The 143,863-nt window shown below is 40.0% G+C and overlaps 6 protein-coding genes and 1 long non-coding RNA gene across 17 annotated transcripts; 2 read left to right on the forward strand and 5 right to left on the reverse strand.

Moving 5' to 3' along the window:
• Positions 1-1,549: 1,549 nt before the first annotated feature.
• Positions 1,550-25,479, reverse strand: SF3B1 (splicing factor 3b subunit 1). 3 transcript variants are annotated; one of them, XM_065669981.1, is made up of 25 exons: positions 25,370-25,477; positions 18,941-19,107; positions 17,504-17,605; positions 16,740-16,854; positions 14,829-14,908; positions 13,499-13,666; positions 13,120-13,354; positions 12,141-12,353; positions 11,622-11,743; positions 10,783-10,980; positions 10,589-10,690; positions 8,974-9,153; positions 8,456-8,542; positions 8,057-8,327; positions 7,657-7,802; positions 7,422-7,568; positions 7,154-7,279; positions 6,538-6,759; positions 6,115-6,297; positions 5,911-6,022; positions 5,675-5,795; positions 5,115-5,246; positions 4,064-4,336; positions 3,407-3,623; positions 1,550-2,181 (listed from the first exon to the last, which is right to left on the reverse strand). In XM_065669981.1, the coding sequence occupies exons 1-25, from the start codon at positions 25,395-25,397 to the stop codon at positions 2,023-2,025; spliced, it is 3,906 nt and encodes a 1,301-aa protein (XP_065526053.1). In that variant the 5' UTR covers positions 25,398-25,477; the 3' UTR covers positions 1,550-2,022. The 3 variants fall into 3 exon arrangements, with proteins under 3 accessions (XP_065526053.1, XP_065526054.1, XP_065526055.1); XM_065669982.1 differs by lacking the exons at positions 16,740-16,854; positions 17,504-17,605; positions 18,941-19,107; positions 25,370-25,477 and adding an exon at positions 15,226-16,535; XM_065669983.1 differs by lacking the exons at positions 1,550-2,181; positions 3,407-3,623; positions 4,064-4,336; ... (15 more) ...; positions 13,120-13,354; positions 13,499-13,666 and adding an exon at positions 15,226-15,281 and having other exon boundaries at positions 25,370-25,479.
• Positions 25,480-26,590: 1,111 nt separating this feature from the next.
• On the reverse strand, positions 26,591-31,239 carry LOC136009769 (uncharacterized). Its single transcript, XR_010610643.1, has 2 exons — positions 30,997-31,239; positions 26,591-26,921 (listed from the first exon to the last, which is right to left on the reverse strand). It is a non-coding gene; the product is annotated as an uncharacterized LOC136009769 (long non-coding RNA).
• COQ10B (coenzyme Q10B) lies at positions 30,495-42,168 on the forward strand. Its single transcript, XM_065669989.1, has 5 exons — positions 30,495-30,708; positions 34,278-34,424; positions 35,915-36,107; positions 36,643-36,744; positions 39,621-42,168. Exons 1-5 carry the CDS (start codon positions 30,623-30,625, stop codon positions 39,786-39,788), a joined length of 696 nt encoding a protein of 231 aa, XP_065526061.1. The 5' UTR covers positions 30,495-30,622; the 3' UTR covers positions 39,789-42,168.
• HSPD1 (heat shock protein family D (Hsp60) member 1) lies at positions 41,677-51,872 on the reverse strand. The gene is made up of 12 exons (XM_065669988.1): positions 51,731-51,872; positions 50,920-51,095; positions 47,906-48,158; positions 47,271-47,353; positions 46,511-46,606; positions 45,997-46,090; positions 45,429-45,597; positions 44,980-45,079; positions 43,811-44,056; positions 43,310-43,484; positions 42,593-42,771; positions 41,677-42,502 (listed from the first exon to the last, which is right to left on the reverse strand). Exons 2-12 carry the CDS (start codon positions 51,091-51,093, stop codon positions 42,350-42,352), a joined length of 1,722 nt encoding a protein of 573 aa, XP_065526060.1. The 5' UTR covers positions 51,094-51,095; positions 51,731-51,872; the 3' UTR covers positions 41,677-42,349.
• A 380-nt stretch (positions 51,873-52,252) lies between these two features.
• On the forward strand, positions 52,253-70,105 carry LOC136009768 (MOB-like protein phocein). Of its 3 annotated transcripts, XM_065669992.1 has the most exons (9): positions 52,253-52,364; positions 53,991-54,155; positions 63,687-63,749; positions 64,240-64,340; positions 65,850-65,892; positions 66,141-66,227; positions 67,793-67,872; positions 68,674-68,785; positions 69,706-70,105. In XM_065669992.1, the coding sequence occupies exons 1-9, from the start codon at positions 52,362-52,364 to the stop codon at positions 69,835-69,837; spliced, it is 786 nt and encodes a 261-aa protein (XP_065526064.1). In that variant the 5' UTR covers positions 52,253-52,361; the 3' UTR covers positions 69,838-70,105. The 3 variants fall into 3 exon arrangements, with proteins under 3 accessions (XP_065526064.1, XP_065526063.1, XP_065526062.1); XM_065669990.1 differs by lacking the exons at positions 52,253-52,364; positions 53,991-54,155 and adding an exon at positions 61,558-61,702; XM_065669991.1 differs by lacking the exons at positions 63,687-63,749; positions 64,240-64,340; positions 65,850-65,892; ... (2 more) ...; positions 68,674-68,785; positions 69,706-70,105 and adding exons at positions 55,439-55,528; positions 56,091-56,447 and having other exon boundaries at positions 52,260-52,364.
• A 2,859-nt stretch (positions 70,106-72,964) lies between these two features.
• RFTN2 (raftlin family member 2) lies at positions 72,965-105,963 on the reverse strand. Of its 2 annotated transcripts, XM_065669987.1 has the most exons (10): positions 105,875-105,963; positions 105,287-105,492; positions 100,245-100,428; positions 98,172-98,283; positions 96,367-96,679; positions 93,611-93,811; positions 88,815-88,936; positions 87,535-87,638; positions 80,764-80,842; positions 72,965-76,872 (listed from the first exon to the last, which is right to left on the reverse strand). In XM_065669987.1, exons 2-10 carry the CDS (start codon positions 105,423-105,425, stop codon positions 76,603-76,605), a joined length of 1,524 nt encoding a protein of 507 aa, XP_065526059.1. In that variant the 5' UTR covers positions 105,426-105,492; positions 105,875-105,963; the 3' UTR covers positions 72,965-76,602. The 2 variants fall into 2 exon arrangements, with proteins under 2 accessions (XP_065526059.1, XP_065526056.1); XM_065669984.1 differs by lacking the exon at positions 105,875-105,963 and having other exon boundaries at positions 105,287-105,692.
• An 8,488-nt stretch (positions 105,964-114,451) lies between these two features.
• Positions 114,452-135,694, reverse strand: BOLL (boule homolog, RNA binding protein). 6 transcript variants are annotated; one of them, XM_065669997.1, is made up of 12 exons: positions 135,426-135,694; positions 135,045-135,162; positions 132,634-132,774; positions 128,708-128,799; positions 126,722-126,776; positions 125,930-126,005; positions 124,759-124,886; positions 123,466-123,537; positions 122,465-122,512; positions 121,331-121,456; positions 119,793-119,867; positions 114,452-114,583 (listed from the first exon to the last, which is right to left on the reverse strand). In XM_065669997.1, exons 2-12 carry the CDS (start codon positions 135,060-135,062, stop codon positions 114,560-114,562), a joined length of 855 nt encoding a protein of 284 aa, XP_065526069.1. In that variant the 5' UTR covers positions 135,063-135,162; positions 135,426-135,694; the 3' UTR covers positions 114,452-114,559. The 6 variants fall into 6 exon arrangements, with proteins under 6 accessions (XP_065526069.1, XP_065526065.1, XP_065526068.1 ...); XM_065669993.1 differs by having other exon boundaries at positions 132,634-132,777; XM_065669996.1 differs by having other exon boundaries at positions 132,634-132,777; positions 135,610-135,642.
• Positions 135,695-143,863: the final 8,169 nt, after the last annotated feature.

The following is a 143,863-nucleotide window of genomic DNA, read 5'->3' on the forward strand; positions in this document are numbered from 1 at the left end:
GTTGCTAAATAACATAGGTAAATTCTTTAAGAGCTGCTGTAGGCTCCTAGAAAGTCACATCAGTCAATGACCCAGACATGGCCTTTTTAGGCAAGAGTTCCACAGATCCACAGAAGTCTTGGGAAAAGAAGGCCTGCTGATGAGACTGCATATGAGGAATTGTGCTTCAGTTACTGCTGTTTCAAACCTGACTGCATACCAGATACTTGGGATAGCAAAAAAACCCCAAAGATGAACAAGACAGTTTTATGTACAATTCCATTTCAAACTTGCCTCCTTCCTTTTCACTTTCTCACAAAAGAAAAAATGGTTTGTATCTTCCTCAAAAGGACTTTTGAAAACTTTTGAGAATTAAAGTGATGAGATTGAAAGATACAAAACTGAGCACAAGCTGAAACTGCTCTCCTCTACCTTACTAGAAAATTTTTGCACTTTGACTTCCTTATAAAATGATTTTGCTAAGGTGCAATTCATGAGCCATCATCTTTTCCTACCTGTTTCAGAGCCCTCTTTTGGCTAGTCTTTCAAAACTGGGTTTTTCTCAGCCCTCTGTTCTCTCTACCAGCACTTGCTTGCTCCTATCTTGCAGGACTACTGAAGAAATGAAGATGGCAGGCTATCTGTAATACAAACAATATTATTAAATGAATAAGCATTACAAACAGACCAGAAGGTGCATGTTACTCTCCAAGGGAACAGTTCAGCAATAAAGACTTCAAGAAATTCCAGGCGTCTTCACCTAACAAATTTTAGAACGAAGCACACTGCTGGAAAAAGTAACTTTTTATATTTCCCTACAAATTAGCAGCTTCATAAACAAAAGGGTCCCGAGTTGTTGCTGTGCCACCCCAAATCCCTAACAAAAACTTAGGCCTTGAAAGTTCGGGTGGAATTTTCTTACACACTGAACAGCTAAAGAATCTCACGTTCATGTAAAACGGCAGAGAGAAGTCTGCTAACACTGTGTTGAACTTGGCAAGACGCATCACTCAGCTTGAATCAAGGACTCTCAGAACATGCCTGACAGCCAACTATTACCTGTTGTTATCTTACGATAACGTACAGTACTACCAGAATTATTTAACCTGGTGTTTCATGCGGTTTACTGTCAGGTAGCAAGACCTTTTCAAGTACATGCACAGAAGATAAAAAGCAAGTGACAAAACGCTTTTCTTATCTCAAGCTGAAGCATTTCCCGTGTCAAGCACATACTTATAAATGGCCTCATCTCAGGTGCTGGAGACATTAATTTTCTAGCTTTTCACAGGAATTATAGCACAGCTTATAAATATTACTCTGCTTTTTATACAGCCATACATGCTAAATATAATCAATATGCAACTGATTCTACACGTGATTACAATAAGCTGCTTAACTCCTGAAAACTTAACAAACTAATCCAGCCTCAAAACGAGGGTACTGCAGATGAAGCAGTAACAAGAAGCAACTAAACATTACTTTTTCCATGGCAATAAACTGCCACTACTACAGTCAAAAGCCAGACTACAGCTACAGTATTGCATGACAAAGATACACACATTAACTACAGTTTGTACGTTTTTCTTATTTATTCAAAAGCTAGAGGATGACAAAAAGGGTTAAAATGTCTGATGCCACCTATTTATTACATGAACAAATACTTCATTCTAAAGGGACTCTGTTTACAAGCCCCTCTGTTCAAAAACCACACACAAATTATTTTTTATACACAAATGTTTATTTCTCAAATAAACTTCCCCTTTAAACACAAGGAATGAAATCTAAATCTTCATAAAGATGAATCCAAAATGAAATCCCTCCAGTACATTGTAATCACTTGGTTTTTTCTTGGTCACTACTGGCTTTAACTGTTTAACATCAAAAAACAAGGACATATTTAAAAAATCATGCTACTGGAACCCTAGCTCTGCCTCTGACCAGCTCTAGACTGATCTCCAATACTTTAAAATATTACATCATCAAATCTGAAGCGTTTAATTGAAGAACAGCTGTGCATTAAACACAAACAACTGAACAAGAAGATTATAAGATGTAATCAAGTTCGTAACGAATATAGGTGTTCTTCTCATCATTATAGATTCGTGGATAATGTGCTATCAGAGCATCCTGCGATCCTATGTAGATCGAGTTATAGATCTTCCAATAAACGTCTCTGACTTTCCTGGCAGGGTGAAACAAACCCTAGAAAACAGAACACAACAAAATTCATTGAAATCTTAAGGTCTAAATTCTGCTATTGAGTTTTATCACATTTTACATGAGAAGCATTTTAAAAAGCCATTACAGCAACTAGCACAACTTTTAACAAAGAAGGTACCCTAAATGTACCATTCACAATTTCTGTGCCTATCTAAACTAGCAAGTAGTTACAAAGAATTATTTAGAGACAGATTTTCTTCTCTTTTTTTCTGTAGGGAGAAATTCCACTGAATGCAGGTCTAGTTTTGTATTCTTTTAAAATTAAAACCTACTGCAGTATATTTGGTTCTAACTAGGTCACATCTCTGGCTTTACTAATTGTGGTTTGTGTAGACAGCTACAGAGGAATACATGAAACATACATTATTAAACCTAATGAGCAGAATGTGAAAATTCTAGAAAACACAGTTCTGTATAATAAGAATATACAAGTACTACTTGCAAAAAACAATACACTATGCAAGAGACTTCACCTTCCTACTGATATATCTTTACGCTGAGGCCTCCCCCCAGACCCTACACAGTGAAATTCCTTATCTACAACTAATTAATAAAATGCTGTCACATGTTCTCTATGGTGACGTGAATGACACTCACCCTTGCTTTCCTACTGTTATGCAAGTTTAGATTCAGCCAAAGCAGCAAGAACTGTTATGTACAGTAACACAGAAAAGGAGCCTTCAGATTTTACTGCCACATACGCGTTTACAGAAGCTGACTAGTGTTGATGTATGGTATAAATTCTGACCAATGCACTGTTCTCTTGTGCTTTACTCTCACACGGTTTTAGATGCCTTGCTGTTTTTTTTTTGGCTAATAACAAATAATATTAAGCCTATCCTCTCGTTCATTTACCTCACCTGTTACTTGTTCTCGTAAGCCCTTGCACTAATTTATTTATTCCCCAGTCCTCAAAATTACTGAGACATTTCCACCTTACAAGTCAGAGAGAAGCTATTTTAGCCAGTTCCTATTACAAGCTACTTCTCTGCAAGTTTCTCAATGCAACTGGCTATCTTGCTACACCAAAACCTCCATGTATTGCCTTTGGTACAGAACGCAATGTTTAACCAATACTCTCAAAAGATGAAAAGCCACACTGTCATTGCTTGTTGGAAATCACCTTCAATTGACTTTTTTGTCTCCTGAAAAGAAGTCCTGCCTGGTAACTGCTTTATCTACTACCCCAGCATACATGAGGACATACCTGTAAACAATACTGCAACATTCTGCAGGGACCAATAGCAACTCTGAGGCCCTCCAGAGCCCCCATAACTGCCTGAATGACATGAGGAGAGGTTTCAAACACATTTGGCCATACATAGTTTAATAAATGATTAAGAGAATCTTCACAGCCGAACCCATAAACACCAAGAGACATATGTTGCACCACAGCACTGGCAGTCTGTCTGTGTACAAGATCCCTGCAAAGAGAACAATGGTCTGTTAAGCAAATGACTGGACAAGCACAGTATTTCTTTTCAATAACACTGTTCTTGAAAGCACTAATATACACTTTTAACCCATACTTACTGACAGCAAGAGGCAGAGTAATAAAAATCAGTAAAATAAAGATGGAATTTCCCTATAAATTACAGTGCTCTAATTCTGCAGCAGAAGCACTAACAATAGCAATTATCAAAAGCAGCTTGAATGTAAGAAGCCTTGACTCGCTTAAGATGCTTATATCATTTTAATCTTCGTAAGTATTACAAAAATAGGAGTAAACACAAATTTTGCTGGTCACTTGAGATCTTTGGCAAACAAAGACAACATGCCTATTTGCTATCATTAAGACACAGCTATATAGTTAAAACACAGGACTACAGCTAACTGTATCACAGATAAAAATAAGTGCACTCACCTGTCCATTAAAGCATCTTCAAGCAGTGGTGTAACGGCATAAATGTAATCTTTTCCCATCTCTCCAATGTATTCAAACAGGAAGGAAAGAGATTTTAATACACCATTCTGGACATTCAGTTCTGGAACTCTGTACTCATTCATGAGCGCGGGCAGCACTGTGAAAGGTGAGCATGTTTCAGCTACAATAGCAATTGCTACTGTAGTACATACTCTGTTCTGCCTTTCCTGTACTTTCAAGTTATTTAGCAGTGTAGCCAATACATCGTGAGGTCTGGAAGAGATAATATGCACATTCAGTGAAGATTTGGACAAAATTAGTTGAGCTTCAAATAGCAAGTAGCAGAAAAGCATGGCTTAGCCCTTAAAAACATTAAGATAACTGCTTAAACAACATAAACCATGAAACTAAAACAGTTTTTGCAACTGCATGACATTATCATAATCAATATTTTTTACTTTATCTACACTTAGCTTTTTTTCCTGCTTTCTGTTCTGCCTCTTTTAAACTCTGGAGGAAAGCAGTAGCCTCCCCTCTACTACACTAATCTCAGAGGTAATTACACACTTCTATAAGACCATACACACAGAGAAAGGCATGTCCCGTATAGATAAATGCAGTTAAAGCATTCCTGCGTTGCTTGCTGCATCTACATTAAGTCAGTAATTGGTCACCTAATTAAGAATAAAATAATGAAAAGTGTTGATTAGGGAGAAAATAAGAAAAGAGATTGAGTAGTTAAAGCAGAGTTTACGGAAGAATACAGAAAGGGTCTGAATGCAAATAACAGTATCAGAAATTCATGAGACAAACAGCTCTTCCTACCAAATTAGTCTCTGGCCCTGCTAGCCCACAAATTAAGATCAGAAGTGCAGCACCCTATGCTAACAAAGGATAGGTGACTGTATTCCTCCTTCTACAAAACAAGTAAAATCAAGTCTATGCATTTAACATGCTAAATATAGAGAAGTTCAAATATTTTCTCACCAGAAAATTCAAAATCATCAATATGTTAGGTAACTGTGTGTACAAGTGGATTAAACCAACTTACCCAATGGCTTTTGCAATATAACCAAAAGTGTTCACTGTGGCTCTTCGGATAGCTTTCTTGTGAGCTTTTAATAACTCAAGCAGTTCAAAGCAGATCCTCATCCATTCTCTTGCAGAAACATACTCTGCACCTCTGAAAGAGAATAAAGTGAGTTAACTTTTCAGTGATGTCAGAAGATTTTAAATAAAACCATATAAGCTGCAGCACCTATTTATTTGCTATCAACAGAGGGACACTGCATAAACGATTTCCATATTTAGGTATCCATTAACATTATACCTCCACTGGTTGATGGTGTACTCAAGATTTATTGTATTGTATGCATTCTAAGTTTGCATAAAGGGACAATGTACTTTTTACGAAGTGTTTGCAAAATAATATAATAACAATATGCTCTACAGACTGTCTACATATTTCATCTTAAGTTTTACACCTAACTTAAGAAATACCAAGAGATATAACAATAAATATCCAAATGCCAAACCTGATGCTCAACTTCAGCTTTTGCTACAATAATTGCCCACACAGAGGGTCAAATATTTTATCATCAGGCAGCTCACCTGTCTGCAATACGCCCAACAAGATCAATACAATTTTCCTGTACTTTCTCATGTCTGTTCTTCAAAATAGGTGTAAGCCGTGGCAACAGATCTTTGATTGGTGGTGTCATCTTGTGCATACCTATTGAATTCGAAGAGGCATATTTAGTTTTACAATGCCTTTTGATTTTGCTCTTGAAAACATTATCATTACTTTTTGTAGTGTTAACAGGGATGTTATCACTACACAAACCCACCTATAACATTCACAATAGCTTTAAGTGCTCCGAGTATGCTGCCCAGTACTTCAGGATACTCCTCACCCAGGTACTCATACAACACAACACCCAAGTGTCCCATCAGTTTTTCCTACAACCAATTAAAAAGATTTGGAAGTTAGGTTTTTTCCCTCTCATTACTATGACATATTACAGCAAATTTGGTAGAAGTCAATACAATACCTCCTGACAAGTCTTCATAACAACTGCAGTACGAGAGATGAGGTCAGCAGCCTGCTGCCGAACTTTAGCTGACTTGTTGTTCAAACGCCACAAAACAGTACCACAGATTTGTGGCAAATAGGGTTTAACTCTTTTGCCTAGAGCATTAACCACTGTGCCGAAGCCATTCAGCATCACAGAATCCTGAGTGTAAAAACAACAAAGGAAAAATCAGACTAACAGCAACATTTTAATTAAACAATATAATAAAAAATTGCTATTGAAAATGTAACATTCCAGAGCTTGTTTCTGGATTTCATTGATTAGAGCACTGACATCTAAAAGAAGGAGTCTAAAAGTCTACTTTAGAAGCACACATTCATGTATAACAGTGAGCTAGCTTACAGTTAAAGTGAACCAAATACTAAATATCCTTGGTCATACCTCTGTGGTCTGTTCCTGGAAGGCATACAAGATACCATCAATAAGCTGTTCTTCTAGCTTATGATCAATGTCTGCTGCCCCCAGATTTCCCATGATCTTCTCAATTGTTTCCATGACCATTTTTCTGTACTGCTCAGCCTCATCTTTCAGATCATCCACAATTCTGGAGATAATTTCTGCTGCTCCAACTTTATTTGCCAGTTCCACAGTTGTATCAACCAACTGAAATACACAGATGTTAAGTGAGCAAGCGTTGTTAAAATCTACTTTTTACATCTTGAAAATAAATTTCCCTAATCTGAAGAGGAGAAACAGCATCATGCATATTAAACCCAGTAGAAACAACTGCTTTTAAATCAATCAACGTCTTAAACACAAATGGGGTGAACTACCCCCCTTACAACTGACATCAACTCATATTCACAGATGTAAAATCCCTTGCTAGCTTTCTAAGAACCTGTGAATCTTCTAGTTACGCAATTTCTAAATCATTAATCAAAGAAGTTCAGTTTCAGGACACTCAAGACTAAATTAAGCATCTAGACTGAATGAAGATTCTAGGGTAAATGCTGCTTCTGTTAGAAAATCATTTCCCAACTAAAGAAAAACAACCTACCTGTCTGTAATTTCTTCTGTCCAATGCCATTCTGTGCTGCCAGAAGTGCTTGAAAAAAGGTGGCAAGATTTCTGTTTTAATGTAGTTTGCTTCAACACCATCTGTACCGCAACACTGCTTTACCACCTGCCCAGAAATAAAAACACAACCATTTTAATTCAGTGTAGATTTGGGGATGGGGTCTTTTTTTTTGGTCTTGGTTTGGGTTTTGCCAGTTAAGAAAAACATACATATTTAATATTAATGCTAAATAATCATTTGCACATACCTTTAACACAATTTTTTTCATCTCTTCATCAGGAGACTGGAACTCTCTGATAAGGATTAGCATGACTTCTCTGGTATAGTAGTTTGCATATTCAGCATCCATGAGTGGAATCAGGTAACCAATAGCCTTCAGAAAGGCAGCCAAACCCTATTTAAATGCAGAAATATGTCTCTAATGAGTTACAGAAGATATACATCCATTTCAGTTCAAACTAAAGAAAGTACTTTAGATATACCTTTCCTCTGTGTTGACGTATACCCTTCCATAAAGGCTTCAGAACAGAATCAAATGACTCAATACCATAGGGAGTAGCCGCCTCAGCCAAAGCAGCGATAGCCAAAGCACTGATGGTGCGGACTTTCTGCTGTTCATCCACCAAACCTACAAAAGAACAGTGTTTAGTACCACTTCTTGTGACTTAAGCTCAAAACAGCAAAAATAGAGAGGAAGTATAAAAGGGATTAACTTATTTTAACGGAAAACAAACCTCTATTCCTCTTTCTCAGTCAGACCAACTGTTTTTCAGTGTCAAAAGAACATACGGACGGACCTTATCATCACTCTGCCCACTGGGGTATGAAAGTTTTCCAAATACAAAGTGAATTAAAAATTCTGCCTGGGACAGCAGAACTTACCATGTTCAATAATTTCAACCAAGCTCCTCAGATGAGGCAAGATAGCACAACCCATAAGAATAGCAATCTGCTGTACAATCTTGATGCCGGTATGCCTAGCCTGCCAGGATTTCTTGCTTTTACAGACAGCTTTCAAGAATGGTAACAGAGAAGGAATGCCCAAAGCAGAGGCAACAACAGCAAAGGCTCGGGCTGTTGTATTTCTGACATATTCATCCATATTATCAATATCAGGTCGCATTGTGGAGATCATTGTTGCCAAACCAGCAGCCTGAAGGAAAAACAAACACAACATACTAATTGGATTTATGAACAACACAGTTAATTCTTCTGCCATACCTATAAACATGCAACTATAAGTAAGCTAACTTGGTGCCTTAATGAAGGATGGAATTGTACCTTAGCCAAGTTTGAAATGATTTCTCTGCCTTCCACTCTAGCATAGTAGTCTTCATCAATCAGCAGCGGTTCAATGACGACAAGGATCTGAAAAAGACAACCAAATTAGTATTCCTTATCATTAATACTTTCAGTTGTATTTCTAGTCCTACTAGATTCCATGAAACAGGATCCAAGCTTAAAGCTTTAGGATGACCCCCAAAAATTTAAATCTACTATGTTTTTTTTAGAGCTCTTTGTCTGTAAAGGACCTGGCCTGGAGCTTCTACCCAGATCAGGTAAGATCCCCTTTCCACCCCAAGTGTGCATGTATCATTTTTACATCATGTCTTAATACTATAAAACCCACACTTTGATCACACTACAAGAACTTAAATTTGTCTTAAAAAGAAATAGGAAACTGTGTTAAAAAAAAACCCACGCTATCATCCTCTTCTGATATGCAAATAAAATACACGCTTCTCCCAGCTCTGGTCAGAAAAAGCAAATCAAAGTTGAAACAGTAATCTGCAAAATACCTTGTGTACATATGGTCGGACCAAATCATCCAGTTTGTAAAGAATTCTGTCGATGACTTTGACAAGCAAGTGACGCTCTTGATCTTCAAGTGTTGGGGACATCAGCAGAGGCAGAATCTGATTAAACAGCGGCCCTGCTCCAAACTCCCGAGCTTTATCTGTAATTTGTCGCAACGCAGCCTAAACAAAATCAAACAGCTCATTGGTTAAACTAAGGAAACAACACTGAACAATTACAAAACATCTAGATATTAACCAAGTTAAACTGTAACCAAAGGCTTCAACATATTTGCTCCTACCACTGCAAAACTTGACTTCAAAAAATTTTACACTCATCTGTTAAAAAATGAATGTGTGGAGAGATCCACCCTGTTAGTTCCCAGAAGTTCAATTCTCAGGAAAAGCATGCTCCTGGTCTAATATTTAAGAATGGCTCCATTTGAAAAGCAGCTTACACAGCACTGGCATCTAGGCAGCTTGCTATAAAGAGAACTGTGCAAAAAAGACTGCTGATGTATTGCATGGTGTGTAAGGCTGAAATTTAACTAAGAACTACATTGATAATTTAAGCGTAAGAAGTAAAATGCATAAAGTTACAAAGCCCTGTAAGCATGAGCACTATAAGTCTAGTTTCTCATAGTTGTAAAAAAAAAAAAAAAAAAGAAAAATAGTAATATAAGCCATATACTGTCTAATGACTGACATTAGCATACAAGGAGCAGCCATACTGAATTACACTGAATGAGAAACAAATAGCCACACAGACATAGAAGAGGAAGAAAGCACTAAACAGGCGTGCTGGTTTTGGCTAGGATACAGTTAATTTTCTTCACAGTAGCTGATATGGTCTGTATCTTGGATATGTGCTGAAAACAGAGTTGATAACACAGGGATATTTAGTTACTAATAAGGAGTACCCACACAGACCCAAGACCTTTTCTGCTTCTCACCCCACCTCCACCAGTGTGTAGGCTGGGGGTGCATGAGGAGTTGGGAAGGGACACAGTCGGTACAGCTGACCTTCACTGACCAAAGGGGATATTCCATACCTTATAGCACCATGCTCAGCATATAAACCAGGGGAAAGTAGGCTGGAGGCCACTGCTAGGGAACTGACTGGGCATCAGTGAGCTGGTGGTGAGCAATTATTTTTCAGTTGCATCACTTGTCTTTCTTGGGTTTTATTTATGCTGGCTGTTTGCTATTTAGGTTCCATTTATGGTGAGGCGGGTTTGGCTTTGGTGTTTTGTTTCTTTCTGGGGGGGTGGGGTGGTGTCATTCCATTGCAGTTTTTCTTATTACATTTTTTTCTTATTATGTTTTTTCTTTTTATAGTTTTTCTTATATTTTTTTTCCCATTATTAAACTGTTATTATCTCAACCTGTGAGTTTTCCCTTCTGGTTCTCTTCCACCTCACACCATGGGGGAGTGAGTGAGCAGCTGTGTAGTGCTTAACTGCCATCTGGGGTTAGCCAGATCAGTTGCCACAACAACAAATACTACAGTTTAGGAGATTTTACAGAGAATCCCATGGACAACTGAAACTAAACCTGAAAACAAATGCAGATTTTGGAAAACTGAAGTTACATAAATGCATCTGACAACAGATCTTACCTTTCTCATGGGAGGTGTGCCGTTCTTTATTTTCAGAAGTAATTTCATTATTTTTCTCTCCTTCTGTTCTTCAGGACTCAGAGTCGATTCGTCAACATCAACCTACAAATAATTCCAGACAAATATGAAGAGATATGCTACATATTCAAAAGAAATTAGGAAACTTCAATCAGCATGAGTGAAATATCATTTACCAGCAGTTTATCAAAGTATTGGATATCATCTGGTTTCAGGAATGGAAGGTTGCCAGATGGCTGGTCATTAACACTCTTCATAGTCCGGTCTTCTGTCTGCATGTGGAATCCAGTCATACCACCCAAAGGTGTTGGAGTTGCTGTAAGCTTCCGAGCTGGGGTGCGAATAGGTACATAACCAGCTGGTGGAGGAAGAACCTACAGAAGAATGGACAGATTTATCTTATCACAACAGATAAAAAGAGGAAGGCTGCAAATACAAAAAAATTAAACTTCTACCTTCCATTTTATTTGTTTGGGGATTTGTGTGAGTGCATCCAGTAGATCGCATGTTCACAGCAATGCAAACAAATTCACCGTGATAGTTTTATTCTTGTTTATACTGTACTGACAGTATTTCAGAAGAAAGCTCACTCCCACTGCTGAAAGCTTGGACAATAAACTTTGAAAGCCCTTCACAAAGTACTAAAGAAGCATTTCGATATCGGTATCAACACGGTGTACTTGCTGCCTCAGAATTTGTAACTCCTTTCTACATTTTTCTGCATCTGGACTTCGTATTTCTGTCTGTTCAGAGCTCAGTTCCGGCCTTGACAAGGCATTCCCAACACTGAGAAGCAGAATAATGACTGGCCTTTGAGATCACCTTTAGTTCTTCCTTTCTAATAGACTTACAATGAATCAGTAATCAAATTCAATACACGTCTACAATCAATAATTAACACTTCATGTGAAACTTAATACACCTGGGACAGCTTGGGTTAAATAAAAATAAATCAATATCCCTCAGCAGAAAAAACCCCATCATGTTCAGCTGTATTTTAATACAGATTAATTACCTTATATCCTTCTGGAAACATTGCATCCAATTCTTCATCAGAAAGTGGTCTGTTTCTCTCATCAATTTCCCTCTCCCAACGCCAAGCCTGCAGCTGTTCAGGAGTCATGCTCATGATATGACCTATGTTCAAACAGAAGAAAAAAACACTTAAATATTAAAAAAATACCCCAGTCTTTTGTATGCAGAAGGAGATGACTTTTTAGTTAACTTTCCAGTGCTCTCTTGAGCCAAAGTTTCCAAAGCACTTGAAATTTGTAGCCAGTAAGATATCAAACTTTTAGAGAGCCTTTTATCACTCTTTTACCAACTAACCTGAACAGACACACAACCTTAGTCCTAATTCCCCTCCAGAAGTGAGTTGCTGTGGGTATTAAAATGGCAAACTGGGCATATAATGACTGCCTTCATGAAGGCAAGAGAACATGCGAGGCAGAAATCTATTTTAAAATACAATATAAAGGTAAAGACTTCATTTCCACTACAGAAAGTGAAGCCTTAAGGAATGGACCAGGCTTACCTGGTGTAGGAGTTGCCATGTTCATAGCTGGGGTACCAATGGGTGTTTTGCCAGGTGTCAGAACAGGAGTGCTGCCACCCATCTGGCTAGCGGGTGTTTCATCCCATCGTGACTTCCTTTTACTTGCTCCTGGGGTTGGTGTCTCACCAATGGAATCACCACCTCTATCTGTACGAGGTGTCTCAGCCCATCCACTGCCATGTCCCGGAGTATCTACGAAAAAACAAAACAATTTTAGCAGAAAGCTTAACAACATATAGTATCAGTAACCAAATCCATTTTCAGTATCTTGTCTACACAAATCAACAAGAACCAAGTAAACCAACACACTAGACAAAAAGTAAAGCCTGCCTTGGTGAACATGGAGAAATCAAAGGCATTACACTAAAAATATCCAACAGAGAACTCAATTTTATGAAAAGAGCATATAATCTTCTTACTAAATCTTAGGATAAACAGATAAAATTCTGAAACATACAAAAGAACTCAAACATTCTAGAAATTAGACAAAATACTCCACGTATTCCCTTTTTAAAAGTAAGGAACAATGGTGTTTCAATGTTCTCTAACACATGAGCCTAATTCAAATTAGGCAGATGAGAAAATGCTTCTAAACTTGTTTTAGTGCTAACCTCTTCAAAAAAACACTAAACAGTTCAGAAACTCACAAAAACCTACTCAATGTGAGCTCCTTTACACATTAAAATCCCAACCTGCAACATGCATTAGGTATACCACAAAACTTTGATTCCATTTTGGAACTGAGGTTCTTTCACAGATGTGAGTTAAGCTAACAGGCACAATTCAATGCCGCAAACTCAGATAAAAACATCATTTCACATCAACCACTAGATGTCAGAATGCAATTACACTTCTTGCCCAAGTTCTGAATCTAGTGTTTACTAAAAGTAAAACAAAAAAACCCCATGCAGTTAACCATTCAAATTTTATTACGTGCTTTCCAGTTTGCCACAAATACCTCTTTCTGTTTTAGGTGTTTCATCCCATCGGTTTTTACGTGCACTGGAAGTGGCCCCTCCATGGCCTGGTGTTGCATGACCAGGTGTGTCCCGACCGGGTGTTGCAGCTCCTGCTGGTGTATGACTGGGAGTCGGATCCCATATTTTTGAGCCTGGGGTGGCACCGGGAGTTTCGCTACCCTTTGCACGGCCTGGAGTTTCATCCCATCGCAGAGATGGTGTATGTCCAGGAGTCTACACAAGACAAACCCAGAAGTATTAATATCTCTCAAACCATACAGTGAAAGGTTGCAAGTTACTCTTTTTCAGTAGAGTAACAAACTTCTGAAACTCAAGATGCATTAATGTCTTCCGCAGATAAGAACACTAGACTATTACCTCTGCTTGATCCCAACTGGATAACTTTTTGGGTGTAGCACCAGGAGTCTGATCAGCTGTCTGATCCCAACGCCGTTTGCGTTTTGAAGGTGGCTGAGATGCAGCTCCATTGACGACTTTAAGCTCTCCAGCTTTAGCTTTTTCAGCTAGTTGTTGCCTAATTTCCCTCTATTCAAGGGCACAAAGACAAACATAAGGAACAGACTTCTTGAGAATTACATCTTTAAAAGAGATTTTTCAGTTTATCATATATTTTATGCTACTTTTGAGGTTTTTGCTCAACTAAAGTGCAATTACGTGCTGTTTTAATTTCAAGGTCACTCCTGTTTCAAATTCCTTTACACTGACAGAGCAGCTATGTGCTGGGAAGGGCTGTTTTAAAATTGATTTCTTATAAAAGCCATTATTACACCAAATGCAACTGCATGGAGAATTCTGAGTACTATCAGTTTCTGTCACCTACATGTATGCCTTAAAATCATCACACATCTGTTTCCAGCAAGTTCCACTTCAGTCAATTAAAGGTGGATGAGTCAGAAAATGTGTTCATGTGACTTATATCCTACAACATTAAGAAGTCCTAAATTTCTTATTTAAAATTCTAAGACAACAGCATTAAAACAGAACTAGCCCAGACTGGTTTTCACTCATCAGTGGATCCATAAGCAGTTAAGACTGTCAGAATTATAAACTTAATTCCTCCATTAAGGTAAGTGAAGGTAAATCAACGTAATTCTACAGAGGTCACTGAACTGCAAGATCTTGCTCCAATTAATAATATGGCACTGTAGGTATTACACAAGAAATTTGATTACTGATAACCTCTTAAATATTAATTTTAATTTCCATGAATAAAGCAGGTACTTTTACTACCACTTTTTTAGTATTTAAAACCAAATGTCAACCTTACTCCAGTTCTTAGTACCGCAACATCTGTTAAGTACTTCAACAAAAGCCTTTCAAGACCTTCCTGGTTTCCCTTTACAAAGGCCTCAAAATCCCAAACATATCTGCCATAGAATACCCCATAATCACTGGTTTTCATAGAAAAGAAATAAACAACAAAAAGTTAAAGTGCTATAAAAAAAATCCAAATTAAAATACACTGAGATAATTTCTCCCCCTATTGCTTAAGTATTATATAGAACAGATGTTCCACTGTCGAATTCTACTGATTTCCAACAGGTGAAGAACGCAATTTTACAAAGATAAGGACTTCCATGTCAAGACAAAAAGTCAACAGAATTTCTGTTCCCACTTTCATAACACGCTTTCAAAGGCTGTAAAATGAAACAAAGTGGAGGTGGAAAACCCTCCCCACTCCACACACCTCTTCTTTTGTTAAATGCTGCTCACGCATAACATCCATGTATGTTCTGGCATTCATTTTAGGATCTGGTGTCTTCCCTCCTGCGGAAGAGAACAGCAACAGGAATGGAGAACAATGAGTAAAGGATAAGCAAAAACTGTTGGCTTTTTCTATTGTCCTGCTCTAGTATTATATTATTCCATGATCATTTAATTTTACTTTTTGATTGAAAATTTTTTAAATTACATGTATCTTACGTTTATTCAGTTTGCTGATCAATTTAACCTGTTTGAACACAAACATAACTACTGCAGTTTCAAACAAATATTTTAAAGCCAATATAAACGGTAAAATGACAACACAGTTAAAGAGTCTTCAGAAGTGATGGGTTCCTGGGTTGCTAATCCGGAATACGTACACTTTCGTGCCTTTGTCTCCATCAGCAGTTCTGACTTCAAGCAGCAGAATAGAAGCCTAGAAAATTATCTCTTTACCATTAGTAACACTTTGGAAAGATATTTATATTCAAAACATTACCTTGTGTAAGCTGTTAAATCCTAGTTGTTATCTGACTACAAATAACTATCGCATACCTAAGTAATGTTTAAAACGTTTTAGCATAAAGACCCGTTTCTAAGTTTGACAAATCTGGACACCTCTCCCAGATCTTTTAGTGTCATACGGTAAAAGGGCTTCATTGAAAAAAAACCAAACACCCAAACAAAACCCAAAACAAAAAACCCATAAAAAATACTTGATGACACTTTCCCCCTCTTCTCTTCTCAAGGGACAATTGTGATTGGGAACTGACTGCAATACAGTACACATACCACCACAATGATACTCACAGGTAATGGGTTTTGTACACCATATGTTGTTTTATGCTGTGTATCTTGCGTTAAGTAAACTTTTAAATACTTTACAAGAAGCCCAACTTTACAAAAATTAAGACTTGTCAAGAAAAACACTTTTCTTTAAGAAAAATGTGCAAATTTGCTATACAAGTGGTATAGCATCATAATTTAGGGAAAATAATACACTCTTAAACATTTCTATGCTGAAGATCATTGCCCAATTGGCTGTGTCACTCTGACACTAGCTTTGATAGGACTTTCCTTTGGAATACTTTTTCACCATAATCTACACAGGATGTGTTGAACTGCACCCTTAAGAATGCAGACAGGACTGGCATATAGCAGTACTGCTGTAGGAAAGAAATTAAGGACAGTTAGTATGGGCCTGTGAATTCTGACAACACATGTTTATATCAATTACAATTAAGCAAGTAAAATAATTAATATCCCTATTAATTCATGCAGGCTGAAATTCTCATTTGTAAAACCTGCAAAATAGCTACTGATTTTAAGCCAACAGGCACCTCATTGCCACACGTGAAAATCACCTGAAGACCCACTAATACCCCTTTTCCTGACTTCCACTCAAAAATTATCAGAATAGACTTGAACTATTAATAGTATCAAAGTCTTATATATGCTTTTGTTTCTTTTAGTTATACCACCTAAGATTACATAGGATGGTAAGAATTAGGTGCTCTATTTTGAGAACTAGCATTTCAAAAGCAGTAACCCTGTAAATCTCTGACTCTGAATGAAAACTTTCAAGGTACTGAAAGAATCTGAGCACTCAATACACAAGTTGTTCAAAGTATAATGCACAACCCAAAACAAAATGAAAAGAGAAACCTTTAACCCTTTGTGTTTCTATGGCAATGGCTCATTATTTTCTTGTCCTTCTACCTGGAAAGAAAACTCGTATTATAAAGATGAAGAATATGGCATCTAGGTTTTCAACCAAATCTCTATGAAAAGGGGATGTTTAAAACATAACTAAGTTTACAGGCATGCCAACAGAAATCAAAGGGCTAAAGACAACAAATTCCATAAAGGGTATAGAAAAGTTAAAATAAATTACCATCTGCAAAAGGATCAAGACGCTCAGGAGAAATTATCATCATCCGCCTGTGCTTTTTGTACTCGTCTTCCCGATCTGCAATCTTTTGAGGACGGTGCTCTGCAAAAGGATCATACTGAAAACCAAACAAAGCTTGTTAGTTACATATTTATGAAGAATATGACCATAACCCTGTATTCATGTTCAGTATTACTACACAGGCCAACTTTATTTTTAATCTCAACTATGCAGGAAGAGTGTGCTAACAAAAATGTTAACTTCTGTACCTGGAACTCTTCCAACACAGAATATCTTACGAAGTAATTTCTGCTCGCTATTTTAACACGTTTATTCACTTGTTACAAAAGTACTGCATACTGTCAACCTTTCCCCCGCTTTTTGCAAGGGAACTTAATGCTACTTCATATGCTTTTAAATTTCACAGAAAAATACTCAAGGAATATAAAACCCAAGTGATTATATTTTCTTTACAAAAAAATCAGTATATAGGACATTAAGTTGTTTTCATTTATTAAATATCTGACCTATTAAAAATAATTTAGTGTAAGTGCCAATACTGCCTTTCCATGCAGAAGTGCTAACTTTCATCACCCTGTGGAATTCTCAACTAAAGTAGTGACAAGCTTAGAGCAAAATTAAAATACCAAAGCCCTTTACACACACCTTGCTTTTCCAGGAGTCAAGACCTGGCCTCAAAAATCTTTATCACTTCTTTCCCCTAGTATCTACAACAGTATTTTATTGTGCCTTCAATCAAGATGTACCTGTTCAGTAGACTGTGGTATGTCATTAAGCAACGCCACTGGAGCATGGTACCCTGGCTTCTTCTGGCCAAGCAAACTTGTAGAAGGGTAGTCATCATCATCCTGTCAGTACAAAGACATGGCAAATTGGTCATGTTGATATTATATTTAGATAAAATAACAAATTAACACCCAGTGGTCAAAGAAAACACAAAAACGGACAACCAGAATAGTTAATTCCAAAGCTGTTTCATACAGCTTGTTTTATTAAGCCCAAACTGCTGAATCAGATAAACCTACTCACATCACTAAAAAGAAAATGTTTTCTCTGCAAAGCTCAAATATTCTTCAATATGCTACATTTAATCAAGTATGCTGTCTACATTATTTATACAAGAAGTCTGCATTTCATATTCAAACTTTTTATATACTTGCCTAGTTTGCATGCAAAAACTGGTGCAGAGAAATTCAAATCCATTTTCCTTGAAACCCAGCTAAATATAGAACAAACCTTGAGTGATTAACCCCATTAAAAAATATTCAGAAACACTGAGAAATTCACAATTACATTCATGTTAGTTTAGTTATACCTTCTCAATCACAATGGCAATAACAAGAATTCAGAACGTGCAAGATGCTTTTGCTATTTCTCTTTTTAGTAGCCAGCTTCTGTGCAATAATTTACAGCAAGAAAAACTGCTCTTTAACCCATGAAATTATTTCAGTGAGAGCCTGTAACTGAAAGTTTAAATTAACAAATTCTTAGAAGTCTGCAGATGACCATTTTGGTTTCAGCTGGGATAGTTAATTTTTTTACTGACACACAGTAAGAAACTAAGTAAGTACATCCGCACATAAATATATCAGCTAGTACTAAACTGGACTTAACAATCTTCCTTTGAAAAGTTTAATTCACTCAGTGAAATATGCAGTTGCTTATGCATTTATGGTTACAACTACAGTATCTGCTCCTGCAACTAAAAATGCTGCCAAACATTTATCACTAGAAATTAACATAAAGTAGTCTTACAAGCAGGATACACACGGAGAACATAATCCAGTGAAAAAGCCAATTCTAAAAAACTGCTCTGAAATTTGAAATGAAGTAGAAATACAAACCTTAACACAGTCACTTAAGCTTGCTGGCCCAAGTAGTATTAGATATTTCCCCCCGCCACCACCATCATTTTTCATCTTGGCAGCAACAACAGAACAAAGTTAATTATTCCAGCCAAGGCTAACTCTGATTAAGCACCAGGACACTACTTTTTCCCTTCTCCTTGGGCCTACATGACTTTCAAAGCACAATTCATGAAGTACAAGCCATACTTAACTTGTAAGAAATATTTGGTCCAGTATGACTTTGACTTCAGCAACTGCCATTAAGAATTACTCAGAATTAACTCCAAAATACTTAAAAAAAATGTCCGAACCAAAATAATACATAAGATCACTTACATCTTCCAATTCAGTTGCTGCAATAGAAGTGACATATCCAGCAAACCTGCTGTCACTGCCACCATAAATTTCTTGATCGTAATATCCTGTGGAATCAAGGCCTACTCCTTGTGCTTCATCAAGAGCAGGCTTTTTTCCTTGAATCTCTCGAATTTGTGCTTCGATATCTAGCATAAAAGCAGAAAAAAAAAATAATTAAGAGGTCTTTTTATACTTACATATATATATAAAATACAATACTTAAGTTACTACACACAGCAATAGAGTTTTTCATCCAATTTTAAATATTATCTCTAAATAAACAAGTTCAACATATAAAACTATAAAACCATTATGTTTATAAACAGCTTTTCCTTAAGTTGTAATATTATCTAGCACAGACTACTTCAATTGTATGGCCTAAGGCAAACCATTCAAACCCACTGGTTAATGTATCTCATCTTCCAACAGAGACAGCAGAGAAGGTGATTTACACCATAGTAATCACAGGATCATAGAATAGTTAGGGTTGGAAAGGCCCTTAAGACCTTCTAGTTCCAACCCCTCTGAGGGGCCCCTCACACTAGACCATGTTGCCCAACTCTCTGTCCAACCTGGCCTTGAACACTGACAGGAATTGGGCATTTAATATTTCTCAACACTACACTAACACAACACTTCCTCAACGAATGCAATTCTGTCCTTATAAAAGCCTTTCAAAATGTTATCACCAATTCACAAACCTGTTTTGCTGATTTAAACAAAGCTGTTCAGAAGACCTATTGAATGAGTTGTTTTATTAAATGTTCTTAGATAGACAACACTATATTACATTATCTAACATTTTGCTAACCCCAACAGGACAAATGGGAGATTTGACATCTTTTTAACATGTCAGGGTGTGACTCTAATCAACTCTGGTGGCCATCTTTAGCCTTAGAAATTTGGTACTTTGAGAAATAATATTAACTTGTTAACCCAGAAAACAAGGAACCACACTTTAAACCACGTTTTCCTTCCCTGATGCAATGTAACACAAAAATCAACTGCAGTAATCCAACTGTCTTCAACAAATGTAATTGTGATGTAGGTATATTAAGGCACAGCTAACTTCATAAATATTATTGCTGTTTCCACCTGAATTTTATTTGATTCAATAGACATGTAAAGACAATTATCCACATAATATGAATTTCAGGAGATCAAACAACTATTTTCATGGGAAAAAAAAGAATGGGAATGCAAAGAATTGCATTTCATGGCTGAAGGAATAGCAAGGGTCATGCGTGAGGAGGGTGGGGTTACACGGAAGCTCAAAATTCCCTTCCAACCTCATTAATTCCGTAATTCACTCTTCCAATCTGAAGGGGTATTGCTGCTACATTAACCTGAGAGATATTTGCCAATATACAAAAGCTACAGGAAACTCTAGTTACAAATAATCTTAACTCTTGATTATTCACTGTATTTTTTTACTACTGCTGATCATTTCTTGTTCTGTAAAATGAATAAATTTCATACTGGTTTCCCAGCAAGGTATCTTGCAAAACACACTGTACCACATCATCTGCTAACAAATCTCTCAGAAAGATCAGGATACTTAAAAAAGACATGGGGGGGGGGGGGAAGGGGGGTCTGGGGGAAAGAGGGAGAGGTTGCTTTTGGGGTTGTGTTTTGGTTTTAGATGTTTGCAGGAAGGCAAATCAGAACTGCTTAGGTTAAAAGTGTAAACTGTCAGCCCTGTAAACCTCAAGACTTAAAGTCAAGGCTGGGTTTTTCTCTTAAATGAATACAATAATTAAATAAGAACAACAATAACACCACCACTGTAAGACATATTACACCTCCTGCAGAAATGCATTTTTTCTATTAAAGTAACTGAGCATGTAGTTTTGCCTGACAAATCTTTGCTATATAGCTATGAGTAAGAATAACAGAGTAAGTGTTTGTGTCCAGCCTGCAGGACTGGCAATTAGAAACACCAACTCCACTCTAAGTACAGAAAACTTGACAGCAAATCTGCAATTCCTGCAGTTGTCTAGTAGTGAAGGAAAGAAAGAAACGGCAAAGGAACCTTTTACAAGAGTATGTGTGACAGACAAGGGGGCATGGCTTTAAACTGAAAGAATGTAGATTTAGACTAAATACAAGGAAGAAATTCTTCCTTGTGAGGGTGGTGAGACACTGGCACAGGCTGCCCATAGAAGTTGTGGCCGCCCCATCCCTGGCAGTGTTCAAGGTCGGACTGGATGGGGCTTTGAGCAACACAGTCTAGTGGAAGGTGTCCCTGCCCATTCCAGGGGGGCTGGAACTAGATGATCTTCAAGGTACCTTCCAACCCAAACCATTCTGTGATTTTGTGTTTCTAAACTTGGCAACAGTCCTATGCACAGAAGATACATCATAGTAGACAAGGAGAATTTGCTCCAGAAAGTAAATGGCTACTCAAGGTTTTGCAAGTATCTACAACAGAGTAACTTGGACAGTCACCTCTGCATTACAGAAACTCATGGTATCTGCCCTTGAACTCATGAGAAGCTGAAACCTAATAAAAGCCTTATACTGCTGGCCATTATCACGTGCTAAATCCTGCCCCCAGGGACATTCAGCTTCCCTTAAAAACCTGCACAGCCCAGGAGATTCCAGTGAGTCCAGAACTTGAGACACAGACCTTCCCAGTATGTAAGTTACTTTCTAGAGAAGCAGCAGAAAGAAAATACTGCTGAATTAGGGATCCCTGTCCTACCCACATGAGTCTCTGATGATCTTCAGAGGCATACTAGTTCGTACCCTGTTTACCAGTTCTCACAAAGAAGATCTGTGAGAAAAGTATTCGAGTTGTATCAGTTCCAGAAGCATACCACAGGATGACTTCATAAAAATTAAATACCCTAAGGTATTTTAGTTATTTGTTTCTTCCAAAAAGCAGATCAAGTTCCTGATTCCTTCTGCAGCCTGGTGCAATGCAGCACTGGGGTGAAAGGGAATACTCGAAGCTTCAGTTGCTACCAAGGACAATACTACTATCACAGTAGTGATTTTAGAGCACAATGACATTGTTTCTTCTTTCTAAAAAGCAGCTACCAGAACAACACACTGACTCTTTAGTGGCATATTACGTCCTGATTGCATATCCATAGCTGTCATCAACTGCAACCCCCAAAAAAGCCTACAGATCTTGCCTACAATGCAAGATCATCCATCATCTGTCTGCTGAACAAACCTAATCATGTAGCTCTGCTAAATCAAGCACCATGAAGCACCCTGCCATGCAGGATGCGCCATGGAAATTGCTTGTGCATGAGCTCCCACCACCACCACCATCAACAGTCTTATCAAAACAACTGTGGAATTTCTGCAGCAAGAGTGTTAACACAAAAATCTTTTCCTATTAATAGTTCTTACCAACACTTTACATACTAAGGCCTACTTACTTTATTTTTAAAATAGCTATATCTACTGTAGAGGGTACAGATATCATGTATTATTGGTCTTCTTTAGATTTCAATGACTACACAGCTGTTTGCAGACTAAAGAGCATTCTCATTTTCTGACACCAAGACCTGCTAGGTTATCTATACCATAAAAGAAAGTCTGCAAAGGGTCTATAGGGTTAATAAACCCCCACTCCCAGCCACCAAATTTTCCACTAAGGCCACACAGTCACTAAGTGATAGTTTAAATGAAGCACCCAGAAGAGAAAACCCATCTGACATACCGCAAAGGTACACCCACTGACGTACCAGAAGGTTAACTGACTGGCAGTTTAGAAAACAACAGATACTTAGCTGTAAAAGACCTTAAGGGCATTAAAGATGTGTTACCTTGATATAACTGGCACTATCTTGAAAAAATTCACACCCCATTTAACAAAGCACTTAAATACAAACCAAATTAAGGAAGGTAATCACAAAGCTTAAAAATACATTGTGTAAAGCAAAGTACTCCTTTGACTTACTTTGATTTAGTCAACAAGGACATAAGCAGAAAGTTTAAAGACAAGCATTAAGGGGAGTGAGATTTTTTTTAAGACAAGGGTGGGATAATATCCTTCTGCTCATTCCCTTTTCTGTGTTTTAATGTAATACATCTTGGTATTTTAAGAAGGGTAACTTTAACATGCACAGTTGATTTGAAATATACCATAAATGCTGAACATTATTACGGTTAACATATTTGAATTTGAAGTAACTGAAAATCTAGCTCAGAGCCAGATTACAACAGGCTTTCAAAATATATACTCCATTACCATACATGTAGCTTTACTTGAAGCCTCTGGAACGTTAAGATATTATTCAGCAGACCCTCTACTGCAGCAGTATTTTACATTGTAAATAGTTCAATGTTTTCATGCCTTATCATACTTTTGCACATTTAGCTTGCCCTGTGCAGCTTCATTTCTAGCTACTTTAGCACTCTCATAAACGTTAGGTCTCCCTCGTAAATGGAGATCTCTTTGGTCTTTTTTAAGCGAGAGAAAAAAAGGATGCAATTAAAACCTACCTTTGATAGCATTCAAAACTCAAGCATTTATTGAGGCCTTATAAGCTGCCATTCTAAACTTTAAGGGAGAAGTCTTTGTTTTAAGCTGCAGAGTAAACTATGTAACTAAAACACTCTATTTTGAGACCTCTTTCAAGTTGTGTCTATGAGACATCAATAGGTATTTAGCAACCAGTACAAAGATGTGAAAAATCTAAGACACTTTAGTAACAAACAACTCATTTTGGAGAACCAGCCAGACACTAAAAATAAAGACAGAACTTAGAAGAAAAATAATCAGGCTGTCCAGATAATACCTCCATGTTGGGAAAGACAAAAGCATTACATGATCATACCCAGTTATACAAAATTATTTATTCAACTACCTACACCTCCCTCAACCCTTCTCTGATACAACATTGATAAAAACATATGCAACTGGAAGTGTGCCAATGTTTTCATTAAAGTTAGTGCACCACAATTTGCTTCAATAAATAGCGAATTTCAGTTAAAACAACAATAAACTCCCAACAATTCTGTTATTAAAAGCTCCTTAGGTAATGAGAGGCACTCTGATGGGTAGTACTATCTCACACCAGCCTCATGTCACAGCATATAAACAAAAGACAATTTCTGTAATTCTAAAAAAAGTTCTAGAATGCTAAAAACTAAAATTAAATTTAATTTAAAAAAGTTAGGACAACCGTTTAAGCTTTTCTTCATCCATAAACCCAAATTATGCCTGCAGTGCTGAAGATTATATTAACCTCACGTCAATGGGAGATGATACTTCCCCATTTGAAAAGTTTTTGCATTGCAAAACTTACCACCCTCCCCCAAAACCAATGAACACCCGGGTGCTCTGCCTACCTCACAGTATACAACCATTATCCAGAGTAGGTTTTGATTAGTGAATTATGGATGCAAACTAACAAAAAGTACAGTGGGTCACCTATTATACACAGAAACACGACTAAAAACCCAAAAGCAAAAACACAGAAGCAGTAGGATTCTGAAAATTATGCTCCCTTACCTGAAGATATTTAAAAGCAGAGCAAGCCACAGACATTACCCAAGAAGAAAGCTTTGATTCACACTATGAGGAGGTGCAAGCAATAGCGAAAGCAGCCACAGAGCACCTCCGAGAATAACACTCTGCCTATGAAAGCCCTCACTCACTAAACTGCTCAGACATAGTTCTCCTACGTAAACACCCAGCCGGCAGAAGTCTCAGTACTAAACTGGCAGCTGAAGTGCTTGAGACATCACGCTGGTTTTTCCCTCCTTCGGGCCATTTTCTCTAGCATCCCGTAATAGCTCGGGTCATGCCGGCACTCAGCGGGTCATACCGGCTCACCCTCCCTTCTCTGCCTCCTGTTTACCGCAGAGGCAGGCCAAAGGGCTCGGCCAAGAGTGTGTTATTAACATTTACGATGCGAGATTTTTCCGTGCGCCTGCCGAAGGAGCGACGCGAGCGCCTGGCACGGGCCGGGATCGGGGCCACGGGGAAGCGCGCACGGCGCAGCGACCAGAGGGGAGGCTAGGAGCGTCCCTCGGGCGGCCTCGAGGGGAAGCGCTGCTCTGGCTCGCTCCGTGCCGGTAGGACCCGTCCGCGCCGCGGACACGGTCGCGCTCACAGCTCTCCCCTAGGAGCCTGGCAGCAACACCAGGACCCCCCCACGCATGCACAGCGAGAGCCCCTCTTGAGTCAGGCTCCCCCCGCCGGGCTCCGCAGCCCCACCCCCTCAGCCCCGAGCGCCAGACAGCAGCTTGGGCATGGCGCTGACACAGGCGCAGACGCCATTACAAACAGGCCCTGCCCGACCGCCGCTGGGAGAGCACACCCGGTCCCACGCGAGGAGCTGAGCCTGGCGGCGCAGAGAATTGAGGGGAAACACAATCAAAAGACCACAGCCGAAGGTACAACCGCGAGGCGCGCCGCTGCGGGTGATTTTTCAGGCTCTTTACCTTCGTGGGTCTTGGCGATCTTCGCCATTTTGTCCACAGCGAACAACGCCGAGGCGGAACTGGCGCGGCCCCGCGACTTCCGCTACGAGGGGGGAAGGCCGGGCGCCTAGTGCGCAAACGCAGACCAGAGCCGCGCCGCGTGCAGCTGGGCGCCACCGCCATGCGCAAGCGCAGTGGCGCGGCGAGCCGACGCCACTCTGTCAGCAGGGCGGCCGCTCGGGCAGGGCTCCAAGCTCCGCCCGCCGCGTGATGGACGGCTCGGCAGCGAGTGACAGCGCGGCTGAGCGGAGCGGAGGCGGGCGCTGGGGCGGCCGGTACCGGGTTGTCATGGGCAGGGTGATGGGGCGGCGGGTACGGTATGCTGAGAGCTGTCCTGACAGCCCGGTGCGCCTCTGACAGCAGGGAGGGTGATGACGCATCCCCGGCTGCCGGAGGGAAAGGGGCTGGTAGCGCTGCTCACGGCTCTGGCCTGGGGAAGAGCGGCCGCCGGATGTCGCGGAGCGGGACAAGGCTCGGAAGAGGGCTGAGCCGTTTGCAGTGCCGGGGAGGTGAGCTGAGTGGCATGCAGGCAGCATTGTCCCTAAGCAGAACCTGTCGAAGTTCCCTCCGTCCGTGCTTTTCGGGCCATTTGATGAGGGACAATGTTTTCTAGCGGCCTTCACGCAAGAAGTTACTGTGTGTATGAAGGTACGAACCACGTCAGTGCTTCCCTGTTATCTTCAGGCTAGAGAAGACAATCGGTGGTATTCTTCCAGTATGTGGCTACAAGCAGTCTTCTTCACACTTGAGACACCAAAAAATGGTGACACTTCCAGCATGGACAGTCACGATCCAGTCACCAAACATGTTAACTGTCTCCTGAAAACTTGCTTCTCCAGATACCAGTCTCTTCCCAATAGTCCCACTGGAATTGGCTGCTTTGCTGTTTGCCAAATTGCTTGACCTTTGTTTCATTTTACAAGGCTAACTGGCCCACACCAACAAATGAGTTGCTAGATATAAGAATAAAGCATATATATGTATACTTGCCACAAGATGCGGGCAGATCTAGATGACAACACTGCAGGCAATGAAGTCCATTCAGTATTTTAATAAGGGCTTGAAAGAGGAATTGAAGCTGGGTTTCTAAAATTGGCAGATGACACCAAACTGGCTAAAACCACTGGCAGGTGGAAGAAGGAATTCAGAATCATATTATATTGATGCAAACAAGAAATGACCTAAGATCAAGGTGAACTTTAATGGCAGACAAACACAAAGTACTATGTATTGGAATTTGAAATCAAGTATATGAGTTGAAAGTAGCCAAAAAAATCAGAAAGTGATCACATGTGGACAGCAAATCAAAGCTAAATGTCTATTAGCAGCAACATGCTGCCACAGAGTAAGTAAATCTAATTCTAGGCCATTGAAAGTGGCATTGCCTGTAAAATCTGGGAAGCAGTCATGTCACTTTACTTGGCACAGTCAGAAGCACTGATGGAGTACAGGATGATGGAGTTCATTTTGGGACTCTGCAGTTCAACAAAGCCATGGACAAACTCGACATAGCCTAGAAGAGAGTAGGAAGAATGATGAGAGGTTTATGGAATATGAGCTAGGTGAGAATCTAAACAGAAATTGTTTAGCTGTTCTGCAGTAACTGTTCTTATGCAGCTTCTGCATTTCACCTGGAAATTATGAACTTTTTTCCCACTTCTGTTGATGTAATATATACATATTTCAACATCACTGACTACAGTATACATCATAACTGAATGGGATTCATTCTGTCCACATGCAAAACCCTGGAAAAGCTCCCTTACAGTCAAGTGTTGTGAATAAGCTGATTTTTTTACTTCCTCAACCTTTAGTAGTAGTAAGCATATACCTAAGTAAAACACCAAGGCTGGACACACAAGTTCAAAGTCCATGACTGCTTGATCATACAGGACATTAATGATATTTCATAACACAGTGTAATATGTAATCTTATATAGTTTATTTACTATCATGCAGTTTTATTGTTTTATTCATCATCAGAAACTGTTAAATCTCTGATCTCCTCAGAATCCTTTGCAACAAGCTAAGCTGAGCCAACTTCTGAACTTCTGATAAGGTAAAATGTGCAAGTTATTTGCAAAAAGGGTGATAAATGCGTGATGGCAAAACACATATTCACTACTCGTCATTCCCTTTATAGAAATAGTTCACATTATGGCTTTTTGAGGATTGTCTTAAAGAAAATAAAGCCAAGGTTGTGCATTTGTGTGAATATGTTTGAATGCTCAACTGATCAATCCATCTGCCTGTCCATCTGACATGTGAGGGTGAGGTTGAGGCAGACAGTAATTCCCTACTGCAAGAATTTCATGCATGTAACTATTTTAAGTAAATGTCACATGCTCGGGTTCATGATGAAGATCAATTTGCAGTAACTTTCTCTTGTTTCTTCAGCCTGACTTCCAACTTACGGTAGGCAGAATATTAGTTGCAATATTACATTTCCTCAATTATTAAACTGAACTGAGCTCAGGGGTTGCGGCCCCAGAGAACACTTCAAAATAGTAGTTTTAGAATATTCCATTTCCGACATAAAAGTGAGTTCTGTGCTATGAGAGCAAACACAAATTGCACTGTGATGAGCAATGAGAAAACTGCTTTCTGCTTGTGTCTCTCCCACTGCCCCCCACTGCCAAATTCTGTATGCTGCCCTAGTTTCTTTGTGTCCGCCTGTCAAAGTCCTGAATATGTACTTCTGCCTCCTGAACAATCTCTCTGTCACAGAATACTGACAGGGTAGTAACATACCAGTCCTATTTTGCCTGCCTGAGTTCCCATCCCTTTTCCCCTCATAGACATGTACATACACTTCACAGACATTTCTGTACGAGTTGGAAACAGCTTGGATTTAAGAGCCCATAAGCTTTCTAGATCTGGAAGCATACCCAAGTTAGACTTGTGAGGTCCTCCTTAAGTAACAGGTTCAGGTCCAATTTCATGACAGATTAAGCTATCACTAGCTGGCACTGCTGCAGCAAGAAGTATCCAACTACTCTGCCTGTCCTTGATTCACCTAGAAGTTTCTGGCAGTGGTTCACTCAAAGAAGCCATGCTTCTGACTACACCCTCCTGCTGATTCTAACAAAAATAACTTCTTATTGGTACTAACTTTTTTTCCCCACACCCAGCACAATGAGCTGACATTAAGCAAAAAGCCACAAAACTGGTCTAAAGTCCCAATCCTTTGATTTACCCCAGGTCTGTGCTTGGCTTCATGTGCTGGGGTCAGTTTATTGACATTTATGTGTCTATTCAAGGGAACAAATTCTTAAAGAGAGGAAATATTTCACAACAGCATCTATATTTCAGCTCCGTAAAGCTTCTTACACAATGTGAGCAAGAAAAAAATAGCATATAATAAAATCTCTTCTAGTCCCTTTTTTGTTTCTGATGTCAACAAGTAGTAAGGTAGAAAGGATCCTCCTCCTCACAGAAAAGCCAAAATGAGTTAAAAAACCCACACTTCTGATTATAAACTTTTTGAAGAAGGTGTTTGAATGAGAGCTGCTTTGTGGTTTGTAGTCTGTAACCTGAGCACAAACCATCCTCACTTTGCCTGTCACTGCTGGTAAGGACAGTCTGACAAACATAAATGCAAGGTTAAATGGGGCAGTTATCCGTGCTCCTAAGGTAATGTGCTCCCTGGGGGAGCCTGAGGATCCTTTCCCAGACTTTATCTAAAGAGGAGCCGGGCTCCAGGCCCGCAGGAGGCTTATGTCACAGCTGGCACAGCACCCCAGAGCTGGCAGCACGAGGGTGGTGGGTAAGGACTGTACCAGCCCCTTGGAGAAGCAGAAACCACCACAGCTTTCCTCCAGCAGAGAGAAGCTGAGGCCTGTGTCTGGAGCTGATCACTTTCTTCCTGAGCAGTTAAAATAAATACGGCCTGTACTGCACTGGGACTGGGACAGGGTGTGAATAGAGCAGCCGGATTTCAAAACTGGCAGTGAATACACACTGAAGTTTCAATGTTTTTTGGATTTTCAGGCCTGCCAAAATCTTATGAAAGTGTAACAAGTCTAATCCTTCTCACAACAGGTTTACGGACAAATATTTTCATTACTGCCATGCCAGAAACACACAGTGCAGTGGTGCTATGTGAAATACATGAAAATTCTCTAGATTTTACATTGTAGCTCCTGATTAATCCACTTAAATGCGAAATAGTTCATCTGCCCTTAATTCCTAGCTGTATAATTTGCAGATCTTCTAACTAACAACCTTATCATCATCCATGTGCAAATCAAGGATGGGTAAACACTATGAAGTGCAAGCGTTAGGCCTCCATTCAAGGTTGAGTTCAAGTATTACGCCATAGTTCAAGGTCCCCAGTCAAGAGCTGAATAGTCCACCAAGGGTTGAATTAAAAAAAAAATACTGTTTTATGGAAATAAGTTTTGTAGACTCACTTTTAAACAACTTATCTGTAACACATGATTGCATAGAATACAAAATGTGTGATTAGACATTATCTTAACAGTGGCTCTTCAATTGCAGGGCAGTTGTAAAACATACTTTTATTAAGGGAGCCTGTATTTGAAAAGCAACATTATGAGAAAGCATAGGTAACAACACGACTTCTTCATGCCTATTTGTAGTTAAACGATGCTCTGCGACTGTAACCGGGTCTGTAGAGGCAGCGGTAGGTTTTAATGACGACGGCAATGCCACACGCATCGAGCAGGAGCTGGCTAAGCACCACAGCGCTGCACACCTGCGGGCGCAGCCCTCTGCTGAAGGAAGCAGATGTGACCCTCGCAAGGACACCGGCTGGGTGCTAAGGGGCCTTTCTAAGGCACTCCTACCGCCCAGGGCTCTTACCGGCTGCTCCGGTGCCTGCTCCCGCTGCCCGCAGCAATTCCTGAGGGGAGGAGTGCCCAGCACGGCCCAAAGCGGCCGGGACCCCCCCCAGTCACACGCACTGCGGGGCCAGCCAGGGAGGAGGGTCCGGAGCCGCTCGCACAAGCCCAATTATAGCCGTGCGCGGGGCTCGCGCGCCGCCGGGCCAATCAGGAGCAGGGCTTCTCCCCCCTCCCTCCGCGCCGGCCCGGGGGGGCAGTCTCGTGACCGAGCGCGCGCCGCTCCCGCTACGTAAGCCGGCCCCTCGGCGGCGATAGAGCGGTTGCGCCTGTGCGGCGGGGGCGCGGCTCCGCGCGGGCAGCCGTTAGGCAGCGCGCGGCCGTGCGCCGCCGGTGAGGAGCGGAGCCCGAGATGGTGCGGAACGGCCGGTCGCTCGGCAGGGCGCTGGTAGGAGGGCTCGCTGCCGCCCCGCCGCCACCGCGCCCGGCCGCTGTCAGGTACGCGGGGGCGAGGCGGAGTGGCCGCGGGGGTAACAGCTATAGGGTCCTACCGCGGCTCCTCACACCGCCGCGCCGGTTCCATTCCGCCCGCCGGGGAGCCGCGGGCAGGGCCGAGCCTGGGCCGCCTGAGGCGCGCGCTGCCTCAGCCCGCTCCACAGCGACAGCTCCCGGGCGAGCCCCTGCCCGGCTCTTCCCAGCCGGGGAGCGGGGCTTTGGGAAGGGGGAAAGCAGCCCCGGGTCCGCGTTCCGCGGGGGAGGCTGAGGCGCTGCCCTCAGCTGCGGTACCTGTTGGCTCCTTTCAACGCGGCCGGTGCCGATGGAAGAACAGGCGATTACCAGATTATGAAGTTGCCTCTTCTTTGCTCGAGCCGGTTGCATAACTCTGAGCAATCCGTAACAGAGGTGAAAAACTGAGTAAAGCGCCCGGATGTTTTCCACTTCAGATAATGCAACAAGTTCCCTATCCCCTGGTCACATGTAAGGCTGGCTGGAGCTACCTGAGAAACAAATATGCTTTGGGGGAGGGGTTGATCTTGTAACTGAAAGAAAAAGAACAAGCAGACAAGAGAGGGTGCTATTTTAAAACTTTAGGAGAAAAAAAGGTTCTAATGTTACGGCACTGCCGCTGTGTTTCTTTGTTAAACTCAAAGAAGTCTTACTGTCATCCTCAAAAACCAGTGAAAAAGTGGAATAGAGGTTGGTTCATGATGTCATATTTCAAGTATTTGGCATAATTATTACTCTACAGTGGTATAATGCCAACTTGGACTACCCTTTCTCACCGATTATCCTGGGTGTTTCCATCCTTTAGGTTGTGTTTGCAGTATTAAAATGGTTCTATCCTGGTAAATGTAATTGCTATTTTTAAAAGTAATTTATTAGAGTCTTGAGGGCAAAATCTATTACTGAGAAGATGTTCAGTACCAGGGAAGCTCATAAGTAACTGCTTGCAAACTAGGTCTGAAAATGTTTCTTGTGTAAGGTAGAACCAACTTGCAGCTGGTTTTAAGGAAGTACAAGCTGAATCCAAACCAACACTGTATGACTTGTAGCTTTGAAGCTGGGGATGCTTTCACATTCTGTACCTGTTGTCAACTCAGCAGACCCCTTAAAGTCCCGAGTAGCAGACTTCAGGAACTCAGGTGGTAAATTAGACTCATTCAGACTGAAATGACACTTGTTGGCAACACTCATTTTGGGGGGATGGGAACAGCTGTCGACAGAGAATTTGAATCAACTCATGCCTCACAGACCATAAAATGGCCATCAAGGGCCACTAACCTGATGGAACTAACAGTTGTGATTACAGTTTGCTCTTACAGCTAATTTCAGTTTTTATAGTCAGGAGTTCAAGATCCCTTTTTTAAAAATTAAGTTTATCTTCAGGCTTAGAAATTTTTGTAGCTATTAAAAATGATCACTGAATACAGATCACTTGCATACATATACCACAGACCAGTAAATGTTTCCTTTCAGGCCATGGAAGTCAGGTGAGACTGTGGTCAGTGCCCTAATGCTTACAGAGAAAGCAGTGAGTGGCAGGAATTGAACAATGCCAGTAAGAGCAGTGTGAGCAGATATGGTTGTGTCACTGCTGGAAAATAATATGGAGGTGGTCCTTGTCTCTGAATGCTAGTAAGGGCTTGGCTTTTCTTCTGTAGCCTTGATCAGGTTCACAAAACCATGTGTGACAGTCCATTGGAATCCATGCTTTTGTGATTTCTTGAAAAAGAAGTGTGCTTTCCTGAACTGGAAACAAGCCCAGCACATTCACAGCATCTGTTTTTCTTCAGATAAAATCGTGGGAGAGATGAAGCCTCCCCTTGTCTGTTAGCATCATAGCCTCTCTTAACCTTGCCTTCCTTGAACGACAACGTAATTGTGAAAGGGACATTGTCTTACAGCAGCTAAAAGATTACATGTAGATATTGTTTTTCAGCCTTGTAACTGAAACAGCTCTAGATAAAACTGCATGAAAAATATACTGGCACAGCATTACAGTAAAAACAAACCAAGAATAGAAACCTGGCAGCTAATTTGGACTGTGTACTGTATGTACTCCTGGATGGAGAAAATAATTTAAATTAGCTCTCCAGAATGAAGTCTGGTCTAAGCATTTGAACGCTTTCTATCAACCTGGTTGAGGCAGCTACAATGTTACTGGCACCCTCCAGCATTTCTATGAAAGCAATGCTCTTCCTTAACAGTCTTGTCCAGTCTGTGAGGAAAAAAAACAAACTATGTCCTCTGCATCCCTTGAGATACAGCTGCAAACATTTGCAGAGCTTGTTGTCTAGACTTTTAAAGTCAACCTATTATTTAATCATTTTGATACCATACTTCTGTCCCATTTTAAGTAACTCCTTTTCAGCTGCAGCAATTACAGTCTCTTTTGTCAAACATCTCTCTGTATCACAGCTGCCTATTTGTAAAAGGTCTGCACAGATTGTTTCTAATCCGCGGATGATTATTTTCCTCTGAACTCAATACCAGTTTATTATTTGCCTGTCTCCTAATATAGTGACCATATAAACCAATGTGGTCAGGCCCAGATTATTACTGTGTTTCTTTAGAATACATAGTTACATTGATTTTTAATGAACAGAATAATAATAAAAATTGGCAACTGTAACTCACTAAACCCACCAAAACAACCAAACAAGTGTAATGCTAAGTCAGGAGGGTTGGTTCCATTTTTACTATGTGAATCCAGAAGTATGGTCCTGATTGTTTAATTAGAGAAAGGACAGAAAAAGACCTAGGTTGCTCTTTAGCTTATGTTTGTAGAATCACTGACAACAAACAGTAGCATTTTTAGCTTCATTGTGCCAAAAATCAGAGCCTTTGAGGTAGCATTTTGTGTCTTAACTGACTTGATTTAGGCAAAATCAGTAATTTAGCAAAATAGACCTATTAATCACAGTGGATATTTATTAGATTTTAGTGTAGATGTTCACAACACAGAGGTACAATCTCAGAATTATTAGCATTTTTAAAGGTAATTTGTTACATTTTACTTACAAATACACAGTGCTGAGGTTTTGCGTGATATATTCTGAAGGAAATGTAGAAAGCTGGGTAAACAATGCACTTTCTGAAAGGACTTTCAGAATGAGATTGTCCTTCTAAGAGAAGGAGGCAGCGGAGGGGTTGTAGCAGAGTTCAACTTCATATCTCCAGGTGTAACCTTCTCTTTGCATATTCCAGAAGGGGAAAGTATTGCAGACTGTGCGTTGCTTTTGCTGTTAAGGAAGCCTATTCTGCAAGCTAAGTGCCTATGAGGCTTGTACATGAACTCAGGCTGCCAATGTTTAATGAGGGCCTTTGTATTTTACTCTGCCACTGACTTTCCTCGTGACTGGGGGCTATTTTTAGTTTCTCCTAAGGAAAAAAAAAGTCTCCCTTGTGTTTTTAATGATCCATGTACTGTTACAAGCATTTCTTTTTGCTTTTCCATCTGAATCTGACATTTTCTGGAACGTTAAACAACAGATTGTCTCACCTGAATGTATTGTTATTTATTTTGCTGACATTAAATGCATCTAAGAACATTTTTACTGTTTCAGGCACTTGGCTTCTTGTGGTATTCTGATGACCAGAATTTCTCCTTTGAGACTGCCTGTAAGGAGCCATGCCTTTTCAAGAACCTTCTTCAACATTGCTGCACCACTAGTAAACAAAAGAAAAGAATATTCTGAAAGAAGAATTATTGGGTTTGTATAGAAGTGTGGAAAGAGACTTTATGTGCTTCTTGATTTTGTGTTTGCTGTGGTTAATTCAAAATGCTAGAAGTTGAAGACTGAGCATCCCTGAAGACACGTGCCCCAGTGACTCTGCCCAACTGGAGACTAGAAAGGAGTTTTGACTTTGGGAATTTATAGAAATCAGGCTTTTCCAGTCTGAAACTGAGTATAAAAAAAACATGAACTCAAACACCTTGCCTCACAGAAAGAAACTGCAGAAATAATCCTTCTATTCCATGACAAAATGAAAACAACCTTGAAAGGGAAGAATACACTATTGATTTAATCTGGTGAAATGGGAACATATCAGCAAGTGTGAAAACTCTGTTCCCTTCTGTCCCACATCCATGCCAGTGTTTGCACTTACATTATGTTGTACTTCTCACTCCTCAAAATTTTCTTCTCTTTGAAAGCAGGAAATTAGTTAGTTATGTGATGAAGAAACTTAGGCACATAGAAAAAGACACTGAAATCCTGTTTACCTTAAAGCTAGTGGGGAAAATTCCAGCTTATTTAATGAGACTGGGATCTGCGCCCAGTCTTTGATCCATGATAGTATGAACTATTTGCTTAAAAGCATAATGTTTTTTACTATGCTTAACATTCATTTATGTGATAGTTGTTGAACTGCAACAGATTCCCCATATTCACTTAAAAAGAGCCTTTGTCCAGTACTTACTGTTGAGTACTGTTGAACATATGCTTCATTTTAAACGCAGGAGGAGTTAAGCATGTGCTTCGATTCTTTTCTGAGTCAGAACTAAAAACTAAAAACCATAGCTATGTAATACTTTGCCACATAACAGAATCAACTGAAATCTTGCTACCATATTCTTTCGTGGGATTTCAATATCCTACTTGAGGCAGGGGAGTTGGACAAGCTGATATCCAGGGCTTCCTTCCAACCTCAGCCATTCTGTGAGGTTTTTCCATTGCATGTATTTTTCTTTTGAATTAAGCTTTTTTATTTGGGCTAAAATAAGGAAAGTAGTGTTCCTCTATTTAAACCTTATGAAATATAGTACTTCAGTTCTGATACACCTTTTCTTTATAGCCATGAAGTGTGGATTCTTTATGTGTAATGTCTAAGATTGACCTAAATGAAGACCAGCTGTGCTGGGAAAAGTATTTTTCCCATTTGAAACATATGCATATTTACCTGATAATACAGAAAGTAGCAGACACCAGGTTCACTATTCACTGACTTAACTTCTGGATGTTGTGTGGTGTTTTGCTTCTTAAAGCAAAGACTTGTACCAGTTTATTACTTTTTTTTTTCCCCCCCCTCTTAAAGCAAAGGTGCATTTTTAATTTTCAGAAACAGGTGTAGTGTTTGCAGGTGACTTGTATGTTCATTTTTCAAACTGTCTGTGCCACTTAATACCATCTTTGAAACTTTTTAATACTGAATTTGAGGTTAATATACCTTGTAAATGTAATGTTAATGTTTCTGTTTCCAGGTATTCAATGCAGGAAATGTATGAAGTTGTGGCTGTTGTGGAGAATTACAAACTATTTGTTCCTTGGTGTAAAAAATCAGATGTATTAACAAAGCGCTCTGGATACTGCAAAGCACAATTAGAAATCGGATTCCCTCCTGTAGTAGAGACGTATACGTCGGTTGTTACGCTAGTGAGACCTCATTTAGTTAAGGTAACTATTTTGTTGTGGGTTTTTTCTTAGCTGTAACTTTCTGTAACCTTTGAGAATCAAATATTCTAGGAATGTCTTGCTTCAAAACAAAATTTGTAAGGGAAGTGCTTTATGTGGCTCAAAATCTGTGTTGATTTTAAGATTTTAGATTAACTGGGGAGAATTTTAATGTGCTTTTATAATATGTATCAGTATATAAATAAAAAAAGTACAAACCCAGTTAATATCCGTATCCTTTGCTTAAAGCAGTGTTGTTCAAAATTCTGGTATATAGCATTATTCTGATGTTCCATGCATCATGCTAGAGATCTGTTTTATGACTCTCAACAAGAGTTTTTCCTCTCCCTTAAAAGCAATTCAGTTATTTTGCCATAAATGACACTGGGAAAACGTGATCTCATGCTGGCTGCACTATGAGAATAATTTTAACTCTCTCATGACCTTCACTGTCTCACAAAATGCAAACTATAGTAATAGCAATTTGTCACATCTGTACAAGCCTAATTGTAGCTTCACTTTTTCAACTTTATTTTAGGCATCCTGCACTGATGGGAAACTATTTAATCACTTGGAAACAGTGTGGCGTTTCAGCCCAGGTATCCCTGGTTATCCAAGGACATGTACATTGGATTTTTCAGTAAGTAGTGGCATTCAGACTACCATGTGCTCGGAACAGGGCATAGAAACAGTATCTTCAACTGTGCTTTTTTTATTAAACATGTGGTACTCATTCGTTTTTGTTTTTACTTTTTAACACAAACCCTGAAACCAAGTTAGTTTTAGTCACTACTAACCAAAAAAATCTTGGAAAGTTTACCATATGGAAACCATTACAATGTCCTGTACAGATAGCAGTCTTCTGTGAGGAGTCCACGAATCACGAAACAGCCTAGGGACTGGCATCTCTCACCCTACAATTCTAAACATGCTTAAGTTTTCAGTAAAATACAAAAGGAGAAATAATAAACATACTTTGCTATTTCCCCTTTTATTGCTCTATAACCTAAGTGTTCTTGGTACTAGAAAGTAGGTATTCTGTTTGGCCTTCAGCTTGATCAATTTCATTTCCTGGATTCTAGTTTTACTTTTTGATGTATTTTCACTCTTACACCTTCCTTCTATAATGGAGGTATAACAGATTTTTGCTTGCACCTCTACAAAGGGATATCACTGCAGCTTAAAACTGTCCTTCTTTAAATCCAGTACATGATTTAGCCTGTTACTCCAAGACAAGTTGTCTTTCACTCAAGTTACTGCTTTTCCATTTTGTCTATGTAGTCTGTCATCACATTGTTTTCTCACATTTTATAGTGTTAAGGGTAGGTGTTGCATTGAGCATGTAACTGAACTGGAGTTCAGAACGGGATGCAAAATCGCACAGAAACAGGTTGATCCTGCTGCCCTCTACTGGGATCCTCTGCTTTAAAAATTGTCTTCTGTGAATAAAAAAACAGCTTTTGGAGTATTTGTAAACTAGCACATTAATCTCCTCAGGTTAGTAACTTTTAGCTTACTGCAATTCATACAGTTCAACTGTAAAAATTAATCTATAGGCACTCCAGGAAATACATTTCTCATGGGATTTGCCAGTGACGTTTGCATGTTACTTGCCTGTGGTATTTTCATTTCTCCAGGCAAATAAGTGTCAGATCCTGCTACTAACCAGTACATGCAAATATTTAAACCCTGTAATCTAAATATGGAGTCTGTGAGGAAAACTTCCCACACCACCTTTTGACATTTCAGGTGAAGAATTTCAGCTAAAGGGAGTCAAAACTGGGCTTAATATGGACATTTTCACTTTCTTTGGGAAAAACTACCTCTACTTCTTACCGCTTACCCCATTCTGAGGTGGCAGAAGCAAATGTAGCCAGATGAGAAGCAGATTGCCTCAACAAAGGCAAGTCCTGATGGACTCTAACCCTTGCTAGTTACTGACCTGCTGTGTTACTTGCCTCTGGGCCTGTCCAGGTAGGCATGATAAGCATTTCACAACAAGCTTCTCAAAACATACTGTGCAGTAACAGATACTAGAGAGAAAACTTTGATTTCAAGAATGCTCATTTGCTTTAGAAAATGTAATTTGAGTTTTGGGTTATGCTGGTTCCCACAAGCTACTGTATCCTGCTTTGCTAGTTTGATGCCAGAAGACATATACAAGCAGCAGAGAACTCTAGTTTGGTTTCAGCTCCTAAATGACTAGGTATATAGATTGAAGGCCACCACCATTTTACCATGTGCAAACTTTGTGTGTACTTTACCTGAAGTTTTACATACTAACTGAACATGATGCCAAACTTATCCCTGGCCTGCACAACTCCACATGCTCTGAACTACAGCTTTCATACTTTCAAAAGGCATGTTAATTTTACTCATGCTTGAGGTCAGGCAAATTTTAAGTGAAGCTGCCCTTGGCTTACAGGCCAAGTGGTTTAATTACTTGTGTGCTCCTGTGTTGCAGTTAATGTGCATTACTCATAAGCTATTTGAGAAAAGCTGCGTTTGTTCAATTTAGCATTTAATCTGTTGATTTTTCAGGAGTGACAAAAGTACTTCAATCTCAATCCAAAAGACATGCTATAGCAGGAGTGATAAATTGCAGAAAAGCAACCTGCTTTTCCTGAAAAGTCTGTAATCATTTCGGGAAGCTTTATGTTCCTAAACAACACCATTCCATGGCCTTAGGGGAATCGTATTTAACTAGGCTGAAGGCCAGCACAGCACAAAAATGTAATTGAAGACTATTAGACATAAAAATGACCTTTTCTTCTGAGGGTGGAGAGAAAAGGCAGCTCCTTGCACGCCTGCCTTAACAGTTAACTGCTGCACTAGCTTCAGTTAAAATGCAAGATTCAGTAGCTAGAAGAAAATGCAGAAGCTCTAGTGCAGTGGTAAGAGGCCCAAGGGTGCAGCACAGAGAACTTAACCTGTATGGCTATAGGCTGACAGTGCCTGCGTCAGGACAGTGTGTTTTGGCACACAAAATCAAATTTGTATCTTGTTTGAATATCCCGTAACTACAGCTACCAAGACTGATTTAAAATGCTGGGGTTTCACAGGGACCTATTTCGAGCTAGTTTTAAATGCCTCTTAGGTTTGCATCAGCTTACCTGTAAGTCTGCTGCCATGCTGTGCAGGACTTTCTTCAGAGAACTAATGGCCCCCAGGTGAATCCTGTGTGCAAAGTAACTGAGTTATTCTTTCTCAATAAGTTTTTGTTATCGTGACTGTGATGCATCATTTATTAAGTAAAATAGAGTTTAGATAAATGGAAATGATTACCTCAAAAAAATTAAGGAAGGGATTCTAATTGAAGAGCTTGGGGAGACAGTCCTCTGATAAAGGAATAAGGCTTTTCTTCGCAGACACACTCACCTATAGCTGTTTTAACTGCTTGTTCTCCTGCAGCTTGCAGGCTAACTGGAGATGCTTTAATGAAGTTGTCTTCTTTGAACAGCATTTTACCACAATGGTAGATACAGAAAACTAATTCTTCTCTGTTTTCTCAAACAGGTTTCGTTTGAATTTCGTTCACTGCTACACTCAAAACTCGCTACACTATTTTTTGATGAAGTGATAAAGCAGATGGTAGCTGCCTTTGAAAGGAGAGCATCCAAGCTCCATGGTCCAGAAACAAGCATACCTCGGGAGCTAATGCTCCATGAAGTTCATCAGACGTAAAGGGAACTGCAAGAACCTCCATTACAAACTTGTGTGTACACTTAATTTGTTCAAGAGGTGCCATGCTCCTCCTTCAGGGCATCTATTTCATACCTGAGCTTTGTGTGTGATTTTATACTGTACAAACCACACCGGTTCAGCCAGATGTATATAGAATGTTCAAGCCACAACTGGGACAAACTTAAAGCCTTATCAACAACAGACACTTGGCAGCTTCTGTAACACGAGGTGTCACAGGCTGCCATTTATTAACTTGTCAAACTTTTTGTGTAATCACAGCCTAAGTTCTGCCTTATCTAAGTTTGTGGGAGGTTTTTTTCAGCTTTGTAACATACTTGTTTGGGGATTTGTTTTTTCAGCTTTGTAATATATGAACTCAAATTTAAGTTATTGTTAGCATAAATATAACTTAACAGCATCAACTCAGCCAGCTCTGCCCTAGTGAAGTGGGCATTCTGGGTCTGCAGAGCATTAAACAGTCTGTCAACCATGGAGTAGCAGGTGCTTGTCAGCCAAGGGAGAGACGAGGGTTAAGTCAGGAGCCTCCAGCTGCTGCTTAAATCTGACCAATAACAGCTATAGAAAGAACACCACAACCTGAACACTCTTGATTTTTCCAGTAATTAAACATTAAGGGGTACATGTAATGTGAGGGGTGCCATAAATCAAGTGCAATGATTCCAGCAGTAGCCAATGGTTTGTGGCTGTCTAGGCTTCAGCCACCAGTGAATGTGTAGTACATTTGGCAGGTGGAACTTGCTGACCTGCAACTTTCACTGTCACACACTGCACTGGGGTTGGGATAGATGCATCTCATCTAATGTAATCACTTCCCAGTTCCAACCCAACTTTAAACCAAATAGATGAGCAATGCAGCTGTGAGAACTAGGGCACAGATACACAGTATTCTGTACCACAGAGCTCTCCTCCCTGGATGGAGGGAACAAGATGTCTTTCACTTGCTGCAGATAAGCATGCCCAAGGCCAGTTGTCACTACAAGCTATACAACAGGGCTGAATCTTAGTTCTCTGGGTTTTTTCAGTACCATACTACCATTTAATTATCAGTCCATTACAACAGTAAAAGCTGTCTTGATTAAAAAAGATGCATCTTTAGCAGTTCTATTCCTGATATTCTTTTTAATCCCTGAAGAAACATAAGGGAATAAGGTCTGAACAGATTTTAAAACCTATCAGCTGCCTTGAATTACCCAGTTTCCTTACCAAGATTAAGTGAAGCTTCTGGTCCTTTCTCCAGTGTCTGGAATCCATGTGGCTACTACAGACTGGTGCATTAAATGACATAGAAGGTATCCTTCAGGACAGCCACAGAGCAGTTTCAGACCACTTTTCCAGAAAGAGCAACTGACATTTCACACATACGATCTGTGACGGATAGCTCTTACTGAAGGTAGGAAGCTGGACTGAGAGGTCAGTCTTATAGCACTGAGAAGTTGTAAAGTGATGCTGGTTGTTGAGACAATGACAGATGAACATAGACAAATTTGTGAATCCTGTTGTTTTGAAGTTTGGAAAGCAGAGATGACTTTACGCATCCATGTTAAAAGCTGCAGCAGGTCAGCATGTGGCAAACAAAGCCTTCACATAAGGGAAAGCAGCATCCAGTGCAAAGTCATTCAAACTAAATCCTTGAGCCCATTACCAGGAAGCTGAAAGATGACACTGAAAGGCTGAAGGCAGGAGATAACCAAGTATTACACTTCAGCAAGAGACGTATTTAAAAACCCACAGCGCTTTCTTAGCAAAGAGGATTTGCCCGTTTCATATCCTCAGGGCACTTTTCCTCCCCAGCTATGCACTGGACCACCCATTCCAGCACCCCAAACAAACAGTACAGACAGGGCAAAATAAAGTCAGTGCACGGGCCTGATTTTCAGAGCATTGTTTAATATTTCAAAGAACTGTAGTAAGATATTTCCTACCAAAAGTAAAGTCGCTTGTAGTTCTGAGAAACATTCTGGACAAAGGAATGTTTCCTGGAGGGAAAGGCCCTGTCAGATTTCTAGTAAATCTGAGAAGCAGCAACAGGGGTTTAAGGTTCTCCCGTGACTATGGCTCTGGGTGCAGATGAATAAGGTGATACAGTTTGTAACTTTTGAGCAGCTTGTTTTATTACAGAAAGGTCACATAACTGTGTGTTTGCCTACTTCGTACACAATTCTCTAGTCTCACGCACAGTGGCTTCCAAGTTCTTCCTCCTAGTACTGGCAAGCACCGATAAATTCCCAAACAGGGTATCAAGTGCCTTAATTAAGTTTCACTCAGGACCTTGGTAGATGGATCTTGCACCCAGTTATCAGGAATGTACAAATGTCTTTATTCAAAAAATACAAAATAAATTATCTGTAGGCATGGACAATGACTGTAAACAATTACACGTGTGTTAAATGAAATCCAGTAACTGATGGTTACAGTGATTCTTTTCAACACCAGCCTCACTGCAGTCACTATCCACCCTCCCGCACTGACAGCTCAAGTTTTGAAATCAGAACTGTCAAGTCTTTGACAGCCCAGCTCATGATGCACCCACATCCCAGGAATTAGAACATGCCCCCTCCCATTCCTCCACCCATCCCACCCATTCCTCCCATCGCCGGCTCCTTTTCTTCTTTCGGCACCTCAGTGACCACTGCTTCTGCCGTCGACAAGAGAGACGCGACACCCGCGGCATCCATCAGAGCTGTTCTCACAACCTGAAAATAAGGAAGAAATAACTTCATCCCTGCTGCCAGCACATGAGGTGGGAGGAAGGAAAGCTGAGAATCAAGACTGGGCTAGGTTACCTTCGTGGGGTCTATGATTCCTTTTTCTACCATATTTACGAAGTCCCCGAGCATTGCATCGTAGCCAACTTCTGAGGGACTCTGAAGGATTTTTTCAACTATTAGTGAGCCTTCAACACCCGCGTTCTTTGCGATCGTCATTGCTGGGATTCTCAGTGTTCTCTTTATTATTTCAATGCCTGGAAGAAAAAGGACGTTTACAATTACATGCTACATACACTGCTCCTACTGCCAAGGCATGCCCTCACGTGCTGGAGATCAATGCATGCAGAACCCTCTGAGCAAGAACACGAGTTGATTTTATCACTTCCAGAGAAAAAAGTTCTCTGCTACTTGACACTTATCAATACATGGCATCTTTGCAAGATATTCACAAACATTTTTGGTCCTGGAACACGGCCTAGAGCCCTTTTCTATCTGCTTTGTCACGCAATCTCTTAAGTGTTTTTAGGTTTTATATCCGCTTGCAGAGGTGACAGTCAAGTCAATTCTTCCATTAACGGTTTGCAGTTCTCTGCAGGGACTACTGCTGCTTTTACTGGCTCCTCCACAACCAAGGCAGGGATGCAGCAAAGCTCCCTCCTACTTCCTATTTGCTTCTAAAAATGTAACTCCAAGTTCAGTGAAAGCAACCTGTCCTTAAGTCTTGCAATACCTCAGGACAGGAGAATGTCTGTTCTTAACACCTCCACACACACATGCAAGTAATTTACTTACCAATTTTCTGATCTTCGTTAGCTGGAGCTAAAGCATCTAATGCTGGAATGCAGCGAAGCAGCGCACAGCCACCGCCCGGAACAATGCCTTCCTCCACAGCAGCACGGGTTGCATTCAGGGCATCAGTAACTCTGTCCTTCTTCTCATTCACTTCAACATCACTGGTGCCACCAACCTGCATGCAGCAAATCACACATCAAGGTCCACACTCTTGGCCTGGCTGGGGAAGCACTGCTGGCTACACCACTGAACTAAGTGGCACTGAAAAGCACCAGACAGCAAACAACCCCTGCTCTCCCCTGTACCTCAGCACCCTAAAAGCCGAAGTAACCAACTGCAACTGTGTGCTTCATCAAGTTCTTAATACAGAATCATAGCACTGTAAACGTAGCCAAAGTGCTGATCCCAACCAGCTGCCAAGACTGCACAACCCCCACAGAGTTTTAACTTGCACTGGCAATGGAGGACTGATACCCCTTCCCAAGAAGTTTAACTTCTCACCTTCAATACTGCTACTCCATCAGAGAGTTTGGCCAACCGCTCATTCAGTTTCTCTTTTTCATACTCGCTTGTGGTAACTTCCAGCTGTTCAATGATTTCCTGAATGCGTTTTTCAATTTGAGCCTTTTCACCCTTCCCCTTTAGGAGCATGGTATCATCTTTTGTCACAATGACCTCTCCAACTTTACCAAAGTCATGAGGCTGAATATCTTCCACATTTAGGGTCAAACCCTCTTCTCCAAATACCTGTGACAAATTATGTGAAAGGTTGGAGTTCACGGCTCCTCCATACGTGCATTTTTCACTCAGATGCACAAACACATACAGCAGGCTAACAGTGCAAAACAATCAGCCTACTGCAGCCAAGCTCAACAAAACTCTTCCCTTCTGCTAACACGAGTTCAAGCATGTGGGTACCTCACAAACTGGCCCTCAGAACAGGGAAGTGCCCCCTTCCTATTCATGACTGACTCATGTAACGCACCAATTCCAACTGCTTGGAGAGTGGAGCTGTGTTAATGTGTTAAGAGTCCTCCCCATCTTTTCAGAAGTTATGGATATTGGCACTAAACTGACTCTAGACTAGAACTTGTTGGCTTAGTTACTTTGTGCCCCTCTTCTTGACATTAACCATTAAGCTTAAACATTAAGTTTTAATTCAACAACCACCTCTGGATCCCAGTATCATGCTATGAAGTGTATATAAGGAAAATGCAGTGTAAAGGGACACTAATCAGCCCATCAACTATTTGCAAAGTTAGACAGCTATCCCACACTTGTGAAAGAACTGTATTTGACATACTTGGAGCTGGGCAATTGCGAGACCATCAGTTTTATAGCAAGAAAGCTTTGCTATTTCTAGGCAATTTCCATGAAGCTACTCCACCCCCTTATAACAACCTAAACGTTGCAAGGAAGTTGTGTGTAACTTCAGCCAGTTAAAACAACATATTGGTCAGGGCTGGCCAGGGCTGTACTGCACAGCAGTTATCAGTAACTGCATTAAAAAAATACAGATTGAAACATTAGAGCTACTGCTACATTCTTGAAAGAAGAGGGCACAGTATCCTCTAATACAAGCCATGGACCTAAAAACAGACATTTCTTTCCTCCTTAAATACCATTAGCATTTCTTTGAGCACAAAGCCAGTTAAAACATCATTACTTACAGCACCGCCAGTAGCAATTGCCATATCCTTAAGCTGGTTTTTCCTGTTGTCACCAAAACCGGGTGCTTTTACAGCAACGACCTGAAGACCAACCTTCAGTCTGAAGAGAAGAATTCAGAGAGCAACACTTCACATGTGTTCATAGAACAAGTCTAATTACTAAACCAAATTATTTCAGCACAGCTCTAGCAAGCAAACAAAGAGGCCTTCACGAACTGAGCTGGTTTTGCTCAAAAAGGTAGTCTGGAAACAAGCTAGCTCTGTCCGGACTGATGCAAAGTATGGCTGTGGGCAAAAGCTGCTGCTCCTTTGGTACTGGTAGGAGACCAGACCACAGCACTGCACCACAGCAAATTCAAACAACACACTTTTTTGTACATGTTCCCTTAGAAGGATGGATATGCATGAAAACCCCTTATTTGTCCAAAAGAATGGAATTTAAGCCTTACCTGTTTAAGACCAGAGTGCTGAGGGCTTCTCCATCAACATCTTCAGCAATAATGACCAAAGGTTTGCGGTTAGCATTGGCAATTTCAAGAGCAGGGACTATGGACTGTACACTAGAGATTTTCTTTTCACTGATTAAAACATAAGCATCCTGGAATTCACATTTCTGGCCTGCAGAAACAACATGCAGTAACTGTAAAATCCAGTTGTAAAAATGTATCAAGCATTCTCTTAAGCTGAAGGAGTTACTTTGGAGCAACTGTTGCATTTCACAACAGCACTGAACAGAGACAAAAACCGGTTCCATCCAGGAGTCCACTCTCAATTGTACCTTGCTCTGGTGTGTCCCAGAGCCAGCTCAATGTCAGCACCAGCACTGTCCACACTCAGCAGAGGAAAAAAACCACCTCAAGACTCCAACCTCTTACCAAGAGTTAACAGTTTCTGATGAGGAAGGACCCCTGTTCCATTTGCTGCTGTACACAGTGTAACAGACTACAGAGCCTTTGCAACAGTTACTCTTGCAAGTTCCAAATAAAGATAAGGCACCTGACATTACTGTTAACTTACCTTTGGTTGTATTAATAAAATATGGTGAGATGTAGCCTCTGTCGAATTTCATACCCTCAATGATTTCCAATTCATCATTTAGAGTTTTTCCATCCTGTTTAGATGCAAGAAAGGCTACATTAAAGATCCTTTATTTACAACAAAGGCACAGGTGTAGTTTTAGGATGCTATGCACCACAGAATGAAAGGCTCTGCTCCCTATCAGTTTCAGGATCACAGAACAGTTTGGGTTGGAAAGGACCTTAAGATCATCTAGTTCCAACCCCCCTGCCATGGGCAGGGACACCTCACACTAAACCATGTCACCCAAGGCTCTGTCCAGCTTGGCCTTGAACACTGCCAGGGATGGTAAGAATGAGCAGTGATCAAACCCTGATCTAAATGATCTGGAGAGGAAGGAACTATAGCAGGATACTGTATCTGAGCAGCAGCAACTACATCACATGGCACAATGTCTCTTAAGTGGAGAGGAGACAGTTGCTTTGCACTTGGTCTGTACTTGGCTGCTTCTTACCTTGACAGTGATCACACCCTTTCGACCAACTTTTTTCATTGCATCGGAGATTATATTCCCAACTTCCTGATCTCCATTTGCTGATATTGTGGCAACCTGAAACAGAAAGCCATTTCATCTCATTTCACAAAGCAAGTGGTTTGTTTCCCTGCTACAAAGAAAATCAGAACAACCCATTTAAATTCTCCCATTTCCTGACAGCATGGGACAGGCAGCTGCTGCAGCACACCCCCACAGGACACAACATCACTGCTACAAGAGCTTGTGGCTTTTGACCCTGTACTGGGCTCACACAGGCTATCCCAATCCACAGCCATGGGGAGAAGAAATAAACCAGAAGGGCCAACACATCTGGTGCCCGAGACCCAGCTGGGCACTGGGCACCCACCTTTGCCTGAGCCTCTCACAGCAGATCTGCCACCCCTATAAGTCTGCATCCATAACCACATCTGTGGTCTCATCACTTCTTCCCAAGTAAGACAAAGACATATTCTGGATTGAATTTCTTCTGGATGAAGAAAACTATCCAACTTCTAGCAATGTAACTGAAGGCAGAACACTGGGAATTTTAAGATAACTCAAGAACATAAACGCATTACCATGAAGACCATCCAATCAAATGTACTCTGAACCTTGCTATATGAAGAAAAATGCCATCATGTCTGCACACCCTAACTCCATTAAACCAGAGTTCACAAAACATGCTTTGGAGAACAGCTGTGTAAACTTGGTGTAAGTATTTTGATTGATTGATTTTAACCTGTGCAATTTCTTCTGGAGTTGTAACAGGTTTGGACAGCTTCTTCAGTTCAGCTATGACAGCATCAACTGCAAGCATCACCCCTAAAGATGAACAGAACATTTGTAAGTGGACAAAACGGGGTATACAGCACAGAAACAAGCCAACATAACCTCCCCCCAAGCGGTTTAACTTTTAAGCCAAAGTCCACATTGCAAAATAGATCAAGTTTGCACATTCAAAAGCAAGTGGCTGGCAGTTCTAGTTCTGTATATATTGTCATTCGTACACACAGTGATGATGTTTTGGAATTGGTGGGACATACTTTCCGTTATGACTGAAATTCATGGCGCCTTTGCAGAGCACCAGTAAATTTATATACTTCTCAAATTAATTAAATGCAGAAATGGCTTTAGCTGGAGTTTACCTGAGACAAGTTAAACAACTGCATATAAAATAGTAAAAAGATTAAGAAAATAAAGAACAGCTCAGAGTAAGTAACAGAAACAAGGGGGTTCTCTACACATTGCTCTTCATATAAAGCTTTATGTGAGTCACCCAAAAGAAAGTGACTTATTCAGGAAGCCACTCAAATGTGGGATATGAAAAGCCAACAAAACAGGGTTTTAACATTAAAAGAAAGGAAAGAAACTCACCCCTCCTGATTTCTACTGGATTAGCACCTTTGCTGATCTTCTCAAAGCCTTCCTTGGCAATGGCACGTGCAAGTACCGTTGCAGTAGTGGTACCATCTCCCGCTTCTTCATTTGTGTTGTTGGCAACATCTTGAACTAACCTGGCTCCAATATTTTTGTATTTATCTTTTAAGTCAATTGCTTTTGCTACTGTCACACCGTCTTTTGTCACCTTGGGACTTCCCCAGCTCTGTTCAATAATAACTGTTCTTCCCTGGGGACACAAGGAACAAGTATTAAATTAAAGCCACATAATCCACAGCATATGACTAAGAGTTCAGCTCAAGATCCTTTTGAACAGCCACAGCAGAACAGAATCATCACCCCAAAGCACAGAGCTTTCAGCTGCGGCTTTTTATCCAAGCACACACACTACCAAGGTGCTGCAGAACTGGGAAACAGCTCCAAGTTTTCTACTCCATTCACCAGCCATAATGCTTCATACGACAGGCCCAGAAGTCTGCAGTTAAACTAAGCCTGGCTTTACAGAGAAATATAATTGGAGATATTCACTTTAACAATAATATTTTCACCTAAAATGTATCAACATAATGAACTGAATTTGCAGAATTTCCATTGCATCACAATAAAACCCCTATGTGATTGAGAAACACTAATAGCAAGCTCAATTCATTGCACATTCAGGGAGTTGGGGGAGAAGCAGACACTTGCAAACCTCATTAGCGATTAGCAAAGGGAACTGAGAACACTTAACAAATCTGTGTTAGTGTGTTGCAATAATTTCTCAAGCACTGCAAGCTAACAAGCCTTTCTTCTCCCAGCCCACACTTGCACTCAGCTGAAAGGCTGGACTATCCTATGCAACATTTATAGGCACAGTTAATACAGGAAACTATGGACCATTCAGTGAACACAGGACAGCGGCAGATGCATCTGCACAAGAGGACTGCTTGTTCACAGATGAACTCAGTAGCTTCAACAGCTGTCCTGATCAACCGCATTCCAGTTCGAGCTGGAGGAGCAGCAGTGCAGGAGCCACCCCTTGTCCAGTGCTGCCCTGAGACTCTCCAGCAACCCTGACAGCCAGAGCTGTCAGCAGAGAAGGGAGAGCAACTGCCCCTGCTCAGCACTGTGGCCCCCCACTGAACACAAGTCCCCTCTCACCAGGCCTGGCTCGTGCCCAGGAACCGCCACAGCCCATCACACGAGCGCGCATCACGTGCTGAGCCAGCCAGCTAAAGCCTCCGGTGCAGCGTGCTGCCGCTGCGTGCCCTGGGCTCCTCCCTAGCACAGAGCCCACCCACAGCTGCCTCAGGGACTGAACCAGCTCTGGACTCCTGCCACACACGAGGCTGCACTGCTTCTGGAGTACAGCTAGCCCCAGAAGCGGCTGAAGAAATGATGAGCTTCAGGCCCTGAACCTGTGAAAGCTTTACATTAATTCTAACTCTGCCACAACAGTTATGCCAAAGGAATGCATCATCCGAGCCCCTGCTGTCGTTTTATCTGAAATCCAGGAGAGGTGCGGGTCAGAGCGATTCAAGAGGAAGAAAACTTTCTCCTGAGGATCCTGCTATGGGTAAGCTCTGAACTTATTTTGCTTAATTTTATTCTGTACTTTGACATGGTCTCATTCCACATGTTTGTTTGATGTGGACAACAGTACAACAAAATCCTCTTACATCCTATCGTATTAACTGACTTATGCTCAATAGACACCTTTTATCTGTGCTTCTGAAGCAAGAAGCCCCCCCAGTAAACACACGCGTTTTGCATGGCCTTGCAGCTCACGAATCCAAGCATTTACATAAACTAGTTCTGACAAGGAACTCCACATGTCAGCTGCAATACCAAAGGCTGTGTGAGACTGCAAACCACATTTCTTTCACTACAGAACAGTGCCAGAGGGAGTTTTCCTCACCACAGTGATATTTCCTAAAAACGCTGGAAGCAGAATCAGCCCCCTCAGTGCAATCCCTACATCTCGCACATGCATGAGAACAGCCAAGTGAGAACACTGGAACAAAACCCCCACAAGGTTGCACTACGTTGCATCAGGAGCTGCCCTGTAACCATTGGAATGATGCTGAGGCATTCCAAGCAGCCTGATCCACAAAAATAAGAGTTAAATTAACCAACTATGGTTAAACTTTGGTCCTTTATGGAAATCGGTCACATCCTGCTGACAACACAGTTCCTTAACCTTCATCCGCTCAGCTTGTGGCATCTTTGCTTTGAAGAAAGACAACAGAGCACCAAAAATGTGCAAGAAATACATTAATGAGTTTTATAGATGCCACGCAGCCCTACAAAGAGCTATCATACATACACTGTTACATGTACAGATACCCCTATGAGCCCAAAGAAAACTGGTATCTTTCCTTTCAAAAGGAATCTCATTTCAAGCCTTACTGCACATTGCATGACTGTGCAGAATACAGCAGCCAGGCTTCCAAAGACCTAGATCTTACAGGAATCAGACACTATTCTGTCCTGGAAGGCACAGGAACTAATGCCACTGCCATGGAACTTCACTTAAGCTGGTAACATTTACCAGCCAACTGAGAACTCAGCATTACCTTTCAGTATTAACAAGGTGAAAGTACTATTGAAAGTGATATAAACCCGTATTGGATATTAATAAAATCACACACTATTTCACCCGCCTCAAGACACAGTTACCCGCTGCATTGCCACAGGCTATCAGCTGAGCCAGGGCAACCTACAGTGCACATCCCCATAACCTTCACACTGCTTCAACAAACAAACTGCTCCTCTCTCAGCGAGCCAGTTAATTTTACTTGGCGGCCTTGAAAAGCACACGCGCCATTGTCATTGCTCAGGTGACAGAAAGGAGAACATGGCTGCTTGCAGCAGTGTGCCCATACCCCACACCTCGTGGTATGCACCTGCAGGTAGTAATAATGCGGCTCTACCAAGCTAAAACAACTGCTTTCTACTGTGGTGCCTTCAACTAAGTCACAGCGTTAACATACAGTAGATTCTTCCCTTACCTTTGGCCCCATAGTGACTGCTACAGCATCTGCTAGAAGATCTACCCCCTGAAGCATAAGAGCTCTAGCATCTGCTCCAAACTTAACATCTTTTGCATATGCTCGTGTTAGATGGGGGGCGAGTGCTCTGGACACTGGTCTTATCTGACGGAGTACTGTCGGTAAACGGAGCATGTCTAGAAGATTAAAGCAAATACAGAACAAAATATAGCCGTTACATTTCTGCACAGCTGCTTCTGCCATAAAAACGAAGGAAACGCATTCGTGAGGTAAAACAAGCGACCGCGCGCTTTTAGTCTTCCCGCTGGTTCAAGTGGAGCCATATACAAGCACCTGCAGGCTAGCAGGGCTGGGGAGCCCCGGTGCACCCACCGAGCGGCCTACAGCAGCCCCGAGCTGCCCCCACCAGGCCTTGCCCGCCGGCGGCACAGGGCAGCAGGGGGGCCCCGCGGCGAGGCCCCCACGCCGCGCACGCTTCCGAGTACATGCAAAGGGCGGCGGGAGCGGGCCCGGGCCCCGCGGGTCCCCGGCCACATGGTCCGGGCCATCAGGACACGCGCAGCAAGGTCAACAGCCGCCCGCCCCCTGCCGCCAGCACAGCCGCGCTGCACCGCCGGGCCGGGCCGGGCCGGGCCGGGCCCCACCGCACTGCGCGGCCCCGCGCCAGCGCCCCCGCCCGCAGCCGCGCCGCCGCGCACCCGGAGCGGGCCCGGCCACCCACCGTCCCCGAGCGCTAACCGGTGCCGCAGCGCGAAGGGGCAGGGGGCAGCTCCCCCCGTTTGGGCAGGGCCGTGCCACCCGCGGCGCTTACCTGAGGGCAGCGCGGGGAGCAGCAGCGGGCGCCTCCACCGTCCGGACCGGGAGCTGAGCGAGCGGATCTGCGCGCAGGGACGGGGCCGCGCCAGGCACTCACTGCTTCTGCCCCGCCCCGCGCCAGGCGCCGGCCCATGTGCGGCTCCGCACCGCGCGGCCCGGGAACCAGCATAGCCCTGCAGGCCCCGCCCCGCCCTGAGGAGCGCGGCCGCCACCGCACCAGGGCCCCCTGCAGCACCGCGGCGCCAGCACCGCCACGCGCACGCGCGGAAGGGTCCCGCATGAACTACCCATGTTCTGGGGCCCGGCACTTCCAGAACCTTCTGGAACGGTCATGCTCGCCGAAGGTCAAAGTTGAGCCGCGCTCACTTCCGGGCGGGTGCGCGGCCCTTGGCCCCCGCGGGCGCTGTGCTGCGCGGGTCACGGCCCCGCCGCGGTACCGGGGCACGGCCTCGGCGGCCCACGGCTAACAGCGGAACCGGAGCGGGCCGCCGCCACGGCGGGGGGGGGGGCGGGGGGCGCGGCTCCGCCCTGGGGCGGGGCGCCGGGCGCGCATGCGCAGGCCGTGACCTTCCTCACGTGTGCGTGCCGCGGCGCGGTCACTCGGCGTGGGGAGCGCAGGAGCTGCCATGGTGAGTGCCCGCCGCGGGCCGTAGGCCTGCTCCCCGACCCGGTCCCGCTGAGGGGTGGCACCGCTTGTGCCTGCGGGCAAGGCGCCGGCCGGGGTCCTTGAGCGGGCCGCCAGGCTCGGGGCTTGCTTGAGGCTGACGGAGGCCGGCGGCGGCCTGGGCGCGCCGAGCTGAGGCGAGGGAGGGAGGGAGGGAGGGAGCCGGCGGCGCGGCGGCCGCGCGTTAGCAGGGTCTGCGCCCGCGGGGTCTGAGGCGCCGCAAGGCCGGGCGGCCCGCGGCGGGTGAGCGGGTACCCGGGCGGAGCTGCGGCTGTTGGGAAGGGCGCGGGGCCTGGGGGCAGAAAGGCAGCAGTGCTGCGGGCTTGGGCGCTCAGTGCGTTTGGCAATCTGTCAGAGCCCGCAGGGGAGCGGGGGAGGGCAGGGCTGCGCTCGCCATTGCAGTAATACCTAGTTCTTACAGCCTGCTGCCGTGAGGAAATAGCGTTTCTTAGTGTAGAATGCTCACGGTCGTGAGCCTGGCTGCGCGTTTCTGTTAAACACAGGACACCTAAAAAGAGCCCCCAGAATCAGAGATGTCATCTGCACAGGGTGAAAGCAGTCATCCTGTGTAATGTTACTGCTGTGCTGTAACGTTAGCTGGCAGAACACACCTCCCTCATGTAGCATCTTCATGCTCTGCCTGTCGGTTTGACTTGTCCCAGTTTTAAAGCATGGCTGCGTGTGCTGATGAGCCATCAGTAAAGGGTATGTGGATGCCAGGCCCTTGTTTCTAGCTGTTTCTGTGCATGTGGGCTCTGGGTACCTGTCCAGCGGAGTGCTGTCTCCATGTGACTTGGCAAGTTGCCTAAATCAAAGCAAGTTCCTTCTTCCTAACCTCTGCTTGTTGGGATTCAGTGCTTGCATTTAGCTGATGCATGGGAGTTAGGCTGCTCTTCCTGAAACGCAGCCAAGTGGCAGTAAGTAGTTACAAAAAAACCCTCAAAATCAACCCAAAAACCTCAACCACCAAAACCAACAACTCAACAAACACCCCCCCCCCCATCTCTACTTCAGCGGAGGCAGATGCTGAAGCAGTGAAGACAGAAATATGCCTACATTCCTCTTTTTAGGGGCCAAAGCTAACGGTCCTTGTAAAGCTGCAGTCTTTTTGTAGCAGTCAGTATGAGTGACGCCACTCTCACTGCAAACCTGGGGCTGTGTGAAATGCTGAGGCTTGAAAGTACCCAGAGAAGACTGACAGTAGGTACCTGGCTAGACTTTAAAAACACAACTGTGCCAAAGGGTCCTAAATCTGGCTGTGAATTGAATAAATATAGCTCATATAATTGATAATTATGCTCACCAACCTATAGTGACCGAGGTCTTGGGATTAAAGCCCATGGAGCTTTTCAGGCAGAGGAGGAGGCAGCTGCTCCATGTGGTGCGGGTTCATTTCCCAGCTGCAGTACATCTTCCTGGGAACTGTCGGGATTGCCCAGCATCTGCTTGTGTCTGCAGCAATTTCTGATGCAATCAAAGGTGCCCTTTGCATGCTACTATTAAAAATGTTTTCTTAAACTGAAAAAGAGAGATCATTTCAGTTTGTTCTGTTATAATGTTCCTCTTGTTTCACTGTACGTTACTCCCACAGGCAGGAAAAGCCTTTAGGAAATTCCTTCCCCTCTTTGATCGTGTTCTGGTTGAACGATGTGCGGCTGAGGCAGTAACCAAAGGAGGCATCATGATTCCAGAAAAAGCTCAAGGGAAGGTGCTACAAGCAACTGTAGTAGCAGTTGGATCGGGAGCCAGAGGAAAGGTAAATATCCTGAGGCATTACATTTGGGTTGGATTAGTAATGGTGTGGTGGTAGCTGGAGTATCATTGTGAGGAAGGAATGGCTGCAGTGTAAGTGTAGCAGTGGCTCACTGAAATGGGTGACTGATGACTGAAGTTGGGAGTACAGGTTCAAGGAGGAGGTAGAAACTTCAGATTCTCCTGACTGGCTCTGGCCTTGAATTCCAGCATTCCTTTGATCATTTGGAAAATGGAAAATACCTGCCTTTGAAACTGCACCACTTCTCAGCTAAAACCTTGAAGCACTAGCAGCCTTCTGTGTTAAAATGATTACATGCCTGAATTCCTGTGAGTTGCAAGCAGGGTGGAATCCCACAGTGCAGCATTCACTGTCTGGTGCTGTGCAGAACACCAGTGTCTGTAAGGATCAGGTTTACTGGACAAGAGAAAAGCAGGAACCAAAATAAATGTGTCAGATACTATTTTTTGTTAATTTTGCATGTTGAATATGCATCTGGGATCATAAAAAGACACTGTTTTCACTTCACAAAGCTGCCAGTGGCTGTGGGCCTCAGCATCAGGTTTTTTTCCCCAGCAAAGCAGTGTTCAGTTAGAAGTGATAGTGTAAAACAGGTTAAATTTCAACTTGGCCATGTTGACTCGGCCTTTTTCTTTACTCTGGGTTCCTCCATACATGTCATGCTGGTTTGTGTCATATCTGATTCTAAACTTTTGTATTGTGAAATGGCGCTAATCTTTAACATGCTAATGATTCCTTTATACTACACAAATACAATTAAATTTAATCAGGTGTTTCTAAACAATTGATCCATTAGCAACAGTGACAAGCTGATGGCAGTAAGAGATGGGAAGGTTCATCTGACTGGCATTTGGGAGAAATTAGCCTTGGCTACAGAGTATGGACATGGACTCTCCCTTCATTTGAGAAGGGGGTTTCCTGGTCTGTCACTTAATTTCTTGGGTGGTTTTCTTTAAGTGAAGTCCTATCTCGTTTGTCAAGCGAAGACCTCACAGTTGTATTTGTACTCAAAAATAAATGAAAACCAGTTATATACGGAAAATCACTGTGGTTCTGCTGCCTAAATATTGCAGGACTCCCGTGCTTGACAACTGACTGGTGGCTTGGTTTCCTAGTACACCTGGGTACGCTAGTTTCATTGCACAATGAAAATAGAGTTGTGATCTCCTGAGTGCTTTGTATGTGAATATCTTACTGTTGTTTGGAGGAATTCTGTTACATCTGTCTATATAGTGTAAAACTAAGGCTCGCTTTTCTTCTTTCAGAATGGTGAGATTCAGCCAGTGAGTGTGAAAGTTGGTGAAAAGGTTTTGCTACCGGAATATGGCGGTACTAAGATTGTACTAGAAGATAAGGTGAGTATTCCAGCTTTGTGAATGCAGTGTAAGCTGGTTTCCAAAATGTCACGCCGCCGGTGATAAATCCTGTAGTTAGTTACTTCATAGTGTCAGCAGCATTCAAGAAGTGCAGTGGCTGGCATTTGAATGGGAGCAGCTTGATTCAGCCAGCTTCTGGTACTTGTAGTAATGACTACTTCCAGCCTGGCTTAAAAGGAAGTAACCAAGGAAACCTCTGGCCTGACCTTTGCTGGGTAGATGAAGTGGCTCCTCATGCCAAGCATGTATTAGAAGGAGCCCAGACAGGCTTGAAGTTACTGAGGGTATCCTAGCTTTTGCCTGAGAAAGTTTATGGAATTGTCTTCTACCAGTTCTTGTACTTCCTGCTGCTAAAACTGGTAACATGGTAGCTTTCCCAAAGGGTATGTTAGGAGCAGAAATACCTGTTCAAGAAGTCTACGTGTGGAGCTAATCTTGGTTAGCTCACTTTCGATTTTGCACTTCATGACTGTGGTAGCCCTGACTTCAGAACAAGCAAACCAACCCATATAACAGGCACTAATGTTCCTTTTCCTTGCAGGACTACTACCTGTTCAGAGATGGTGATATTCTTGGGAAATACGTGGACTAAACCTGCTGCAGTATCAGTCATCCATTCCACTGAAATGCTGAAATTTTTCTTTCATCATGTAAATAATGTCCTTTATTTTATAGTAAACAGGCATTGAGTCTCTGAAATAACTTGTGATCTCACTGTAATGATGGAACGCAAATAAAAACATGTACAGTCAGAAATCAGTTGCTCTTGCTTGAGTTCCACTGGACAGTGAAAGTCAGACGACCACCAACCAGCCTTAATTATTCCAAACAACATCATTTTATATCCTTATCTCTGTACTGAGAGTGTAAAGGTCTTTACAATAAACTGCTAAAACTATCCTGCTTCTGTCTCAGTTTCTGCTGTTGCTCAGTGAAACTGAGTCTCAGTTGTTCAATGCACTTATCTCTCTGAAACACTTCAATTGGAGTAATGCATTATTTTCCCTAAACTTGCATGGAGCTGGGAGATGAGATTAAAATGGTTATCACACAGATGCAGTGGTGGAGGGACCTCCAGCTACCCTCCCTTGCATGTTGAGCTTTAGCTTAAGATAACGTGTTTAACTCCTGCTTTAGCAACAGCTGAGAGGCTGGTATACCCACAAAGAGCCCTGCCATGAACAGCCTGTCCCACAGCCATCTGAAAGCAGCTTGGTACTACTCATACCCATGGGTTTTTTTACATCGCTCTCACTGAATTTTGCCACTGGAAAGCAAGTAACTTGAGCACTGGGCTGCTGATGCTGGTTTTAAAGCATGTTTCTTCACTGATCACTGTCTCAGGCCAGGTCTCCAACTTTCCCATAACTTCAGCTGATTTGGCAAATTGAATTTCCTTTATCCTTAATGCAACAACATTTCTAAATATCAAGACATTTATTTAAGTAATGCTGAAGCAATCGCATTTGCTTACTTGCAACCCCCTTATCTTGCCTTGGATTCAAGGTTGTTTGTGTAAGAAAGAATACACAAATCTAGACTTTATACCCTGTGTTCCCCGTGAGGCTTTCAGAGTTGGTGTGTATGCATTGATCTAGTGCAGTCTAAGAATGTACACTGCATTGAGATCTTCTGATCCCATCTTAGGTGAAATAAATCAGCCTATGACTTACTGCTCCTGAAACTTCAACAGCAGGAGTTAAGTGGTAATTCCTTCTCCATTCCATTGAAGGTGCTACAAAATGAACATTGCTAGATACAGGAAAAGCCTTACTCCCCAGGTAGCAAGAAAGGACTGAAACGCAATACATTTTTCAGAGCTTTAGTAGGTGCAGTGGGGGGCTGCAGCTTTGACATTCTCAAACAAGGTATTCTCTGCCAGGGCAGTTTTGGGCACTGCCCCCCAGCAGTAATAAACAGCACAGAGGTGAGCTAGAGCCACTTTTGTATTTAGGTAATCCAGTTAATCACCCAGCCACTCCCTTAGTAGCTACAGTGTTTGACAGTCTTGGCTACCATGTCTTTTGCTTCCCAAAACCGGGATGTGCTGCTGGTTACCACCTACCTACTGCAGAGCTCTAGGCAAAGGTCAACACAGTTCAGGCTGTTAAAAACCACTGAACTATGCCAGGTTGGACAGAGCCTTGGGTGACATGGTCTAGTGTGAGGTGTCCCTGCCCATGGCAGGGGGGTTGGAACTGGACGAACTTAAGGTCCTATCCAAACCAAATAATTTGATGTTACTACCAGGGAAGTTGTTACATTAAAAAAATATATGTTTTAGTATAAAAGGCCCACCTCTTGAAACCTACCCTGCTGTACCTTTACTTTAGCTGCAGCAATGCACAGCTGAACCTTGCCATGCTACCAGCATCCTGAAAGACAATTGATTGTGTAATGAAATGCAAACTGATTGGGAAGCATTATCTTGCATGATAAGGGAGGTATGCGGCTGTAGTCACATACCAAAGAGGGGGAAGGTATTTAACACACTTACAAATGGAAACTAGAACCCATCCCAATGAGAATCAACTCCCAACAGAGAAACATTTAGTCCTGTCAGCATTTCTTTCAGTGATGTCTTCCAGAGATAGGAACTACATGGGATCCCTGCTCAGCAAATGGTCTCATGACATTTGCAGTTCTTGAGGAGGAGGCACTACAAGCTGTCAGGGTGCCATCTGAGGCAGCACTTCCTCCCTTACCTCCATTTGCTGTTCCTCAGCCAAGGTAGCACCCCTGTACCAGCCCTCTCCCCAGTTGGATCACAGCAAACTCCAAATTCATGCAGCAGTGCTGCCAAGTGCCCACCACACAAGCTTGTCTCCCCCCAGGTCTACCCCAACCATGCTTGCAGCAGCTTGGTATCACGTTTATTCAATAAACTCTTTTGTGTGGCTATATCCACTGCTGTTCACATAATGGATTAAGCACAGAAGTCACATTTTCCTGAAAGCTTTCATGGGAATAAGTAATTTATGGATGTGGATAAAAAGCAAACCCAAAGTGTTCCTCGGCCTAACCCAATGAAAGACATACATGAACATCTGCTGGAATGATAAACAGAACATTTCATTCTTGCACCACAAGGCTATCACGGCAAGCAAGGACAAGGTAACTGTTACACAGCCAAGGTGGCCCATCTGCTCCTACTGTTCCCTAGTCCATGAGGGAATGCCAGACTCTATACCCCTCTGGTTCTCTGTTGGAGGACACAATCAATCACAAATGCTCTTTGCTGTGTCATTCCTGGAGGAACTTAGACTTCTTTATTCCCTGTTTTCTAGTCTACTTCAAAGCTTCAATTTTGGTTAAAATGTTATATATTGCCCTACCTGCTTCTGGGGGTGGATACAGCCCTTCCCAACCTCTCCTCAGGCTATCTGAATCCCAAGGAAACAAGATGGACTCCATCTACCTCCATTCATTTTGTTTCTTAACATTTCAGAACAACCATTAGCAGCATTAACAGCTATACTGTTTCCACGAAACCTTTATCATCCTCGTTGTTATCTTGCTATAGTAAGAAAAGGATGAAACATTTACACACCAGTAGAGGAGAAAGGAAGGTCAGATCCCTAACAGCACAGGAATAGGCAGTAAGATTTTGGCTAAATATTCCATTTTTCACCCTCGAAGGTCTTGAGGCAAGGAGGACCAGGTGAAAACCAACCAAAGTTGATCACATTTTGTTTAAAGCCAACTTGACATCCAATAAAACAGAAACGATGAGCAGCTTCCAGGAATACCGGGTTAAATATCAAGGGACAACCCAACAGATGAACAGACTTTAACATCTTCATTAACAAGCACTGCACATTTCTTTCCCTTTTCTGCAAAGCAGTTGCAGATTGAGCTAACAGATATTTATCTCTGAGGGGTATTTCTTCACAGCCAGATTTATTTCTATTTTAGAAGCGAGATGTCCATGAAACGAAAGTCAGGGACAAATGGAAATGTCAAATCCTCTGCTCCTGTGTGGTTTAGATTAAGTTAAACCTTGAGTTTGGTGACAGAAAAAATAAAGCCAAAACAACAAAAAAGCAAATCCAAACGAGCTGCTAAATTTTAAAGACTTAGATTTTAAAGACTGCTAGAATTGCTTTTATTTTAGGGCTGGCTAATAGCAATCTCATAAAAAATGAATCATAGAATGGTTTTGGTTGGAAAGGACCTTCAGATCCTCTAGTGCCAACCCCCTGCCATGGGCAGGGAGGTAAGAGGCCATTTGTTCCCTCCATTTTCTTTGCACCAATTTCTCCCAAGGTTGTTCACCTTTCCATGGTTTCTTACACAAACTGCTGAGCAGAGTTTCACCACAGGTCAAACAGCTAACATCCTGGGGCAGGAATGCTGACTGGCAGTGAAAAAGTAACTAATGCAAACAAACCCAACCGGCTGCCTGCAGCTGGGCTGTCCCCGCTGTGTTATAGTATAACGTGAATGGAGCCCGTTAGCTGGGTGCAGGCACCCATGCAGGAGGTGACCCTGTTACCTATTTCTGGTCACTTGCACATTGCCCAGCTTTCAGCTCTAACCTGACCTCCTGAGCAAGGAGACATCCTGCTCATGGCACTGCCTCAGTGAAATACGTACGCAAGATGCACTTTGCTTTCTGGTGAGAACACCTAATTAGGGATTTTCCAATGTTCCCAATACAGATATGTTGCAGACACCCTAGCTCTCATTGGGCAGAAGGGAGAGGTTTTAATGTGGGGAAGCAGATGTTATACAGAGCAAATGAACCGAGTGAGGGGGGGAAATACACCCAGAGTTCACCCTGTAATGCAGTGGAAGTAGGAGCCCCATCAGGTTCCAGCACTGTCCACTGTTCAGGAATCAACACTCAACTGCAACTATGTACTTGCTGACTGTATCTCATATCTCTACCTTGGTGCTGCATCATTCTTGCTCACAGAATTAATTCACCCTTCCTTACTTGTTCTGTACTCCTACATTATATTACATTTGTCCTTATTCCTACTGTTTACCCCTTGGAAACAGAACGGCTTCCAAACCATTTTCTTCTCACTTATCCGACGGCAATAACAAGTGACTCGAGTCTTCTGAAGTCTCTGCTTGCTTCTAACAGTGACCAATTTATCAGCCAGCTCTCAGCTAACAGTGCCTTTTTATGTTTTCTTCCCAAATACAGCCAACACCCAACACAGGAAACCTTGAAACTCTAGCTGTTTTCCACTGTCACAGCTGCCCGTGACCTCTGCACACCAGTCACAAGGCTGTCAATCCCACCTTTGAAGACCTCGGAAGACTTCAGGCCTACTTTGTTTGAAGTATTTTGCCCCAGATCACTGTTGTGGGGTGAGTTTCTTAAACTCGTTATCGTTAGCATTAGCAAATACATATCTTTAACGTAGGGCTTCAGATACTCTGTAAAAACCCCAGCCTTATGGTTTATACTGTATGAAACGCCATAGCCCCCGTGGTGCTGCGCAGAGGGAGGGCTGACCTTGTGGGAGCGCACGCAGTCGGATGCTGACAGCGCGGTACTGGTGAAACGGGCTGAAGCCTGGAGAACGCATTTCCTCCCCAGCCACTCAGCTCATTCACCTCAGGGACTTCCTCACCAACCCAAGGCACCGCAGGACAGGAGCCACCATTAACGCTGTCCCCACCTCCCGGGGCCGCGGAAGGGAGGAAGAAGAGGGGCGTTTGTCCCTCACGAGTGCAGGGCCCACGGCCCTGCTTCCCGAGAAGGGGCCCGGGCAGCCGGCGGGCTGCCCACACGGCTCTGCCTCACACGGCTCTGCCTCACACAGGGGCCAGGGCACGGCGGAGCCGGCCGCGGCTGCCCAGCCCCGCTCAGGGGACGGCTCTCCGGCGCGGCCCGGCGGCAGGAGCAGGAACAACCCCAGCACGAACCGCTCCGGAGGCCGGCGGAGGGACGCGGCGGAGCCCGGCCCGCCCGCCCCTCAGGGCCGAGCTCCTCAGGGCCGAGCTCCTCTCGCGAGAGCCCCGCCCCGCGGCCGTTCCCGCTCCCCCCGTTCCCCTGCCGCGGCTGTTCCGCTTCCTCCCCCTGTTCCCCCGCCCCGCCCGGCGCTGCCGCATCCGGGTCCTGGCGCCGCTGTCACTATGGTCATGGCGGAGGGGACGGCAGTGCTGAGGCGGAACAGGCCGGGCACCAAGGCCCAGGTGAGACGGTGCGGCCGCCGCCAGGCCGGTGCGCGGGGACGGGCAGCTCCGCCGCCCAGGCGCCGGGCCCGGCTGGCCGTCGGGGTGTCGCCGCGGGTCTCGCCGGGCCTACCGCGGCCCAGCGCTGCCCGGTGGGGCGGGCGGGCTGCGGCGGCGGGCCCCGCTCCGCGGGATCGCTTTGTTCCGCGCAGCCGGGCCGCGGCCTGGGCGAGCTCCGGCCGCGGGGGAGCGGGCCGGGGGTCGTGGCTCTGCTTTCTCTGCCGGGCGCGGGGGGAGCGGTGGCTGCGGCGCCGCCGCCGCCTTCCCTGCCCCTGGCCCGCAGGTTTCGGCCGCCGTGCTTCCCTCGGGTTTCCGGGCGCCGGGTCGAAAGGCAGAGCCGTGCGGCGTGCCGGAGCGCGGTGGCTGGCGCTGGCCGCGGGACGCCGGTAGCCGCGGTAGCTCTTGCGGAATGGCCGGGTGTTGGTGCTGCCGGGGCCTGTGGCTTTCTGCAGGCAGGGTGTTGTTCTGACAGCCACCGTGTGTTGCTGCTGCTGCTGCTGCTCAAATGCTGGATCCGTATCGAGCTGAGCGAGGCCCCTGTGTGATCTGGGAGTGTGGGTTGGGAGTTCTGCACCGTCACACAGGCGATACCTGGCCTGCGCATCAGGAGAGACAAGTCATCCTTCCCTTGCGTAACCTGCGCTCCCGGCCGGCGACAGAGCGCTTCTGTTCATAGAAATTAAGTTATTGCTGTGCTTGCAGGGCCATCGTGAAAAGGTGCATCTCAAACACGTACTCTGCGGGCTTGAGATAATGTCAGAGGTGTAATCCTCTGTGAGGCCTTTATGCTCACACTCTGCTTTGGTGAGGAGAGCTCACGCTCAGAAACAGCAGTGTATGACACAGGGTTGTTGAAAAAATGCACCTCTTTTATGCTTTGTCATCAGGTACGGAGGTAAAATTAACACACAGCCTTGTACATGGGTTCACTCTGTGCATGTTTAATCTGTGAAGGAAACAGAATCTGGGGTATTCTGAAAAATAAGCTGGTAAGCTGCACACAGACCTAGGTTTGGTCTGTGTTCTGTTAGGGTTCATGCAGATTGAAGAATTTTGTGTATAGTGATGCAGTCATATAGGTAAAATACCTACGTGGCTGTATTTAATTTGTTCATTTTGGATGGCACTGTGGTACAGCTATTTTGTATGCAAATACAGTTAATGGTATTTCAGCAGAAGGTATTCACTCTAGATATGTTATCTGGACGTGAGACCGTATTGTGTCAGGAATAGATTGCTAAGCTTCACAGCTGGAGCATTTCCATGCAGTCACTGTGTCTGCTAGGATGGCTGTGGCCAAGTAACAAATGCACACATCTGGGAAGATGGTAGCTGCAGGAGATGTGAATTGCTGCAGAACAGTGATGGATTTGAGGTGAAGCTTCAGGAGGGTTTTATGATTAACAGTATTAAACACCGTGGGTTAGCACAGCTGATAGCCATCCAGTTATGCAGCTACTGACTGTACCAAGAGGATGTAGTACCAAGTTAGACCAATGCTGCATTACATCACCTCAGTTCAGAGGTGTTTTTTAGGGGTGTGTTACTACTAGAACATACCGGGATTTTTAGTTTCATAACCACTGTACAATGCTGCTCTCTGGAGACCTCTTTTCTTCCCCAGTCTTACATGGCCTAACATGTGACATGGGCACTGCATGCATTAAAAAATACAGCCCATAAAGGTGCTACAGGAAGACGCAGGGGAGAGATGATGAAGGCAATATGCCAAGACTTTAATTGCAAGATGTTCTAGTATTGCAACATTAGGAACATAAGTCCCTGTTCTTGCCAAGACACTGTGCTGCTTCTGTTCAGATGTAGCTTCCTGGAATTGTATAAACTACATCTATTTTCCTGCATGTCCAAGCTTACTGTAGGCTGTGTGCTTTTCTTCCTCTGCCTTTATGGTTGTTAAATCAGGCTAAACTTTTCCTTTTAACAGGATTTCTACAATTGGCCTGATGAATCCTTTGAAGAAATGGATAGCACATTAGCTGTTCAGCAGGTATTCTTACTTTTATGGAATGTTGTTATTAAGTTCAGTTTCCCAAGTTTCATATCTTGGTGAAAACCCACGGAACAGGGCATGTTCTCTGTCTGCTCAGGATAGTGTTGAACAGGAGTGAATTTCATAAGCACCCTACATATATTTTAAAAGAAGTAGTTATCAATTGTGTATGCATACATTCCCATGTCTGGTTTAAACAAAACAGGTTAAAGAAAATGGAGGGGGTTCCTTTGTTTTGGGAGGGATGCTGTAAAAAGCTGTAAAATTCACCCATTCTTTTACCTTTTCTAATTGAGCAAAGGCATTTTGCAGATCTGGCATTTTTTTTCACACTAGTTTTTTTACCCTGCCCATCTACTCCTTGATTTTTAACCTGTCAATCGCTCCTTAAGAGAAGAAGTAAGACCCTGAAAGATGTAATGTCCTAAATATACTGTCTTACTATAATTACCACAAGATCGCCGCTTACTCTCCTCCCCTTTCCTAGTATATTCAGCAAAACATAAGGGCAGACTGTTCCAACATTGATAAGATCCTTGAACCTCCTGAAGGCCAGGATGAAGGTGTGTGGAAGTATGAACATTTAAGGTGAGAATCCATCCTTTGTCAGCATAGTGTCCTGATGCTAAATTTTGTTCATCGATACTGAGTCTTTTTGAATATGACAAATCAAAAGAAACTTAAATGACCCTTGCTATTTCTACTATTAAACATTGTTATACTTTGGTATTGATTATTTTCTGAATTCCTTGTTAAGGTTTATGATGTGCTCTGATCTAGTGTTTCTTTTAAAGGTTTTGAAGAAAATGTTTGTACCTCACTTCAGAAGCTGTATTAGCGTGTTTTGAATGTGAAAATACAGTCATGAATTTCCATGGCACTTTCTCATAGTACAATCAGTTCTTCATCTTCACTAACCGGGAATGTGATTTCCAGATGCTCCCAGTGCTTCTGAAACTTGTGTTAGGTGGGAAAGCAGGAGTTCCTGTGTCTCAGGGTTCTTTATCTAGTTGTAAGGAAACCCAAAACTTTTTGTCTTTCTCTAGTTTGTTTTATACGGTGTAACAAATACGTCCAGCCTTGATAGTTTGTGCCTGAAAGCCTTTTTCGGTTGTAGTGTAGGTTTACGCCTTGTTAGTATGTGTGTCGTAATCCTTTTTTCCTGGCATTCATATCCTTGTGTCCTGATTCTTTTTTAATAAATACCAAATACACTTTCAGGAATAGGAGCAGTTCTAAGCTACCCCTAGATTTAAACATCTTGACTTTTTGCCTCTTGTTTTCTTTTTCTCTCCTTGGGTCTGGAATAGTTCCAGTAGTTGCAGGGAATCCTCAAAAGAGTAAAAGGTGCATACATATGATTTCCCGTGTCCTTCACATACACCACTTAAAATCACTGTAGATTCACAGAAGTGACTGGTCACTAAATGTCTGTTGCTGTTGGAACACTCGTTCAGATTTTCCTGCAGGATGGAGGGGTGGATTCTCTAAAGTTAAAGAATGCACTTTCAGGTACATTCTAGTGAAGGCAAGGTTTCTCAAAGCCCACTCTACTAATGATCTGTGGTGGGGCTTTAGCTACTTGATTGACCTGGAGGAAGAATCTCCTACAAAGATGAAATGCTCCAGCTATCTGAATTTAAAACACTCGTAAGAAACTGATTTTCTTGAAGCGTTCCTCATTTTAGCCTGTGTTTGTGAAATAGTGCTTTCTTCCCTAACAAAGTTGGGATCTGAAACACTTCCACTAAATCATTTGTTAAGCTCAGCCTCTACTCTCAGGTAAGAATTAAACTGTAATAGTTTTGCTGAGTACAAATTGCTGGTATGAATTCTGTTTCTCTCAACCTCTGTTCCTTTTATAGCGTGTCAATTCCTAGCCTATTGCCTGGTCAGCTGTGACAGCTGATATTATTTGATAGTATCCATTAAGTATGATATTTTTCATGCGCTGTTGTATTTCTTCCACTTCACAAGAATCATTTCCCAAACTGTTAAGGGATCTGTGACAATCAGAATGTATCACCTTGGTTTTTATTAGATGTTTCCAGTAGAAAAACAAATTGATTTTGATGCTGTTATGTTCGTATTTTTTAGGCAGTTCTGCCTTGAACTCAATGGACTAGCTGTCAAGCTGCAGGTAATTCTTTTCTTGACGTTTCTATGTTGTATGAGGGAGGAGACTGCATTTTAAGATGCAGAGTTTGCAGAGCTTTTGTCTAAATTTATACACATTGACTTAAGCAGTGGTTTGAGGTTGGAGTATTTTAGGGTTTTAAAGGGGCAAAACCCCCTTTTTGGTGGGGGACAGGACAAGAAAGTGATTTGAAAAGATCAGCCCGTTTTTGCTGTTGGGTGGTTTTCATAACTGAACAATTGTTTTAACAGAGTGAATGTCACCCAGACACATGTACTCAGATGACAGCAACCGAACAATGGATTTTTCTTTGTGCAGCTCATAAAACTCCCAAAGAGGTATGGATGTATTCTGGAAAACTGACCCTATTGATGTAGGATTGTCTTTCACAGTTCATATGTTCATGTGGAGACAATTATAATAGCTCCTTAGTCAAACTGACAGTTTATGTGGGCTACGAATATCACTTAGGGTTTTCTTCTTTCCCATTCTGTAGTGGTTATGAAAGAATGGGATGAGGTAGGAAAGAACTGCTTTTTAACACAGTATTACAGACTTTGCATATTCCCCTCTTTTCTCCTTTAATTTGTGTTGAGATAGCCTGGAACTGAGTGGAAAAGGTCTTTGTTTAACTGAAAGAAGAGTACATGCTGAGAATAGGGTGTCTTCTCCAGACTTTGGCCTTGATCCATAGCACTAGGCATGTGAGCCTGACACTGAGAGCGGCTGCATGTGCACATTCTTGGGGGAGTTACTCCTCAAAGGTAGTGGAGTCATAAAAATCCTGTATGTCAAGTGGGGTATCAGCATGGCAGTAGCTTGTCCAGTTACTTTAACTTTGTTCTGATCTCCTGCTGAACCACTTGATACAGCTTTATTTTCCTTCTTCAGAAGGTCTTTCTCTGTCACTGTTGGTTATGATGGTAGTGCAGTCTGACATATTTATCTTTGTATTTCCCCTTCCAGAATAAGGTATTGGTTCTTTTTAACCTTAGCCTTCGGTTTTGTTTTGTAGTTTCCTGAGATGACTTATTTAGCTCTGAAGGCCAGCTTCTTTTCCACTCCTTCCTCTAACGCTCATTGCTATCGAGTGCATTGGCATGCACTCAGTCTGTTTTGTTCAGCTAGACTGGAGAATTTCAGGCTGCTTTTTATCTCTCAACATGCACCAGTCATCTACTGTTTTCCATATCAATAATAGCTATCAATTAATGGTCAGATAGTGGGTGATGCAACCTGCTGACAAAAATGTACAACTGAGAAGTCTTCTTGCTGAAATTGGGGAATGGCAAAATGTAGACATTTCTGTGCTCTCAGCCTGTCTCAGGTCTTTACTTTCTTCTTTCTCTACGTGTACTTTATTGCAGAGCCAGGACTTGAATTCTTACTATGTTTTTGGTTATCTATCTATTGATCTTGGTTTTCTTTGCTGAAGCAAAAAGCATTGATATACTTAGGTTCAGGTTTGGTTGGTTGGTTGGCTTTATTTTGGGGGTTTTTGTTTTTGTTTTTTTTTTATAAGGTGTTAATTTAGCCTGTGAAAGACTGACTCTGTGTGGGAAACAAATGGACTGCAAGGTAATGATCGTCTTTCCTTTCAGGGGGTGTATGTATTATTATTATTATACAGCTTTACTTCATGAGATGCATGAAATTCACTGCTCATGCACAGTCACATTTCCATAGTAACTTTTTTCTTGATTGATTCACATGGGTTGTGAAAGAGAGAAAACAAACTGCTCGCCTAAGGAAGAAGTGGAGTTAGACCTTCAGAGAAGCCATGTGAAACTTCTGGGAATAAAAGCATCAGGAAACATAATTAAAATGCTTTTCTTTAAGCAAGTTATATGACAACATCATGCACGCATTCATACATGTGCTCACTCACTGTCTCTTTTTGTAGTGTCCTGCTATAGACTACACCAGACACACACTTGATGGAGCTGCATGTCTCCTGAATAGCAATAAATATTTCCCCAGCAGGTAAAAATGCTTTCTCTTGGGAGGAGGGAGAGAGGGAGGGAGTAGATGGTACCTAACCACTTAGGAAGCATATTGAAAGGCATTTTTCGTGGACTGCTACTGAAAGCATGTCAAGTCGTGCATCTGTCACTTGTTGGTAGGCCTGTTGTTGTCATATTTAAGCCAAGGAAGAATTCCTTGCCATTTACTGGAGCTGATGGGTCCTTTTTAGGTGGGAACTGCTTCACTAATACCAGGGTTATGGGGCTTCCTGTAGTGTAGTGCCAACCTAAAGAACAGGATGGCCTTCAGAGAGACACAGTGACTCAAAGGATGCTATGGCATTGAAAGCCTCCAGAAGCCAACACCAATCCGTTGTGGGACATCAGTGACCACAGAATACAGAGACTGAGTGTACTTAATGGGCAGCCCACATGTTGTCTCATACAAACCTAACTGGAGAAGTCAAAATTGTGCTTATCTGGGAATCCAGTATTGCACAGGAGATACAATAAAAGTCTTCTTCCCTTTGCCCATCAGTTCTAGAAACCAGAAGCGCAGCCCTTAGCAGAGTAATGAGTGGTGTTTAACTAGAGGCAAAACCTTGCAGAGTATGACTTTTAAATATGCAGTTCGTACTGACATTTCTATTTTCCTTCCAAAAAGGAGCAACTGCAGACACAGGTATCTGTAACACTTAAGTCTAAATTACAAATGCAATTTTCTAGTATAGTTTAACAATTGGAATTCGTGTCAACATGTATCTGTCTCGGTCATCTTTTTGGTAGAGCTGTTTTGTAACCTCTGTCCTGGTGCTTACAGGGTTAGCATAAAGGAATCCTCTGTAGCCAAATTAGGATCGGTGTGCCGAAGGATTTACAGAATATTTTCACATGCTTATTTTCATCACCGGCAGATATTTGATGAGTATGAAGTAAGTAGTTTTAAATTACATCCTGGAAGGAGAGCGTTTACTGAAGTAATAGCTGTGATGTAACTATATTACATGCTTTCTGATAGTCCTAGCAGAAGATCTGTGTTCAAGTAAAGTATTGTTTATAGTAGATGACACTTTTACAAGAACTGAATTGCTATGTTATACCTATATATAACAATGAAAATTAATTTGTAGAATTAGTTTACCCAGGTACGGTTTCATTTGGATGGAAGGTCAGAATTTGAGAGTTTTTCTAGAACCAACTCACATTCACCATGGTTTGAAGATTCGAGAATGTATTCCAGTGCTTGGTGTAGTTAGTACTGCTTATAGATGTATGGTTCCTATTTGTGTATGTCACACAACAGTTACGGAACTGTAAAACTCCAAAGAAACAGAGTAACTGGTGTCAGCTTGTGCACCTCCAGGAGCTGCCAACTTGTTTTTTTATGGAAAAGTAGAAACTTCCAGATAGAAAGGAGGTAGGGGGTATAGCTGGAGGAAGAAGAAACCTTTGCCAATCCCACTTAAGGCTGCTGGAATAGCTATGGGAGGGCTGTGCCCTGGTCTGTTGGGGATAGCATATGTAAGAGGGGTTTCACAATACCTTAAAATTGTCTTTTGGAGAGTGATCAGGACTACACTGAAATTTGAATATATTCTTGTCCAAGTGCTGTGGAATGGAGCTGTGACTTCAGCCTGAACTTCAGTAGGGATTTTTGTTAATTGCAGTAACTATAAGCAAGCGGTAAAGGAAAGATTTAAAAGAAGTAATATAAATTTACCATTTCAGCATTACTATGTCTAAGACTTGTAAATTTAATACTCACATAAGCAGATTTTTTTTACTATGTTCTGCTCAATTGTTTAAAACATTCCTTCTGTACATATCGTTTTTCCCCTTTCTCCACCTCCAGAATGAAACGTTCTTGTGTCACCGGTTCACTAAGTTTGTGATGAAGTATAACCTGATGTCCAAGGATAACCTGATTGTACCCATTTTGGAAGAAGAAGTGCAAAACTCAGTGTCAGGGGAGAGTGAGGCATGATGGGAATGGCAGTACAGAGCCTGTACTGAATATAAAGCAAACATTAATTATGTACTGTATATATCATTTTAGACACTTCAATCACGTATCCTCATAGCTTTGTTTAGTATACTTTTTGTATGCTGTGTGCATTGCCTTTTAATATGGGAAATACTTTAAGTTATTCATGAGCTGTATATTCATCAATGTGGCACTCATGGTTTTTAAATAAAAGTAGTAGTATCTGTTTATAATGCCTGTTAATAAAAGAATTTACAGTTCTCTAAAACTGCTGCTAAACAATCATTGAATCACAATCCTGAAGATGTGTCTGATTGGGTGGGAATAAAGTGAGATTAAGATTTCACAGCAAGCCATTTTTTAATGCAGTAGCTATATTAAGTCTTAGTTCAAAGATTATTACCTTAAATATATAATTCTGCAGGAAGCTTCTTGCAATGTAGCTTATTCCTAATTTAGCTTCTATTTTTTTAAAATGGCTTTGAAGATTTACTTTTTGGATGTGCATATTCCTGTATGTGTATATCCAAATACTAATAGGATCTATAGTACTAGTAATACCAAAAGGACAATTTCACTATGCTATTGAACATATATATTCTTGATATACGTCTAACGTACTCTCTGGACTTGTTTTGTTAGCAGCAGAGGTTTGTGTACAGCAGGGGACGGGTTCCATCCTGCTAAGGCAGACTTCTGCTGATCTCCAGTCCACAACTTCTCTACAGAGTAACTGTGGCAGAGAAGTCAATGGCTTATACCTGTGTGTATTTATGGCAACTGCTTACAGATTATACCTCATCAATACTCGTGTTACACTACATACCACACTAGATCAGTCTTTGCTTGTATTCCTAGTATAAACCTTCTAAGTATCTGAAATACTGACCCTGATTCTTTGCAAGAGTTAATTATTTTTTTTCCAACAAACAGTTGTTTTTCTTCATTCACCACAATTATATTCTTTGACAGAAAGATTTGGATTCATGCTTCTGTTCCCTGTCAGGTGTTTCTTTCAAGTTGTGTTTGCAGATTTGCAATAACTGACAATTTCCATGAGTGCTGCTTAATTGTGTTATGTCTACAATGGTAGAATTAAATGTTTGAGATGCATACAGCAGACATACTGCTAAGCCTACATGAATGCAGGGTCTAAAAGCACTAGCAGTGTTCTTATGTTATATGAATTTTACTTAGCTGTTTAAGAAGTTAGCTGGTTGTTTCTCTCTGAGGTTGCCAAGGGCCCTTGTTTTATTTCTATAAGCAGGTCAGAATGGGCTAACACTGCTGGTTTTGGTAATCTACACTTTGTTTTCTACATTATACTTACTTGGAAAGAAGGGAATCCACTTATTTTTAGTAAGTCATTTTTCATAATACTACTAAACATGCCTTAAATTCTGTTTTTCTTTCTATGAATCAAGCACACCTCAAGCAACTGTACCACCTGGATGTAAAGGGAATTTAAACAATGAGAAAATGGAGAGACTAAACTTAAGTACTTCAACAGCTCTTTTTGTCTCATGGTTATCACTGTATTTGATTGTCAGCAGGGTAATTGCATGAGATGTTGTCTAAGTGAGAGTAGCTTTAGTTACTGTCTATACACGTAGTTGTAACTTGCCTTGTATGGACCAGGTTACTCGATTGCGATAGCTACGGTGAAGTTGATGCTGCAGGTAGGAGACCTGTGTTCTAGATGGAGTATGATGTATTTAGCTTGGTTACAGTCCGCTGCAGGACCATCCAGGGTGGTTCTGCAGTGCAGACACTCTGCATGCTGCTGTTGGCCATGGTGACTGAGACAGGCAAACCCATGTCACTGGTGTTGCTAATGACATTTCCTCTGCAAAACTGAAGAGAATGATGTGGTGCTCAGGACTGCATTAAAAGTTTAAAACCTCTTCTCGTCCTCTTATGCTTTAGAGTTTCACTTCAAAACAAAACTCAGAAGTTTTTGTCCTGTTTATTCTCATTGGGATTTGCACTGTAAAGTTAACTTGCTCTACTAATCTGATTTTATATAAGGCCTAAGTGAAACACTGCTTGTATTTTCCCTTGCTGTTGTTTACATGAGTACTGTGTACACACATGTGCCTGACGGTACCATAGAACTTCAGTTAGCCTAAGCAAACCATTGATTTGTCTAATAAATATTAACAGACTTAATTTAGACTCTACATAATAGGGGAACTGAGACTGTCTTTGAATTATATTGTAAAAAAAAAAAAAAAAGGATAAAATTAAACTGTTTCTTTATCCATACTGCTATATTTTGGCAAGTTATTCTCGTTCTTCATGTCGTCCAAGAACACAGGCGCCAGAGTGCTTCCAGCAGAAAGGTTGGTGCTTTCCCATCTCTGCTACAGGATAAGCTCGAGTGAAGTCTTATTTCTTCTTTCAAAAGTAGAGAAATATAAATACTCATTGGCATCCTGAAGTCAGAGCTCTAATTTCTGCCTCTCAAATCACAAAATAATGGTTCTACAAGTAACAGGGAAGATCTCAAAAGAGGACCTTCCAGATGCCTCAATAAGCACAGTATGACAGCATGGCACAGATGCAAGGGCGCACTGCAAGCAAAGCATAACTTTCAACTAGCTTTTTCCTTAGTCACTGAGGATTTTCCTGAGGTTTGGTTTAACACAGCATGCAAGAAGGCAGTTCTGGTGATTTTGCTACTTATTTCAATTATATTGGAGGCTATTAAAAGTTTAGCTGCTTAAACACATCAGGACATGTCACCAGACCAGTTCCTCTAAACCACTTTGTCTCTTCCAAATCAGACTAACCTGAAGTCCAGAACATTCACTTATATTCATTCCAGTTGTCTAAATTCTGATGCAGGAATTTGGCTTTGGAAAGTAAGTCCTGGCTAACGCTGTTCTCAGAATCAAGCCACAGGGAATAGTCAAGACAGCAACCTGGACATTCTACCTTCAGCAGATTAACATATTAAGAACAAGGCAGATCAGCTTTTAATAGATGGCTGTGCTTTGTGAGCTGCATGGAGCTATAGCCAAAACTGCAAAAAAGGAGCTCTAGCTTGAGGAAAGGCATACATTGATCTAACACATTTAGGGTCTTGTCAGCACAAGGCAAACGTAATGAAGAAACTGGCAGCTGATTTAGTAAGTGCTTTTAATGGCGAGAAGCTTCCTATCAGAACTATAGACCAGATCTTAGCATTACAAACAACAGTATTTTACAGGTCAGAAACGCTGAGGTTAAGCAGCAGTTCATTGCAGCTGACTAGGAACATAAATAAACTGTTCTGACAGTCAGGAGCGGGGCACAGTATCAGTGGATGGTTTCTTCCTGCTTGTAAACACTAGAAAAGTATTTCCTCTCCAAACAGTTTAAGCATCAGAAAGTATAAACAGACTTTTGCAGGGGTTCATGAACAGTTGCCTCTACCTCTGTTCTTCTAATAGCTGTTTGTCACATAACAGGTAAGGGAGTTTTCCATTACATTTCAGGCACACAGGCTCCTAACTGAAGCCTTGTTACTGAATAAGTAAGTTTACTTTGTTTTTTGGTCAGAGAATGCGGCTGTGCTTCAAGTTTGATTTGCAGTTCTTTCAGTAAAAACATGAGCATGTAAAATACATTCTGGTAAAATGAAAACTGAACAGCGTGTGTGCATACATATCTCTATAAATAGGAACATACAAAAACCCCACCTTGCCAGACTTATTGTGACAACTCTTCTGATTGACAATCTTTGTTTAATTAATGGCTGGTGCTGGTCACAACACTAATAAAGGCACACCTTAATGCTCTAGTTGCTGTAAGACCAGGTGACAAAACAAGCAGCTTTAGTTATAACAGCCTACACCCAAAACGCACCCTGCCTTCTTCACTCTCCTGGCTAAGACACAGTTGGCCTTCAGAATCTTAACTATAAAGAACTAAATGGAAAATTTTCTGTGATCTGTTTTAGAAGCATTTTCAATTATTTCTGTTTCAGCATCCATGCTCAAGGAACAGGGGTGGTTTGTTCTGTGCTCTTCAGCTGGTACATGAAGTCAGCTAATCCTTGCATAGCCTTCACACAGGCTGAGTGCACCCAGCACAAACTCCCTGATCCTGAAAGCAAGCCTTGCCAAGCAGGACCCTGCTCTCAGCTACATGCGCCCCGGGGATGAAGCACTGGTGCTTACAGTAATCTGGAGGACAGGATGAGCATGCACTCAGCTAGAGCAGCTTTCACAGTGTCCCAACAGTTCCTGGGTCAGTGGCTTAGAGAGAACAGGGCGATGTTTTCCCTTTCAGGAATTTTTCAGTCCCCCTTTAAAGCCATGCAGTTTCATACACAGTGTGCTGCAGCCAGGAGTTCTACAGTCAGCTGAAGAGATACCGTGATTTGTTTCAAACCTGTTATTTACCATTCCCATTATTCCCTTGAGTTCTTGTATCAAAAAAAGACTGCTGAGGAATTTATTCCTGTGCTACCCTCTCCATGCCACTCACTCTACAGTTACCTACCTTGGCTCTTGTCAGGTTGAGGTTTTTTCTAGATGAAGAACTGTCTTTTATTTTATTCTAATACAGAGCCTAAATGCAGCCCTGTGAGGTGAAAGACAACAGAGCTTAGGAAAACTCCAGATTCGTGTTTCTACAGCAGCGGCAACTTTAGATACTGAGAGACATGGCATTAAAAAATCCCAGCTGTCCTCAACTATAGGCATTGCTGAGTGGGTTCGCAGGAGAGAATTCAATGCATTTGCATGGAATTAAAAAGACCATAAAGAAATTCAGAGGTTTGCAGCACTGTTGACACCTGTGAGACTCAAGAGTGAGGACTAAAGTGCAGTTAAAACTGTGGGCTATTGAAAAGGAACATGGCTTTATGTCATTTCAAGAACAAAAGCCTTCTTGGCTAAAAGTGGGGATATTCTAGAGCGTACCTGTGGACATCCAGCGCATACTCAATTTCTACCTTTGTTCCAAACCAGAATCTCCCTTGTGGGCATCCCATTAATTAAAAGATACTAATTTATATGAATTTTTTGCATTCTCAACAGGTGGTGTGAAAAGATCTCAGTTAAAGATTCAATTAATCTTTTTATCCAATGAATATATTGTAGCAAGATCAACTGCATTCAGTTTATTACTTTATACATCATATCATTTAAATAGTTGCAGTTCAGTTTTAGGATTCACTACCCAGCCACCTTGAGCAGGGATACTGCTTTATAAAAGGTAATTTCTTTGATACACTATCAAAGATTTAACTTGGAATATTCCAATCTGACTTCCCCTCCATCCTGGCCATCTCCTGGGGTGCTTGTCTGGAGTCGGTCAGTGGTGCTCCTGTCACTGCATCTATTTGCCCACTGCGTTTAGTACCACCATCTACCCCTGGGAATGGGAGATTCCCAGAGCAGCTGGTGGATGTCACCCCATTGGAGCAGGGTGCTGCAGTTAATGCATCCACAACACTCCTCTCAGTGATCGCAGTACAGCACACATGGACAGGTATCAGAATCCCTGAGTAATGTGAGAGCTGTACTGCCCACAGAGAGGAGTGTTGTGAATATGTCTGCTCGGTCTTCCAATTCTCGTTTTCACCACATTATTTTGCATTGGCTTCACTGTGATAAGCATTTATAGTTTTTGCTTCTAAAACTGACTGAAAAAAAAAGCACAATTTTTAGTTACATTTACCTCCTGGAGATGCATTTTTGTTCATTCAGCTTCTCCATTGTAAGATGTAATTTCAAGACAGCAGCATTAAAATACTTCCTGTTCATGCCTCTCCACAGAGCCCTGCCAGTGTTAACCTCCCTTCATATATGCAGCTCCTCCCCACGGTGAGGATGGAAGCACAGCGATTTCATCCTTTGAACATTCTTTCTGCTATTTGATGCAGTTGAACATACTTCACCCAGTATGAGATACATTTAGCTGAGAAACTTTATATATATACACAGCAGCATTTTTGTGTATAGTCTATGATCTAATCTAAGTTTAGCCTACTTCTTCCTCCTATGTATTATCAGCATCATCATGCACCTTCCTGTCAGTGCTTCTTAGTGAGTTTCTCAAAACTGCTTTTTCATGGACTGCAAGTTATCTTTCAGGGGGTGAGTGGATCTGAATTTCCACTCATGAGTAGATTACTGACACATCATTATACAAGCTATATGCTCAGACAGCTTTTGGCTTAGACATTAAAATCCTGCATAGGTGAAACTATACTACAGGAGCAAGCGTGTGCCTACAGCCTCCAGAGTTGTTCTGTACAAACATAGCTTAAACTGTTAAAACTCTAGTGTAAGACAATATTTCTCTAGGCTTTTGAATTAATGCAAGGCAAGTCAAGTTAAAATTACATTAAAACATAACAGTCTGTTCCTTTTCCCCACCAATATTTACAACACCCTTAAAAAAACATAACATTCTTCCAGCTTGTGGAAAACACTAAACATCCTCATTCCTTTCTCACTCACACAGTTCAAACTGTCACTGTTTTGCAGCATTTGCTTCCTTGCTTGTCAAAAGTATTAACAAGTTAGCAGAGCACCCAGTTATGTAATTCTTCTATTCAAGAGAGACAGAAAACCAAACTATTTTGCAGGAGGAGTATTACTACAGTAGGATTAACACAATGAAGAAACAGACAGAATACAAAATGAGTCTGGGAAAAGGTTATACCAATGCATTTAAAGTAGTACGACTTAAAAAAAACAAACCAAAGAAAACATCAGATACATTTGTGTGAATTATGTACATCTCCATCTGATGCAGTTACTTACGTTATCACATACATGTGACCTGAGTGACTCCATCTTCCTGGTCAAATTGTCCATCATCCAGTTCCCTTAATACTCCATCACTGCTACTGAACCCTGGAAAGCCTCCATACTGGGAGGATCCCTCTTTAATCCAACATTGCTTAGAAGGAGATAAGTGAAATTCATCGGGTGGTTGTCCAGTTTCTACAGGGCGAGAAGTAGCTGTATCTAATCCAACACTTCTGCTAGAGACTTTGCCTCTTTCCTCCCCAATAACTTGTCTTAAGGATTTCTTCTGAAATACAAGAGGATGTTTAATGTTAGCTCACTTAGACGCATTTTAACATCAGGCAGCATTTAACACTGTTTCCAACTATGAACTCTGGAGAAAAAAAATCTTTAAGGTCCCTTCCTACCCAAACCATGATATGATTCTGTGAAGAACTTGGTGTAAATACAGCTTGACATTACAGAATCACAGAATCACAGAATCCCAAGGGTTGGAAGGGACCTAAAAAGATCATCTAGTCCAACCCCCCTGCAAGAGCAGGGTAACCTACGTGAGCCTTAGTACAGGGATCTCCTGACATGCTTCTTGGAAGTGATGGCTGCCAAAGTCAAAGTAAGCAGGTTGTGAATTATGCAAACAACAGACCTATCAGACTGTGCTAAGGGTCCTCTGAGGCATCACATATAAATAAAAGGCTTATACCATTTTAGCACCAGGAGCTATCCATGGCACTCAAATCAGTGACGACGCAGCGCCTCCAGAAGCAACGTCAGTGCCTTGAGTCACAGCAAAAGAGCATGGTCAGCAAGGCAGAAGTGCCCTGGCCATCTGCCGGGAGCCTTGCTGTCAGCACAAGCACTATTAAACCAGAAGGTGCTTTGCCAGGGCACACAGCCCTGTCCAGAGGAGGAGGACATCTAGCTGAGAAGGAATCCAGCCTCGGCACACAGGACACAAGCACTCTCACAGGGGAGTATGCACAAATACAAACCCTTTCAAAACAAAACCAGCCCACAAATGTTTTTGCCATGCTCTGGCAAGTTCTGTGCCCCCCTTCTATACATTGCTTTTTTTTTTTTTTCCTGAAACCCTTTTGAAACAGTAAAAACAATGGTCCCTGTGGCTAAAGGAAATGTATTTAGGGAAGCTGTTAAGGGAGACATTGGGAAATTTCACTAAGGGGAAATAACGTTGCCTCAGGAGAAACAAAAGGAAATAAGCTTTGCCTGGATGCCACAGTAAGAGGATGGAGAATTCTGCTGAAGGGAAATAAAGGGAAAAAAAGAGAAAAGAAAAAAAATGACCTCAAGCACTGTCTGTTTCTATCCTGGACCTCCTCCTCTGAACTATTCTTGTAGAAAAGCAAATGGTCTGTGATAAACAAAGAGCCCACTGAGGCAGTACAGCTCCTAATCCAAGAAGCCTTTAAACCATTACATAAATCAGAAGCCAGGCCGTAATGCACTATCCCATCAATATATAAGGTAGAGAGATGAGCTGTGAGGACATAAAACATACGCTCCTCAGAAAACAGACCCTGTGGGAATAAGAGACCAAATAATAGGTTCCCCCCCCCCCCCCCCAGTTCTTACTGAAGCAGAGCTTCCTTTCAAAATGGAAATGCTAACTTCGATCCAATGATTAAAAGAACAATGCCCAGCAATACAGAATCACAATAATTAAATGTTTTTTACTAAAATGTTTGCAAGGGTTTGATAAAGTCACATAGCTGTGTCTATCCATGTTCAGGGACATCTGCAATAAGTATATTAAAGTTTCCAGAGCAAAAGTTAATGCTTTCAGATTTCAGTAGCTGTTTTGCACCTGAAATCTATCTACTCAATGCAGAGCTAGCACAACATCCTATACTAGTTAGGTATTAATAACAAATCCATGAATTTAAATCGTTTGCCAATTCAAACATTTTGGTAAAAAAGTCATTAAGTAAAAAGATGAAAATTTAGGGGAAAACCAACGTAACTGGAAAAACAGAAGGAAAATATTACTCTGCTGAACATTTCAGCTTCAGCCGGCACCACCTATTTATCCCATGCTAAAATACCCTTGGCGCACTGAAATTTCCTGGTGAAAAAGTAAAATAATTACTCGTACTTAAAGAGCACATTTAGATACTAAGTTTGTTCAGTCTTTAAACACAGTAATCCTGATGTAAATGGCTACAAATCAGCTATTTCTTGTTTACTTGCAGTATGTTAAGTATTAAGCCAAAGGCTTCTTGTTACGACAAAGTAAAATAGTAAGTACAAAACACACCATTTTATTTGTATAAACCGAAGCTGCTGATCAACGCACAACTGGGTGACAGAATTTAAACTGTGAGCACAATGCTTCCTATTTTTAATTTAAACCACATCTCAAAGATTCATCAGTTGCTCAGCTGAATGCTTTCACAGAGCTGGTTTGTATTGCATCCCTGGGCAAAATCCAGTCTTAACCATTCTAACTTGTATTATGCAGCTATGCTGCCTTTTAAGAGATGCTTATAGGTAGAAATAATATGCCTTACCAAGGAAAGATTACTCATATCAGGAATCCATACCCTTATTATACAGTGTATTAAAAAAAGTAGGGAAGTACCAGGAAAAGGATGACTTCATCATGACTGGCACAATTACATTTTTATATATTTACAATACTGATATGAAAATTATACTCCAAAAACCACTTTCAGGAATGTATTAAGAAAGCATGTAAAGACAACTAAGTCAAGCATGAGAGCAGGGGTCAGAAGCTTTGAAAGCTGAAGATATTTGGACTCAGGGGGAAATTAATGGAAAGAACAAACATATGAGGAACTGGAAGAAAATAGGGTATGAATGAAAGAGATTAAGGCATTGGCAAGGGAGACTACACAGAACACTAAAGTGGAAAAAAAACAGAAGCTCAAGTTTTTTTGAATTAAGAAATAAATTACAGACAGTGTCCAAGAACTAGCTGGGAATTGAGATGGCAGTAGAGAGAAAAACAGGACTTTAATTGTGCATGCTAAATGCAGTTCTTCCAGGCATGGAAGTAACAATTATCAGGGGACACTGTGAGAAGGAAGTTAGGCTGGCGATAAGCAAAAGCCTGGAGAGGAACAAGAGAAGTTAGAGTGTATTTTAGAAACACTAAGCAGAGGGAAACAGAAGTTAAGGTAACAGACTGGATAGAAGGTAGAAAGGACAGAGAAAGATCAAATATGAATGCAAGAAATTTAGAGACCTGTGAAACTATTGATAACAGATGGAGGTAAAGCAGACTGGGTATCACTGCCTTATAATAATGTACAATACTGTGAATGACAGTTTGTAAAGTTCTACTGTGGTGCTTGACATGAGTGAGAACATCCATAACTTTCATAGCTGCTTAAGACATGCTGATTAGAGAAAGCTTGAATGGCCATTGAAAAACAGAAATAACAAGAATTAAAACCCATCACAGGATGTTGGAAGACTTGACAGAGGAGCTCGCCAGTAGCTCATCCTTCTGTGGCCACAGCAGTATCTACTAAAGCACTATATAGGTGCATCAACTGTTGTGACCTTGACTCTGAGTAGAACACAGTAAGTGGCAGTTACTTAATCCCCAAAGCACTTTTATAAACCACAGGAGCCTCACTCAAAAGAGGCAAGGAGTTGCTGAGGTCCAGCTGCAGGAATCTTAAATCCTCTACTTCTGTCACACATTTTCATGCAACAGCAGCTAACATCCCTTTATCCTGTTACCCTCCAGATTACAGTATCCTTTGCACAGCTTGACACTTGTTTTCTTCTACAAGTGTGAAAGTAGATGTTTTGGAGGTCAAAAGAAAATGTTTTCTTTTTCATGTGAAACAGATTTCAGTCAGAACATTTAAGAGTTCCTGAAGACTTTTAAAGAAATAATTACAGCATAGCCAAGTTTATCCACCTGTGACACAGCAGCTTCTTTGCACAAAACAGGTTTTTAGCATGCTCATGCTTTTCTCTGTGGGTTAATTTAAGAGCTATACAGCTAAGGAAAAAATAATATACAAGTTAAGCTGCAAAGGCCTCTGCAATCTCAATCTTGTTTCAAGGGAAACCCTCTTCTGCCACCTTTTTCCCTTAATTTTGAAGCCCAGCTTGTTTCTGCATCTAACCATTAAGTGAGTAACTCATTTTTCTACATTAATACCATAAAGATATTACTCACCTCTGGTGTCTGGACAGCAGAATTCCACATAACAGGTCTCTGAAGAAAAATGACTTGCTTTGTGGCCAGATTTCCTTCACTAAAATTTAAAGAAAATAATTTCAGTATTATAAAGGCATTAACAGTCACTGTAACAAGTTCATATCTTACAGAGTCAGCTATTAAGTTGGACTTAAGTCCATGGTGAGAATGGGACAGACTACCCAGCATTAGCTGCTTTATTAATTCCTGAACACTTCAGTAATCACTTAAAAAATTAAAGCATAAGAAGTACAGAGTGGGGTTAAGGTGTTACACATGGAATTTGATACAGAAGAAAAAATCTGTATTACTATGATTAGTTATTTAACATGTTTGATCTTGAAAGTTTAAGTACCAAAGCTCCTACTTTAAATCAAAGCCTGCACCTTTACGTCTGCAGCAAACCTTATCTTCACTGTCACATATGCAGCAACATATTGCTACCTATTGAAACCACAATGAACAGGCCCCACCTCAATAAATCCACAGCTTCAATAAATCTCTCAATACTTTATGGTACGAAACTTGGGAAGTAACATTCTTTACCGCTAAGCAGAAGGTGTTTTCCAGTTGTAACATGATATCTTACTGATGCAGCTGGAATAAGATTGCTATTTCACCACCTATGGTCTCAGCACCACATGCATGAGATAAATGACACTGGTTGTTTTGTACATGGGAAATACATGCACAGGAAAGACAAGAGAATATAGTAGGAAGATAAATAAAGGGGAAAAGAAAAAAGAAAGAGGAACTTCAGTTTTTAGTGCTGGAATTTTCAGAAACGTTGATACTGTTGTGGTAAATACAATTTAAAGAAGCATGTTTTTTATTTTCTACCCCAAAGAAATGCTTTTAGATAAAAAAAATATGAAAGGACAAATTTGTTCCTCAAACCAAATAGATGTTACTGACAGGATGTTTCACTACTGTTGCACTCTTTTTGTACTCACAATAAATACTTTTCAAGTTTTAATGTATTCATTTTCGTCATCTTTCCATCAGAAATTCAGGTCGGCACATTGATTGCTTATGTGCTACAAAGCCTGACTCTGTGGCACCGCAAGAGAGCAATAATTTCAAGACCAGAGCTCTAGGATGGAAAGGTTTAAAGAATTCCTCTGCTCTTCTAAATACAAGATACTACATTTTGACAGACTCTTCTCCCCTCAGCTTCTGCAGTATTCAATGAGATCTTCAGGCATATGAAGGAAAGTCACAGAAATACTTCAGCAGAAGAGTGACTACAGATTTAAGAGCATGATAAAGAAAAGTAGCGAAAGAGAAACATAAAAGAGACATTAGAGAGGTCATTTGAAGGATTTATGATTCTATTTAGTCTATCAATCCTAAACAGTATAATTATGCACAACCTGATGGAAATAACTACTAAAATAATGTAAACTTGTACTTTAGTATGGGTATGTCACAATCTTAAGTACCACATGCAAAGTTGAGATTAATTGCTTCAGGTTTCATGCCACGGCTAAGACTGATAGAATTAATTTATAATTACTATTAGGGACTTAATCCAAGAAAAATCAGGGATTAAAACTATTCCTACGACATCAGGAAGAGCTTGTTAATACGCTGCCCCAGCAGAGCTTCTGGAAGTAAACTCTGAAAGTACACAAACCAGCACTATTCCCAGCACACTCAGCTGCATCTGATCAATACTCAGTGGTGATGGTTTTGTGACTGTGTTTAGTCTCTCAGCTGGACTGGAAGGAAGATTGTGAAATCAGGTCATGGCATATGTTTGCACATCTTCCTTGGATAAGAACAGAGAACTATCTTAAACTCCAGCTTGTGGGGAAAACGAGGCAAAAGAATGAACTCATCAATTTCCTGCTCTGAGAGCTCCTACCCTGCTATTTGCATTCATTAAAAGGAAATGTGTTACAATTTTATGTCATGACAAGGAGATCAGCAATCCTGCAACCTCATTCCAGTTGGCTAGGCATCTCTCCCTGCCCAGTTATGTCTGTTTTGATAATATCACTTGGGGAACCTCTCTTCTAAATGGGAAGGCTGAACGCAGTCCCTGGCATCGGGAAGAGCCTACGGCTTACTCTGTAACAGTGTCTGCATTCCTTCAGAGAAAAGAAAAAATCCCCAAACTTTAAGCTACAGCTTGTACAAATTCTACTAGAACAGAGAAAAGACACGATGGTGAGTAGACAATAAGGAAATTAACAATTTTCTAAGTGTGACCTTATTAAAATGCCACACACGACAAAGCAGCTATGAGCTTAATTCACAAAGAACTGAATGACAGTGGGATTTCCACTGAATTTAAATGAGAAAAAGCCCTTAGAGCAAGCCACTCCATAGCTTCCCTTGCATTTCCATATTCCCCCTTCGCCTCGTCAGGGCATTTTGAGAACTCGCATTCAATAGTTTGTCATAGTAAATTAATAACCACAGAGTCAGTGTTTTGCACTGTGTTTGCCTGCCTGCTTTCCAGTACTCAAGGCCAGTCTCACTGCCCCTTTTCAGGGACTACAGTAATCAGTGAAGGGAAATAAAGGTCACTGCAGAGTAAGGCTGCTGAAGCCTTTTCCTGTCTCTTAAGAGGGATGAAGAGCAACAGAAACTCCTCTGTTAAAACACCAGCAATCTGCTTGTCTGCTTACGCTGCACTGGCAATATATTTGTCTTTTTACATGTATTTATTAAATAAGTCCTCCAAAACAATCATCAAGCTGGAAGCCAAGTAGTCCTGCTCTGATTTTTTAGCTATTTTTATAATGCACAAACATTTCACATACAAAGCACTTCATCATTCTAATGTTAAGCAATGTTTTCTGAAACATGAACAACAGGAGCAAGATGATGAATTCTTTTAACCCATTCAGGTGTTTTGAATTTCCTAAAATAATACCCTTTGGAACTGCACAGCATCTAGACTTTTAGTTACGAGAGAGATGCCAGCATGGGACAGTCTCCTGGCTTAAGGGATCCATTCAATGAAAAATTTAAAACACCATAGAAATAACTCTAATTTTAGACCACAAACATTTATGAAATTCTATGAAATTCTATGAAATTCTACAAAATTCTACAAACTCGTGATAATATCATATTAGTAACTGCAACAGTACTAAGTTACCAGTGAAGTATCTTCTAACACATTTTTCCCCACTCACTAATTTAACTCCTAAGAGGACTATTGATTTTATGCTTGATACACAGCTTCTGAACTTGGCATAATTACTGTCAAACTATTGTCTGGAGACGCCTAACTAGTAAGAGCTGTATATAATGCAGGAAGCTCTTCAGGTCACTAATATTACCGCGGATCTGTCTTGGATTCTTTTCCACTTTTTTAGGTCAAAAAATCCTTTATTGACTGCTGACACAATATAATTCCCAAGATACGGATGGATACAACAAATGTTCCATCATATGTATTTTTCATGCTCTGTTTTCTCATATTCCTACAAAAAGAGAAACACTGACAGAAGATGGTAACTTCTGTGGGTTTTAGAGCATGCTGACCAAAGCGAACAACCCCAAAGCCCCACAGTACTTATTTTTTAAACAGCATTGCACGAAACAGCAACTCGGCAGGCTTCAGAAATGACATTTACCATTGCTCTGTTTGTAACGGCAAAGATTACATTTCTTGAGAATAAGTTTCCTGCATCCAACATGCCTCAGACACCGAGGCAGGAGTTAAAGGACTTAGCAGGCCTACAGACGGCTGCCCCTGCCTGAAACAGGCCAGTGATCCATGACACTCAGCTGTCACATGCACGACACTTCACACAACGGGACATTTTATTTTATGGAGGGGAACATCTGTAAAATAGGAAAACTTCAAACAACAAAACCACACAGGAACAGACGTTACAGCTGGTGGTTTCTAAACTGCTTCACATCCTAACCATGTGAAAACCAAAGCAGCAGCACAACAGTGCATGACAACACTGTCGCACCCCAGGACTTGTGTTAGCCTGATGGTCACACTCTTCATTTCCAGACAGGCAGTGGGCATAATGGCTAGGAACAGATCGCAGATGTGGGATAGTTTTGCAATGAATTAGAAGAGGAAGACAGAATAGAGTAAAATAATATGGTGACTAAAAATAGGGAGCAGGCTGCCCTGCTAACATTTTATTCTTGGATAAGAATTTTATTTATCTACTTCGTACATTTTTAAATAAATATGAAAATATGAATTTGCCAGATCATCCCAAAACGATGCTCATTTTGTTTTTTTCCAGTGTTTCTGAAGCCCACTAATATTCAAGTTTCGAGGTCAGAGTTCCAAGTCTGGGAACAGACCAGCTGTTCGGCAGCATAAAGTGTCCTTCTTTATTGGGACATTTAACTTGCATTCCTAGGATAATCCACCACCACAGTAATGGCATCTTTCGTATCAGACACACAGTAACCATTCAGGAATTTCTTCTCCTCTATAAATAACCAACATCAATGCCTCAAAATAGTATTTATCAATCACTACTTAGCCTATCAAGATGGATACATTCTTTTTTGGGTTCCAAAGAATTCTTAATCCCTAATTAGGAGTTCTTGTTCATGGGCTTTTTAACTTTTTTTAAAGAAAACTGAATAGCTGTATACCACAGACACACAAAACACAGTTTATTGTATTTCTCCCAGAAGTATCTCACAAGCCACAGCAGGACAACAAGTGTTAGACAGTTCATGTACACACCTATCCAGCCATTTAGGCGAGAAAACAAATGCTTTTTCTTAGTCTGAATTATTCTAGTGTTGATGCAATATGAAACCAAGTTCAGATTTGACCAGGATACAACTCCCTTTTGCATGATCACAACCATTAATGGGCTGGTTGTTTCACAACAATACTTCAGAGAACTCATGCAACTTAAGTATCATGCTGGTATATTACCTTCTTAGCAATCTAAGGAATAGATCCAATCTAAGGAATCTGTTAGAACTTCCTACAGCACTTTCCCTAATTTTTTTTTTTCCTTATAGCACATAGCTCCTTTTAAGTGGCCCTGCTTTTGCTCTACCATCTATGAGGTATGAAACAGCACTGTTCTGTACAGTCATATAATCCCAGAATGCTTCGGGTTGGAAAGGACTTCAAAGATCATCCAGAATTTTGCCGGCTGCAAGCACAGACTGATACTCACAGAGTGACTGACCAGCAACTGCTCAGGACAATCTTGACCCTGCTGTCCAAACCCTACAGGGAAGGGCACAGCTAAACTGTTTGCAGGACAGAACTGGTTTGAGGTTGAAAACTCTGTCTCATCCTATGACCTACAGCACACCATGACTACTAAAAATCTTCCTCTCCCATTCTCCACTCACATCCTTCCAGAAGTAGATCCAGATCCCAAAAGCTCTCAAGCTCTAAAGTCTCACCAAAAATTTCAGCTGTTTCTGAAAACCAGGCTCAATGTTTCACATACCCTTAAGTCGCCATGTTCAAAGCTGAAACACTTTATGACATTTTTTTTGAAGAACTGAATTAAAGGATAACCATTATTTTCATATTCTGGAAACTGCTTCTTTCTGGAGCAGAAGCTTTAGAAGTTCAGAATTTCATACATTACAGAGAAAAACAAAACAAAGACCCTTAAAAACATAATAGCAGAACATGCCATATGGTTTTACCGCAACTTCTTCTGTCTTTGCATTTAATCAGTTGGTTAAACTATTAAAAATACAGTCCCCAAGAAACCCCGACACCTTCTGCCTGACCAGAAAAACCTCCTCCTCACATGGGTGAGTTGACTTAATTATGCCAAATCACTTAACAAAACTCCACTTTCTTGGAGCAGCTCTCTTAGAACCTTTCATTCACATCCTTTTTCATGCTGTCTTGATTTAATACAGTGAGGTCTGGATCCAAAGATTACTCAAGTCACCCACTCTTTCCATTGTCCTTAATGAGCCTTAAGCCAAGCCTCAGTACATTTGTTTGTTTTCAAACCTTGGCAATCCTAATCTAATGGGAAGGGAATTAAAAAGAAGGGAAAAAGGAGAGAAAATGAAGAGGTGTATGCTTAAACCAGCATTTCATTTGACAGTTTTTAGCTTGATATCATAAAGAAAAGCATAGTAATTTTTGTCGTTGCTGTTAAAAAGAAACCCCAAAAACCAAACACAACACCCCCACCCCCGAACCTTATAGAGAATCCAGGTCTTCTATTGAGCTCTTCTTACGTTTATATAGCCCCTCATTCATCTACATAAATATTACAGTGAAAGAACTGAAAGCCAATAGTTTGGTACTGTATTTGAATCAAAACGTACTGTCTACATCAAAGAAGAGTAACAGCCCAGTAACTTGCTGGATTAAACGCATTCTCCTCCCTAATTTGCAATAAATACAACATGACTGCCCTGTGACAACATGACTTTTTACACAGTCTAAACCAGTCATTCACCAAGATCCTAAATTAATGAAACATTTCAACACCTGTTTAAACTTCAAGCATGAGTAACCCCATTGTTGGGGACTGGCTATGTGCTGAAAAATTTCCTAAATAAAATCTTTCATGTTTAGATATAAACAATGTATTTAAATTCAGGACTATCAGTTTCATTTGAAACTCACTGAAGCCAGCAGTCCTAAACCAGTATCATAAAAAGGATTCCACCATAACGCTCCTTATATCTCAAGTTTTATAAGCAGTTAGCATTATTAGCATTTTTAACTCCTTTTACATTTAAATACCCAAGTAATCATTTGATAATTCTGGGATGTACGCATCAAAATGCTGTAATAGATTGTTTGGGTACCTGTCATGTCGTACAATAGGTGTAGGCAGGACACAGGTCAGGAGCCATCCAAATTCAGCCAGCGTGTGCAATAAAGGTCCGTAATCTGTTTTAATTTCACACCCCTACATTAATAATTATAAAAAGTAGTAAAGTGACTCTGTACAGGTTTTATTTGCATTTCTACAGAAATTATGATGACTCTCCTAATTTATAATGATATAACCCTTTGAGAGGACACTAAACTGTGCTGTTTTCTGTGGATTCACTATTTCAAACTGAAAACCATTTCAGAAGTTCAAGACTATGGAAGACTAGGAAATCAGAGAGAATGCACTAACTTTACAGTATGAGCCCTGATTCAGCAAGACATTCAAAGCACATCCCACTTGTTAAAGCTTGTCATGTTGCTAAATTAACGCCTAAAGCTTTTTCAACACTATAAAAGATGTCTCGATGTATTTAGGTTTTTACTTCACATCTGAATAATAAGCATCTCATATATATGAAGTATATACTAGCTATATAAGTTTTGGTGGTTAGTGGTTTGTTTTGGGTTTTTTTTTTTGAGTATTTTTTTTCCTATTTTCCTTTTTTAATTTGAAAGGTCTTAGTTTTATGTTATTTGTTATCACATTGGTAAACGTATTTACCATTGAATATTTGAAAAGTAAGCCCTTCATATCCTTCAACAATGATTACTTTCACATCTCATTAATGCCAAAAAATCTTATAATGTTAGAGTATTAAAAAACATTAGATAATTTTATTGCTGTACCATGCTACAGTAGTACACGTAAATTTATTAGGAAACATGAAGTCTTTCATACTTAGCTGTAAAATTTTACTAAGAATATACATTTGAAAAGCATACTCTAGTAATTCACAATCAATTTTTTCTTGTGCTGTTTCTAGGTTTGGGTATTTTCTTCCCCTTTTTATTGAAGGTTACTTCAGCAAATTGTGAGTGGGACTGCATTTGCTGAGATTATGTCTGAATTGGTCTGAAACAAACATATAAAAGAACCCAACAAACCAAACATTTTCTCTGGTGACTGAATTTGCTGATATGAATGCTTGCAAGTATCAGCCCATAACCCCTGCAGCATATTTTTTACGCACACTGATCAATGGCCACAGGTCTGACTTGATTCTGCTGATTCAACACTTTGGCTTATGCAGGTGGCTTCAAGAAACCACCATGAATGTTCATCAGCCACTAGTACAAGCATTCTAAGGAAAAAAAAACCCAAAGAAAAATATAAGTAGGAAATAGCATTGCTAAATAATCACCAGCTTACCTCAATGACTGTCCATTGTTCGACAACTATAGCATCATTTCCTTTCCTGTTAGAACCTGGAACCCCAGCACCTTCTTCTTCGTAGATAAATAATCCTTCTAAAGATTTAGGCAAATAGTCCCCTGCGAACATAAATGCAAATATAAACTGAAATATAAAGTTTTAGATTGGTATCTTGCTGAGATATGTACATGGACTTGTTTTTTTTTCATTGAACAGTCCTTTAAAATAAAATGAACCAAGACAGTGAACAAATTTCTTGTTATTTCTGTGTCTGGTGACAACCTGATGAAGTATGGGAGTCCATTTATTATTCAAACCCCTTTTTACTATACAAATTGAACTATGGACCATTTTACTTTCTCAAAAGCATTAGCCACTTCCATGATTGGATGTGAATTCCAGTTTCCTGTATTCAACATATCCCCTGCACTAGATGGGCATAAACCTTCTTTACTCCGATATTGTACGCTGACAGTAAGTGTGGCATTTAGTGTGGTGGGAGAGACCATAAAGATAAGTGAAGCATGAAGTGCAGAGCCTAACTACTGTTACTTAAATAAATACATAAATGGCCACAGGAAGAGCCTCAAACAGAAGTAATTCCTGCTGGGAAGGAAGTTTCAGAGCACAACTCCCTGACTCACTTGTTGAAGCCTTATAGTATCCGGTTAGCCCAAACTGAAGTTGAACATCAGATATTGGTTCATTTTATGGTTTTGCTTCTCCTAAGAGCCACTGGAAGCCTTTTGTACCTTGACTGCTGACTATCTTGAACTAAATTTGAGCAGTAAAATTATCTGATCCTCAGAATATCAGATTGAAATCCTCTCCAGTGCTGCACAAAGAGATTTGGGAAAATGACTGCTTTTGTCACAAACTCAAGGAAGGCAGACAAATTTAAAGAAAAAAAACCCCAAACACCTAGCAAACAAAGAAAACTTTGTAACACAACTGGTCTGGTTTTAAAAACTGATGAGATTGGCACAGAAGCTGTGCTATGTAAACCAGGAATTCCCATTTTTTTTTTTTTGAGCACACTTTAATGTACCATAAAATACCAACTATATCTTCATAATATTTTTTACTATATTGCATATAGCAGATTTATGTAGTTTGAGTTATGATTAGATACTTGCATGCATACATATCTCTACAATGTATTTGTAGATATATTGGACACGTTATTTTTGGAATGCACAACTATAACGTGACTGTACATGGAACCAAATATATGGCTTCAGGCACAAACATATGAATATCTGCACAGGTCCTAGCAATAAGTAAATACTCAATCTTAGAAACTCATGGACTTTTACCTTTCTTCAGCTTCAGGCAAATACTTAAAATGGGCAGCCCACCTACAACATGGTTGAATATTCCCATTTTTTTCAAAAATGACAGAATAACTACATTTTAAACAGTTATGACACAAGATACCTCCACTTGGTGGTATTTTGACACAAACTGATAATTCATAGTGTAGAATATCAAATTCACCTCTACTGAAAAAGCTACAGGTGGCTAACAGGTTCACCTGCCCATTCTGTCAATTACAATAGTTTATCTTTGTTAATATCAGTACTTAAAGGTTAATTAAAAAAAAAGAGCTGCATGATAAATAACAAAGCAGAAAAAGCAAAAATATCGCCATTTCCACAGCACTTCTACTAATCTTAGGTATTTCTATGACAAGAAGAGCCTTCAAGGCAGTTACAAATGGCAGAAACACCACAGTGATCCAAATGCCTGCTAAAAGGACTTACCTGGATTGCTTTTATAACTGCATCCTCTTTTGGCAGCAGAACACAGAAATTAGTGATTATTAGGATTTGACAATGATTTTTTAATTCTTTTAATGTTAAAACTTCCTCCTACCTTAAATTGGGTATTGCATTTTGATCCTGGTAACAACAGAATTCTGCTGACTCTACAGAACATCTGTAGAGTCCAAACCAAAGGAGGATTTCTGCGGCTGCCTGACTTGGATTGGTGTTTTTGTTTTTATTTAAATGATAGATAAAATTTGCTCATTTCATTAAAGCTATATAAAAGAACAACTACTGCTACATATATCTCACCACTTAAAAGCAATCAAAGGTGAGGTGAAGACAACAATTAGATGTACATGCAGACATACAAGAAGTAATTCTAGTAATGAGCCCAAGTGCTTAAATGCTTTTCCTTTCCAAAAAAGTATTCTAGGTTTCCCTTAGTTGAATACCAAAATCTGGTTATAAAGCTCTTCAATATGCACCTCAAGAACAAGTGTTTTAACTTAAGAACTCAGTAGCTAAATTAATTTTTTACTGTGGTTACAGAAACTTACCAGCTGCAGAATTCCATTTACATAGTGACCTGTGCCTTTGAATATAGCCAGTTTAATTCAGCAGCATCCCACCCATGAGTCTAACTGAAATACATACCAGTCAAGTGGGGCTGAAGCAGAAGCACCAACTGCTGCAAAAAGGCAGCATGAAATCCCTAAATAAGTCATAACCTTGGGTATTAAAGTTATTCACATAGAGAAAGGCAGACAGCTACAGGGGAATGAGAAGACTGTAAAACTGTGGTTGGACAACAGCTGCGAAGATTAGTATCAACAGCTGCCAAAACCAGTCCTTAGTGAATTATAACATAACTACAGAGTTTTTTTCCAGCTCTAAAATAGCTGTACTGAAAACTAGGAGTTTGATTTCTCACCTCTCCACCCCCAAAGAAACTTTCTTCTTCCACTGACTTCAATAGATAGGAATTATAATTTAAGAGCAAAAAAAAGATGACTAATACAGACTGCATGATTAGACAGTTTAAGTGCACAGAATAGGCAGTTTGAGAGAGACCAGCTGCCAAATTCAATCTGTGGTACATATTGTGATGTTGATTTGTTCCTCTGACAATCACTAAATGTACTGTATTGCCGAGCTCCAGAAACGCTGTGATTCATACCCAAAACTCGACTACTGAGAACAATGAAAACTGAGTTCCCACTATTTCTTTGAATTTTGAAGAATCTACATCATTTACCTTCCAGAGATTTTCCATATTTTCTTTTTTTAAAAGCCCTTTGCTAGCCCAAAGCTTGCAAAGGGGATGCTGAATGCAATTTATTTTAAATCAGAATATCAGAAAAAAGCATTAGACACACAGTATTACAACTATTCAAAACCCCAGTGATTCTGTCCTCCTTGTATAATTCCTGTAAGAAGCATATGAGTAAAATGAGTTATGAAAGCCATTTTAATACATTATTAAGTAAAGTACTACACTTGATTATCAGCGTGCATACTGCAAAAACTGTTTAAGGTCCCTGATACCTTTTTGCAAGACTCTTCCTCCACCGCAGCCGTGTTTTGCTTGCCTACAGTGAACTGCCAGAAGTGATTCTAAAGGGGCACCAACAACTTAGAACTTAATACAAGACATGAACAAATCCAATCAAAGTATCACATAACTGAAGTACAAATTCTAAGTTTGCTATCAAACAACATTTATTACAATAATAAATAAATTCTGAAACAATTGACTACGTCAGTCTCTCTTGATCTATTCCCCTAACACTTGGCTACTATTATTTTCGAGTAATTGTGCAACAGTAGCTACATCCTATTTTTTTTTTAACACTTCTAATTCCTGGCTCTCAGACAAATTCAGTTCAAATGGAAATTAATCTTTTAATTACATATTTTGCCAAGAACAGAGTTTTAGAGTTCAAAATAGTTCAGTCAATGAAGAGCTGCTCCTGTTATCAGCAGTGATACAGCACTATCTCGCAGCTCTGCCAAAGCGCGGGATTTTGGGCTCAGCAGAGTGTGTAGCAATGGGCATTGCTGACATCAGGCCTGTGTTTGTTCACTGGGAGGATGAAGGCTAGGAACCCTGAAGAGGCTAGTATGATCTGCCAGAATAAAAACTGAGATAGAACTGAAACTGGCAGAATAAAGATGAAAATGTGAAAATCCTGTGGCCTGAAGCTCTACCATTGTAACAATCTGAGTGTTAATGGAGCTGGTAGATCCTTGCAGGAGAGTAAAGGAAGGACCAGGGAAGACCTCTCCCCCAGCTGCATAAAATGGTCTTGGAGGATCTGCCTACAGTTGAGGGCAAGGAGAAACCCACATTTCTCTGTGTATGTCTACATCTGACTAGAACAACCTGCAGAAGCATTCTGAATCTTCAGGATCAACAGTTGAATTTTAATGCAACTTGGTGTTTTGGAAAGAATTTTTAAGCCCAGCAAATAGCTGGAGAGTGCAGGAAGTACAGAAGTCTGACTTAGGTAACAGTACAACAAGCACAATGAGAACTCAAAGTGCTCTTTTGTCTCAACAGAAGTATTCAGCAGAGTGCAGCACAGTATCTGCAGTGATCAGCAGAATATGAACACGAGGGAAACATCTATCTAATTATTTTTCTTCCCCCCATTATCTTTTCCTCAAAAAAACCCCTAAAAAAGCCCACTAGCATGAAAGATTAACTTCACTATAACACTACACTACTTTACCGCTTTGGAAATCCTCAGTTTGATAAAATGAAGCAGGAATTTCAGTTATTCAGAGCTACAACTGCCCCAAATCCCAAGTTATTCTCCTTTCAGGTATCAGATTCTATAAATATACAATGATTATCTGACCATGGTTACATACTGCTCTTCACACCAAGCAGCAACACATGATTTACTTTTTACAAATTATATACATATATAATATTACATATATATATATATACATATATAATTTTACAAATTATATACATAAACAAACAAAAGCTCCATGGTATCCAGGGACAGTACTCACCTTTAGAAGTTTCCCAGTGTACAAATGAATCAATTAATGACAATCCTTGTTTATAATAAAATGTGGTTAATTCTAGCCAGTCTGCTTCCAGTGTACTAATAACTGGCCCCTTTCTTGTTATTTTCATAGACAAGGCACCCTCGTGATAGGTCCAGCAGGTAGAATCATCATCGAAAACATTGAAGACTGTATACAGCTTGTCTAAGAAAAAGGAAAAGAGAATAAACCTCTGGAAGACAGTGCTCCAAAATAAAGCCACTACTAATCTCTTATTTCAACACGGGTTTCTAATCCTAAGCAACACTTTGAAGAATTGTTTCCTGATGTGACTGTACTCAGCTTGAGTCCTAAACACACTCAAGATGAAGTGTGAGGGGGACACACTCTGGGATACAAGAAAAATTTGAACGTATTACACTTGTGCTGTCCCTGGACCTTTCAGGTGCGTGGGTTTTGTATGGAGAAAATATACTAAAGCTAAGAAAACCCTAGTGGAAACAGGGTCTATTTCTGCTACTCATGGAACTTCTGACTACAAACATTTGAAATTACTTTAATAGAAGATGGAAGACAATTTTCTAATTTTTTTAAGTACCAGGAATGCTTTGTACAGTACTGATTTTGACCCATTACTTTCTGAAGATGACTTAAGTAACCGTATAATTAGCTGCCTACTGGGGTTTCCCACACAGTAAATGATGAGTTAAGCACACAAAACCTGCATATCCTCAAATGCTTTTTATATCTAGGCATTAATATAGAGCTGTTACAGAGTCAAACAAGCACTCATCAAAAATTAAAATTCACAAATTCATAGCATTTTAGGAAATCACCTGTGACAAGTTAAGTCCTAGCTATACAAATACATGCTACAAATACATTCACATGTATGCCACTGCTGTGAAGAAATAACACACAACAGTTTCTGGCAACTGCTCTCAGACTGTCTAGCACCTCAGTATCTGAGCAGTCTAAATTAACACAAACCAATCAGGTACCTGGAATAAGGCGCGCTAAGGACAAAATTTGGAACTCTTATCAGTAAGAGATCACTCTCCTTTTTATACAGTTTCATTTTACCTCCTCCACAGGTGGTTGTACTAGCATAAAATGTGTTAATCCTGACAAGCCCTAATTTCCTTTCCCATATACTAAAGTGAAATCACTGTCATTTTTATTCAGAAAAAGGTACTACGAAGTCTCCTAATACTATTCAATTGCTCATGAATATCAGAAATTGGCCATTTGCAAGTGGTCAAGATTCTTATGTTATAACCTCAAAATCTAGAACTCTAGAAATGAGTTTTGCATCTTTTGAGCAGACCTAAATAGAAATGGCATATCGAAGTGGCAGTACATACCTACATGCATGTAAGACTGCCTTTGAGAATTCACATCAGTGCACTGCTTGGTAATCTACCTGGCCACACCAGAATACACTGACAAAGCCCCTTAACAGAGGAAAGAGTTCCTGCTTTTTACTTAGAGGTTTTTTATTCTGCTACATATAACAAACCTAGTATTTCAAATTGTAAGGAAAAGAGTTAAGCTTTAACAGATTGTGCTATATAAAGACTGAGTTGTACCAAAACTTCTTTAATAAAATTGTTAAGGAATAAGAAGAACACTGATTTTCTCAGTGCTTGGAGTCATCATCATCCCGACAGCTTACAAACTGGAGAAAGTGCTTAGCTCTTAACAGGAAAGTGAAAAGGTTGCTTTTGAGAGCAATTAAAACATGTCTGGCCCATCAAGGAAGAACCTGTTATGTCAAAATGCAATCTGACATGAAAGTTTCATGCTGCCCACGTTCTACACAATACTATATTGCATTAGTTCTCATGCTTTATTTCTTTCTTTTTACCTTTCCCCTCCTAGAAAGCCAGAAGGCCTTTCAGTGCTTCAGTATCAGAAGTCACTGTTTTAGGCACTCTCACACAGACATAGGCAAAGTATCTTCTACAATTAAGTTTTCTACCACAGCACCAGTATTTTCCAATGATACTTTTCCTTCCTATACTACTTCCTTTTCAATGCTTATTTTTCTCTGGCGCAAATTCATTTTGTAACAATTATTCTGTTTGATTTCATGGTCAACGCATTATTTTAAGTGATCTCTTTCAGGACGCTCCTTGAAGGCATGTTAACCAGAAAGAATCCATTATGAACGGATTTGTTTATGTACATTATGTGAGGTGGCTAGAAGCACGTAAAATTACAGCTCTAGCTGGAAGGGGCTCTCTTTGTTGTCAGTTTCAAACAGGCAGAACTGGAATAATCATAACACATTCCTGGCAATCTATTACATGTTTATTATTTAAGTGAAAACTATAAGCATTTAGGAAAAGGATTTAAAACTTGATCCTAAAAGTTTTTACTGCCACATATTAGTTATACACATATGAAGCAAAAAAAGCTATGTTTGCATCATTTTTAAAATCAGAATTACACTGCGGGCAATTTATGTTGGTTTGGGGTTTTCCTTTTTCTTTAAACTACAAACTAGAATTTATAATATTCTATATGAAAAGTGAAATATTTTAATACATTACCACAGTCCACACACACATAGAAAAGGTAAATTCTACTTCTGTTTCTTCAGCTGGCAGCTTATTTAGAAATACATATGGATTTAACAAGACGTGTCTTTGAAAATAAGTACTTGATACAGTAGAACATGCTGTTGTTTTTTCCCCAACACCTTTTTAAAACAATAAACCACCTTGTTTCTGCAGTAAACAAGCAGCATTTATTACCGTCTCCTTTCCGTGGTTTAACAGGGCTGACTTCTCTTCCAAACTGGAAATCTGCATCCTGTAACAGACTGGTTTCTCCTTGCACTTCCTCCTCTATTCCGCTCTCAGATGAGTGACCACTCAATGTCCCTTCATTCCAGCTTTTATAGTTTTCATCAGAATTTTTTCTTCTGTGTTCCCTATTTCTTCTGCCTAGCGTTGATTCCAGTTCTGCACTTAAATCTGTGCTTGTTCCATTACAGGCTTTAGGTTGAGGAAAATGTTGCGTTACAAATCCCACAAACTTCTTTCCTCTTTTAGCAGCTTCGTTGACCTGCATTTACAACAGTGATTTTAGAATTGCATGTAACTCAAAAAAAAAAAAAAAACCCAAACAAAAAAACCTAATCACCACCAAACTTCTATATATGTGTTCTGTTTAACTACTGCTGATTTTCAGGGACATAAAGACATTACACTATAGTATAGTAGGGTGGCTTGTCTTTGCACACTACCCATGTTTCAAAGTAAATGGAAGTCTTCCAGCATGTCTCTGGACTCAGGCCAAGAGAGATGGCCAAAGCTGGTACTGACTTCTGTGTACTAAGTACTTCGTTTTAAACAAATCCAAAGTATTTTACTTGCTATGTCACAGTGATAAGCAGTACCATGGTGCAATAAGATAGTACTGTTTTTCTAAACATGTGATAGAAGTAATTCTAAAATTACTGACCACTAATACTATAGAAATATGTCTGTCATGCCTCATGATTCATTATCCTCAGGTTCCCCGAGAGGCTATTCAGCTTGACTATTACTGAGAACAGCAAAGAAAGAGAGGAAGGAGGGAGCTAGAAGCAAAGTAAAACCCTCTTTACTCTGCTTTCAGCCAGTGGTGGGTCTTTTTCTCTGCACTGAAGTCTCAAAACACAGCTGTAGAATATGAATCACCTATGAGATGTGTCTGTTCCTGGAGGTAGAGTTTTGGTTTGCTTTTTTTTTTTCCCTGGGATAAGGAGTGCTGCCATTTAGGAAGCTGATCCCACTGCCATCTTATGCCACAAACTCCCCTGTGCAATGAAGTCCTTCCAGGAAAATACAAAAACCCCAGCCCAGAAAGGAGAAATCACTTGGGAAATACTGGATTTAGAAATTTTAAACAACTCTGCGATAATTTCAAAGGTCATTAAAGATCCCCAGTAGGCTTTTTCCTCTACTACTTTCCTTGGCAACTAATGTAAAAGATATCACTGTAGCTCTTGTAATAACAACAGCTTCCTGTTTCAGCAAGTCTTCAGTTCTGCAGAGGAAGTTAAACACAAAAAGAACTAGCCACTGGAAGTTCAGTTTTCTTTAATTACACAATATTTTTAAAAGCTATGCCAAATTAATATTAATACAGTTACTGTGTATTTTATATTTGTTACAGAATCCTGCTTAAAAATTGAACATATTCACGTTCATTAGGAATACCCAACTTAACCAAGCAACATAAAACTTCAGATATTTTTCCTTAATTCCAGAAAAAGCTATCATACAAGCATTTTATAAAGACTGACTGAGTCTGGGCCTCATTCTGCTTTCAGTGGTGTAAGCTGCCAGTTTCCCCAAGCTTTACAGGGCTTAGTACCAAGTCCTAAATTAGAAAAAACAACTAGTGAAGAAACAATAACTCCCTGCACTTCAAAAAAAACCACTTTTTAGCTTTTATGAAATAACCCAAGGTTAAAACTCAAAACTAAAAATCCATCAACCACTCAATAGAATGTACATATATGGTAGAAATAAAAAATCTGAAGAGAAGTTTGAAGAAACCCCTCCATTACCTTTTCTAACAGTTCTTTCACTACCTCATTTGTCAGTGTTTCATACATTAAAGGACATTCTTCAATCACCAGCCTGGGGTGCCTTTGTCCTCTGGGTGCTGCATGCTTCTGGCTAGGACACAGAAAGAAAGCAGTCTTTGTCAGTAGTTTGCTGCTAACTTTGGCAAATGCTTGCATATAGAATTCTTCTCTTTTGGAATAGTTACGAATGAAACCCTGGCAATGCTTCTTCATACTTTTATGTACAGCTCAGTGGGGTTTGGTGTTTTGTTCTGTTTCTTACAGAAAGTGGTAGGTATTATCTATTACAATGTCAGGGTAAGAACAGTAATATTTAACAAGAATTTCAGCTGAACACTGTTAATAGACATCTTTTGGAAACTGAGCCTTACTGACAAACAGCCCTGCTTTTGTAATAAATAAACCCCCAAATCTCTGATAATGCAAAAAAATACAAATTTAAGCTATAAATGTAGCAAGCACAAAACAGGTTCAGTTTCATAGAAAACACAGTATGAACAGAAATGGATCTTTTACACTGTCAACATGCTACTTGATTTTTTTGTAAGTAGAGTTGCAGCTACTGTATGAAAGCGTAGGCAAACACTAGCAATACAATGCAGTAACAATTACTTCGGGTTAGGTAATGCTTAAATCACTCAGATATGAGAATCTGACAAGCTTTAACTTTCATTTAAAGAACAGTATTCATCATATTGTATCTAAAGCCAGTTAGGTTACTACTAAAATAACAGTAGTTGGTGTATTTCAATAATATAATGGGATTTTATTTGATGTTTCCTTCACACAGTTTTTTGCTTTAAAATGAAACATCAATGAGAGACCCCCACCTGTACATATGACATACCTGCATAGGAAATTGGGAAACTACACCCAGCAGTTTCACATGTAGGCTGCAGGGTCTTGTCTGCCACCTATTCAAGCACCTAATGGTTCAAACCACAAGTTCATAAGGATGCCACATCTATACGGACAGGGCAAGTCGTGAGAGTTGTTCGCTGTCAGTGTTGGCTCTTAGAAGCCTCAGCTCCAGACAGTAAATATTCTGCTTTTCTTACTCAAGCATTTGCCCACATGGACAACCTTCACCTCGTTTGCAGATGGATTTATAAAGGAGAGTTGTATGAGCAGCAAATGCCACAAACTAGGCTTGTTTAAGCAAAGTGTTTGAGAAGCGCCCTCAAATGAACCATGTTTTCCAGAAGAATTACTGGATTGGCAAGGGGCACCTTCCAACTCATACCCTTCCAGTCTTCCAAGAAAAAATGAAAGAACCTTTGTGCCTTGCACCACGACTCAGGATCAAAGGCAGAAACATGACAGCTCTTAAATGAAGTAACACTTTTCCAGTTATTCAAAATAAGATAAAAAGGTTATCTTCTTTGCATTCAAAGGAACTAATAGCACAGTTTCTTCATACATTTTCTCTATGACCACATGGTGATTACAATGCAGTGAACACAGGTATAATAAACAAGACTATGGAGCTTAAACAAAAACACAAACTGTTGACTCTCCCTCAGTGACAAAACCAAGCTTTTCTATGAGCTTCAATCACAGAATGAAGATTTCCTTCTTATTAAGATGAAAAAATAAACTCTGACAAACTAATTCACACTTTATAGGTCATTTTCCCTAAATAATGCTCTTATGGGAAGAGTGAAAACATGAAAGTTTTGAAATTTAAGAACAAAAAATAGACATGAGAGAATTTAAAGCAGCTTATTACTCCCTTAGTGTTTCGTGTAATCTTGTATATGTTGCAAGTTTTAAGACAGATGATACTTTACTACAAAGATGTAAAAGTAAAGGGTAAACTAACAATTTATCTTCCCACAACTGATGATATGCAACTTTGGATTTTGTATGGACATATTCAGAGGCAAAGTAAACATTAGCCTATTGTGTGCGTCATGTTAATTAACAAACATTACTAATTTAATTCTCTGAGGTGCTCATTTTAAGTTGATAATAAACTATGCATATGTTGAGCAACCCACTTACATACGACTTCAGTAATGGATCAAAGTATTCAACTTATTTTGCTGTTACCTTAATTTTAATCGTGAAAGTACCACTCGATACATGTGACTTGCAGGGAAACTCCTTCTACATCCAATTGGCAGCATAATAGGATGAACAGCTCCTACAACATATCCTTTGCTGTAATATTCTTCCACCTTAGGTGCTATATCCAACACAGAACTGATCTTGATGACTTCCGGATTTGAGGAAGCTAAAAGCATTGAAAGCAGAAGAGAAGCACGTGATTCTGTGTATGCCTATATACTTTTAGGGCAAGCTCCTTTTATGTAAACCACACAAAACCTATCCCAAGGCTTTACTAAGAAGCTACACATTTATACAAGGAAAAGCAAACTCACAACTGATGCAACAGTATACAACTAGTTGAAGTACATGTTTTTTACTAGTTACTCTATTTTTAATCTATTTGGCAATGCTTTCTGTTGGATCTAACTTTGCCAAGCTAATTCAAGAGCTACATCAATATCTAAACACGCAATAGGCCTGAACTTAAATCAACTATTTTGCCTAGCCAAAGCCTCAAACATTCTGAAGCGATAACCTTCAACCCTAGTTGTGAGGCAAATTCATGTACACGGTCCCAACTCCCTTTTCCAGCAGACCTAAGTGCATGTCACTTAAGTAAGCTATGCAGTGTCAATAATTTCTAAGAGGGTCTCTTGGAGTGTGTGCAAGCATTTCCAATCAACAGGTAAGAGCTAGGCACTACATGGCTACTGAGGGAGACTACATAAATAAAGGGAAAACTTTCTGGAGAATGATCCACAGCTTTCACATAGAGAAAAGAAAGATTCCACACTGGTTATAGATGATACATTCTGCCACAGTCAGTCTGTGGCAGGTCAGTATTTCCTGTTCCCCTCAACTCCAACTGAACTGTAGATGCTCCCAGAAAGCAGGAAATCAATACTTATGCACAGACTGTAACTGAAGAGTACTTATGCCAGCATATATTTGTCATCATCAAAATCTTCATCATTTGCAGATACAAACTCTTATGACAGCTTGGGTTGGAATCTGATGGTCTTTATCAGTGACGCTTGCAGCAAGCGATGTAATTTTTGTGTTCTAATGGGTCCCTCCCTTTCTTTGCAATACTTTCAGTTCATTAAGACCAGTGTCCAACTGTATTAAAGGATGCTCTAACTGGAATTAAGTGACCTCACAACACTTGTTCTGAGATACAAACATTTGAACATGCTGCTCTAAACATCCCCTTTCAAACCAGACTATAAGCTGAAAACAATTATATACACTAATTCACCTTTTATTCTGTAATATTTATATAAAAGAGATAAATGCAATGACATAAATCTCATTCACCAATATGTAAATTTATTTGTCAAGAGTTAACTTCATGTTCTTACATCCTCTTATCTACCTGCCCTATACTGCAGGCGGGCAACAGCACGGAATTGAAGGACTTTATCAAAGTCATAAAGTCTGCCTATCCTACTGGTTTAAAGTATCACAAATCAGATGTATGAACATTTAGTTTGCTTAAATCTTTCATTCTAATAAAGTGAAGAAGAATTCTGTTGGCTCACGAGTGATGTGTTCTGTAAAACATCAATTTCTACACTGCTTTCCCACTACAAAATGGGGATAATACTGGTATAGATACATTATAGAGGGCTTTAAAAAACAGAAACACAAAACAACAACCAAAAATCCCATCAGAAACTAATGTTTTACAACACTCAAGTAGTTTTAAATACCAACTTTTACTAAAGGGAAAAAGGAAGGGAGGCCTACTTTGCTTGTCACTGTAAGAGCACTAACAGCTTAGAAAAACTATCAAGAGGAACCAGAATCATGCATACCACAAGAAATGCACTACCAAAGAGTATCACTAGTATATATATATTGATGATTTATTGCTGATAACTAGCAAAGTCAACCTCTTAATGTAAACTCTGCCATTTTTAGTCATAAGGAACAGGCAGTTCCACTTTCTTGTGCTACCTTGCCTTTCATTTTTTTAAGCAGACAGTATATCACAGCTTGCCTTTCATAGATGGATGATATTTTGCCCTTTGGAATGCCTCTATCCCATGATTCTACTCACAGTAAGTCTAGAAGACATTAAGAATGTAATGTAGAAATAACTGCTTTACAGCCCACAAGCCAGAAAAGCAGGAATATGCGATCATCACTCATTTTGCAAACGTCTTAACCATTTTTCATTAAGAAAATTTCCTTCCTAATGTGATGTCAACAGGTAGCCAAAATACTTTCACTAGTAACAAAACCGCAGCTAAATCGCTAGCCGTATAGTAAACTTCAGATGCATGACATTGAAGATGATGACAAAACAGCTACTTCATACATATTCAAAATGCTATTCAGAGTGACAAGAACTTCACAGCATGTCATCTTAGTGGGCTTCATCAATATTCCCTCTTTTCCCTAAGAGGAGGGCTGTGAATAAGCATAAACATCTGCCTGAGTAGATACACTGGAACTATCTCTACTTTATGGTTAAACTGACCGCAAAAATAACAGCTGTTTTCATAACCAAGATATGCCTCATGATTGAGACTGCAGAATTTACAGTCCTTGACAGGCATTTAAAATTACACTTCAGAGTCCACTGCTCCTTTGCCTTTGTACTATTAAATCCCACCAAAATAAAAGAATGGCCGTAATTTTCTCATTAGGGATTCTCCTGATGCAGAACAACCTCCACAGAACTTAAAGCTGATTTTTACAGTAGGAATGGGAGTATTCTGGGGACCAGGAAGAAAGAAGCCAAAGTACTGTACACTGCTGGTAACCAGTTAAGATGCACAGGGACTCCAGCCAGCGGATTTAGACCATAGCATGGTTGACCTAGTCTGCATCATGGCCTGGGAGAAGATCAGGGACTCATGAAAGTCTCCCCAGCAGGCTCTCTTCAACTTCATATGATGAAGCAGAGAATAAGGAATATTAAATTGAAGTAACACATTTATGCTTGCTATACTTTTATCTTAATGCAGGACATAGCTTACTGTAGTATCTTACAAAGGATACTTAGCACAGATTTTCAGTTTTACTTGGCGCAAGACACAGTGGTGGCAATAAGTCACTCAGGCAAACGGCAATCTCAGATGTTGGGGAAGATACTGCTCTGGACATCAGCAGAGAGCCATGAAGACAATACACATCTTGACAGTGGAGTGAAAACTTTGGGCTAGAGTGCTAAAAGGCTCACACTTAGGTTTCATTTAGCTAAAGGATATTCAAGTAGCAGCAAGTATGTGAGCGAACTGAAGGGGAATGGGGGCGGGGAGGAAGCCCAACATATTCCCCATAGTACTTTAGCCAATCCCTGTATTTCATAAGCAAACAAAACTCAGAAATGCCTCCAAGACAGTAAACACTGCTTTTTTCTGTATTCCTTATCCTGGCTCTAAAAAGTAAAGACCCCAAACAAAAACTATTTTAAGGCCAAATAGACACACAGCTAGAACCATTCAATAGAACAGTTTAAAATCAACTTGCTTACAGTTAGAAGTCTAAAAAGTTAGGCAGCTATCTGAAATGGATCTCACTTATTTAGCATTTAAAACTCCACAGTAAGTCAATGAAGCTAAGCACTTTTGAATATCAGACTGTACAAGAGAAACCAAGCTTTCACTGCTGTACTGAGAGGTTATTAAAATAGATGCACCTTTATCTGCACCTGTTTGATGTGCTTTTTCTTTAAAGTCACAACCACCTTTACAACAAAGGTTTTACAGAACACTTTCAGAAACTTGTTACTTTAAAGCACAGCAAAACTATCCAGAACAATGAATGATCTTAAGTCTCAAAAAAACTTGCTTCAATATCCCTTCTGTTATCAGTAGGTAATCTATGTATGCACTTGGCAGCCTAGCTTTATTTCCAGTACATTACCACTACTACAGTCAATGTTTTGATTCTTTAAAAAGAACAAGCCAATGAGAAACTGTTTGTGGAAAGAAACAGAAAAACAAATACAGTTGGATGTCAAGTATTACAACTTTATAATAGAATGTGGCTTCTGTAAGTACCTTGCAGGTTTTTGATACAGATTGATACATGAATAGACTGATATGAACAAACCTGTTACTATAGACCTTTAGTTAAAACTAACCAGAGGCTAAGTTTTGTTTACAAACAAGTTCCTAAAATGTAACACAACATGCACTTACACTTTTCTCCCTTTATTCAGCCTTTCTAGCAATTGCATTTACTTCAAACCCTTATTATTAAGCATTTCCAATAGACTGGGTTGTTATAAAAGGCAAGTTACTACAAAGTGACTGCAAAACTGAGCTGTCTGTTCTCAGAGGGCAGCCATCTGGGCTTGTTTATATTTTCAAGTTGGTGGAACAGGGAGTTGCTCTGTTAGAGACAGGACACCCTCGGGAAGGAAGTATCCCACAGAGCACTGTCTGCCTCTAGCTACGCATACAAATTTTGGTTTATTTCGGTCACAATCTCAAAAGACTATTCAGCAGCTACACATAAAGCAGTCAGAAAACAACAGTAAGATGAACCTGTAAGGCTCTTAACTAAAATACCTGCTGAGATGCTGTGGTGGGCATAAGAGGGGAGGCTACTCCTGGTATACGCATAAGAAACAGACTTACTTCTGTGTAAAGTAGCAAGGACAATGACAGCCTGTTTTTGGAAGTTGAGTCCATTTTTACAAACTGTTACTCACTTAAGGCTCAGCACAGTGCTTTCTGAACCATCACACTGAATGCAACACAACCATTATTCAGTGAGTAAGAATGGCAGCATCTGACTCACAGGAAACTACGAAAAACTCTTAACAGTTTTTTAGCCAGCTTCCTTGACAAGGACAGCTGTGTAATTTGGAGGGCTTGGTTGTTAAAAATACTTCAGCAGTTTCCACTGTAATTTTATATAAGTGAGGACCTTCGTCATGATTTGTGTTTCAAAATAAAAGTCTTACTTTTATCAAAGCTAGCCAAAGTGTATCTAAGATTTACTGTAAGTTAAACAAGACAGAACACAGTTAAATCTCATTCCTTGATTTCTCTGAATAGTAAATATATAACATAAAAAGATACCTTCTAAAGTAAAATCCAGCAATACATATTCATAAGCAGAATCCGTCTTTGTTTCAACTTGTGGTCTCTTCAATGTAGAAAAGATTTTTCCAGGGCTGCTATCATCTGGGTCTTCCAGCTTTCTCAGTCCGCACCCCATGGCAAGATCTGCAAGTGATTAAATTGCAGGAAAAGGCAGGAGGGAGCAGCAAGATCTGTCGCTCTCACTACAGGGGAAAAGAAAAAGTGTCCAAGTAATTCCCTTTGATTTTGTTTTCTATTAGCTGTAAATCCAGACAAAGTCCAGTTCCCAAATCAAAAAGCCAAGGTACTTTCCATTCATTTTTTTATATAGAAACAGCAAGCCCGTGAGGATTTTAAGCTACAAACTTGGCAACAGTAGGCTTGATTTCGCGGCAGTGTAAGAGCTGCTACAAACTAGCAGAGATTTTCCATGCCACGTCAATTTACAGCCAGCCCCCTATCAGGGCTCTCTTACAGAGGACACCAATAGTGCTTTGTTTGTCCTTCTAGGCTGGCTGAGGGGGGGGAGAGAAGGGAGTAGAAGAACTAAAAAAGAAAGTTAGAAGCTTGTCTGTAACTACTTACCTCCAGAAGTTCTCAACTGCAGTCAGAGGGAAATAAAGCAAGTTAGTCAGAATGAAAGAATGAGAAAAGAGCCTCAACATGGTTGGAGACGAAAATCATTTCCAGAAAGGAAGTCAGCTTCAAGAGGAAATTGCTTCTGGCATCTCAAAGGGCAGAAAAGTAAATGAAAAGCAGTTTAGTCCTTATTTTAAATTTCAAAGTTTGGTTCCTATTTCCTTTCCACAGGAACTTTCCTCCAGAGTGAAAAAGAAAAAAACAAAACCAAAACCATGAGCAGAGTGTAATATATTGCAATAATATAAAAATAAAAAAGCAGTACTTTCTTGTCAAGAAAAAACAATCAGAACGTACACTGCTAAAATCAACTTAAGTGATTGGCTTTGATAAACACTGAAAAATGACAGTGCAATATTCCTCATTTCAAATCACAACTTCTTCAAAGTTATATATGAATATAGTTACAAAATTTTGTTCCCCTTTTTTCATGGTATTGAACAACCAAAATCCTCTTCTTTTCTATCAGGTTGACCTCAGCTGGTACAGCCAGGGACTTCCAACACTCTTTCCTAAGTGTTTTGCTTTAAGTCCTTAAAATTTAGTATGATTTGAAGAGCTTTAATACTGCAAGTCACTTGTAACTGCATTACACCTGATGCACCCCATGGTAATACATGGGGAAAGAAGGAACAGTGACTGATTTTCTAAGGAGGAACAGTGACTGATTTTCTAAGGCCTTCTATCACTTGAACAGGCAGTTAGAAAACTGTACCTTTATATTTTTAGACTGGATCTAGAGAAATTAAAAGTTGTCTACATAAAACCAGAGATTCATAACACAATTTTGAAGGAAAGGAACTGCACATTTGAATTTTACAAGCTTTTTACTTTTTTTCACTGAAAAATACTGATCTTCTAAGTCATTCACTGCAAGTGAGGCATTAACCATTTGTGGTTTGCTTCCTGTTATACTGCAAGCAAAGTTATCTTTTACTTAAGTAGCTTACCAATAAGGGTAAGTCTGCAGGCTATACCCCTTTGAAATCCATGTTATAAAGTTACTTATGTTTGGAAGAATTTTAAGATCACTTAGTGCAGAGTCCAGGACTGAAGCCCTAATTACTGCCTTCAGTCTCTGAAAGAAGCTCCCAAGCACTGAAAACCAAGAGGAAATCCCTCAGTGATGTCTTCTTGATTAAAATCTAGGAAAACATCACAAATAAGCAAAATTCTTCAGCTTCCCGCATGTCTGCTTGCATAGAAATTGCTCCCAAACACTTTTTTTAGTAAAGGTCATCCATGAATTGTTGCGATAGCAGACAAACATGTAAACTGTCCACTCAACCTTGAGAATCCTACTGCTCCATTCCATAGTCTGTAAGATCCACTGTAATCACTTGTATAAAGAGCCATGGCACGATTGAGACAGCTGTAAGTAAAAACTTTTTGCAGCACTAGCCCAGTTGCCAGCTGGTTTCTCTTCTGTTTTTTTTTAATATAACTAAAAATAGCTACATTTTTAATGAGGCCAGAATATTGTGTTTTGAACTCTTTATGATAAGGTTTAAACCACATTTCAACCCTCTCACCAAGACAGGATTTTTCATAGTATAAAATGAGCTCTTCAGACACCTATACAGAAACACTATTACGAATAAAAGCAATGGTCCTTCATTTGGGTCCTTCATTAGTTAAGTAGGTACAAACTTCCAAGTGGAAGTCAGTCAACAGCTACCATTGCAGATGTGACTCAAAAGCCATCAGACTGAACCAATTAAACCAAAAATCCCATGCGTCAAAATTAAGAAAACCAAACCCAACCCAATACCAACCAAGAACTAGCAGCATCCCTCACCGGAGTTCAAAACTGCATTAAAGCACTCAAATGACTCCAGAGAGGAACAGGATCCTACAGCTTCTGGATTCAAGAGCTGATTAAGCGACCCAAAATGCAAAGGCTCTGAAAATTGGTATCACAGAAGAACAAATCCCCAGAACTACCTTGTGACTCACCAAGGAGTGGTAATCACAGCAACCCCCACTGAAAGAGCATGTGACTCAATCAATAAAGTCAAATCGTAAAATAGTGTTTGGACCAAACACGGTTATCACCCCAAGTGGGAAACAACCACGTCTGCAGCTTAGAAAAAGCACATCTGAGCACCACTTAAAAAGGAAATTCATAAAGTCACCATTATCAGTGGCTGTAGACCACTTACCACTGACAATATTTTTAAACAGAATATAGACACAGTAAGACACAAGGGGACAAATCACAAACCCAAGTTAAATTACTCAGATTTCTTCAGAAGCTGTGGCTATGTGAACAGCTACAGGACTCAAAACCAATGCATTAACCCACCCCCCCACCCCCCCCAAATATTAATCATCTCAAATTACAACACTTTTGACCTTCACAGTTCTTCTCTGAACTTCTTTTTAAGCTTACTTCCTTTATTTTATGACTCAAGGCAAATGTAAAGTTTTTGCTTGGGACAGGATAATAACATAAAAAAATCCCATCAAAAAAATTCTGCAATTCAATTGTCAAATATTTTTCATATCCCCATCCTCAAGAACTATTGCTTCAACAAAACACTGACATTTAGTTCTTCGCGTAGAATGATTCTATTAAAGCTGTTTCGTCCATAATTTGAAGATGTTAAGAAAGCAGTGGTGTTCCATTCTGAATGCTACTTGGTAGCCTTTAAAGGTGGTTTTTTTTTCCTTTAAAGGAATAATTTTGTGAATGTACCAGGACCAGTCTTGTTAAACATGTTGACTTGAGCCGAAAAGGCTGACTTTTCTGTAACAGCATTTAACTTAGTGATCTAAAAATAATTAATAGAGATGACGACAGTTTCATGAATGCATAAGCACAGTTTAATGATAAAAGCTCAATGCCATTTTTCTGTATTTTTCTAAACCCATACTCATCAATACTACACTTAAAAGTTACAATCCAAAGAGTAAACACTGACCAATGTGAATTAAAACTTAGTTACCAACCCAGAACTTTACCAGAAGTTAAACTTCAGAAACTTGTTTATTATTGCTGTATTACAAGTCGTGTCAACATAAAGAGCTTTAGATTTAAGATTACTAACAGTTCTCTTAAACGAGATCTACAAATTTATTATGTTGCATATCCACAGTATCTCACTTACCAAAGCGGCAGTACCTAGATCATCTGCATACGCCACATACTGTCAAATAACCCGGCCATATGATCAACTAAAAGTCACACATTTGAAAATGAAACTCCGTGTTCTAGTTTATCCAATTAAAAACAACTGCCAAGTATTATGGACAGCATCCAGTTTGCCTTTTAAAATACACACCTTATGTAGACTACAGCACCACTGACAGAGGTACAATATGATATTGGGCCCTTAAAATGAGTTTCAATACTTTAAATTATTTGTGACCTAAAAGTCTAAGAAGGCCTTATAAGACCTACATTTTCCCACTACATCTTGGCTACATTATTAAACATTGTTAAAAGTATTACTGTTCTGCTTTCTATATTTGGATTTTCTGCATAACAGCGTACAAGGATTACATACAGGATTGCAGACATGCATCAAGACACTAGCATTGTATTTTTGATCCTTAAAATATTGATTTAAAATGTATATGTTTTTTATTTAAATAGGAAACAGAAGAAACTTTTATACAGGTGAATCAAAACTACTGTAGTACTTCGAACATTACAAACCTATTTTACAGTGACTTTTGCTATAAAAAACTATTTACAAACCTACATTTTGGAACTATGTTAAACAGAGAAAAACAATTCAAGGGAGCCATGTGTTCTACTACTTTCTGCTCAGTTACTACTAGAATGCAGTTTAGCCATTTACTTAGTATCAGCTATTTTTAAAATTAATTTCACAATACAAAGGATTCCCAATTAAAAGTTAAAAATGTAAATAGATTTTCAAGGATGATGAATGCACTTCTGATGCTTAGACTAGAAGCAGCAGGAACCAAAGATATTAGTGAACTAGAGAATTCTACTTAATGCATGAAAAATAGTCCTCGATCAAACAAAATACAGGAGAGAGGTAACTTCAGGAACTTTTCTGCCTACAGGTTTTTATTCAGAGTTATCTTATAGACAATGTTGGCACTAGCATTTTGCCATATAAACATAACATGAAATAGACAACAGTTACTAGAAATACTGTAACAACTGGCTCTGTAGAAAACAGTACTAGCCAGGTCTCTAAATTCTAAGGGGTGAAAGACAGAAAACTGATCTAGTTTGCTAACATGAATGTAACAAGCAGTGCACAAAGATAGTTATTTGCTGTTAGTTACTGAACGCCCATAGGGCAGAGTTCTAATCTGATGTGCACATGTAAAGCCTTGTAACTATCAATGGGAAAATGCAGAAGACCCAGGAGAATGTTACCCTTCTCCAGCCCCCAAAATCAGTGAGGGACCAGGCACTTAGCAGCTGCAGTTAACTAAATGACCTGCGTATAAGAGCACGAGAATCTCCCATATTATGGAAATTTTCAGTGTCAGTAGAATAAAACTGTGTAGTTAAAGAGTATTTAAAAAGTCATGAATGCTAGAACATCAAGATAATGCAATTGGAGGCTCTACCTGAGGAAACGATGTAGTTCTGTCACACCATTTGTGTGTCCCTGTAATGGAATTCCAGAAGTCAGTTATTGTGCCTCAATTCTCTCTGCAGAAAAATGCAACCGCTGGAAACTTACAGGTTCAGTTACTATTGGTTTATGTTATGCCATCATTCTTGGCAAGCATTCTGAAGAAAAATAAGCTACAATATCAACAGAGAGCCCTCAGTATTTCTACAGTGACCTGCAGCTCCTGGAGGAAAGCCACCATGCAGAGCATCATCTTGGTGTCTTGTAGGTTTCTCAAGTCAACATGAAGCATTGTTAAGACCTGGTGACACAAATCCAACAGTACCTCCACAGTGATGTTACAGGCCCCACAGCAGAATGCTGCAGGTATAGTTATGTGCCTAACACTGAATATCCTTCCCAAATGATCAAGTGCATATGCAAGTAAAACCAAAGCAAATGTTCTCTGAAACAAGGGCCATGGGATCAACTCATTATCAACAATTTAACATCTGCAGCAATTAATGGAAATAAACTACATTCTGTGAGTATCTGCACTAGAGCCACAATCTGATGACATGTAAGTAACTGCACAATATTTGTACACTTGCAAGCTAGTTCCTCAGCTGAAAGGACTTTCCTGCAAGGATTTGGGATTAAGTATTATGAAGTCTGGGTCAATGCGCATTTGTTTCATGATACAATAAATAAGGCTCTAAGAACCATTCTTTGGCACCTTCAGAGACAGCACCTCATTAAAAAAATATAATAATTGACTATATAAAAATTTCTCCATGGAAATCTATTACTGTCACAATGTGCCAAGATGTCTATAGTGTATTTATATTGATGAATTCTAAAATCTGAGTATCAAATGGAAGAACAACTGGACAGATGTTTTTAGTTGTACAGAATGGCTCAGAAACACAACAATTTATAACAGACGAGTATTTCCCCTCTCAAGAATGGGCTGAAATCCCCACGTATCCAAAAAAATTGTGTATCTTTTTTTTTATATGAATTGGTAAAACAATCCCCCACAGCTGCTATAGTAACAAGTATTTTAAAATAGAAGCTATTAAGTTGTATTTGTGCAGATTTTTCTACCTAACAAAAGGCAGAAAGTCACTTGAAGAAACTTGAAATCAAGTCATGGTACATGGCATCTCCTTCCACAACTATTTGCAAACAGCATAAGAACAGAACTGGAATCCACCTCTCTTCCTGCACTATATGAAATAATGGTACTAACTGCTATAAATCTTTAAATATATTTACATATTACACACAGATTATTCACTGACTGCAGTGCCCACTCTATAAGATCCCTGAATAATTAAAAAAGCCCAAGCAAAAAAAAGCCTCACACAAAGATAACCCCCAAATTGCTACAGAGCAGATAAAACTGAAAAGCTGAAGGGTATTTACAGAAAGACCTCAGTGCTACAGAAGCAATAAGCTATAGTCTGCACTTCTATTAACTAGAGGCTGGTATTTTAATCTTTGAGGAATCAGCCATTCATAAAACAGATGCAGTTCTAGTGGGTGGTGAGAGGAGAAGCAAGTCAAAAAAGAGAAAACTATCTCCCTGCAGCTGAAGAGGAACCAGTATTTCATCTCAACTTGTGATACTGCCAGGGAGTACCTAAGTTGGGCACAGACAACAGAAAAAAGTCAAAGAAGCAAGGAGAAGTTTTCAATGGTGTTGTAATAGCAATAAGTTAAATCTTGCCTTTTTCTACATCTAAAAATATACCATAAAACCAAATTTATTGCTTATCATACACAAGAAAACATGTCAGCTTCATATGAGAATAAAGTACTCATCCAAATTTATTATAAAAAGTTATTATTCTCAAGTATTAAAATGATACATAAGTTATATACCTTAAAAAAGTGAAGAATACCAATTGTTAAAAAAAAAAAAAGAAAAAAGAAAAAGGGCAAACTCTTTTGGAATTAAAATAAAATGCACAGATTTAAATAACCAGACTTCAATCAGCAGCACATAAATGCTGTCAGTATGTGTGAAAATGGCATTTACTTTGTAACTAATGTATCTTTAAAATTCATGTAATCCAGAAATTAAATGTTAACTTTCCCTTTTAATAAAAAAATATGCTGATTTTCAGTCTATGTTAGTAACCAAAGTTTATACAGTAGGCTGTGTACCAGAAATCCCCATTTTGTCCTGTAACAGTATTTTTACTGATAAAAATTATGGTTTCATGTGTTTTTACCTGTCCAAACTACAATATTTGATCACTTCACAAAAAGGAGTACTATTTAACTTTGGCATTTTCAGGAGTTAGGAAGAACATCTGCTCCATGTGATAGGTAGTAGATAGCTAAAAGAAAGTAAAATTTGGTTTACAGTCTGTAGAAGGTGGTATGAGAATTTTATCTTCCATTCTGTAATCCCGTCTAGGATGAAATGGGGACTTCATGTGCATTGAGGTTTCAGACTCAGATGAACGATGTGAAAAATTTCTTCTCACAGAATGCAGCCTCAGTTCCTAAAGAGAAGGAAAAATGCTGTGTTGTTTCTTCTGTTTCAAAGGGTGTCCTATTTACTACATTAATAATACTGCAAGGAAAACTTACAGTCCACTTTGATATTGCGTCAGCTAGACAGACTTAGTTCAAAAAGGAAAAGCAGATTTCCATTCACATAGGTGAAGTCAACAGTGGTAAGAAGTATCTTCCTTTATTTACAAGTATGGAATCTTAGAATGAGTTAAGAATTAATTTACTTACAAAAATAATGAAGTTCTGTTCATTGATCATATAGCCTCAGTAAACGTATGCCAAGTTATTAAACCAACACTACCCTCTTTCTAATTGGATAGGGAAAATGTACTTTTATAATATGCTACAGTGCAATGCTATTTAACCAACTGTATGTTTGCTTGTTTTTTTTGGTTTTTTTTTTTTTTTTTTTACTTTTTTTACTTTTGCATTCCCTGTAATGTAAATCAGAGCAATGCATTACTATGGGAATTTATAATAATGCTAACGTATTTTCTTTTAGTAGCTAAAACTCAGACTTGTAAGACTTGAGCTGAATAACTGATAGCTGTCCTATTTGTAAACCAACAGATAGGCAACTGGCTGTGATTAAGTAGTATGTCAGTGGATGCCACTAGTTGCTGACGAAGACATGGCAAGATTCAGAAAACAGGGTTACCATTTTAGGTGCTGGCAAGAACAGCTTCTAGAATGGTATTCTGTTTTTATTTCTTATGACCAAATTCTCTTACAGTCTCCCTTTCTATCTCAGCCGCTCTGTATCCCACTTGTGGAACTCCCATCTGTTCTATTCTCAACCAATCTGAGTCCTTTCTTCCCAGTCCTATTATGCCATATGACAGACTAACTAGCCCTGGTTTCTAACCTCATCCTCCTAGCTCATGCCTTTTCAGCATTAGTTTTTTTGTTTTGCTAACCTTATCCACCTTTTTAACCTCCTTTCTGGCTCTTGACAGTTTCCTAATGCAGCCAGCTGTAACTCCTACGTTGCTATCAGGATATTCAAGCCACTTGAATCTCAGGATTTCAGTTTCTTTCCATCATCTACTAGCTCTGCATCATGCTGTGTGTTGCCTTCTTAAGTATCTAGCTTCCAGGGCCATCTAGTGCCAGTTTCCCTGCTCACTTCAGCTTTCATTACATCAACCTTAACAGTCCCAATCTATTTCTCTTACTCTTCTTTCAGTTTTGACTCCTACTAGAATATTGAGGAAATAAACACATTTTCTCCTCTCTATTGCCTGGTCCCAGAAGAAAAGAGCTATGCTCAATTTCACCTCAACAAGCTTCTAGTATTTTTTCAAAGCTACATCTAGAGATAAATCAGACACATACACAGACAGTGAATCACACCTTAACCAATAGCAAGCCCCTGCTACAAACCACTGGGCTGTTTAAAGGCTATCAGATAAGAAATGGACACAAATTGTAATGAAACAACTGACCGCAAGTTCCACAGCAGGCAGCTGTGAGCTGCTATGGCGATGATGGATCTCAGCCACACAGGAAGGACTGGACAAGAAAATCAGTGCAAGTAGATGACAGCTGCCCAAACGGCTTAATACTGAATGCTCCATAGTGTCTGTCAAGTAAAGAGAGAAAGAACATACAGATCAAAGAAAGCAAAAGAAAACACCCCACTAAACTGGAATAAGAACAAACTATTAGAACTAAAAAGAAAAAAGGAAAAAAGATTGTAAAGAGAGCATAGAATGGAACAATGCAAGAAAAAGCATGCCATCTACAGTTTTCAATGTTAATGTTAAATTAACAGATTTGGTTTTGGTGGTGTTTAAAATACCTGCTTTACAGGCAATGGACCTTACTACAGCTGGTGACAAGCCTCTTTTTAAAATATATCCTAGAATCATAGAATGGTTAGGACTGGAAAGGACCTTTCAGTCATCTAGTTCCAACCTTAAAGTCTGGATTCATGTTTCTGAGACTAAGGTAACTTTAAACGAAGGGTTTATTCTCTCTCTTCATTTCACTACAAGTAGGAAAAAACCCACCAAAAACCACTTACCTGTACATAAAACATTTTGTAAGGTTTTATTTTTTTGTTCCAGATAGAGTATCATACAGTAACACACTACTTATTGTACAAGTACTAGTATTAAATTACTATGCTCTTCCCAAAATGATTACACCAAGATTTCCTCTTACAAAAAGAGACAATTCATGTATATATAGACGCATGAATATATATACCAACACATATAAACACATGTACATTTAACTGTATTATACACACATAGAGCCTAAATTTTACCTTATTACTCTCATTATAGAGAAAAATGGAGTGCTCCAAGTTAAGCTAAATTTACAGGACATTCACTATCAAAAGGCCAAGGTTTTAGCATCATGCACCATTAAGATCTGAATGCACATATACATGAACTATATTACAAATACCCTTCATTCTGACATAGGAAGATCCTCCTCTGCCTTTTCAGTTAGAAGCAATACAATTACTGACAGTATACTGTAGACTGGAATGGCTCAAGCAAAAAAATATGTTGGACTTTTAAACCAACTCCCCCCCCAGAAAAAAACCACAACCCAAACCACACACACACAGACACACACACACACAAAAACCAAACAAAACCCCCCCCAACTTTAAAGCTATCAAAAAAGATTGTGGGAAACAGAGAACAAAGTAGTGAAATGAACCAAACATGCAAACAAATCTGAAAACCAGGATATGTTTCTGTCACTGATAGGTTTTTTAACAATTGTTAGAGAACTCAAACAGGTTTTCAGGAAAACACATGGAAATACTCACTACCTTTAAAGGGTAAAATACTATAGCTGTGCGCTCCAATTTAGTGTACACACTTTTAGATTTGCATTACGGAAGATCGTCAGACTTTGTCAACTAAAACTGGTCTACTGTGGTGACAGGAGTGAAGAGTTTAGAAAATCTAAGACTGATTCTCCCCAACAAAGCTAAATGTCCAAGCTCAAACAAAGAATACCCCCTCCAGGGACCTAAAAAGTCTCCTATAGGAAAAGACACTGTATAATCCTATATGCTAACGTCAGCCAAAACATTCTGTTGGATACAGACCATAGAAATAGCAAAAACCTCAGACAGCAAAATTGTTCTCTAACAACTGTTAAAAAACCTATCAGTGACAGAAACATACCCTGGTTTTCAGATTTGTTTGCATGTTTGGTTCATTTCACTACTTTGTTCTCTGTTTCCCACAATCTTTTTTGACAGCAAAAACCATGCCTACCCCTGACACATATACTGCACCTGGAAAAGATGACTGAGAACAGAGAGATCCAAACATATGGGACAACACAACAAACCCTCCCCACCTCCATGTCCACCTTTTATGCCTTTGCTCAGTTTATGCAGACTGCAGTTATGTTGCTCAGCTCCCCGAGGCCTGTGCTGCTCACAGATCTCCCTCATACACACACACTATCCAGTAAGTATTTACCAGGCCAGTGCCTCAGAACTCAACCACCAAAACAAAAATTTAACTCACAGGTATTTCTCCCAGACCTGAAACCAGAGCACGTGAATTTCAATCTTCCTTCAAGTTTCTGCTGTTACTGTAAACTACACAGACCTTGCTACTGAACAGAATCTCACAGATGTCCTCTAGGAGCATCCAAACATTAATCTCCAAATTAGAGGATGACTTAGGATCTGAAACACTGCACAAGGTCCAGTAGAAATGAACTCCACATCCTGGCTTCCTAAAAAAAAAGTGTCACCTGGCAGCCTTTAAAAACAATGCCAACCATAGCCATTTGCACAAATGTGAAGATGAAATTACTTGCATAAACTCATGAACAAAACACACAATAATCACCAAAAGAAAACATCTTCAAGTAAATACATGGGATCATTAGCAAACACATGAGCAAGGGGAGGGGATTAGTATTTTTGACTCAAACCTGATATGAAATACCAAATTTGGATCTAAAAAATAAACTGTAGTTGGAAGTTGGTGAATGTGTTTTTCTACTTTTAATTTAAGGCTATTAGAGATTTTTGTACTAAAAGTCACATCACCAAAAAGCTATATAAGTGGTAGCATAGAGAATGAAATACAAGTTAGGGAATTGCCAGAACTGAAGCCTCCTTTGTTAACTGCTACACCATTAGTGAACTGACTTCTCTTTTTGTACATTCACAACAGCAACAGAACAAACTTAGAAATTTGTGATTTTCTTCTTCAGTAAAGATTTCATCCATTTTATTCACTTAACCTTGTGACCTCATCAGAATACAACTGTAATGCACACTCTGTTTTAAGTTGCATTTGAAACCTCTAAGAAGTCTACAACTGCCAACAGTATCTGGCTACTGGCTGTACCCATCCTGCTCGCATGACTTAAGAGCTCCTAGAACAAAGTGTATGTTTATCCCTAACACAATTCCTAATACACTGGAGGCAGTTTGCCCATGACCTTCACTATAAGGTCGTCACTTAAGGCATCTGCTCTCTCTCACATGGCCACTACTTGGCAGTTTTCAAGCAGCAGACACATCTGTTGGGGTATTTTAACAACACCAGCAGTTTTGTGAAGCTGGGGAGCAGGTGGTAGTGACACAACCAGTTGTTAATACATAGCAAGCTGCTGTCAGCATTTGCTCCTTATTTTTTAACCCAAGCATTGTTGAGTGCTCAGCTACAGTAATAGACACAACGCAAGCTGATCCTGCTTGTTATATGTAGGATATATTCAAAGCTTTGAGTGGGTATGTGAAAAGGTGAAATTTGAAAAGGAAGAATTATATTCCAGAACTACTAGTTACTACTAAACGAAGCTAAATAATTAAAAACTAAAATCTCTCAACACCAATTTGGCATCATCTTGTAATTAATGAAAGACTTGCTGAAGTCTGACAATTTTAAAGGTTTAACTGTATCTGTCAATCTACTCGAGAAATGAACAGACCAGAGTTTCAATTACAGGTAACAAACTTTAAGAAAATGGGTAAGAATGGGCAAGAAATACAGTGAAGGAATAGATAGGATCAGCAACTTCATGCTCAGCTTCATCAAGTTTAAATTTGCACTGCCAATACAAATCTTACTTTCTCTACCTTATCCCAAATGTCTTGTATACATACAAGAGTTCATGTAGATGCTTGATAAACCTGTCTGAGGAACTGATGCAAGTGTAAGTTAACTCTTTTTGAGTAGACGGAGTAGGGCTTCATCTTTAACTACATCAGTTCCCTGACCTGCTATACCATAGCGGCTAACAAAAACCTCTACCAGCACAAGAAAATGGGTGGTGTGGAAAATTGAATGAATTGCTGGGTTATGCCAGCTTTGGCTGTAAGTGAAATCACTTCTAAAGCTATGAATAAACATAGAAAATACTGTATCAGGAGCTAAGCAAGAGTATGAATTTGCAGCTCATTTCCTATGCCACAGTAACCAAACATGCTTTGACTATGCATGCACATATACATGTAACTTAACACATTATCACTTATCACAGGGTAAACTTCTTTGCCTTTGCTATAAGGCAAAGCATGGTACTATAGCAATTACTGTAGAAGAGGAAGAGCTGTTATGCTCTAGATCTACCTTGTAACTTACTTCATGCTATCTTGCTTGTATAGCCTTGGCCCTAGGAAAGATAATAAAAGTCAAGTTTCAAGGTGAAAAAGCTTCTTTCTCTTTCTGATACAGTAAGTATTCGCTCATTTTTCATTCTGAAATTACTATTGCTTTTTAAAGTGTTTTCCTACACTGTTAGAATATAAACTGGATATTATGATCATTGTGTTATAAACAACTCCCTTTTAAGTATTCCTTAAAAGTATGAATCACTCAGATATTCATGTCTCAAATTCATATTCAGCTTTTTTTTTAATTAGAGTACTTGCATTTTATTCCAAGACAACACTTAATGTTACAGCCCCCTCTACTGGAAGTATTTAGTAGCTATTGTTACACAACAGTCTGGGAAAAAAGATTTTTCTCTTAAAAGAAATGTAAAAATATTTAAAAACAAACTAAAATGCCTATAACATGGCTTTGATTCATTCATATTCAGTCTGCCATTTGTAGTTGAATAAGCATCTTTCACAGAAGACTAAGTGCTGTAATATCAAGTAAAACTACAGACACCTTTAGTCCTTTGTTGTCAAGCAAATCTAGGCTAAATGTAGTTTAGACATTATTTCATATGTTGTGTCAACAACCTTATTGATTGAGTTAATGCAAAAGGATCTTAAATTGGAACCCCAAAACCCCCAGCAACTTGTATTAAGTGACATGGAAGAATCACATTTTAGAATGGCCATTCAAGAATCAGAACTACACAAAAAGACACCCACGGGTGGCCAACCAGCATTATTTTTCATGCTCCATGGTCCAAAATCCCACCTCTCCACAATATGAGGTGCTTATGTAAGTTGCAAATAATGAATTCAACTTCCCAAGACCCAGAGACAAGGATTTGTAACTATCACTTCAAAGAACTGAATGAGGTTCACTGTTTTGTCTCAAAATACATTTTTCATATGCAGTTTTCTTTGTACCTCCAGTTTTAGAATACCTATACTTGCCTGTTGGGTTTTTTTTTTTAGTTTCTCCAAATAGTTCTAAAACAAGCAATACCCATGTCCTCTGTAACAAAGCCTCAAGTGTAGAAAAATCTGGTTCTCAGCAACATTTCTGTTTTCCTCACTAATTCATTAATAAAAGACCTTTTCATCCCTTCCCCTCTTCTTTCACTGTTCCCCTTCAAGAATGGCGACAGTGGTAGTATCATGCCTGCTTTAACTATCTTTGTTAGATACTCACAGGTGCAGGCATGGCTATGGCATTCTGAGGAACAGGCTGGTGATGTGATACTTGAACTCCGTGATCAGAATACACCTGGTATTACAGAAAATAAATAAATAAAAAAAAGCAGAAAAACTTGTTTCACAATTGTATGTTTTTACAAACTTTTCACATGAATTTAGATTCCTTAGAACTTCAAACAATATTTAAAGTACTGACTTCCTAAAAACAAAATTTCAGTATTTAAAAAACCGTATTTTCCCCACTGTACTAAAGTCTGGTAAAATCAGTTTATATAGAGCAGAGTCAAAAATCACTGTCTTTGACAGATGTATCACACTAATATAAATCCATTTCACTCAGCTCTGGAGCAGTGTTTAAATGTGTAGATTAGCACATTGAAATGCAGTTCCCAGCATTATCACATTTACAAGACATTTACATAAAAGTAATACACAGGCTTTTCTTTGAATTTTATACCAGCTTCTTAATTTCCACATACTGCTTCCTTTAACATCAACAAAATGTGTACCTGTGAACTGACAGCATGTTACATCCAAATATTCCTTAACCTATTTGATGTATTTTCTTAAGTGCTTACAGGCTGCAAAATTTCTCTATGTTGATATCCAATTTATGAAACACAAAAAGTAAAATAATAGCACTGGTAATATTTATGATTTTATGAACACCGAATTACATGCACTTAAAACAAAAAAGTAAGAAAAACTCCAACAACCAAATTCTTGTATTATTCAATACCTTTATACAGAAATTAAAGTATGTCAGGATTTGCCACCTAAGGTGCTTGAAATACCAGTTTTGGAACTTCTCTTGTAGCAATAAAATACTCTTCAACTTTTGTAACAATACTTGATTACTGTCCTAATTTAGCATTTATTTTGACATCCCTGTTAATGAGAAATGAATTATCAAAGAGGAAAAGTACCAATCATAATACACTTAAAATTTTATATTTTTTTTTCTGTAGCAAATTATTTACTTTCATTTTTAATATCCAATTATAAAGAAACGGCCTTATTGTACAATAAATATCTCTAAAGAAACATCAGAAATGCTACTGATATAGAAGCAAAAAAAAAAAAAAAAAAAGAAAAATATTTAGCCATTCAACTACTTCATTTATTCTGATCTTCAGAGTATTTAAAACTGAGCTTCTGCTCACAGAGAAAAAGAGTACCTTCAGGAAACTGTTATGGCTTGGATATACTAATTCAGCATTCTGAAGAGCCTGACTCTCATTTTACTTGTTATTTTCAAACAGAACAAAACAACCTGACTAGTTTTTATACTGCTATCTATCATACACTTGTGATCCCTCTATAATATTTCAAATCAAAGCATCCTCCTAGAAAACTGGAAGAGATATTCTTGAGGACAACTGAAATGATTTAACAGCAGCAGCATTAACTGTGGAGGTAAGTACAGGGAACAGTTGATGTTAAGTGCTCTGAACTACCTGTGCTTCAACCAAAAGAATGTTTTTCAATTGCAGATAAAAGCTTGAACTGTAAGTAAAGTTTTTATAAAAATACCTCTGGAGCTGCAGTTTCTACAAGGAGAGGTGCAGGTACACATCCACTTTCCTGGGTGATCCCTATCGGCTGATAAATGACTTCAGATGGTTGCACATACAAGAATGAAGGTGACGAGACAGAAGACTGAAATAAACCGCATTACTTTCATAAATAATATGATTTATGCACTATGAACACCAAAGATTCTTTTAAAGTTTTATCTTCATTTATATTTAGCAGAGAACAGTAAAATAAATTGTCAAATTAACCTTTGATAACCTAAAGAGACCAAATGAAGGGGATGTTGGTAGGATAAAACAAAAATGTCCTGTAGCTTTTATACATTTTTCAGATTTGTTTTGGACAATATTGTTAGAGAAATCCTAAAATATATAAAATTGACACTCTCGAGATCACAGAAACATAACAAGTATAACCTTGTAAAAAAGTTACATTAAAAGAGTAAGCATTTTGTTTTAAAATAAATCTCACAGTATTTCTGTAATTCAGCACCCAATTTCAAAGCAGCAGATGACATCTATTAATAGAGATGACCTGGCCATAACTGGACAAGGCTGCCTGCTACTGACATAATGAGGATGCTTCGTAACAGTTCAATCTTAAGCAACTTAGTCCTCCTTTCAGCTGCAAACTCTTGAAGTTCCTTGAGTGTCAAGATTTCCATATTAAGCTCCTCTGCTACAGAGATCACAAAACCAACAGTCTCCCCACAGAATTACCAGGTTAGCAATTTCAAGTTCTTCCTCCTATTTCAAGGGTTTGGGTCTAGTTTCACTCTACTTGCGTGTCTACACGCTTCTGCTAGCAATACTCCAATCAAACGTCACAGTTAGTTATTAAGCTAGCTGATACTAATTTCTCCTATCAGGCAAAATATGGCAGTTTTTACCTGCTTCTGAGAACTTACTAGATAATTTCATACAGACTTTCTGCCAGAGAGAGAAAGGAGGGGAAGATGCTTCCTTTACACTAGATTTGTATCTGATGTTTCAATAAATGCTATATTAATAAAATGTTATTTCAGGTTTTGGTAACATTTAAGTGTTGTGAATAGTGGTAAAGTTCACTGTAAGTGCACCAGACTTTTAAACTAGATGCAAACTAATGTTAAAATACTGGAACTGTATTTACCTGTGGAACAGACCACTGCCACTGACTTGGAACACAGGGGGCTGGTGCCTAAACTCAAACAAAACCAGTATTACTTATGTGATTAAGAACATAGGCATACACCTATTGTAATTCCCAACACACTAGAGTCAAAACCATCTTTAATCTATAATCAATACTTAAACAAAATATGATTTTCATTAAACCCCCAAGTAATTCAGGAACTTGGTTTCACCTACATCCACTCAGCTTCTGACTCTAACATTTCATTAACTTCTAAAATACTGAAGCATCTTAAGAAGTAAGGCTATTAGAAAAACAGAAGATACAGAATGCATTTAACTTGCCAATACACATTAAAAATACAGACATACTGCATAAACCCAGTAGTGGGCCACCAAGTTGACTGAGGGACTAGAGAACAGATGTATTTGGATGCTGAGAGGATTGGGTTTGTTCAGCCTTGAGAAGGATAAAGGTGGGAGGGGTGCTGCTAAGGTATGACAGAATAAATATGACTGAGCCAGATTCTCAACAGTGGTGTTCAGAGCACGAGTCAACAGACACAGGTTGGAACACTGAATACTTTAACTAGTTAAAAAGAAAATACTTTTACTGTGAGAAGTACCAATAATCAGAAGATGCTGTCCAGAAAGTTGTGCAAACTCTATCGCTGCAAATATTTAAAACTCAACTGGACAAGTTCCCAAGAAACTTGATCTAACAAGCCCTGCTTTGAGCAGGAGTCTGGCTTAGATTATAAAAATTAAGGATGATACTAACCCAGCTGTCTAGCAACACCAAGCACAATTTTAGTTATTACATTTCCTCACAGTTACATAGGCAGAATAAAGTTATATAATAGTTAAAAGATCATAAGTGAAATTAAAATCTCTTTTATATGACTATTTTGAACAATCTTTTTATTTCCTAAGAATAAACAGAGCCGAGACAGTGCTGCAAATAAAACTGCATGACTGGAAGGAACACTGATGGTTAGAAGACAATTTTCATATAGGTACCTGATACTGGTATGTAGGAGACTGATAAACTGGTTGAGCCACCATCACAGGCGAACTGGAAACAGAGCGCGACTTGAAAAGAAAGATGTTAAAGTCTTAATGAAGCAATTTAATGAATTACCACTCCTACTGAGAACAGTTCTGGAGTACTGTAATGCTGAGCCATCTCCCCTTTCTTTTGAAAACGGATTTAACTTACACTTAGGTTCTTTTAAACCACTGTTTCTAAGGGACTATATTAGAGATGAAACAACAAACTTTGGTGTATTTACTTAGAAAGCATTAGGCCATCACCATCTAGAAATGCTGATGCCAACCACTACCCTGACTATAGGTGCATTTTTTGTAAGTAACTTCAAGCAATGTAAGCTGTCACTGATGTTTTCCTACCCTCTCCACAGCCCCAACACAATCTTCCCTTTTCCATTCCCTATCTCACACCAGGCTCAGCATTCATCTGATTTGACAGTCAGCCAGTTTAAGGAGCTAGAAACCTGTCTGGGTTTTGTGTGGGCCTAGTTTAGGTTCAAAAAGAAATCAGTTAAAGAAAGGGGGGCAGAAATGTATGGCCATATTAGAGGACAACACAGCCCTGTGAACCTGACTAGTAAAGCCTAGTGTGTGCAATTTGTAATTGGAAAGATTCAGTGTTATTTGTTTGAAACACAGTGGATACGAGCCAGAAATTTTGGGAAATTTGTTTTTATTCATTACTAATTCTTGAATTGAGTTCTTCCCCAACATGAAGGGATTTTCCACTCATATATGCTGTGAATGCTGTCTAAGGTCCCCAAGGCTACTAAAGGCAAATAATCTATCAAATTATCTTCCTTCTAAACAAAGTATTATTCTTGAAAAGGAGTATGTGAATGACTATGAAGTAACCCAATTTCATTTTTTTTCCTTTCTTGATCTAGTACTACATTTTCTTTTCATCCTCAGTGTAAGAATTTGCACCCAAGAACACCTCGTTCATGGAGGAATAATAAATGGAGTCAATCAGTGGTCAAAAGCACCAGAAACTCCTTACTAAAATAAAACTTCTCCTGCAGCAGGGCCCACACTGATTCTGAACTACTCTGCCCTACAGGTCGTATCAAAGCAAAATTCCCCTGCAGAAGACCAATAAACTTAAGTAATACTTAAAAACACGAAATAAACAGTCTAATACAAGGAAGCCATTTAAACACCAAACATGAGCATAGCCTAAGAAACTGGAAGCGGAACGGACTTGAAAACACTGCACTCATCCTGGTCCACAGAAGAGCATATATGCAAAAATAATTGACTTACTGGCCATGGTTGCTGAACAGAAGCAACTTCAGATGTATGAAAATAAGCCACTCCATTATGGTATATGTAGGGATATCCACTTGATGTAGTTAAGTACATTGTAGCAGCTTCTGGTATTACAGTATAACCTGAAATTAGTATTTTAAAGTTTACTTACTGGAAAATTTTCTTTTTTTAGATTTGTAGGCCATAAAAAAGAAGAAAAGGTCACTTTTTATCTGTAGAGGAGCAAAGCACTCAAAGGAAAGAACACTGAGCAGTGTGCCTAGTGCCATTTCAATTCCCTCACAAACACAAAATCATCAAAGCAGGTGGTCACAGGACATCTCCAGAGGCAGATGGGAAAGGGGTACAAAAGATAACATGCATATAAATTACTAACCAAAGATACATGTGTTTTTTTAACATTCAAATGTTCCAAGGTAACTTCACATTGTAGGAGATTTTAACAGGTACCCTCCACATACTCATATTTAGCTGATACAGGATCCAAGCACTAAAAATAAGCGAATTATTTCACTACAAGGTACTGCCTCCTATCTCAGCACACAGACTGCATGGCTGTGTCTGTTTCTGTGATGGCACACGGCTTGGAAAAGTAAAAACTGGTAACTAGATGTCAGCAACAGGGATACTTCTCAGCAATGCTGCCATTATGGTGGAGCTGTAAGCCAGCATGGGCTTATCCCAAAGAGTTTCATCTACACAGCCCTTTAATAGGTACTGTCAGCCATCATTATGCAAATAAAGGGACAGATCTCCATGCAGATGAGCAGAAGTGTGGGGTGAGTTTTTGTTTTACTACAGCAAAGTTACAAAAATACAGCTCGTTCCCTGCTGCACTTATAAAAGGAATGTATTTTACAGCTCTAACACACAGCCTTTAGTGTGGAGTAACAGAACAACACATGCCCTGGTATGCCAAAACCTGATGGAGCTTCCCTTAAAAGCTGGTGATTCATATCCTACTTTTTCTGTTGTTTATTACAGAAATAAAACTGCTTCTGGCAGGAGAGGGCATCTTCTCTGGAATAAAACCTCCTTCTGTCTCCCCAAAAAGAACATCTTAACAGTTTACTTGATCAAGATAAACAAGTAATCTGACAAAGAAAACTTAGAGGTATCCCTCTTACGTAAGTGTTCAGTCTGAAATGCAAGTAAAAATACATACGAGGATTTCGTATTTGTTGCTTTCTGATTGCTGGACCAATATTCAATTTCTTATCCCTATAATTAAGTTTTTTAGCCTAGAATTAAAGAAAGAAGACATTGTTTTCTACACATACCTAGACATGCAAGAAACAAAATCAGACGTACACAAGTCACTCATTAGGTTTCACCCTCCCCTGCTTTTTATTTAGAGTGCATCTCAAAAACCCCCAAAGCTATACTAATTCCTTTTCTATCCGAACTTAAAGAGTTCACATACACAAAATTATTAGTAACTTCAAGTACTACTTACTCGTCATACAGTCTCTTGACTAACAACTGGTACCTATGATTCTCAGTAGCATCTTTTCATTTTACCACTAGAGAGTTACATCAGCTCTGACAATCAAACATGTCTGCATAAAAGACAGCAGTTATCTTCCCAAAGCCCAACAAAGCTTTGACAGCAACTGATTTTCTAGTAAAGCAAATGAAAGCAATTGTGAAGGATGGAGTCTTTATGGCTCTATATGTACAATGGACCACATACGGAGTAGGGAAGTAAAGACTGTATGTCAAAGTCAAGAGCTGTACTATGAACTGGCAATTCTCTTCCCTAGTTCCAGAAGACCTCAACCTAAATCTTGTATTAGGTCTCTCTAAGCCATTTTCTTTACTACACAGATCAGACTGAAGAGACCTTCAAATGCAAGCTGGCAAACCAAAGAGATTGGACACTAAGTAGCTCTTACTGTGTGGCCATTAAACTAAGTATTGAATTTAAGAGATAAACATAATGGGGACTATCACTTACCTCTTGTAAAATCTTCTGTGCATCTTCTTGAGTCTCAAAAGTAATGAAGCCATACCTAAATAAGAATTACAAAAGCTAACCCTCTGAAGGTTTGTTTTTTTTTTTTTTTTTTTTACATACACTGCACATCGTTACTTGATCTACAGTGCAAGTGAATGAGCAGCCCCTGTGGAAAGCTACACAAACCTCTCTCTGCATTGCTCTTGTTACTCAGTGTGCATCTTTAGTTCCTTCATTTCTACTAAACAAAGACTTTGATCTGAAGCTCTCACTCACTCTGGATGCCCAAGATGAGACATTTGGGATGTTATTTTTTTCTATACTGTACTTCACAGCAAAGCTCCCACCTACTTAAATGATAACTGTGAATGCTTTATACTTGCACAGGCACTACCCACTATACTGAGTTCTCAGAACAAGCAGCAATGCAGACAGTGTTTATCTACGATTTATTCTTGTCCTTCTTGACACAACTAGCATTAAGCAAGAGTTCTGTGGTATTCTCATACTTTGTAACTACTGCAACAAATCAAAAAAGCTTTCTACACAAACTCCTGCTGTATCAAACCCCCTCAATTCATTCCCACAAACCTATGCCACTAAACATGCTTTGTGGAAAATATCTCATAATTCAGGTCTGTACCACAACACATACTTCCAAAAATGCTTATTTGAGTAGAGAGTCCAATCACACTTTGACCAGCTCAACTTTTAAACCTGCGAGTTTTTCCTGCATTGCCTTCTCTAAACAGATTTGTAAACATTTCCAAGTTCAAAGAACACAGAGATGATTTTCCTAGCTTGGGACCTTATCTACACTGACTTTTCATTCTATGTGCTGTCTGGACAATAAACTAATAGACACAATCAGTCACAAAACCCTTTAAGTTTCTTAAATCACTTGTCAATGAGAAGCAACGGATTGCTTGGATTTCAACAGAAATACCAACACTGTTGAAACCAATTATTTTCCAACATATTTTCTGTGAGACATATACTGGCAGTAACAACTGCATAATAATTGGATATTCTTGGGTTATTGTATTATATGGACATATGTATTGGAAGTCTCAGGTATCTCTTGGAATTTAGTAAAGGTAAGAGGCTTGGAAATAGATCTGACAGCAGAACCAAGTCCAACATGCCATGTAGGTACACTCTATGCTAAGACCTGCAGCTCAGCGTGTAATTTGCCAATATGTATTATGGCAGTATTAAATGACGCGATTCAAACACCAAAGGCTTACTGTTCAGAAGAGAGCTTCTGACCAAAGTGAACTGTTACAGGCACAAATTCTCATGGACATTCCTTTCTGCTTCAGCCCTCTTTCCACTGTTCTGTGGCAATACAGTTCCTCATCTTACTTCCTTGACCACTGCATTACTTGGGTTCTAGCAATAACCTTATTATCCAGTCTTAATATTTCTCCAGATCTGCTCTTTGGCATTTTTTTATTGTTGACTTCTAGTCTTAGTTCCCTTTTCTGCGATCACAATTCATTATCAAATTTCTCTCCTATGTTCTTGTTCCATAAATCTTCACACAAAAATCTCACATTATTGCCATGCACTCCAGCAGTATCAGATGTACCTCGCCTCTTCCTCCATTCTTAGGCTCCTTTCAGCACTGGCTTTCAGTAGTAGAAACACATATGTTTAATAACTAAACTACTATTTTAGGGTTATCTATTTAAAATATTGTCATAAGAAAACCCTGAAAGGATTACTGATTTTGTCCTAATTGCACACACCTTAATCTTATAATAATGTAAGTATAGAGTTTTACAGTTATGCAAACTACGAAGACATTTATATGTAGATGTTAAAGGGCAAGAACACATTTTTGCATACATGGACTAAAGGGGAACATCAATGACAAAACAAATAATATTCTGACCAATGAAATTCATGATCAAATCTACTATAGTCAGCCAGCTTTCTGTTATATTTTTAATTCCCACAACATACTTATTCTACAATACCAACCCCTTTGATACTCCAGATCTGTCATTTACTATCTTCACTTCTTTCACACTGCCATACTGAGCAAAAAACTTCCTCAGATCATTTTCATTAGTCTAGTACAGTAAATGAAGGGAAAAAAGAAGAAAAGTTGGTTTGCATATTGTTTTATACAATGAATACTTACTGTACGAGTTTTAATGGATATACTTTGGCTAAAGTTTGCTACAAACTAATGATAACTCTGGATAGGAAAAAAAATTACCATGTATGAGCCTTCACAGCTCTTATTTCATTACTGCAGTTTTATATACACCAACAATGCTAGAAAGCCACTAAAATATTAGAACTTATCTTTTAGTGGATTTACGTAACAACTTTTACAGGCAAGACCACTGAAGCAGATTTACTAGATGTGAATTTTAGTTTCCATAAATTACATACTAGAGTTCTGTTTACAATATGAAACATTACTGTGATGTTTTCAAACTTCAGAGCAGCAGAGTATGCAGGCTTCCAGAAAGGCTATGCATAGGTCACATATGAAAAATATCCCCACTAAACAACAGCAACTTAATGGTCAAATTCATCTAATCTATAATCTCTCTTTCAAAAGTACATTTAATATACGACTCCACAGATATGTATAGGCACACCATAGAAACTCACCATTATAAATTAAGAAAACAAATATTCTTTTAATGGAGAATGTTCTAAATCCACATGGAGGAAACTGTTCGCTTCTGAGTATGCATGAAGTAAGACAAGTTCCTAATGTAAAAGCTATGTGAATACTCACCTACCTTCTATGAATAAGTTTTCTTCTACTGTGTAAGCATATATCAAATAGAGTTCCCTAAACATCGTATTTCAGATATTAAAGTTTTGTTCTACATGGTCCTTAGTTAATACTATACCTAATGCCTGAAGAAGTACACTTACATGCATAGATGCCTATATGCCTCAACCAATTTCCATATTCACCTATACTCTTTGCTGAAGAATTATATCAGAAGTACTACTCTACCTTTAAGTGAATGACTTTTATTAACTGTGTGTATACTAATTTATATATCCCCTCCTGCACATCAAAGGTTTAGCTGCTTCATCTAAGTTTAAGAAGCAAGAAGAACTTAATAGAAACAAAACCTAACTTGAACAACTTTCATAACTGGAAAGAATACGAAGTTAATGCTCTTTTTGAAGAGTTCTACCCTCCAGGCACATTTTACAAAAACAAATAATGCAGCTTGCTCGCTACAACCCCCAGGTCCAGCAGAGCAATGATGGTAGAACATTACTTTATCTCCCCAATTAATCCAAGTGTTCAGGCACTGAAACACTAGAAAATACCCAGTTGCTCTAAACGTGTGAGGAGAAACATCAGATAGAAGTGCACTGAGCAGATGTGAAATGCTTCAAGAAACAAGAAGATGTGAAACGCTCAGTAACTGTGTCTTCTCCTTGCAAGCTGTTGTTTGAGAAACTATCCACCATGAACAGCTCAAAAGAATTCTGGAGTCCAGAACCATTCTCTTGAATAGCTGATCACACTTTGCACCTAAACGGAAGCATGAAAGCTTGTGTACACAGGAAAACATGTTCAGGCAAACAACTGATAGTTTCTATAGACCAATTGTGCAGCATATGCTGTAGTGTTTGCACATTAAAATGTACAAAGCACACTGCAAAGCATGTACAATGTTCAAAAGACTCATGGTGAAGATTTTCCTTTCCTTAAGATTTTCTCCTGTCCTGGGTTCAGCAGTGGCAGTCATTTTTCTGTCTTAGTGCAGTAGCTGGTGCAGCACTGCTACTGCTGAACCCAGGACATCTCCAGTGAACACCAAAACATTATCTGCTCAGAAATGAAAGGCCTATAGATTAAATTTCTCATTTCTTGAAGATTGTTTTTTTTAAGCTCCAGGTTACATGTAGCACAGCTGCTTCACAAGCTGAGCAAAAAAGCCTACGACAAAAGAGCTGAAGGCTAAAATACACCAAGAAACAACCAAAGAGCCTTTAAGTCTGATCAGTGCTGGAAGTGTCATTCAACACCTCAAGGACATGAGGGATGTCTACACGTGACTGTAAACTTGGACAGCCAAAGGTTTATCTGCAGAGCAGTGTATTAAAGGGGAATAAGAAGGAAACACTGTTGTAAGATTCACAGTGAAAATCTGCAAGTATCTGGACAAACATGGTATCCAGAAGCTTTATCATTCAGGACTTTCCTTTTCCTGCTTACGACAGGACAAAGGTACTTGTCAGATTCTTAAGAAAGGCAGGGTATACACCACTGAAGAAAGAGTTCTTCAGGCCAAGATGAAAATGTACCCAACTGTAACCTGTCTTACTTATTTCTCTAAATTTAAAAAGGCCAGATGTTTCCTCTTGTAAAGAGCAATCATTGCTAAGGTGACAGACCAACTGGTAAAACAATAAAAGAGCTTGCTGGAAAACAAATAATCTTGTATTAAGTGCCTCCCTTTTTCACAAAAATAAATAAATGGCTTTTTTACCCCCCCTCCCACCCAGCTGACTTGAAGACCTTCGGGGTAAAAATACCCCAAACCCCAATACTTTTTTCCATAAGATTCCCATCAGAAAACAATCCAAGAATGACATATATATCCTACAATTTGAACAGAAATTTAAGACTCTACTTGATATTAAGTCATAGAAATTGGAAGAGTTGTTAAAATGTCAGCAGTGGTTTCATGCCTTCAGTTTCTTCTCCCAGTGAAATCCATCTTTATGTTTAGAGATACAAACACACTTAATTCCTGTTGTTGCAATTAAGATTCGTAATAAATTTTGATGTATAGCAAGTGAACCATGAAGTCAAGAGATGCTTCAAAATGAACAATATGACAATTAATAAAAATACTGACATATTATGCAGTGTTTTAAGCTTTGAAACTGCCATCAAGAAAGTGAGACAAGTCTTTTTACAGCTCTACTAATCTGCTTACTATTAATGCAAGAAGCTACTGTGCCTCTTTGCCAAAGCCCAAATATACTGAAGACCTTGTACAACATCATCTTAATTAAGAATGCCTCTATTTAAATTATCTCAGCCAAGTGAACCAGAAGAACCTTAAATTTCTTGTGTTTATTATGCAAAATTGTCATTCTTCCTCCTCTTCATCTGAGTCACCACTCAGAAGATCCTCAGCCTAGAAGGATTAAGACAAAGAATATACTCGTGGTGGGAACAAAGAAACAGCTAAGCAGACCAAGGATGTTTTGCAAAAGTCAATGACAACTCCTAATCTGAGGTGGTAAGAAAGAAAAAAAGAGTAGCTGATATGAAGATTTGGTACATATCTTGTCACAACCATTGAAAGCAACTGAACAACATCAGAATGGCCCAATATTCACTGCTCTTTGAGGTTTTTAGGGCATATGTGAAGTCACAAGCATTCTAAGACTCCAGATCACTACTGTAAATTGCCCAGAGAAGATTTAATATTTTTTTTTTTAAAACAAACACTTGCTCTGAAGAAAATTACTATGGTAACTGAGGAATACATACACTGTAGCTCCTTTTTGGTATGAACTGGAAGAAAAGTGCTAGAGTAATGGAAGCTACTGACATTATTTCTGTTTGCAATCTTTAACATTGTGGTCACAGTTTATTAAATTACATCAAGTGTTACACAATAAAAATACTTCTACATACTTTTCTACCATAAAGTCTGCTGATGACAAAAGCCATCTTCTTTGAAAAAGAGAAATTCTGAAGAACCAGTAATGTCAAAAGCTTTTAGGTGTACAAATGGACAACTTTGTAGTACAGTTACATAAATCAAGGCTTAATGTTTTATTCTCTACTGCCCAGGGCACCTTATCACCTGAACAAATACACGACTGTATCCCACATTTTTTTCCTGTTGATTTTTATACAGTTATCAATTATCATTTAGTAGAAAAATAGGAACAAATACCTTAAAATCAATTCCTCCTACAAAGACACGATTTGGAGTAACTGTTCCAAATCTTGGAGTACTGGTCAGACTATTTAATGGCACCGGAGACGCAGTGTTGGGACATGAATAAAAAGATTCTGTTTGCATCTGAGTTGGTGTCTGCTGATGGAAGGAAAATATTTTCAAATATTTTCAGTTATCTTACACATAAATTTCTCAACAGAAAACACAGAGATGTTTTTTAGGGAGGCACAGCAAATGCTGAGTAACTGAACATGAACCATGTATTTTTATTCAGAATGCAAATCAGCAAGCATCTAATCATAAGCTTAGTTTTAAACAATTCAATAACTTAATGATACCCTATTGTCTTCAGTTTGACTTTCATTTTAACACTTTTCTGAATGAGACTTTTAGGGCCTAGTCCCCAGTCTTAGTTTTTCTGCTTGCACAGCATCCTGCTTTATGAATCCCAAGTTATGAAGTCTATTTCAGAGATTAATTTATGCCTATTAGAAACCCCTTAGCTTAAGCCCATATAGAAAAGGCCTTTTCAACTCAACTTGCACTCTCTCACAATCTACAAAACTCTGATCCTCTGCAACAGCTTCTACTTGATTTTCCAAGTGCCAAGCACCCAAAATTCCACCATATAAAATCAAAAAGCTCATTACAACTGATGAGAACAGTTCTTGAAGACTAGTCTTTTAATTCGACACCCTCTTAGCCTACAAACACAGTCCACAGTGATCCAAACAGAAACTTTCTCTGTGGAATAACTACCAGGCTGCCCTTGCCCCAGTAAAGGAAAGGAACACAGTACAGTGGGAACTTCATGGAAACCATTATTCAGTGAAGCCTGACTGATGTTTTAACTTCCACATACAAACTGGGAAAAAATACAGACTCCCATCCCACTGGAAACCCACTGGAAACTGCATAGTCAATCCTAACCATAACTGTAAAGCAGCCATATAGTGCCATCACTATACTTCTCCAGTAAGAATTGCAATAGAGGCTTCAAGAACATCTTTGCCATGGTGGTTTTTCTTTGTTTGTCCCCAACTAAACTAAACTAAACTGAAGTTTACTAAAACAAATCGTAGGCTATAGTGTCCTGACAGTAACACTAAGGAAGGAGCCCAGAGTAAAAGGCAAGCAGCTAGTGCATTGCTCTTACTGGGAACACTACCATAACAGTAGTGCCTAACCTGAAAACACAAAACCAAACCAACCAAACCCATCACTTGCAGGCAAGGAACAATCATAATCACTACAGTCCCAAAGGCTTTAGAAGGAGGAACATTTTCTGTAAAGAACAACTTTTGAAGGGTGATAAATCAAGTTCCTTTCTTCATCTCTCACACTAAATACAGCATTCTACTTGTATAATCATCTGGCAATTGTGTACAGCACTAAAATTTAACTATAAAGTAACAATTAACAGTTGATATCACAGCTAAAAGACATTCTTTACCTCAAGGATCTCAAATTTAATTTTCTCTATACAATCCAAGAGTTTTAAGTCTCATTAAAAAAAGGCATACAAACCCAAACCCAAATGGAAGAAATGAGGAATTAAACTCATCACTTGTGAACTCCCAATACAGTAAAACCCAATTTAAAATGCTAAAATCTGTATTCCGATAGCTGTCCCAAAAATAATTTCTTCTTCAATGCCAATGCAGAAGTAAAAAAAACCACCAATATTAAAAGATCTGTGTGCACATCACCAAATAATTTGAGTTTCTACAGGTTTTTAAACTCAGGTTTCAGATTTTTTTCCCCTTAAACAGTATGGATATGTATATACATGTGTGTTTTTTCATGGAATCACAGAATGGTTTGTGTTGCAAGGGACCTTAAAGCTCATCCAGTTCCAGACCCTTGCCATGGGCAAGGACACCTCCCACTAGGACCAGGTTGCTCTAAGCCCCGTCCAGCCTGGCCTTGAGCACTGCCAGGGATGGGGCAGCCATTTTTCTGGGTTATTTCTTGCGTTTAGCAACTGCTCTTTAACCGAACTGATGAATTTTCATTTTTATATTGAACACATCCACAATCAGGCAATCAAGCACCACAAATACCTGAAGATTAATCCCACCTTACTCCCCGAACAGCCCCTTTTTTCACAGCCCATATCCCGCAACGTCATGAACCAGACACCCATCCTCCCCAGGTACCCGGCACCGCTGCGCACTCGAGGCGAGCGGTTTACCCCAACTGAGGCTGCCCCCATCCCGCCGCACCACAAAGCAAATGGCGGACCCGCGCGGCGCTGGGGCCAAGCCCGCAACGGCCGCCGCCTTCAGCGAGGGGCGCATTAGCGGGACAGCTGCGCTCCCACCCTCCGCCCCGCTTTGCCTCCTCGCCGGAAAGCTCCCCAGCCCCACCGGGAACCGGCCTTGCCACCGCTCCCAGCTCCTCACCGCGCCGTCGGGCTCCATCTCCCCCTCGCCGCCTCAAGCCCCGGCACGTTGCCGGCACGCGCCAACTCTCCTCAGCTCCGCCTCGAGCCCAGCCGACGAGCACCGGCAGAGAGGGGGCCTGCAACGGACGTGGGTACACACAGCGGGGCGGGGGGAAGGGGCCGGTGACGGGAAGGAGGCCGAGGGGGGGTCAGAGAGGCCCCGCCGGGTCCCGCTCTCCCCCGCACCCCTCAGCCCCCCTGCCGCCGGAGAACCTGCTCCCTTTGCTAGTTCGCGCTACCCTCCTCAGCACGCTGGCGGCCCCGCCTGGCCTTCCCTTACGGCTCCCTGCGGCTGCTCACCACACCTTCACCCGCCCCTTCCCCGGCGCGGGTCACTCACCACCCGCCCCGCCTCAGGGCGCTGGGCTGGGCTGGGCAGGGAGAAGGGGGCTACTCTGCGTTGCTGGCTTCGGAGTCGGTGCAGTGTTCCCGAGCCCCGGCCGCTTCTCCACAGCCTACCGAGCTGCTTGTGCCCGTGGGCCACAGGCGGCCACTGCCCTCTTCCCGTCCCTTCCTGTGGGTACCGTGTCACCGGCGAGCCTCCGCGCAGGAATAGCACACAGGGGGGACGCCCTGAGAAGGAGATTGCCAGGACTACCCCTCCGACCTGCGCCGGGTAGCTTTGAGGCAGCACAGGAACCTCCCTCCAGGTCTGTCCCCACCCCCTGAGGAGGCAGGTAGCAAACCCTTCCCCTGGTGAGTGAGAGGGGGAGGAAGATGAGGCCATGCGTTTTACCTGGCCTCTGGTCTCAAGCAGTGAGGCCCTTCCTGGGTCTGACTCACCAGGCTGTACCTGGTGGAGGCAAAAACATAGCCTTGGCTTTACAACTGTCAACATGAAGAAGTAAGAGTCCTTTCTGCAACTCAAGAAGGCTTCCTAAGGTTCACAGAGGCTCTCAAGTAGGCTGGCTGCTCTGAAAATGGCTGTGCAACAGCAGGCCTGGGATGGCCTGAGGAGTGTAATTTGTGGTGAGCCAGCAGAGAGGGCTAGAAAATACCTTCATGACCACTCAGAATATGCCAACTCTTTTTTAAGCCCTTACTAAACTGGAGGAGAAGCACCAACAGTAACATCCGTGTCAGCTGTACTTCTGTGGTCACTTAATGAACAGCATTACAACCTGTTCCCGTTCCTTACTTCCATCCTGTTTGCAAATGCAGATTGACATGAAAATAGCTATACTGGTAAACAGGTCTGGAAAAAAGAGAGATTCAAATGACAAGCTCATTATCAACATAGGTATAAGGTACAGCCTGAAAAAAATCCTTGATTCGACAAATGCAAGAGCTGGAATGCAGACAGATGTGTGCCGGGAGAGCCACCCCAGTGGGAAAGCTGTTTTCAAAGTAATCAAACATCCACAGGCTTAGTAGCAGCAGCTCAATAATGAGATACAATGTCAGCTTCACTGGAGGGTCAATTTATCACTGGCTACTCTCCTGGTTTACTTTTTTGGGTACTTTAAATACTTCAAAGAAGATTATCTTGATAATGTCTACAGTAAAATATGTTTAGTTGAACTCAGATCTTTGTGTCTTGCTTAAGTTTGCTCTATGCAAGTTATACTCACCCAGCCTAAACCCCACAGCACTTCCAAAATTACATCATTTAAGACTCAGTGAACACAGGCAAGGGCACAGACCTGCAGTCCTTACAGGACCCTACACTGCTCTGCATTTCTGTGGTGTTGCTTCAACATCTCCCAGCTTCTGCAACATTACTGTGACCACAGGGAATAAAATCATCTCCAAAAAACTAAGAGAGTTTCTAATAGCTCTGTGCTGGTAATATACAGAAATATAATGCTTAACTCTTAGGAGTGATTTTTATAGCTGGCTGCGAAAAATGTATAAAAGGAAAGGCAATTTTAGCAGAGCTGATGATATTTTTTAGAAATAGTTATTTTGCAAGATTAAAGAACTCTGCTGAATTGCATTCATTGACTTTTATGAATATCTATCAGAGAGCAACAAAGCTTACCCTAAGAACAGCACTATGTTTTAATGATGTGAAAGGCAGAATAAACCAAGCCTTTCACATGCTTCATAGCTTGATTTGGGGAATTCTAAGTCAGAACAGCTGAAAGAAGACAGAAACATTCAGAAACATGAAAGTGTATTTTACGTAGCTTTAATTGCTAGATCTTCTACATTATACCTCCTCAAGACAAAAAAAAAAACAAAAAAAAAAAACCCAAATCTAAATCTGGGACATTTACATTTAAAATAAGGCAATAGCGACAAAAATAGGACTTTTGCAAAAAAATGAGAAAGATTGAGCTATTTTTGATTCTGACACTTTAAAACCTGAAATCCTTAAAATCTAACACATCTATAAATTTAACAAGATCACTGGCAGAGCTGGCAAAAAATATGTTGCCATGCATACAGTATTTAAATATTACAACAAAAGTTGCTGGGCAGCCCTAGCAGTTTGTGGCTGCCTCATTAAGGGCATAGTATCCTGGCTGAGGGAGCCACTCTCAAAGGAAGTCAGGAGTATGTCTGTTTTTCCTGACTCTGCATGTCAGCAATATACACAGCATGCAATGATCTCTCCTACTGTTCTCTCCCACAAATTAAAAGGCAGTGCTGCACAAAGACAAGAGTCTGACTGTGCTGGTTCCTGTAGGCTCTTGCCTTTTGTCCTTTTTTATAGGATCAGAAAAAGTCTGAAGGTTAAGTGAGGAAAGATAAACTGGAAAAAGCAAAAGAGAAAAACAGGGATGGAAAAATATTAGTTGGGAGGAGAAAACAGGAAAGGAATTCTCTAGGCAGAAAAAGACAAGGACGATTTTGAGAGTAATACATGGGCCTGGCAACAGAATGCTGTTTCGCTGATTGATTCCCTGACCTTGGAAAAGACATGCTACCTTGTCGTGGTTTAAACCCAACCACACAGCTTGTCGACTCACTCCCCCCGCTTCTTGCCCTCCCCCTGCTCCTGGTGGGATGGAGAGGAGAATCAAAAAGAATGAAACTCCCAGAGACTGAGACAAGAACAGTTTAGCAACTAAGGTATAACACAAACCACCACTGCTACCAATGATAATAATGATAAACGAAATAACAAGAGGAAAGAATACAACACCTCAACACCAGCCGACCAATAACTCGCCCCACTCCCCCCAGCCAAGCACCGATCGATACCTCGTCCAACCGTGTAGTCCCCCAGCCCTTTCGGGTAACTCTCCGTTACATCCCAGGCATGACGTGCTGTGGTATGGAATACTTATTTGGTCAGTTTGGGTCAGGTGTCCTGTTTCTGCTTCCTCCCGGCCTCCCCTCCTCCCTGGCAGAACGTGAGGCTCAGAAAGTCCTTGGCCAGACCAAACATTTGAGCAGCAACTGAAAACATCGGTGTTATCAGCACTGTTCCCAGGCCAGAAAATCAAAACACAGCACTGCGCTAGCTCCTAAGAAGGAGAAAAAATGACTGCTACTGCTGAACCCAGGACATACCTTTTTTTGCTTCTATGACTTATCTGTAGATAATAATGCTAGCTTTTCAACCAGCATCTTCAGATCCTTTCATGGAAATATGAGCATTCATAGATGTTTGCCAGTTGTCATACAGGGAGAGCCAGACTGTACCTGATGAAAGATTACTTACTTCCTGCTCTCAATTTCATAAAAATGTCTCTCAGGATGTTACTAAAAGATTGACTTCTGCCTCTGTTGTACAGACTACAACTGTGTTTAAAATAGTATCTATAATTTATGAAGGTGTACACAGTGATTTCTCTTATGAGCTTGTGAATGGATTCTGTACACCTTGAGCCTTAACCAGAACAAATCAGAAAGCCAAGAGCTCTTATGTATTCACGGACTTTGAAGAGACCTTTGGAGAGTTAGCAGTGCTTAGAACCATATGATGGTGGTGACCTAAGGAGCAAAAAATTTATGGTCAGTGCCATGTGAAAAATGCAGGAAACAACTTGTTTCTGAAAGGTTTTCCATTTATTCAAATGGGTGTGTGTATTTCTCTGATACATTTCCATCTTACAGGCGCTTTTCCCACATTATTCCTCTTCTTGGGTTAGGTGGGCCAATCTCCTTTCTAGATGAGCCATGATGACTCGGCTCATCTCAGTTTCCACCATTCTCTGTTCTTTGTGTCTACCTCCTGAGAATACTCTTGCTCACTTCTTGTCTCTGTCACCCTTTCCTCATAATGGCTGTACTGGTATCCACTACCCCATTAACCCTTACAGTTAACTTACAGGCAAGGTACTGGGTACTGAGGGTACTGCAGGACTCTAGAATATTCTTGGGAGGCTCTCACAGGTATATGAGTGTATGGGTGCTTCAGGGGGTGCTAGGTTAATTGGAGAGGTATTGGGTAGCACAGGGGTCTGTTTGGAGCACTGCAGGGAACTTGGGGGCTCTAGTGGTCTCTGGAGGGTTCTTAGGGCTGAGTACTAGGGTGGGTGAATGGGGTTCACACAGCTTCCTATGGCTCCATCAAGCTGAGCTGTTCTACTTCTATACAAGTTCCATGTTTTCCCCACCCTTGGCAATGGATAATCCAGAGGAAAAAAAGACTTGGATGGGCAGTAAGTACATTGCACTACTCTCCCAATACTGTTTTCACAGGGTTTTGTTACTACATAATAAAAGCACCCTCATTCGGTTCATCCTTGCAAATCATTAACATTATTAGGGATGATTTCTAGTCAAAATGTGTCAAGGCAATGAGTGATTTCTTTCAAATTTGAAGATGTAATTAGATTTTATAGCTTACTTATTTTCCAAAAGTAACGGTTGGCATGACATAGGTTATTGGAACTAAATCACTACAAACGACTGACTTCTTTTGTGTCTCATTTCACAGTTCAGAGTATTTATAAAGGCATCTGTGTGCATTTTGTTTTACATGTGCTTGAGCAGGGAAAAACTCTGTGGAAACTGCTGCATGAAGGTTCCATTGCTGATAGAACTTGTCACAAGTAAAACATGAAAGATACTATTCAAAGTAACAGATTTGGAAAAGTACTTAGAAATGTAGGAGCATCTGAGTGAAATTGTAAAGCTTATCAGTACTTAATAAGTGTCCCTAGCAAATAGAAGAATTGTATTACAATCCCTTGTAAATCTGATAATGTGGTTATTAATAGGAAATACTAAATAGGTCTACTGAGAAATCTGATTCCTTTGTGTATTATAAAAACATAGCCCTCTGCAAAACACCACAGATAAGTGTTACATGGAAGTATTAATAGACCTCCATTTTGGTGAGTGAAGAGAAAATTATTAGACTCCTCATTAACTTAGTGTGACAGCATTTACTGGCTTTGCCTCTCATTTTTTCCCCTACTATGTCTTCTTTAGTCAAACAAAAATTTAATGATTATGCTGAGTTTGATAAAATTTAGGGTTTTGATATTCTTTACAGCTGTCATAATATTATATTTTACATGTTTCACTGAACTGAATATAAAAGTCTGCAGACAAATGAGTAGAAAAGACTATAAGCAATGAAACACAGGTGGGAAAAAAATAAAGTAATAGGCTTTGCTTGCTCTGGAAGTGTAGCACTACATGGGTATAAGTGCAATTTAATAACACCTATATGCTGCCATGATGTTAAAGGCTCCTTGTAAGCTAAACAGGTTCTTTCTTTCCCAATTAATTCGACTGTCATCTAAGAAAATGGCTCCGGGTTCTAATCCTACTTTCGACAACTTGATTTTTCAAATGTCATTATATGTTTAGCTAGTGATTCCAAATTAAAAAATAAAAAAAGGAAGTTAAGAAGAATCTCACTGAAGATAGGATGTTGCTTACCTATTCCACATACTTGGGGAAATTTTAGAGTCATGTTGTATTTTTATTTATCGTATTTTAGATCCAGTAGTCCCAAAAGCTTTTCTCTCTATTAACTTCAGTGATTTGAAGTAGAACAGCACGCAAACACAGTAAAAGAACCAAGCTGTTCTATTGCTGCCCATTGCAATATTTATGTTTCTTTTTTCATGCACATGGTAATTTACTCCATACACGCAGTTTTTCAGATTCACACAAGATGGCTACTTATGTTTTAACAGTTGTCTCATTTATGGGGGAATACTTGTGTATATCCCTTACACATTTCTGTTGCTTCTCTAGCTAGTATCTGTTACTCAAAACTTGTACATGTAAAGTGAAAAAGAAGTATAACATAATTGCTATTGCTTAGAAACACTGTTCTGAGTGGTTGAACATAGCAGTAAAATCACTTGGGCTTGTTCTTTCCCACAATATACTCTATAGAACTGCATGGAACAATATACCAAACTACCATCTACCTTCCTCCTGCGAGTGAAGAGCGTCTATAGCTGCAGCCCCAACCAACATCAATTTAGAATGGTTATGAAGATACCAAACATATCGAGAAGTGTTGTGTTCTCCAGTGTTTTCCTTCCTTCTTCACATGAGTACCTAATAGGAGTCAAAAGAGAACTGAAGTAGGATGAAGGCAGCCAAGTACAGGAAGAAAAGTTTATGCTTGGTCTCTTATGCATTATGGTTTGATTTACTTTCCATGTCAGTTGATTGAAATAAATATGGAATTTAATGGTAAAAAGGAAAATTGCAACTGTAAAATACCAGTTGCAGAGATGAAAGCACTGCGTTTCACAGCCTCAGACTTTGATATCCTTTTTTAGGTACTGATACTGGTGTCTGATACTTATTAATTTTAGAGAAATAAGCCTTGCAAACTTAAATGGGCAACACTTCATAATAATCTATATGTATAATGAAATAGTGTATTTCATCTGGAGGTTTGAAATAGCTATACAGTGAAGGCCTCTTCCTCTGAAAATTTCTATTATGTAAGTATTATCGAATATGTAGGAAGAACAAGAACTCAAAGCAGTGATTTTTAAAAAAGATTTTTGAATCTTTGCCTTCTTAGCACTAATTTGAGTTATTTTATGTAACATGAAGAGATTTTTCCATATTAATGTTTCCGTATGTTAGAATCTAGCTTTATAAGGTCACTTATCGTGCCTGTGTGAATGATTAGAGGATATTTTCTCCTTTATTTTATAATTGTTATTACGTTTTTGCTAAATTTGCAATTCACTTTTTTCCTGCGTATTATAGAATACAATCCCAGAGAATTTGTGAGCTCCGAGATATTTTTTATCTTTTGCCTTCAATTCAAATAAAAGGTTTCTATGTATCTGGACCAATAGGTAATTAATTTTTTTATTATTATTATTTGTAGTGTCTTATAGGAAGTAATTAAACTATTCTATGATTCTATGATTTTGGCCACTATAGACCCATGGATTTACAAAACAAGAGCCATCATTCTTCCTTTCATTTTCCCTGTCATCCCCGAAATCACAAACCTTTGAGAGGTGCTGCTCACGTGCAGTTCACTGAGCCTCATTATGTTTAATACCTGCTCATAAAAACACTTCTTGGCATCTTTGGACATCACACTTGCAGAGCACATATGGGAAAAATCCTGCTGAATTTTAACAGCAGCATAGCCTGGAGTGTTAATGCACTTCAGTTTTTCACCTTCCCAAATCCTGCCACTGAATCTGACACTACATCTGTGATGAGATGAAGAGAGGGTAACTGGTTAGAATTAGAGGATTCTTCTAAACCATAATGTAAATACCTGTCTTTCTAAGTTTGTCCAACACAGGTAGAATTTTTCACTTTTATTGTGGATTTGTTTGTAAATCTCTGCATTTGGGCATAAAACTCTCCTGGCCTTTTATTTGCAGAATGCTTCACTTTCGCTAATCCTGTTGATACAGTGGGAATTAGTATAGGCTACAAATTTTAACTACCAGCTTATTTAACCCCACTCAGAAAAGATACAAACAGTGCTTAACAATGTTTTCAATTTATGCACATTAGTACTCCCACAGTGGCAGATTTCAGGAAAATAAGCTTACATAGATTAGTCATTAGCCTTTCTTTTCCATGACCTCAGAATATCTTCTAACCGGACGTTAAGGAATAAGAGATTTTGCAATAAAAGATTAAATATCCTCCAACCCTGATGGAAGGTATTTTGAATCTTCTTAAAATTCTGTTCAATTAATGCCAGAGGGATCCAAGTAATTTTGAGGATTACATTTTAATCATAATTAGAGACATTTTAACCTTTTTTTAATTTTTTTTCAATTTGAGATGACTTTTCATAATGAATTCAGAGAGATGGGCTAAATTTGCATGCATGAGAAACAACAAGACATAAATGTTTGTAGCAAGTTTTCAAACCTATCAACTGCATGTAAGCTTGTATTTAGAAGTGGGATTGGGACTAGGACAAAATCTGCCTATAATTTTAGTTCCCGTATAAAAAGGGTAGATTTTACATGGTACCTGTTCTCTGCTCGCATCTATTATCTCTTTAAGCCGGTGTAGAAGCTCTCAAAAACATTGCTCTGACTGCTCTTTTTTTCATAGGAAACCAGCTTTCTTCAAAATGAGTCAGGTATGGGTATAGCTCTTCACACTCTTTCTTTGGGTAGCCAGTCAGGCACAGATGGCAATGTACTGCTAACACTGACATACTTTGGGTGTATCTATCTGGTGGGGTTACTTGGACTGAACTAAAGCTTTTCCCAAGTAGCCCCCACACAAAATGCCTATGGTATGGACATCATGCTCTCAGCACCAATGCTCTCCCTGTAGAGATCTACTCCCATTAGATTATTTGATGCTTTTTCCACTGTCAGGAGCCCCCAGGTATGATTCGTGAGTAGTCTTTTCTCCTGATGGAGGGGGCTAGTGCATATAGCTTCAGTGGTCCAGGCTGCACCTGAT

The sequence above is a fragment of the Lathamus discolor genome, chromosome 3, assembly GCF_037157495.1.
Source record: "Lathamus discolor isolate bLatDis1 chromosome 3, bLatDis1.hap1, whole genome shotgun sequence".
In the NCBI taxonomy this organism is placed as follows: domain Eukaryota; kingdom Metazoa; phylum Chordata; class Aves; order Psittaciformes; family Psittacidae; genus Lathamus; species Lathamus discolor.

Bases quoted from the DNA above. Each gene is read 5' to 3' on its own strand.
- BOLL (XM_065669993.1), bottom strand. The intron at 124,887-125,929 runs GTATGTATTTTT...TACTAATTTCAG, and splicing joins GCAACAAATACGAAATCCTC to GTTATACTGTAATACCAGAA. The intron at 121,457-122,464 runs GTAAATACAGTT...GGTTTATTTCAG, and splicing joins GGCAGTGGTCTGTTCCACAG to TCTTCTGTCTCGTCACCTTC.
- SF3B1 (XM_065669981.1), bottom strand. From the start codon at position 25,397: ATGGCGAAGATCGCCAAGACCCACGAAG. The intron at 10,981-11,621 runs GTAATTAATCTG...ATTCTTCTGTAG, and splicing joins TGTTTCCAGAAGGATATAAG to GTTCTTCCTCCACCAGCTGG. The intron at 7,280-7,421 runs GTATGTGCAAAT...ATTTCTGGGCAG, and splicing joins TGAAAAAAATTGTGTTAAAG to GTGGTAAAGCAGTGTTGCGG.
- HSPD1 (XM_065669988.1), bottom strand. From the start codon at position 51,093: ATGCTCCGTTTACCGACAGTACTCCGTCAGATAAGACCAGTGTCCAGA. The intron at 45,598-45,996 runs GTAAGTTAACAG...TTGTTTCTGCAG, and splicing joins TTTTATTAATACAACCAAAG to GCCAGAAATGTGAATTCCAG. The intron at 44,057-44,979 runs GTAAGTAATGAT...AATTTGTCACAG, and splicing joins CAATTGCTACTGGCGGTGCT to GTATTTGGAGAAGAGGGTTT.
- LOC136009768 (XM_065669992.1), top strand. The intron at 64,341-65,849 runs GTGAGAATCCAT...CGTATTTTTTAG, and splicing joins TGGAAGTATGAACATTTAAG to GCAGTTCTGCCTTGAACTCA. The intron at 66,228-67,792 runs GTATGGATGTAT...CTCTTTTTGTAG, and splicing joins CTCATAAAACTCCCAAAGAG to TGTCCTGCTATAGACTACAC.
- COQ10B (XM_065669989.1), top strand. From the start codon at position 30,623: ATGGTGCGGAACGGCCGGTCGCTCGGCAGGGCGCTGGTAGGAGGGCTC. The intron at 34,425-35,914 runs GTTTGTATAGAA...TTCTGTTTCCAG, and splicing joins TCTGAAAGAAGAATTATTGG to GTATTCAATGCAGGAAATGT. The intron at 36,745-39,620 runs GTAAGTAGTGGC...TTTCTCAAACAG, and splicing joins CATGTACATTGGATTTTTCA to GTTTCGTTTGAATTTCGTTC.
- RFTN2 (XM_065669987.1), bottom strand. From the start codon at position 105,425: ATGGGGTGCGGACTGAGAAAGCTGGAAGACCCAGATGATAGCAGCCCT. The intron at 96,680-98,171 runs GTAATGGAGGGG...TTGTAAATGCAG, and splicing joins TGAAAGAACTGTTAGAAAAG to GTCAACGAAGCTGCTAAAAG. The intron at 80,843-87,534 runs GTACCCAAACAA...TTTAAATTTTAG, and splicing joins CCTATTGTACGACATGACAG to TGAAGGAAATCTGGCCACAA.